At 38.1% G+C, this 144,179-nt stretch overlaps 3 protein-coding genes across 3 annotated transcripts; 1 reads left to right on the top strand and 2 right to left on the bottom strand.

Moving 5' to 3' along the window:
* Positions 1–5,247: 5,247 nt before the first annotated feature.
* On the bottom strand, positions 5,248–66,388 carry LOC124172920 (papilin-like). The gene is made up of 7 exons (XM_046552437.1): positions 66,057–66,388; positions 57,290–57,499; positions 50,925–51,049; positions 49,439–49,589; positions 11,129–11,284; positions 10,933–11,046; positions 5,248–5,693 (listed from the first exon to the last, which is right to left on the bottom strand). Exons 1-7 carry the CDS (start codon positions 66,367–66,369, stop codon positions 5,500–5,502), a joined length of 1,263 nt encoding a protein of 420 aa, XP_046408393.1. The 5' UTR covers positions 66,370–66,388; the 3' UTR covers positions 5,248–5,499.
* A 6,565-nt stretch (positions 66,389–72,953) lies between these two features.
* On the bottom strand, positions 72,954–77,866 carry LOC124172979 (trichohyalin-like). Its single transcript, XM_046552509.1, has 2 exons — positions 77,081–77,866; positions 72,954–72,992 (listed from the first exon to the last, which is right to left on the bottom strand). The coding sequence occupies exons 1-2, from the start codon at positions 77,864–77,866 to the stop codon at positions 72,954–72,956; spliced, it is 825 nt and encodes a 274-aa protein (XP_046408465.1).
* Positions 77,867–98,528: 20,662 nt separating this feature from the next.
* LOC124172980 (heterogeneous nuclear ribonucleoprotein M-like) lies at positions 98,529–118,949 on the top strand. The gene is made up of 2 exons (XM_046552511.1): positions 98,529–98,818; positions 117,809–118,949. Exons 1-2 carry the CDS (start codon positions 98,529–98,531, stop codon positions 118,947–118,949), a joined length of 1,431 nt encoding a protein of 476 aa, XP_046408467.1.
* Positions 118,950–144,179: the final 25,230 nt, after the last annotated feature.

The raw sequence follows: 144,179 nt of genomic DNA on the forward strand, positions 1-144,179 counted from the left end.
TTCATCGATAGTGTGGCTTGCATTCTCCTACTGCTCTATTTAATACGAATAAAAGCGAATATTAGTGATAATTAGGTTGATATCAACAACATATACTACTACTTGCCCTTGATTCGGATGTGTTGACAAATCATTGATGTAGGTGAAGAAAATCGAGGACCTAATCTTGAGACTTGAGCCTCAATTGAGACACACTTGTGATTTGGGATGTTGACAAAGGACATGATCCAATCTGATGCTCTACTAATCCCACTTCGTTGCTGCTTCGCCTTCTTCTTTTTCTAACCAGCTTTTAACCAACTTGCGTACACACACGCATAAACTACCGCCAACCATGGTCGGAAAACGGTGGTCAGAATCCCAACCACGGTTAACGGGAACTTGCGTTCACACCTCGTTTTGTAACCATGGTCGGGGCTAACCGGCGTAAAAAGAACGTAATGTGAACGGGGCATGAGCGTTATTCTGAGGCTTGTGCCAGATGGAGCATCATCCAGGTGGGATCTCATTTTTATGGAAAAACTACAATCCAAAGTGATGTCATGGATTTGGGTCATGTAACATGCAGAATCTAAGTGCTTTATCCTCCTGGCTTTTGCTGCAGTGGACCAAGTTGCAAGTGGTTGGCCATATTACATGGTGCCATGCAGACTGGAAGGTTAAGCTCATCTCTCAGTAACACTACCTTGGTTACCATGTAATATATTATAATGGCACTAAGTTTTATGCCTCCAACTTCTCATTTCTCTAAATAGCAACGACCGAAAAATTAACCCTTTCGCGCCGGACCTTCGTTGAGGGAAATTCTTCCTCGATACGAGTCTCTTGAAAGTTTTCTTTACTCCTCTGTACGAAGCTTTTTCGCGTCGACCGAAGGCAGTGGGTCCCTCCCTAACCATTTTTGAACCCAACTCAGTGGGGCGCCGATCCCTTTACTCGGGCTCTGTCCCAGACCCAAGAGAGATTAAAAGCCTTTTCCTAGGACGAGTCCGCGGTCAACTGGCTAAAATATTAATGCAAAATGTATGCAAATATTTGTTGTTCGCATCGATTTTTTACATTCTAAATGAATGTTGGTTTTTTTTCTGAGCGTTCAGAAATTTTAAACGAAGTTGTAACGTTGATATAGATGGATTTAGTATATTTACTAGTTGGTCTATAACTCCGTTGATATTAACGTTAGAATTTCGTTTGAAATTTCCATGTGGTCAGCAAAAAAAGATGAATTCATTTCTAGCATTGGATTTCAAAAGTAAGCAACAAATATTTTTTTGGAAAAAACACTGCAAATAACCGTAGTTGACCGCGTGGAGAGGATAAGAAAGGGTCGAACAGAGCGGCCGAAGATGGGACTGGGCTCGCGCTAAGGCGGATCACAAGGGGCGACCGCGTCCGTGGGTCTATTGTGTCCGCCACGGTCACTTTTTTCGACCTGTGCCGCACGGGCGCGGCATTCGTTGCTTAGGTTAGGAAAATTAATGCCGCACAGGTGTGGCATTCGTTGTTTATGGAAGAAAATCCTCACCACACAGGTGTGGCATTCGGCGCGTAAGGGTTAAGAAAAACAGCAAAATTGCCATCACATAGGGAGAGAGTTGGGCATCACATAGCAGTGGGTAATGCCACTGCATCAGTGTTGATATCAAATTGGTGGCTACCCTCTCAAAAAATGGACAAAGAATGTGAAGTGGCTCGGACTTATCTTCCCTGGTTATCCTGCTCCCTCCTTGGTTATGTCGCTGACTAATGTATACATGGGGACATGTATTATGTAAAGGCCTGTTTACACGGTACATTAACACGTACGGGTTAATGTCTAAATGTATGAACGCGAGAATGAACGCCGAAATGCACCGTGTAAACCACCCAACTTGTGCGAATGCACGCACAGAAAATAGAACCTGTTCTAATTTGGTTCATGCGTTCGTAAATGTTCCGTTCCGGTCCACAAAAATCATTCACGCAAACGTACATTAACTTGTACGTGTTGATGTATCGTGTAAACAGGCCTTAGCAAATGGTTTTTGAGGGCTTTTTCAAAAATTCTTTGTAATTAGTATTTTATGTTATGTATTTTGGTTTTTTTATATTTTTTTGTGTGACGTAACTTATCAATCAATCTGGCACTTTGCATTTCATATTTTTGCTTTTATGCACTTCCTGATTTTATGTTGCCACCGGACTTTATGGTCGACTTGTAACAATTTATGTAATGATAATTATTCAAGCGGGCCACCCCGAGGCATTTTAGAGGCTGTGGGCAACGGACTCACTAGGGCAAGGGTGAATTCTGATCCCATGCGAATCCTTCAAACATCCCTAGATAAAATCCTCAAAGCACAGGGTGTGAACTGATCCCTCTACCTAGAATGAGTGATATTCACATGTCTGTGGATTTATCCCACATAGCAACAAACCTCTCAGAGACGTCTCAGTATGGTCTCGAATGACTCGAATATCACGTATGTCTCATGCCTCATTCACATTACGATAGTTCCAGCCGTCGTCGGAACTCTCGTGCATTCACACAACGATGGTTAAAACCTGTGCTGCCGTCTAGTGCTGACATCTTAAGTGAACAGAAAATTGACGGTTAGCAAAGCTGTTGAGGTATGCATGGACAAGATATTACTGTTTTCGACGTGTATTTACCGAATAATTTTTCTTCCGCACATATTCTTCCTTCCAAGGACAAATCCAGGAATAAAAAATAGAGCTTCACGAGCTTTTCGTCTTCCTCTTGTCGCTTCCGTTTCCGGTCTCCCAGCGCCTAACCATCGTAAAGTGGCGACGTTCGGAACTACGTCAACTATAGTCAGGACATGCATTCACACGGCTAGTTAGGCCAACTACCGTTAGGACGATCGTTCGGACGATCGTAATGTGAACGGGGCATCACAGATGTCTCGGAGATGTAATCGTGAGACGTTCAGGAATTTAAAAAAAAATGTTTTTAAACGCCATCAATGCCTTCCATATGCATTTTTCGGTGCAAATCTGCAGTTTTGATTATTAAAATCACGACATTTAATATGGGTTTCTTATTTTCAAAAGGTGATCCATCACAAAATTTGTCGCTAAAAATGATCGAGAAAAGTAGGCCATAACTGTATAATTTAAATTTAATTATTTTTTTTGCCTAAATTTAAAGCATACCGTAGTACAGAGTCTAATGAGACATCTCAGAGACTTATGTGAGACGTCTCAAGAGATGTCACATAGACCATTTTTTTGGACATGGTGACATCTCAGAGATGTCTCCGAAGCTCTCAGAATGTCTCTGAGACGTAACATGTGATATTCGAGACGTCTCAGAGACGTATCCGAGATGTATTTCTGCTGTGTGGGATCTGAAGTGGGCTCTAGCCTCACCAGTCCAAACCAATCTTCAGGTGAAATCATTGAGTAAGTGCAAAAATTACCCAACATGATTACAGCGATAGTTAGAAACAGATTTAAAAAAAAGTGTTGTTCCACAAAATCCAGAAGCAAAAAGAATTTCTTTTGAGTTCAGTTGTTATTACAATAGAATCTTTCACCACACAACTTAACATACAGTGCAACCTCGATATAACGACACACTACGGTGCACCAATTAACACTCGCCATAGCGTATTGTCGCTTTACCGGAGGTGGAGCAAATAATAGCCAATATACCTATTGCAAACAGTTATCCAGGAACAGGAGTGGTGCGGCGACAGATAAATTTCTATCCGATAAACGTAAGCATAAATCCAGACGAAAGGCGATGTTTTTCTTTGCATCACTAAATTTCCTTATTCGAACTTATAAACACATAAATTTGAGACTGAGCACTCCATTAACTTCATTTCTAACAGATCGCTAGCATTTACAGAGATTAATGAGTCTTGATGTAAGTTTTTCCGGCCGTGAAACCCTCGTTATGGCGAGAGCCAACACCAAAAGGGCCTCGTAAAAACGAAGTTTTTAACATGCTTATTATAGGGTCAATTGACGGTGCATTGGCTATCTCTCGTAATAGCGGGGGTCTCGCTATAGCCCGTACTCGCTTTAACGAGGTTCCACTGTAACTGTTTTACCGTAGATGTGCACTGCATAAATGGCTGTAATCATTAAGATGATCAAATTTCATAATAATTTATTTTTGGTAGAACGATTACTAAAAATTATGAAAATGCATACTCTTTCATAATTTTAATGTTATTTTTGTGATTTATGTACAGTCTCAACGGCATTATTAATTTGGCTTGGCACCCTTTTCAGCACAAGCCTTAAACAATGGGCAAAAATATCTTTGAATTTCAATGCCTGAATATTACTCGTATAAATTTTAAGGAACTTATTCCCAAATACAAGTTTTTGAGTGGTTGAGATTAAATTAAGGGCATTAGGGTACTCACTGCTACCTTAAAATGATGAGGCTAGTATGTAATATTAAATTAATAGAAAACACAATGAAAGTAAAAAAATGACGAGTCGGATAACAGCCACATAATTAAATTCCAATTCGTATATACATTTAAAACATTACTGATAAAGGCATGAAAAATTACAAACCAAAGTAATTTCAATGGCAGTAAATTAATTATTTTCTTAATCAGTAGTCTCAAAACATTAAATTAGTACCTTTAAATAAATTGTCTCTTGAAAATGATACTCTGGGATTTAATCCAAGAATTCACGGAACAAAAACCTCCAATCACAAGTCAGCTGGTCTAAGTATCCCCGATTAATTTTTTAATTTTAAATTTACTGATAAAATTACTGATTTTCTTTTGTATTACCAGAAAATGGTAATACAATAGAAAAGCGTGTTGAATTTAATTTAATCATTTCGTAATAACATTATGGTGAGTATATACAATGGTATTTGGTTTTGCCTGAAACACTCTGTGTAACTTCCTTTGATGATTTAAAGATGTCAGCCATCCTTTGGATTAAAATGCACTGAAATACCAGTTTTCATCGGGAGAAACTGTTGCCAAGTTTCCAATTAATATAAAAAAATAGCACCCTTCAAAAGCACTCAACGACAAGGTCAATCCGAATTTTCCTTTGAATAATCGTGTTCTACAGTGGAACCTCGTTAAAGCGAGTATGGGCTATAGCGAGACCCCCGTTATTACGAGAGATAGCCGATGCACCGTCAATTGACCCTATAATAAGAGCGTTAAAAAAGTTGAGTAAGGAAATTTAGTGATGCAAATAAACATCACCTTTCATCTGGATTTATGCTTACGTTTATCAGATAGAAATTGATCAGTCACCGCACCACTCTGTTCCTGTGTAACTGTTCGCAACAGGTATACATATTGGCTATTATTTGCTCCACCTCCGGTAAAGCGACAATTCGCTATAACGAGTGTTTATTGGTGCACCGTGGGGTGTCGTTTTATCGAGGTTGCACTGTATTTCCTTTGCAGCGCGTTGGAATGAGGCCTCTTTGAAGGATATTGCAGTTCCAAGGAACACTTCACTGGTTTGATTGACACTTTGATGCGCAGGGTCACTTGAGTGTCAATGAATGTTAGTTGCAGTTGTTGTTGGGACTAGCCTTCGGTGTGACCCATGCACCGGCAGTTGTCCTGCGAGCGAGCACGATCGACAGCAGAAGTGAACGTAGTACCTGTGATAGCAGAAACTCGCCTTCACAATAAGGCCGCAGTTGGCGAAATACGGGTTATCTGTGCAGTTGGGGTGAACGTAGAGGCCTGTGAAATTGGTAAAGAATATATTAGCAATCATGTGAAGTGAGGCACATTCAAGTATGAGACAGGTAAGGAAATGATCTTGTGTACACAAGTTATTCAACCATTCACGGTAAATGTACCATTTTAAAGACAAAGATGCTTTGATTTTTAGTGGATATACTGTTTCTAATTTACATACTTTGAAATATTTTTAATCAGCTGAATCCTTTCTTTGAATAAAAGAAAAAATTGAAATTACAGGAAAGAATTAGAAATTTTAAATAATTAATTTTTTTTAAATGAAATTTGTATCTGAATAATAACAACAATGTAATGTCTATGCTCTTGGAGTATAGGTCATGATAAATTAAACTCACATTTGGCCAACGTTTCGGAGATTTATTCTCCTTCCTCAGGGCTCTTAAATATAATGAATGTTTACAAAGAAAATAAAGGAAATAAATTAATTAATTAAGTGGTTACAAAAATTTGAATACAATTGTGCAGTACAAATTCATTGGTAAATTAAAAATTGTGTACAGAATTAAACAAAATACCTGTGATAGAAAAGTTTCATTACTAGGCTAAACATGGTTACTTATAAATTTTGATTCATTTGTTAACAAATGGTATATAAATTATACTAAACAATTTTTATTTTGATGAATTAAATAATAATAAATTTTGCTTAGGTGTTCGATGTCCGATCTTTTATTGCAACTGTTATTTGATTTTGATATGTAAAACATTTCTTTAAATAATCTTTTCTTAAAATTGGTTTCTGTGTCTAAAATTTTGGTGTTCTCGAAATCAAAATTATGGCTATAGTCTAGACTGTGATTTGCAAGAGCAGAAAGAGTGATTTTATTTTTTATTGATGATTTGTGCTGGGATATTCGGTTTTTTAAATATTGAGAAGTTTGACCAATGTAACAACTATTACAATCGAGGCATGGTATGTGGTATATATTATGTATAATATATGTATGTATAATATATATGAAACTTTTCTATCACAGGTATGTTGTTTAATTCTGTACACAATTTTTAATTTACCAATGAATTTGTACTGCACAATTGTATTCAAATTTTTGTAACCACTTAATTAATTAATTTATTTTCTTTATTTTCTTTGTAAACATTCATTATATTTAAGAGCCCTGAGGAAGGAGAATAAATCTCCGAAACGTTGGCCAAATGTGAGTTTAATTTATCATGAACTATACTCCAAGAGCATAAACATTACATTGTTGTTATAATAAGGAAGGTCAGGAGAAGAAACTTTATTTATCTGAATAATGACAATTCATCCATGAAAACGGAAAAGGGCCGTGAGTGTGGCTTGTCATGATTGTTTGCATGACATGTTTGTATCCTGGATATTATGCAATACACACGACTTTTATGAAATGTGTGTTGCATACCCGCTGCCTCGGCCTCATGTGGCTGCGGCATTGACTCCAAGTTACAAAGCAAACTGAGCATGAAGTGGGCATTTGTTCAGAGACTTACCTTAATGAACGGAGAGGGTGAATAAATCTCAAATGAATATACAGTGAGTCCTCGTTTAACGTCACCTACCGTTCCTGAAAAACGTGACGATAAACGAAATGACGTTAATCGAAGCATAATATCCCATAAAAACAATGTAAAAATTGAATATCGGTTCCTAGACCTCACAATTCCTATGCGAAAAAATTTTGGCGTATCATATGTGGGGCATTTTTTTACGATGGGAATGCCAAACTATGGCATAAATACGAGTTCCTGTCCTCATCGACGACAATAGCAGCATAGACGTAAATCCTTCTCCATTTTTGTGTCTTCCCGCATTTGCTTTTCGGCTTCGCTATAGTGCGGTCCAATGAATGCTACCAGACGCTACAGACCGGGGATCCGGTGCTCCGGTCCATAGGCCCTACCCTTGCTACGAGAATTTCTTTTCGGACCGGTCATGAGCGAAATCAAAATGGCGGAAATGAGCGAGGGCGGGCAAACTGGGATTATGAAATCGAAGAGATGGTTTTAATTGCGAATTGAGGCGGGCGGGTGTCGCCTGGGCATCATCATCGCTGAAACATTGTCGCAGTAACAGTAACCAAAATTATTGTGAACATTTCTCTCTTGGACATTGTCGTGGAAATGTCTCTGATGCTAAAATTTGCCAAAACCGTAATCGCAATTAACAATATACACACCGTTTTACACTTTGAATAGACTGACCGTATTACCGCCCACGAAACAAATAACCTGCAACGCCTGCCGCTTCGCCTTTTTTCTCGCGCGAAATTTAAAATACGTGACGTTATCGCGAAGCGAAGGGAAGATAAACGAATCACGGTCTCAAAATTTTCGTGACGTTATCGCGAAATGACGTTAAACGGGGTGACGTAGAACGAGGACTCACTGTATAGGATAAACTAATGCCATTATTGAATATAGCTGAAGGACACCATGATTATTTTTGCACTGCCACGTACAAAAAGATTGTTTCTCTCCTAGATGTCTCATTGATTGACTATACCCTCTGAAATTTCTACAAATGCAATACTTCATAATATTCTCTTCTGTCATTACAACTGTCCCAAACATACAAGGTTTGTCCGGAAAGTAATAGGACTGATTATATTCCGCCGCGATTGTACTTCAAAGCGTGCGCGCACTGACTGGATTCGATAGAGGGTGTTTCTAGCTAACGAACAAGCGGCTGGTCGTTTGTCTCCGAGCACCTGGAGAGTCAGGACAGACATTTTTGCCCGACATGTTTCTGTGAGTGGTGCAAGGTGAAAATACAGCATTCGCAAGAGCAGAGGCACGCGATTAAATTCTGAGTGAAACTCGGTAAATCTGCGACAGAGACGTTTGATATGATCAAGCAGGCTTACCCAGATGTTGATTTAGCAAGAAGTGGTGTGTTTTGGTGGCACCAGGCCTTTTTGGAGGGCCGGGAAGAGGTCGCTGATGAAGACCGTGCTGGAAGACCTGCGACTTCGACAAATACCGACAATGTAACTCGTGTGCGCAAAGTATCGAACTCAGACCGTCGACTAAGTATTCGTTTAATTGCCCAGATGTTAAATTTATCAAAATCTGTGGTTCATGAAATTATGACGGAGAATTTGAACATGCGCAAGGTGTGCGCGAAGATGGTCCCAAAGTGCTCACTGACGACCATAAATTTCGGCTCACATCGCCTTTCTTGTGAACAGCTACCTAACCAAGGCCAGCATCCCAACGCTTCTGCAACTGCCCTACAGCCCAGATGTGACCACCCCGGACATTATTTTGTCTCCTTGCCTGAAAAGTCTGATGAAAGTCAAGCATTTTGAGACGACAGCGGGGATCCAAGCAGCTTGCACCTTGGCTCTCAAGGCTATTTCGGAGAATGCCTTCCGTGACGCCTTAAATGCTTGGAAATCGCGCTGACAGCTCTGCATCGACGCAGAAGGAGCCAATTTTTAAAGTTTTTAAAGAATTGTAACGATTGGCTCAATAATTTTTTTTAAATCGACTCAGTCCTATTACTTTCTGGACAAACCCTGTACATGCAGAAAAAATAGATTCAGCCTAATAAATGAAATTTGAACATTTTTGGACAAATATCACTCTTGAATTTCTCTCAAACATTTCATTAGAAGAGTAAATGAGTTGGGAAAAGCAAAAGCAGATTGGCTATCTTTTTTTTCATTGAAAACCATTACATCCCAGTGAGAAATGGGTGGTGGAGTCCACGTGGAACCCACGTGGAATCCACGTTGAGTGGTGGATATTTGGTGGTGGTGGATATTGAGTGGTTGGACCCACGTGGAATCCACGTTGATTTCAAGTGGATTTGTGGTGATTAGCATAAAATGGTGAACAGAATTTCTAATTTGTGGAACTTAACTCTCTGGTGTGACATTGCGTCATTTATCATCCTGAAACCACGCTAGTTATGTGAAAATGTATCGCACATTCTATTTTTATATAATTCGTGGAAAGGCAGCCATGAGAGCACATGAAAAATCGTAGACACATATATAGAAGGTTTAGCTATAGAGTGGTTGAGGTTTTAATGGTTTTAGGACGGCACCTACTGCTGTTTTAATTTTTCCACCAAATTTCCACGTGGGTTCCACGTTGATTCCACGACCAAATACACGTGGTATCCACGTTACATTTCCACGTGGGTTCCACGTGGATTCCACCACCCATTTCTCACTGGGATAGACCCACTACCAAGTAAAAATGCTGTGATGCAGTTGATGTTGAACAATGCTAAACATAAATGCACCAATGATTGAAGGTCGCCATGAAAAAATATTTGACTTAGCCGGGAGTCGAACCTGGATCTCCCAATTGCTAGTCAGGTGTGTTAGCCAGTTACACCACCAAGCCATTTTCTCACAGCAAACTTTGGGATGGGTTTTAACGAACAAGATGTCGTTGAAGTCACTACATACAAAGTAACTTGTTTCCGCAGTGCTTTGAAATTCGTCGTCGCAGACCAGCGACAAAATAGGGGTTTTTCACCCCGACAGTGGCTTAGTAAGCACGACCCTCACCACATGTGCCACAGCGTGGACTTGTGACGTCAACATCTTGTTCGGTAAAACCCATCCAGAAGTACACTCTGAGAAGATGGCTCGGTGGTTTAACTGGTTAACTCGCCTGACCGACAATCGGGAGATCTGGGTTCGAATCCCGGCTGAGTCAAATATTTTTTCATGGCAAACTTCATCCTTGGGTGTATTTAACTTTGCACCCGTGCATGTCACCGCGTACAAAGTCATTTGTTCCTGCAGTGCTTTGAATGTTAAACATTATTATAGATTGAGAATCTCACAATCCTCAGATAGTCTAGTCTCTATAAACTCTGCATTCCCAGCTCAAGTGTGCTCTATTGAACCATGCAAAAGAGTAGTTTAGGCAAAGACAGTCTTAAGTGAAGGGGAAAAAATCAAAATAAATGTTAGTCAAATGTTTGCCCAATGTTTTATTTCATGTGTGATACTTGATTGAGCAGAAACTAGAAAATGAAAAGGCAAAGATGAGAAATATGTACATATTCTAACTGATTTTAGACATGACTGTACCAAACGTAATAAAACATTGAGTTAAGAGTTGTTAGAGAAAATTAATCCTTAAAAAGCAAATGGGGAAAGAGAAGCACACAAAACAGTGGAAACAATGTGGAGTGGGTAAGAACTACCTTTTGAATAACTAATGCACATAATAGAAGGAAAAATTGTGCATAAAATTTTTCTACGAGCATAATTACCTTCAATCATTATTGATATAGAACTGGATGAGCTTCCATAGCCGTTGCTGGCTTCACACCTATATGTTCCTGAATCAGTGGTGTTAGCTCTGAGGATAATTATCCTGTTTGGATCTGGAAAGATATGAAATCCTATAAGTATGCATTTAAAAACATTGTATTCCAGAGAATAAATGGAATCTATCAATAAATTTACCTGCTAATTGAACTCTTTCAGTGTATTCCAAAATAGAGTCATCCTTGTACCAAAGAACACGGGGTATTGGATACCCTTCAACATGACATGGAATAGATATATCACTGGAAACAGGGTATGCAGTTTTGAACAGAGTGATGTTAGCTTTGACAGGGACTGAAAATGATGAAAGAAACATTATTAATTCTTAGCACCGCATGGCATTGTGTAAAAAAATAAGAGATCATATTAAAAACTTCTGAGACAAATGTTTCACATTTCGATTTTTTCCAAAATGAGCCACATTAATTTTACTATCCTGATGATGATAAAATGGAAATGATCAGATCAGATCCTGTTTTATGATCATGATGATGGTTCTTATGCTCACTGTTTTTTTATGATATATGAGTGACTGAAAATCATGCAAATTGGCAACTGTACAGTCACTTCTTGGATCATTGTCTCATGTAATTGAAAATGTCAATGGGGCACAACAAATTTTATCCTAATACAGTGAATCCTCGTTCTACGTCACCCTGTTTAACGTCATTTCGCGATAACGTCACGAAAAGTTTGAGACCGTCATTCGTTTATCGCACCTTCGCTTCGCGATAACGTCAGGTCTTTTAAATTTCGCGCGAAAAAAAGGCGAAGCGGCGGGCGTTGCAGGTTGTTCGTTTTGTGGGCGGTAATACAGTCAGTCTTAGGAAAGTGTAAATCGGTGTTTATTCCTAACTGCGATTACGGTTTTGGCAAAAATTTCTGCAAAATGAATTCTTACGTAGGTGCGCAAGGTTTTACTTGACATAATGGTTTTCAGGAACCTAAAAAGTGATTTCAAGGCATTTTTCCGTGTAGAACTCGGAGTTTTTGTTGTCACTTTTTTCGCCAAGTTCACAATAATTTTGGCTCCTGTAACTGTGACGATGTTTCAGCGATGATGATGCCCAGGCGACGCTCGCCCGGGCGACCACCATAGCGAAGCCGAAATGCAAATGCTGGAAGATACAAAAAATGGGGAAGGATTTACGTCACTGCTGCTATCGTCGTCGATGAAGACAGGAACTCGTTTTTATGCGATAGTTTGGCATTCCCACCGTAAAAAATGCCCCACAAATGATACGCTTACATTTTTTTTGCGTAGGAATTGTGAGGTCAAGGAGCCGATATTCACTTTTTACATTATTTCTTATGGGATATTATGCTTCGATTAACGTCATTTCGTTTATCGTCACATTTTTCAGGAACGGTAAGTGACGTTAAACGAGGACTCACTGTATACTACTTTCAAAATGGAAAAGTCAACAGGAAATAGCTGATCTTAAAAAGTATACATGTTTCTCCTAGCTTCATGATTTATTTTTAAATTTTAAATTTCAAGCATTAATATAGAAAATTGCCATGAGAAAAAATTCCCCTCGACCGGATAATCGAACCACGGACATTTGGTTTTCCGGGCCACTGCGCAGACGACTACGCTATCCAGGTTCTTTAATTACCATGGCAATTATACCGTATACCGTTATACGTAGTGGTCTGCGAAGTGGCCCGGAAAGCCAAAGATCTGTGATTCGATTCCCAGGTCCAGGGGAACTTTTTCTCGTGGCAATTTTGTATATTTCACCGCTGTTCACGCGGCAGGTTTTGAAATATTGCTTCAAGCATTGAGCTTCAGTAAAACATTAATTAGATAAGATAAACCTTGATTGAAGAATTTAGTTGTTGCAGCTACAAAAGCTATTTCTAATGCACTTTTGACTCAACTCTTCACGCTCCAGTGTTAGAGAAATTGATTTCAGTTTTGTTTAATTTTTGATTTTACTGTGTATGTAAGAAGAAGTAAAATTCAAGCATGTATTAATGGAGGTCAGTTTGAGGCCTTCTAAAACTTCTTGCACCATTTCTAGCTTTATTGTAAATTTAAAAGGTATCATATAATACATTGAGTGCAATATGCAACTGCAAATTGTACCAATACCATAATATTTCACAGTACAAATGCACAGTACATAAATTGGTAGAACATTGGCATGCAATTTACTTTGGGGTAAATGACTGAACTCCAAGGAAAATAACAGTTTTCTAAATGGCATTCCATAACTTTCGAAGTACATAATGTGATTCAGATTTATTCAAGATGAAGCTAATACAATTAAAAGAATACAGTAAGCAATGTCATGCAGATAGTTCAAGTTATTCAATGGTTTTAAAATAAATGCATGTCACCCAAGGGGTTATTTTAAAAAATTAAACATTATTAATTAGATAAAAAAATATCAGAGACCATCACCACAATGCAATCAAAGTATAACAGCATGCAATATGCATTTATATAAATTAAAACCACCTATATTACAGCAATTACCAATGATGCTAACTGCTGCTGACACTATGCTTTCAAGCAAGCCTCCGCGTACAATTTCTCGTGTAAATTGAAACTATCCAATTTGTTTACTGGAGGTGATTACAATAATCCAAAAAACAATTTTCAGGCAGTGTTGAAAAATATTAGAACAAGGTAAGAACATTCTCAGTAAGCAATGTGAACCTCATTGAAGGGGAGGAAAATTTTCTATCAAAATCATTATCTTCCCTCTGCTGTTAATTTTAAAGGTCAATTTTCAAGTTGAAGTCACTGTATCTGTTCCATGCAGATGGATAATGTGTCTCTTGATACAAAAACTGATTTGAGCCATTATTATTACCCACCCATATTATCAATCCCAAGTTTTTAAGAAGCCAAAATAGCTCTCATCATATCACCTCCATACGATATCATACGAAATACATCCTCTGAAAAATATTTCCCCAATTATAAACCCACAACTTTCTGATCCCATAGTTACCCATTTATTTACACTCCACATTATTTTTAGTTTTCTACCACTTATTAAATGTGTGTACAATCCTTGAAACAAAACCCCTTTACATGTTTTTGCATAGTTGTTTTGTAAGGCATTCTATTTCCTCTGCACTAATGGATAGAAGAGGTTGACTCTCTGTAAGAGCCAGAACAATCACTTCACATTAGAGCGTAAATTAGCCATAAATACATCAGTTTTTCGTTGGATTATCCAAATATCAATTCTTTGCTAACCTTCTCTACTTTTTTATTCTCCTGCATTTTCCTTTTCCTGCCCACACCCACAGAAAAATAATTTTTTTATAGACAGGCACGTGTAATATGTATATGAAAGTATGGCACATGCAATGAAGTAAAAATTACCAACATAATGACAATGAATGGATTGCTATATATCTCTTTCAGTCTTTTTTGGCCTCTCCCTTCTCTAGGATGGATACTCAAAGTTACACCAAGTACGTATATTTATTATGAAAGTAAGTCTGATGAGTAAGCATAAACTCTGTGCCTACTAAGAAAAGAAATAATCAATCAGTTTGTACTTGCTCACCGTAAGATCCAGAGGGGGAGAAGGAGGCGCAGGTGCAACTTCTGGAAGGCGGGGAGAAGGTTGAGGTAGGGGTCGCACTGGGGGACGTTAGGGCGTATGGGTGGGAACGAGGGGGCGGGTGATGAGGTACTGTGCGTAGGGACCGTTGGGCACCAAGCCAGCCACGGGACCAATGGCCTGCAAGGTGACCGTCCAGGAGGCTGCCCTTCCAATGCCATTGTAGGCCTGGCATGTGTACGGGCTGAGATCTTGAAGACCCACGGACCGAATCAGTAAAGTCATGTCCCTTCTTTTCTCAAAGTGGTAGGAGGAGAGAGGAAGCATGCACTCCCCGCGCCACCACGTGATGGAGGGGTGTGGCCAGCCGATCGCCCGACAGTGTAACGTGGTCGGAACGGACAAAGTCACCACAATGTATGTCGCCTCGTCTCCAATGACGGTGTATTTTTGGTTCTGTTCATGCAGTGAAGTTCATGTACCAGGTTAATCAATCATGCACGCCACCACAAAATAAAAGAATGCATTTGAAGAGGGACAAGAAATCTTATGCCAAAGGACAAACTCATGTGATTGGTCAAATTTGATTAGCAAAGTGACACAAACCAAAACCATCAAGTCCAGACCATAACTGCAGCATGGAATGCAAGTGACTTTTTGCTGTTAACACATTCAACCCAGAGTATTTTTATTATATTTTTTAAAAAGACGGATGGTTTTTTTTTGCAAAATTTATTCGATATTTAACTAATATTTAATGGAGTTAAAGTATTAAAGTTTCTTTTTCTAAATAAATAACCTGTTAATTAAATAGGACGCGCATTCGCGTCCTCCGGCTTTATGGCTATATATTGAGATTATGCAATCCCGCAGTACACCCTAAAGATTTTCCGATTCTAACTTTTAAAGGCTGTAAAATCGTACATCCGAGTCTTTTTCTTGCATTTTTGTTATCTTTAATTTTTTCCGTTTTCTAGTATGTTTTCACTAAAATATTCAATAGGGTGGTTTCCTATTATTTTTTTATTGCCTAAATTGAAAGATTATTACTCCTGAAGTACGTATTTCACGCTTTTAGATTTTAAAATGACAATATCTATTTTTCGCGATTGAATGAACAGTGAAAATTTTCAAGCGCGCGAATACGCGACGCGTAAGTTGGAATGATGGGAAATCTCTCCGTACGTCGTATTTCTGGTTCCCCCTCCGCCCAGTGAGGTGGCCTTGAGGCAAGGCTTAGCGCTGATACGTCGCAGGCTGGTAGCGGGTAGCCTAGTACCCTGCTGGCTGGTAGCGCTTGGCTTAAATAAGGATTATTAATACCTTATCAAACGAGGAAAACTTTCCGACCTTAGCCAGTTTTAATAAGTGATTATTAAGACATGTTTTCCTGAGCTCTGCGCCTCATGCATGCATTGGTAACCTCAGACGATGTATAACTTCTATCTTCTCCTGTTGAAACTAGGTCCCTGTGACGTCACGTGGAGTGGCATCGCATGGGCGCCAATCTGGCCCTTTTCAAATGAGGATAAAAATGGTCCATTGCCATTTGTTTAAACTGGCATTTATAAAACGATATAATTTGTGTATTATGAATACACTAATGGTGGGTAACGAATCGCAATTATTGCCTTTTGTTTTCTTTGATGAAGGAAACTACCCTATTCTGTCGTTCTGTTTTTATGACCGAATCCATTTCACATGCTTACAATTAGTAAAAAGATTATGATTCTCAAGGTTAGTATTGTTTACCCTCACAATTTACTTCACGTGATAAGGTATGAACGGAGTAGGTGTAAAATAGCGACTTTGAGCAGAGAACCGGTTCTAAGCTTTCTCTAAACTTTCTAACAATCCCTTGGTTCTAAGATTTCTCTAACTTTCTAAAAATCCCTATATACTACCAGCGACGGTGAAGCTTTCGCTGCGCGCCGCAGACCAGCGTGGACTTCTACAACGCTCACCCCCCCATGCTACCACCCACCCTCCCAGACCGGTCATGCGAGAGCGCTCACCCCCCATGCTACCGCGGTCAGCCGACGCCCGCTCACTCCCCCCATGCTACCACCCACCCTCCCAGACCGGTCATGCGAGAGCGCTCACCCCCCATGCTACCGCGGTCAGCCGACGCCCGCTCACCCTCCCCCATAATACCACCCACTCGCCTTGGCAACAAGTCTCTCTCAGGACGCCAGGGCGGTCAACCAACGCCCGCTTACCCCCCATACTACCACCCACCGCCCTTAGCGACACGTTTCAAGCCTTCCTGCTTCCTAGATGCCTTTTGCGGGAGAGGTCATGTTCTCACGAAGGCAATGAACGGACGTTCACTTATTCCACCCAGTCTCGTAGAGAGATTGTTATATTACATTACGCTTCAAGCCTTCCTGCTTGCAAGATGCCTTTTGCGAGAGAGGTCATTTTCTCACGATACCCTCACGAAGGCAATGAACGGACGGTCACTTCCTCCATCTCCCCTCCACCGTACCTCGCTCAGCTAAGCGTTGCGAAACATCGTTCAGTCGGCTTTAGAACGCAGAAGAGACGAGTCAAGAACTTCACAAGTGCATATTTCGCGGCCGTAGTTATATCTATACCAGAACGCCTACAACATGGATTCAACTAAGAGAATAAGCCGTAAGTAATTTTTAAAAAATATTTTGAACAATATTTTATATGTTTGAATTTAACAACTCTAATATTTAACGATTAAAATATTACGCGATCACTCTTCAAAACATTGAACGGAGGTTTAAAATGCATGCAAAGTGAAACCATTGCTTATGTTAAATTAAAAAATTAGAAACGTGCAGCAATTCCATATATTTAACCAGTACCGAACGCTTACGCGGCGTATGAAAATTTAATTAGTTTATTTAATGAGTGAGTGTTAGTAGTAATTATTAAATACGTTTTTTTCCTCAGAACCAGTACAAAACCCGTCTCTTTGGCTAGTGGCGGAGAGGTGGGGTGAGTTTTGGGTGAAAGTGGATTGGTTAACTTTGGAAGCGGATCCGAGCCATTACTTGGAGGACTTGCAAGTCGCGGGGAGGCCGCTCCAGGAGCATCTTTTTTTTTATGGTGACCATGTAGCAGTGTACCTTCAGTATGCTACCAGAGAGGACACTGAAGCAGCCCTGCTATTCGGGCAAATTCCGGTCCCCGAAGCCCCTAACCTCACCGTTGAACTATGTCACCCCCTTGATGTTATGCGGAGGGATTAGGGAGTGTGGCAGGGAATGGAAGTAAGTAAAACAAATAAGCATAATTTTTAAATCATTCAATTTTAATTATATTATTCTTCTTATACACACATATATACTCATCACCATAATTATAATCAAATATTTCCCTAATGGAAAGTTGGAATATTCGCGGCAAAAATATCTTCCTATTTTTACCGCGCAGCTTAATTGTAGCGACCAACGCGTCCCCATATTTAGTCGTCAACCTCTCCAGCCGCGTAACCTTATATTTTTCACCTTCCTCAAAATTTTCTTTTTTTATGTACTCCCCTTCTCGCTGCATCTCCTTCAATTTTTCTTTAATCTGTAAACAATAAGAAAAAACATTAGAAATTCATATTTAAAAAAAAGAGCTAATAAAAAAAATAAGCTTTTAATGCGAAAGTAATACATACTGAAGACGAACAAGCGGAAGAGGCCGTCCCGGTAACTTGGCTATTTGTAAAGTAAATAAAAAAAATAAAAAAATGTGCGCAGATACTTAATCATGTTAAATTTAAAAAAAAGTAAATACCTAATTTAAACCAGAGCTACCAAAGCCCCCTTCACCGCGTACAGTCTCCGATAGATTTTCTTCCACCACTTTAAATGCTAAGTCCGTGGCAATCTTTTCGAATATGATCTGACATACCCGATCACCAGGAGAAATGAAAAAATCCATTTCACCATGATTAAACAGTATTATCATTACTTCTCCCCTGTAATCAGGATCAATCACGCCTCCACCAACGCCGATTCCAAATTTAACCGCTAACCCGGAACGAGGTGCTAGGCGACCATACAATCCTTTCGGAATCTCAAAACAAAGTCCTGTTCTGATTAAACCCCGACCCCCCATAGGGATAATGCTATGTTCAATAGCGAATAAATCGAACCCAGCAGGAATTAAGTAAGAAGCGTGAGGGGTGGTGGCGAGTGGATGTAATTTTCTGATGGTGATGGATTTTCTGAAGTAAGAAAAAAAAATATTCTTACCTCCAATACAATCTATTTCATATAACATTTAAATTAAACTAAATTATATTAACCTTTTCGAGGTGGACGCAACAGCATCGGTGGAGACGGTGGGGATGTCGACGCTGGCAGCGGCAGAGGCAGTGACATGTTCAGCATTCATCTCGGTGAAGGTGATCTGATTGTGGTTGTTGATAATGCAGTGGATGAGAGTGTGATTCGGCAGCGCAGCAGTTTTTCCGTTAAATGGTGTGGTGAAGAGAGAGCTGATTACAGTGCAAGCAGTGGTGATGGATTAGATGGTGAATCAGCAGCGGTGCAGTAGTTTCGTTGAGTGTCCAGGTGAAGAGAGCTGATTACAGTGCAAGCAGTGGTGACGGATTAGATGGTGAATCAGCAGCGGTGCAGTAGTTTCGTTGAGTGTCCAGGTGAAGAGAGCTGATTACAGTGCAAGCAGTGGTGATGGATTAGATGGTGAATCAGCAGCGGTGCAGTAGTTTCGTTGAGTGTCCAGGTGAAGAGAGCTGATTACAGTGCAAGCAGTGGTGATGGATTAGAGTATGTTTCGGCAGCAGCAGTGCAGAAGTTCAGTTGATGGCTGTACTGTCTCGAGCGAAGTGTGATTTGCCAAGGAAGCAAAGCAGGTATTTATACTAGGTAGAGGGTCTTAAAAGTAGTGCATGACATAGAAAATAGAGAGGGGGTGGGGGAGGGAAGTAGAGCCATAACATCAGTCATACGAAGAGTCGGACGAATCGAAAAAGGTATCACTTGAATTGTGTGAGTGAACGAATCTTCGCTTTCGGGCAAGACTGAACTCTTTCGCGTGATCTAGAAATCGTCTTTTCTTATGCGTATTAAACGCAAACGTAAATGAATGGTAACTTTTTACCGACAATGAATCACTAGATTCAGAGTCAGTTGATGATGAGATTTCATGTTCTTGAAAAAAATCCGAACACTCCCGTCTATCCATTATGGAAAATAGAGGATTTCGGATACAATTTGAACACCAATTTTTTTTATCTTGAACTAATTCAACTATTTCAGTTAAAGAATATGTTACTGTATGATGAGTGTAAACATTTACACTCATTGGTTTATGCGGTTGAATGCTATAGGCACATCGCCCACAAAACTTCAGTCTAGAATCATAATACACAAAGGAAAAACTCATAAATGTAACATGAAATGGTTCTTCTATATTACTTTCAAAAATGTGTAGAAAATCGATTGGTGTTTGGAGAAAGAGTTGAAAAGCACACTTGGATAATCGTGAATGTAAATGTAGACCACCGTCTATGATTTCAACTTCATATCGATCAAACGCATCAAATGTTAAGTGATTTAGCCACGGTTTCCATAGTTGCATCCTGTTAAATTCTATAAAATATACTGCGTCCGTTTGTATTGTTCGGGGTATTTCTAATTTATAAATATCAGTTTTTTTATCTAAACAAGCTGTTAATACTGATAGACAAAGTTGATACAAAGTTTGAAATCCAACCACAGAATAATAACCTCGTCTGTTTATAGCATCTGTGGAAGCGATCACCTCCTCAAATTGCTTACGGTTCAAAATGGTATACATCGCAAAGCCTAAAGCTACAATTGCAGGTTAATGCATGCTCTTTATATACCCCATCGGGTGAGTAAAAGTAGGCTTTTTAAAAGTGATCTTTGCTACCTAAAGGTTTTTAAACAACCCAGATACCAACCCCCTGCACTTACGACCCAGAAAAGCGAAGGGAATAACCTCGATCGACCTAAATAACAGCCTCCATACGCACGACATGGAAACCCGAATTGTTTAGCCCCGATCAACCCAGATACCAACCCCCTGCACTTACGACCCAGAAAAGTGAAGCGAATAACCTCGATCGACCTAAATAACAGGCTCCATACGCACGACATAGAAACCCGAATTGTTTAGCCCCGATCAAGCCAGATACCAACCCCCTGCACTTACGACCCAGAAAAGCGAAGCGAATAACCTCGATCGACCTAAATAACAGGCTCCATACGCACGACATAGAAACCCGAATTGTTTAGCCCCGATCAACCCAGATACCAACTCCCTACACTTACGACCCAGAAAAGCGAAGCGAATAACCTCGATTGGCCTAAATAAAGCCTCTCACACACGTACAACTTAGAAAATCATCAATTAATATTATTGAAAGAAAATTAACATCGACACCTAGTGTAAGGTGAATGAGATTCGAGAGCTTCCAGTCGTAGCAATGGAGGAGAAGGGATGGGGTTTCCCTTTAAATGACAGAACGTAAGGAGAGAATGTTCAGTTTAAGTTCAGCTCTCGATAGTTGAGTGTCCCTACACTGCTCTGCTAAGCGAAGAATCTTGTATCCTCAACCAACAGATACTGTGCGAGAGGGAACACTTATCCACAATTCATCTGCGACCGTGAGTATAACGATTATCCCATCTAGCATATAATCAAAGCAGTATACAATAACAAATAAGGTTTTGATAAAAGTCTCTATATTTTCCAGATTTCTCACATTTATCATGACAAACATTCAAGACATCCTTTTAAACTTTAAAAACGGTACATATAAAAATAAGGAAGAACTAGAACAGGCTATTATTAATATTCACGAGCTTATTATATTCAACAACGATTCTATAGAAGATATGGAAACATATAGTCAAATGAAAGACGCCCTAGACTTCTTCCTTGGTAGAAAATTTTGCACTTATTGTGAAATATTTTACAACATTGATGAGGCTATGCCTCATGAAAACACTAACGCGCACCGGATGAAAATTAACGAGCAAATAGGTAGAGGTTTTAATGAAATACAGTCTGCAATTAGATCGCGAGTAAAGACATTTTGGATAACTCCAGAGGACGATGTTATTGACGTAATCTCCTTTTTAGACAATATTAAGCAACAAACTATTGAAAAGTTAACTGAATCGGTAAATCAAAATAACTCAATAAAGTTTAATCTTGTTCTCGTTTGTAAATTTCAAAAGGGTGAGAGAGAAGAAATGGATGCTTCTTTTAAAACTGACAATCGACGTTTATTTTTAGTAAATAAAATTGCAGAAGTTCTTAACGAGACCTTTTCGAAATTATTGAAGGAAAAGTCTGAATTTCAGGCTAAAGGGTCAGGATGGACATTAGATCGTATAATTGGGATGGAATTAAGAATTAACAAATACGTTCCGTTAAGAGGCTCAAGTTTTATTCCACTTCCTGCAAAAATTAAAAATACCCATTCTGTCATTAACGTTAGAAACAACGATCATTTTTGCTTCAAGTATGCAATTTGGGCAAAGAATGTCCCACGTCCCCATTGGATACCGAACTTTAACGCTATTGATTTTCATGAGTCTTACAACTGGGATTGCATTACCTATCCTACCCAACTGAACGAAATCCCTAAATTCGAACGCGTAAACAATATTTCTATAAATGTGTTTGGATTAGACGAGAAAAACAATGTGTATCCTTTAAAAATTGTAGATCATGAGCTACCGGATCATAGAGACTTACTTTATATAACTAACGAGAATACTGGTCACTATTGTTGGATTAAAAATTTTGAAAGAATGGTACGCTCCCAAATAACAAAATACCAACACAAAATCTTTATTTGCAAACGATGTCTTATTCACTATCATGTTGAATCAAAGCTCGAGGCTCATAAAGAATTATGTAGAGGAACGGGAACTCCAAGTAAAATAGTGCTACCAGATGAGGACAATAAATTATTAAAATTTACCCACATTAATCATTCTTTCCGTGTACCTTACGTGATATATGCCGATTTTGAATGTCTACTGAAAAATGTAAACACATGCGAACCGTCCTCTAGTACTTCGTTCACTAACATCATACAGAAGCATGAACCATTCAGCTTTTGTTATATCATGATCACTCCAAACGGATGCGAAGAGCCAGTATTGTATCGAGGGCCTAATGCAGCACGTGTTTTTATTGAAAGTATAAAAGATGAAGCCCAGAAGGTTTTCAAGTTGTACAAAAATACTATTCCTATAACACCACTCACAGAGGAAAATGAGAGCGCTTTCCAAAACGCATCGACGTGCCACATTTGTGGGAATGAGTTGAACGAGGATAGGGTTAGGGATCACGATCACCTGACGGGACAGTATCGAGGTCCAGCTCATTCCTTTTGCAATGTGCAGTATAAGATGCCTCAATTTCTTCCTATTTTTATTCATAACCTGTCCGCGTATGATGGTCATTTCATTGTACGAGAGCTAGACTATGATGAGAGGGAAATATTCATTATTCCAAATTCTGAAGAAAAATATATCACTTTTTCCAAGTCTATAGAGGATAATTTCAAAATTCGTTTTGTCGATACCTTTCGATTTATGCCCGCTTCTCTTGCTTCTCTAGTCTCGAACCTGACTGAATTTAAATATACCACGGAAATTTTTGGTGACAAGACGCGACTAGTGACACGAAAGGGGGTTTATCCCTATGATTACACTGATTCGTTGAATAAGCTCGATGAAACCTTGCTCCCGGACAAGGATAATTTTTACAACAGATTGAACGACGAGCATGTGTCAGACGAAGATTATGGTCACGCTTTGAACGTATGGTCTTCGTTTGGATGTGAAACACTCGGTGATTACAGTGATGTTTATTTGAAAAGTGACGTCACTCTTCTCGCTGATGTTTTTGAGAACTTTCGTGACGTGTGCTACGGAGCCTACAAATTAGATCCTGCGTGGTATTACACGGCACCAGGTTTAACATTTGATGCAATGCTTAAGTACACTGAAATAGAATTAGAGCTTTTGACTGATTACGATATGATACTCATGATCGAAAACGGAATTCGCGGAGGAATTTCACAGTGTTGTAAAAGATACTGTGAATCGAACAATAAGTACATGTCAGGTAATGACCCAGGTAAAGATTCGATATTTTTAACCTATCTTGACGCGAATAATCTCTACGGATGGGCACTCTCCAGACCCCTTCCTTACGGTAAATTTCGGTGGTTAAAACAGGAGGAAATTGACGATTTTAGCGTGGAAAATGTTCCCGATGACAGTGAAAATGGATATATTCTCGAAGTGGATCTTGAGTACCCACATCGGCTGCACGACACGCATTCAGATTTCCCTCTTTGCCCGGAAAACAAGACACCACCTAACGGTAAACATAAAAAACTTTTGACCACCCTCGAAAATAAAAGTAAATATGTAATTCATTACATGAACCTGAAACAGGCATTAGAATTAGGCATCATACTCAAAAAAGTGCACCGAGTTATCGAGTTCAAACAGTCTTCGTGGTTAAAGGCCTATATTGACCTAAATACAGATCGTCGAAAAGTTGCTAAAAATGAGTTTGAGAAGGACTTTTATAAACTCATGAATAACGCCGTATTTGGCAAGACAATGGAGAATGTAAGGAAACGGATGAATATGCAATTAGTGACAAGCGAAAAAAGACTGCAAAAATTAATCAATAAATCGACATTTTTGGATAGGACAATTTTCAACGAGTCTTTAGTAGCCGTTCACATGCGGAAAGCCGCCATCAAAATGATTAAGCCAATATACATTGGTTTCTGCGTTCTCGATCTCAGCAAAACTCTAATGTACGACTTTCATTACCGTACCATGCTGCCCAAGTACCAAAATAAATTGTCACTCGCCTACACAGACACTGACAGCTTCATTTATGAGATTAGAACGGATGATGTATACAGAGATATGCTAGAATACCTAGATGCATTCGACACCTCGAATTATCCAAAAGAACATTCATGTTATTCTGAAAAAAACAAGAAGGTCATTGGAAAGTTCAAAGACGAATGCGATGGTCTCATTATGACAGCTTTCGTTGGATTAAGAAGCAAATTGTACTCATTCAAGATGGAATCGGGTAAAGAAAAAAAGAAGGCAAAGGGGATAAAGAAATCTGTGAAGGAAAAATGCCTAAAATTTAGTGATTATATTAATTGTTTAAGAGAGAACTCGACGCAATTTCGAAAGATGAACGTAATTCGTAGCAAAATGCACGAGTTATACACTGTTAAAATAAATAAGGTGACACTAAATGCATCCGATGATAAACGATATATTTGCGAGGATGGAATGAATACGCTTGCTTGGGGTCATTACAAAATTCCACGGAAACGTACACATGATCAGGCATTTGGTAATGATTGCAATTGATAAAAACTAGTTTCCTAGTTATCATAATTTCAGTGTTAATCATGACGTTAGCCTGGAAACATCCTTTTACATGCATCTGCGCGGGTCCGTCAGGTTGTGGAAAAACCACTTTTGTCACGCAGTTTTTGGAAAAGTTGGATTGTATGATAGATAGTCCAATAGAGCAAGTGGTTTGGTGCTGTGCCCCAGGAAGTGAGCCTAACATACGAATACCAGTTGAATTTTACTCCGAAATACCTCCTTTCGAAGTATTTGGTGGTGTTCCTACTTTGTACGTTATAGATGATTTAATGAGTGAGGGAGCCTACAGCAAAGATGTGTGTAGGTTATTCACCAGAGGTAGCCATCATTTTAACATTTCGGTGTTTTTGATCACGCAGAATATTTTCTATCAAAGCCAGCAATCGAGAAACATATCATTGAATTCAAAGTATATTGTAGCGTTCAAAAATCCCAGAGATAAGTTACAATTTGGTCATTTAGCTAGGCAGGTCTATCCGGAAAAATCGGGGGAATTGGAGAGGGTATATAAACAGGTTACGCAAGAACCATTCGGTTATTTGGTTCTAGATCTTGGTCAGGACACGGACGAGAGATTCCGCTTTAGAACCAAAATTTTTCCCCGAGACGGGGCCACTGTCATTTACATGCCCCAACGCGATGAAAAGGTTGAAGAACAATAAACACTTGCTCCACGTCCTAAAATCTGCAAAGCCTAAATTACGTACTGCTATATTGAATAGCTCGGACGAGGAGTTGATTAAAACAATTTGCGATTGTTGCCTCAATACTCTAAACGGGAATCATAAGATCGATGAGCGATTGAAACGAAAATTATCCAAACATCGTAACACACTGAGGAAGTTGGCTGAACGGAGGACTAGTGTAAAACGAAAACGAGCGCTTCTCGTACAAAAAGGTGGATTTTTACCATTACTACTGGGTTCGATTTTAAGCGGTGTGATCGGTAGCCTGCTGGGAAAATGAGTTTGCAGAAAATGCTCGTAGTGAGTCCCGAAGTCTTTGATCGAAGTCATGCGAAGGTTAGGTTGAGTAAATTGGATAAGGAAATGAAACTTGTGTTAGCGAGTAAAGGGCTCAAGGATATTGACAAGTGGCATTTGTATAAAAGAATACTCGATAAATATCTCGACTCAGTGGCAGACTTTAAATCTCCCGTACACGTTCCGATAGTGAAACACTCACCATTAACACGACTAGATGAGGGTAGCGATGCAATGAGAAGGCGGTTAGACGAAATTAGGAGGACAAATTCAGAGTTGGATTCGACATGGGCACGAATAAAGGAACAAATCGAAAGCGATTCTCCACCGAGAAAAATGAAGCGGATAATAGCAACTCCAAGAGAGCCAAGCACACCTCCAAGGGCGCAAAGAACATCTCCAAAGGAGCGATGGACATCTCCGAGATCAATTCCAAGGCGAAGCAAGCGAAAAAGGGTACCAAAAATGTTCGGGGAAGAGTGGGACACGACGTAATAGCTAGCGTGTACAACAATCCCGCACATCCTGCTGGTTTTTCCACAGATAAAAAATTAAATAAAGCGACTGGAATCCCTATAAAAACAATTCGCGAGTGGTTGCAATCTCAAGAAGCGTACACGCGTCACAAGCCGGCGAGAAAAAAGTTTGTTAGAAACCGTTACGAAATAAACTATATAGATGAGTGTTGGCAATGTGATTTAAATGATTTGAGAAGTTTGAAAAAATACAACAATGGGTTCTGTTACATTTTAACCGTAATAGACATATTTTCCCGTTATGCGTGGGCTAGTCCTCTCAAGTCAAAAAGACCAGAGGAAATTATAGAAGCATTTAAGGTCATATTTCGCGAGCGCAAACCATTGAAAATTCAGAGCGATAAGGGAGGGGAATTTGTTAATAGAAAGTTAAAAATTTTTCTCTCGAATCAAGGTGTAAAGTTTTACACTACAAATAATCCAGAAATTAAGGCTAGCCTCGTGGAACGTTTTAATCGAACTCTCAAGACAAAAATGTATAAATATTTTACAAAATACGCAACTTACAAATATATCGATGTGCTTCCAAAACTCATCAGTTCTTATAACCATAGTACGCATTCTAGCATTAGGATCGCTCCCTCTCAAGTGAATGCTAAAAATGCATTTATCATTGCTAGTCGGAGAAAAAGCTTAAAGAAGACGGATGCAAAATTTAATAAAGGTGATTATGTGAGGATTAGTAAAGAGAGGATTCCATTCACCAAAGGATACACACCAAATTATACCAAGGAAATATTTCAAGTTAAAAACATTGATCGAATGAAACTAATACCAACCTATAAATTGAATGATTTGAACGGGGAGGATATAAAGGGTAGTTTCTATGCGGAAGAATTAGTCAAAGTTGACGTGTCTCCCGACACGGAGTACAGGATCGAGAAAATATTGAGACGTCGGGGGAGTGGTCCTAATTTGGAGTATTTTATCAAGTGGGACGGATACCCACCGTCTTTTAACTCGTGGATTTCAGCTTCTTCCTTGCGTAAAATATGAACGAATTTTATCTTACACTACCCAGCGATAGCTCGAGGGATTTTTCCCAAGAAATACAATCGCTCATTATCGTACAAAGTTAAGTCATCGCATCGATTTAGAAAATAACGAGTGGTATGTCGGTCTAGCTGAGATTTCGATTCCTTCTATTGAGGTAAAAAAAGTTTCCGAAGACACACCAGCTGTTATCGAAAACTTTACTCCATTGCCTCGCGTAGCAGACGAATTGCCTCCTAAGGATAATAGGACCCGGACTGAAGAGGGATTAGTTCGAGGGGATAAAGAAGTTATAAATGTGAAACTTTTAGATGATTCATACTTTACAATTCCCATTGGTACTTATGACAGTATTGCGGCGGCATTTGCAAAACCATATATTACCTCCAGTACACAAAAACAAACGTACATTTCAAATGAAGTAATGCGTTATATTGATAAACTGAGTGTAAGGATTAACCAGGTTGGAGTTGATGAACGCATATTACCACGGTCTGCGCAAATTTTTGCGAGCGGAGTAAAATACTCGTTGTCTCCGGGAACGTATGATTCGTTTGCTAACTTATTCAATAGAACTTTTTCCGGCTTTAGTGGAAAAGGCAAGGAAAAGATAAAAAATGACCTATCATTATTATCGGCTGTTCTTATAAGATTATCATTTAAAGATTCAACGTTGACAGATGATGAGTTAGCTGAAATCATCGATGATGCCAGGGTAGAGATTAACACTAAAGAAGACAAAGGAAAAAGAGGAAAAAGAAGCATTGCAACCTCCTCAAAAAATGTTTACGTTTACACAGATATAATTAAACCGCAGTTGGTGGGTGACACTTTGAGTCGATGCATCCGCATCATAAATGTCAAAATTGGTGAATATCAAACTTTCAATCCGATTTATTACTACCCCGTCGAGAAAAACAATATCGAGAGTGTTGAAATTCTTTTTGCTGATAAACTCGGTGAAGCAATTTCTTTTCATAGTGGGGAGCAAAGCTCGATAGTTGTGCTACACTTTATAAAAAAGAATTGATTCACGTTAGTACATCATTTTACGACGAGATGGCGCCGGTGATGGATCGATATTATAGTTATTATTCAAAACAGGTGGGAGGAGAGATTGGATCCTTGTATAGAGCTTCTTATAGGGTGCAAAAGGGACGAGGTATCGGGAGTTTCCTCGCGGGATTGTGGCGATTTGCAAAACCTTTGCTATTTAGCGGGCTTAAGACTGTTGGTAAGGAGGCCGCGAGCGCTGGGGCAGCAGCTCTTGGAGACCTTGGAACAAAACCGGTTAAGGAGATACTGCGCAGTAGAATAAACGAGGCAGGTCAGAACTTGAAACGCAAGGCCGAGGAAAAGATAAAAGGCATGTCTGGGGGTGGGTTGAGGATCGCGAAACGTCCAAGGTTAAATAAAATAAAACATAGCTGCGTAAGAAAAAAGCGACAGTCGATGAGAAGTCGAAGAGGAAAGAAGGTTGTTGGAGGAGATATTTTTTCGCGATAATGGCAGAGCATATGCTGACTTCGTTGGATTTATTTCAGCCCAATCCGCCGGTGCAAACTAACATCTTGGCAAAAAGACTCGTGTCCTACAAACCCATATCTTCGCTAGATAATCGATCGGTTATAGAATTCCTGATCAAAGACTCTGGGGATGCGTATAAGGATTTGAATAGTATATATCTTAGACTTAAAGTGAAACTTTGCAAAAAAGACGGGACTGATTACAATGAATCCGCTACCAATCAACCGGGAGTAGTAAACAATATTCTGCACTCTCTGTTCGAGCAGTGTAACGTTTATTTCAATGGGACGTTGGTCACACCATCAGAGGATAATTACCATTACAGAAGCTACCTGGAAAATGTGTTAAATTATGGAACAGATGCGAGCAAAACACATTTACGAAATGTGGGGTGGGAGTTGGACACGGGAGACGATATTAACTTGACAGATACTTCAAATTCTGGTTATACAAGGCGTAAGGGTTGGTTTAAGAACAGTGCAGAGGTTGAGTTGTATGGTAAACTGCACGTAGATGTTTTTAATCAGATACAATTAATGATGGATCGAGTAGACATCGGTATAAGACTATTGCTCTCTAATCATGCTTTCCATCTTATGGGAGGGAATGATGATGGACTATTGAAAATTTTAGACGCAACTTTATACGTTCAACATTTCGATATTAACCCATCCATTTTAGTTGCACATAATAAAATCCTGGAAAACAACAATGCCAAATATCACTACAAGCGTACCGAGTTGAAAACCTTTACTGTTCCCTCTGGTGGACGAACTTTAAGCCTTGACAATGCGATCGTGGGTCGAATACCTAATGTAATTATTTTTACAATGGTGGATAATGAAGCATATGCGGGAAGTTTGAATAAGAATCCATTTGCTCTCTCTCACTATTCGCTCGAGAATTTTTCACTCTTTGTGAACGGTGTGCAAATTCCGTCCGAGGGATTACAATGCAATTTTTCAAGTAAAAAGTATGGGCGCGAGCGTATGACACAATATTCTCAGGAAGTGGGATAAAGCATTACAATCGGGGTAATCAAATCACTTACGATATGTTTGGACACGGTTATTTTATGCTAGTCTTCGATCTAACACCCGATGATTCGGGTAATGAGGACTATATAAGTTTAGGAGATAGAGGTGTGGTGAGAATAGAGGCGAGATTTGAAAACGAATTATCGAGAACGGTTACGTGTTTACTTTTCTCAGAGTATGATGCAACAGTGGAAATTGATAAAAACAGAAACATTATCACAAACTTTTAGTCATGGATGGAATTCAAATTAACAGGTTACTAAGACCACTCAATATATTTCGCGGAGTTTACGCATCTGATAGGTTACCAAAATCACCACGAAATGGAGTTTACATAATAAATTTAGATCCATCTAAATTACCGGGTTCACACTGGGTGGCGGTATATTTACATAATAATTATGCAGAGTATTTCGATTCTTATGGCTTACCCCATTTCGTTTCAAATATAAGTAATTTTTTAAAGTCATTCTTAGTTACTCGCAATCACGTTCAAATTCAAAGCTTTCGTTCGGATATTTGCGGTGAATACTGCTGCCTCTATACCGCTAGTAAATCATTAGGTCAAACACTACACAAATTCCTCACACACTTTCATCACACCATCCCTCATCTCAACGATTGCCGAGCCCTGAAGCTGTTTCATCAGACCTTCAAGCGGGTTCGGCGGGCCAAATGTCATCCCAGAGCTCAGCGGTGCTGTTCCCGAATAAATACGATGAGCAGGAAGAGGAGGTGATTATTTGAGAAGAAACAGCCGCAGAATGCAGATCGTGGTATCTGTGACTTATAGCCAAGGTGGGGTGACGGAGCTTGCAGCCGTCGACGTGGATTCAAATCGTTTATTTTGGGGCAGTTTCAAGAAACATGGGAAGCTCATCGCTGGAGGAAAGAAGCTACGTTTCCCAGACCCCTTACAACGAGATGAGACATCCTTCAACGAGGGATTCATTTCACACACAGAACTTTCAACTACCTTGGAAGCTATGACTGAGGGTGCAACCGCTCTCTACGCATTCAGCGAAGCAGAGTGTGAGTTCCTGACCGATTTGACGGGACGCACTTTCATCTCTCTCGAAAAAGAGTTAAACTGTCCCCCTCCCGAAAAATGTTCCTTTCTTGCCTTTTCCTGCCTCAATCCTTGTCACAAATTGCGCAACAGCACTTGCGCATTGAGAGATGCACATTCTCTCGCCCAGTGGTTCCAGTATAACCGTCTCAAAACCGAAGTTGATCCTTGCCCGGATGACTGTTCCCCCACCCCTCCTCCTACATCAACCTCTAAATAAGGACGGTTACGTCACCATACGCCAGTCGTCATGCAGTCATCGGTGGATGCAGACCATCAGTCTCCTCCGGTGAAGAGAAAGAAACCTGCTGGAAATTTTATTCCTTCTATTGACAATCGGACAATTTACTTCTTCAAACTGTGTATTATTTGAACAAAACAAAGACAAAGAGTGTGTGTATTGGTTACGATCCTGGTAGAGACTTTGAATCAGTTGTGCAATTTAATCAAGTTGGAAAAAAAAGTGTAATTGTTTCACAAAGCGAGTGGGCAAACATCTTGAACTGTGAAAAGGATGTGGATTTGTTCTTTTACAAAGGAGAAAAGCATTTTTTAACTTCCTGTTTGGCTTATGCGAATTACTTTGGGAAGACTCATTTGGTTATTAAAAAGACCTTTAATTTAAAGCAAGAAGAGTGGTTTGCATTGGTGAAACTCTTCAAGCTGATTGATTTATTTCTCCAGAGACTTTCAGCTAGTCGTGACAAAGTGAGACATTTTCTCGCCACAAAATTAGCAAAGAATATCACAGATTGTGATTTTGAAAGACTTGAATTAGAGATGGTACTCATAGCGTATGGTTCGGCTGATGAATAGCCTGTGTGAGTGAAAGGCTTTCTAACCTCTGGCGTGAATGAAAGTTCCGTAAGTTAGAGAGTCTTGATGTAAGTTCAACCCCTGGCATTGGGTGTAAAAACCTTGTAAGTTGGACATACATCACGATGGGTGCCATTGTCGAATTTCAAGGATTTACGGGTAGCAATGGACATTTTATTGTCAAAGAATTGGCAATTATCGCTGTCCAGAATAAATGCTGTAATACGTGGTTATTTAAATCACCACAGAGATTGCTCTTTACAAAAGAGTCTTCTTGGCTGAGAAACAACTATCACGGCTTGTGCGAATACTCTGGAGATGTGGATTATTCAGAACTGGAGAGTATACTTCACAATTATACTAAAAATTTTAAATATCTATTCACAAAGGGTGCTCAAAAAGCTGCCTTCTTAACAAGTCTTCTTCCCAAGGGCATTTGTGTGGCTAATCTGGAACTTTATGGGTGTCCTTCATTCACGAAATTGACCACGAATGAGGGTTGTTTAATTGAAATTCATATGGATGGTAATCTACAATGTGCCAGAAAAAATTGTTTTAAGCTAGCTGATTGGTGTATACGAAATAAAATATGTTAGATTTTCTAGTCAAATGTATCATTTTATTGTTTTACATCATCATGTTCACTTTGATCATTTACGATTCTATACAATTGAGACAATATGATTGTATCTGGGGATATTTAATCGAATGTGGTTATTTAAACGAGAGTGCTAGAGAACTGTCTGCGCTCAGACGTGCTGTTCAATTGTTTCAAGAGGATTATAACATAAGTATGAGTGGGGAAATGAACTATGAAACCATGTATATGGTGAACAATGTAACAAACTCATCTGTGTGTGGTTGAAGAAAATAAACTTTTGTTGTTAAAATTTACCCTGGTCTTTCATTTGGAAATAAAAAACACATAGTATAGTATTTAATATATTTATTGTTAATAAATATACATATCAACTTCAATTTTGAGTATAAACTTTATCACTCTCAGACGGGTACCTTTAATGGCGTCTGTGGTATCATAATCCACTTTTGATTTTCTATGGTCTGTATAACAAACAGGTTTTGGTCCGTCAATACAATCACTTTGAGTCCTCGTTCCTCCTCCTTTTGCGTAGACTCGGGGCTGATAGCACTCGTACACATCCAACCAGATGATTGGGTGCTGCTTGTCTGCGAGGCGTCGCTTTTCCGGATCGGTGATGTCATCCTGGTTCGTTATGTTAAATCTCTCCACTACACCATTCTCATTCTCGAAGCCGGAGAAAGTCACTTTCTGTCCGATCACTTCAAATATCTTTCTCTGGTGTCGGAATACGCAGTAGTAAACTGTGTCAAAAATTACCGAGAGCACAAAATCTGTGCCTCGATGAGGGGTGTATACGATGTAAGTATCCGTATCTGGCTGCTTCTCCACCCGGAGATTGATGTACTTCACGGAGGCTTCAGGATCTCTTTGCAGTATGACGGATCTGGATGTCATATTGTGCTTCTTCTTGTTCTATGAGCTCATTTCCCAAGCGTGTATTCTTATATATTGTTAAAGAGGGGGGAGGGGGGGGGGATAGGGGAGAATCTTAAAACTAACGAATCACATTCTTTTAGAGCTGTGGCTTGACCTACTACCCTACATCTCAGGGAGCGGAGGGGTGAGCGGTTGTAAAAGTCCACGCTGGTCTGCGGCGCGCAGCGAAAGCTTCACCGTCGCTGGTAGTATATAGGGATTTTTAGAAAGTTAGAGAAATCTTAGAACCAAGGGATTGTTAGAAAGTTTAGAGAAAGCTTAGAACCGGTTCTCTGCTCAAAGTCGCTATTTTACACCTACTGAACGGATGAGTTTACTGTGAAAATGATTAAAAGTACAACCATCCAGAAATGTTCCACGTAGGAGGCGAAGGCTTTTTTGAAATGTCCCTAAATGCTGAAGTGTGACAACACTGTGACACGATCAACTTCAGGCAGTGGACTGAAAAGCTGTGGCCCACGCAATAAATGCCCTTGGGACCCCTTTCCCATGCCGCGTAGTGGGGGAGACCGTTACCCTCTCTGATTTTCCGCTTCGGGTTGATCACAGTAAGTTCCTTGTAATTAGGAGGGTCCGTCGCCGAGTGAAATAGCCTTAGAACACTTTTAGAAGACACTAAGAGGTCTTCAATTCTAGCGTCCCGTACCGTGAATGGCCATATGTCGGGTAAAAAGAAATTTCGACCAACCAAAAATCCTTACTCTGTGCAGGCAGATTTATTTCTTCCGCCATACAATCCCATTCTCAGAAAAATATAAGAATTCAATTAGGGTACATTTGTTTAAAGCAGGGACCTGGAGCGCTCCTCCACTCCGCTATGCTCCGGCTCCATTGTCGGAGCGGAGCAGTTCAATTCCTGCTGCTCCGCTCCGGAGTGGAGCGACGACAATGGGACCTAGGTGCTCCACTCCGGAGCGGAGCATTTCTTGCGAGAACTCCACTCCAGCAGGAATGGAACTGCTCCGCTCCGACAATGGAGCCGGAGTTTAGCGGAGCAGAACACAAACGTCAATGCTTCGCTTCTTGGCGGGAAATCGACGTATGCACGCTTCTGCAGCCGTGGAACGCATCGGATATTCCCTGCGGCTATTTTTATGTTGAGTTATTAATCCACATTCTACGTGATTTACAGTATTATTAAATACCAATACATTTCAAATTACAAATAGTATTATGTAAAAAAAGTATTTGTTTCAGGCGTGACTTAATGGAACCTTCTTGACACGATGAAAAGTAAAGATTAAAAAAAAAAATAATTTTGTGTGCGGCTGTTTATTCTCTGTCTTCTGTGCATTTGTACCAGACGATGACGTGCCACGTCGAAACCGAGGACGTGAATTTAATATTTATGCGGAATTACAAAGTTTTCTTTACTTTTCATTATGTAAAAAATACTTTTCAAATTGAGCAGTCCAATGTGTGTTCTATTTAAATACCTTGTGTTAGATACTTTTGAATAATAAATAATGATAGTGATAATCTTAAGGATTAATACAATACGATAGTCGATAATCGCTATCTATGTTGTTTTATAATTTGACAGGCTTTGTGTCACCATTTTAATAATTTATTAATTTTATTATCGCATTATAAAATTCTTTGTCGGGCGATATTAAAAAATAAAAATGCTATAGGCTAATATTTTCAAAATTCTGGGATATCGTTTTTTTTTCGATGCCATAACGTATTACGTTTAATATATTAAAGATGTGGCCCTTCGTTGGGTGGAAAGATCATTTCTAATGAAATTTTACAATACATATGTACTTGGATTTAAAAGTAATATATATTTTAACCAAAGCCCATAATTTTTTTCCGAATAACATGCTTTGTAATTAGAGGTTCTTCTGAGCAATGTCTGTCTGTTAAACTAAATTCCGCGATAACACCTATTTTGAAATGTAGTCTTTCTTTCCTAAACAATGCAAGCATTTATTTACAAATGGTATATCTTTTGTACATTTACAAATTTTACCGATTTTTGTGATACGACTGCATAACAGTTGTATTTAAACTTCTTGTATAGAGATGACTCTTAATTCAGTTGTAATAAAAAGGCAAAATACAAGGGAAACACAAATTTTCAATACCTTTGTAATAAATCTTTAATTAATTTTAATTATAATCTTTAGATTGTAAAATGACGGAAAATTGATATTTATAACTATAGAAAAATGATAGCATAATTTCATAATTGCAGACGACTTTTATTCATGAAAGTATCGTAAAAATTATGGCATGAAACGGCCTTGGTAACCATCAGTTGTTGATTTTTTACTCAACAGAGAGGATCACAATAAAATAAAGTTTGGATTCACGAGCGCATAACTTCGGAATACGCTCTTTTTCTTGCTCATAAGTGTGAAAAACATCAACAAAAAACAAGATAAAATATCTGTATATACCCTACAAGGCCAGTTAGTTAAGGCCAGGTATATGGCAGTATTGTCAAATATTCCATCTATCATCTCTGAATTTTATTGATAGCTAAGAATAGTTTGTAAAACATGTAATGAACAACTATAAAAATCATGTTCACAAAATTAAATTATTTTATTAGTTTATTATGTTTCTCCAATGCCATTAAAACCCGCATAAATAATAATCATTGTGAATTATTGTTGCGGCCAGGAAAAAATCTACATTATACACGTGAAAGATAAAAATCGCAGATGGCGTAATTGCTGTGAAGACATTATATAACATGTTGAAAGGTTTTACCTACGTATTCTTAAAATTTGAAACATAGCGGAAAATAGTGCATCACTTAACTTTGATTTCCAATTAAATTTTCGTTATAATGGTTGATTTGGCTATGGACATATTGATGTATATTAGTCAACTTTTACAAGGGTATCATTATGCTAAGAATCCGATATTTCTTTATAAAATGATGTATTCTAAATAAAAATGTCACGAAGGGAATTGCTATTAAATATCGCTGTGCCATCACGTGCGGGTAACCCTTCATTATATTTAAATTAAGTAAGTTTTATTGTGGGTTTTTCTATTAATAATTAATTATGGTTAATTCTATTTGGAAAATACGCACTTCCAGGTGGCAATAGAATTTATGGAACAAAGTTAACACAAAATTAATACCGGAGCGGAGCAGCATCATAGCAATTCGCTCCGCTCCGAGGAGCTCCGACATGCCCTCCACCCGAGTGCTCCGCTCCGACATTGCTCCGACCTACTCAGCTCCGCTCCGGCCGGAGCGGAGTGGAGCACCCCGGAGCAACAATGAAAATTCGCTCCGCTCCACTGCTGCTCCAGGTCCCTGGTTTAAAGAGATATTAGGGTGGCACCATTACCTAAAGTTTTGGCGAAATAAATTTTATCGAAGTAACTTTTCCCACCATTTCAACATTTAGGAGTCTTCCTTCGGTGTCTGAATTACAAAAATAAGTACTTCGGATATTTCCGACCACTCAGGCATCTTCTTATAGGCCATTGATAGATGGGTCAACGATGCCTGTAGTGAGTTTTCTTCCGTTGACGGCTAAGGAAAATTTGGAGGATCAAAAGATGGGGCCGGCTACGAGCACTAAAACAAACCATAAAGGCAAAAAGAGGTACAGTGAAACGTCGATATAACGAGACCCCACGGTGCATTAATAAACACTCGCTATAGCGAATTGTCGCTTTACCAGTGGTGGAGCAAATAATAGCCAATATACCTGTTGCGAACAGATATACAGGAACAGGAGTGGTGCAGCGATAGATAAACATCTTTCCAATAAACGTAAGCATAAATCCAGACGAAAGGCGATGTTTTTTTGCATCACTAAATTTCCTTACTCAAATAACGACTGACTATTCAAACAATTTATAAGCGCCGCACTGATTAAAAATCATGCAAAGCATTGTTTTATCAATCATTATATTTATCGAACGACAGTTTACCACATAAATTTGAGACTGAGCACTCCATTAACTTCATTTCTAACTGATCGCTAGCAATTACAGAGGTTAAGGAGCTTCATGAAAGTCTTCCGGCGGTGAAACCCTCACTATGGCGAGAGCCAACACCGAAAGGGTCTCCTAAAAACGAATTTTTTTACACGCTTATTATAGGGTCAATTGACGGTGCATAGGCTATCTTTCGTAATAGCGGGGGTGTCGCTATAGCCTGTACTCGCTTTAACGAGGTTCCACTGTAAATCATTGCAAGCTTTGGGACACGAGGACACGTCGAGCATTCTTCGAAACTGAGCACGTTAAAAATAAAACTAATTTTCACCCCAAAAATAACAAAACACATAACTCCTCTTCGACTCCAGCTCCAACAACGTATAAATTTTAATTCCATATTTGTGGCTTTTTCCTTGAAAATATTGGCGAAAATAAATCCTTCCCCTCTACATAACCATTGACTCGTCCAGGCTGTTCTTTTTTTGGATAGTAAATTTTTTTCATGATGTTGTTGTGAAAAGTCTGAACAATATTCCTCACCTTATAAAGGGGATCTTCTGGTTTTGGCTCAACAGGAAGAGGATTCCTACCAAAATGGAGAGCCCGCAATATAGTCAAAAACCTATCCCTAGACATAGCTTCAGTAAAAACAGGGAAATCGTAAAGATCATTTTTGCTCCAGGACTGAGCAATTTTCGGAAGTCTCACAATTCCTGTTAGGTAGACAACCCCTAAAAATGTGTGGAATTCTTCCATGCTCACATCAACACAACTTGCCTTCAATTTTTCCTTCCCATAGATGTTTGTCTCTCTTAGAATAAAATTGAGCATCAAATCATCCGTCAAAAGATTAAAATAGGCAAAGGGATTGTAGCCAGGGTTGGGGACCTTTAGTCCAGCATTGCCAGTAAAAGTAATATCACTGCTTGATTTTTGCTGATCCACGAACCAAACAATACCCTTATCCCCCTCACTTAGGGTATTTGCTTGCTCTTCATCATCCGAGTCTTCGTCGGATCGATCTTTATTTCCGATTACCTCCTCCTCCTCGATAATACCCTCGAGAGGGCACGGTGGCGTATAAAGTAAGCCAATCTTCGAAAACTAAGGATTTCAACATTGTACGTACATTCTTGTCTAGAATGGCCTCGTGTATTCTTACAATGTACGTTTGACTGTTGATAGTGCGAGTTTTCAAAGCTCTAGGTAATGGAGCTAATTTATTTTTAGATTGGCATGAGGAACCGACACTCAAGACGTGCAAAGTATGCTGCGCGACCGGCCGTGTATCTCATGCTTTGCTTTTCTTGAAAGGCCTCGCTTATTCTTACAATGTCATTTTTACTGTCATAAGTGCGAGTTTTTAAAGCAAAAAGTATTGCAGCAATTGTTTTTAGATTGGCAATGGAACCCGACCCCCGGGGCGTATACATTACGCCGCACAACTAGCCTAATTGTATCACCTGTGTACCTTTAAATTTTTATTACTTATAAATGCACAAGCTTGAACTAATTCCTACAAATAAAGATAAATTTCAACAAAAATCAAGTATTATCGTATAAATGCATACATTGTGGACAGAGTACGCCACGCTCCCGATCGTGTAAAAATATCACCCAGACGGCACAGAACCCTCCGTATCTAATTCGTATGTACATAGTACCCATTGACTACGGGGATACTATGCCGCTTCGTCGCTTTTCGTCAATGGATACTTTCCATTCGCGGCCTGTCGACGAAGCGCATACGCAGCATGTGAATGTCCGCTACTAAGCACGTACGATAGGATACAAAGCGCGGAGGAACACAGCACTCAGGCTAATCTCAATCGATGAGAATGTTATGAATCATTATGAATTGTAAGTTCTCAATAGGTAAATAATACTATATCATGAATTCTAATTACCATGATACAGTACTATTTACCTATTGAGAACTTACAAAACTTACTCGGCCACTTAAATAACTGCGAGAAATGAGATTCTCAAGGCTAATTCACGCATCCCCAGCATTCTTAAGTGGCTCGTACTTACATGGAAACCTTGAGATGTTAAAAAGAGTAAATTCTTATTAATTTTGACACTAAATAAGACATCACATAGCCCACGAGCATTAAAAAGCTTACCCTAAAGCCTGACGAAATAAAATTTTTAAATAAAAATTGCCAATGAAACAGGATTGCTGACACATCTGCTATTAGTACTATCGAATTCATCAAAATGCAAGCAAAAATTAACGTATAGTTCAGTCTCAGCTACTAAAACTTACCCATATCAGGCGCTAAAGTATTTGAAAAATTATTTGGGATGAGTAAAAGTCTCTAGGTCACTGCAGTAAATGTATCAACCTATTAAAAATATGAAAGTCCTGCCAAATCACCAGCATAAACACTTGTAAAATAAAACATGGTATCTCTTAGATCACACCTCCGATTTTTTACTTACTTTGCATGAAGTCACCACCACAAGAAATTTTAACGAGGCTGGAAAGAAAAAACCCACAGAAATACAATACATATGTTATGTATTTTCTATTGTCAACCACAATAATATTTCCAATTTCCTCTTCTATTCCACATCTAATTTAGCGAAACAATTACTCTTATTCTCTTTCGAATAGAAAATAATTTAAAAGAGGACAGGTCGATACATAAAAACTATCTTCAATACTTTCTCCGATGAACGTCCACTATCACAGTATCAACTTGCACAAATCAAATCCACATCCACAAATATGTCACTTCTGCCACAATGTCTGTCTTCTTGGCGACAGGTAGGTAACAGTGAAGCAATGGTACCTTCCTCCAATCTTGGCACCTTCAATTCAGCAAGAATTTTCTCCTCGTCTTCTCGTCCAAGGCCACAGATTATTTTCTGATATCACAAGGTGCGATGTGAAGCTCACACACCTAAAATTAATAAATAATAAAATACCATGTAACTTATTAGGTCAAATCATTTCCAATTTTTGGTATTTCTCCATGAGAAATCAAATTACTAGGCTCGTAAATACAGTAAATATTTGTATGCCTGATATTTTTATTGTTATAAACTATAGCATAAGATAATTTGAAATGATGAAAACCGACGTGTAATACACCATAGGGCAAGCTAAGAAGCAATATTCGATCCTATAAACTTGGCAGCTTATTCCTAGTTTCTCCTTTAACCACACGTTTACCGAATGAATTATTACAAAAAAGACAACTAAAATGCAAGAATTTTCAAAAGAATTGCAGCTACAATATTTTGAATCACCATTTTTAGTACTGAATAGTTCGCCACTTCTGACTTAAAATTACATCCAAATAATTACAACGAGAAAGAGAGTACATACCTCACAGTTTTTCGTAGGGGTGAAATGTTTTCTTCTTATCGCCCAAATGTACTTCTTCTTCAACTCAGGATCTTTTGGAAAGCTAAAATCTTGAACCATGTCCCGGAGTTTCCATTACATCCCGACAATACACACACGAAAGGCATTTTTAACAAAAATATCTCACAAACACGTTTCTGAAGCCCAGTGAATGAAATTAAAGAATAAGGGAAACTTCACCATTACCAGACACTCTATTTTTCACAAACTTAACCACAAAAATCCCTGAAATGTGGTGAGACGTTACGTAAACGATGCGGGCTCCATCGGCTTGTGAAGACATGTGATCTTTCTAGGAGGATATGGCACGATGGCACCAGATGGCACCACCCGCGAAAGAAAATAGTCCCAGACCGAATACAGTTTTATCGATGAGATACAATTTTATCGATGCATATGAATTTGCCAGTTCTCTTGCATATTTTTTCGTCATTAAAGGAAATAAAGAAACAAAACCTTTTTAGTAACTTCCTAAGCGCGATTTTTGTATCTTGATGGTCCACCCTCGTATTCAGGTACGAAAACTTCCTGTGCCGTCTGGGCAGGCATGCCCGCTCGGGGGTTAAATGCCTTTAGTAAGAAATTCAGAACATGGACGAAATAAAATAAAATTGTAATGTTATTATAAATTGAAAAGAAGTTAGATACTCTGCTCATCAGAATAAAGAGAACAGGCACGTAATATAATATAAAATAAAACGGTAAAGTCACGAATTGGTAATGGCAAATTGAAAAAAAGTTACATATTGTGCTCACCAGAAAACGGAATAAAATGTATTTTTTGAAAACTATTCTCACCAACACGAAGGCACAAGTGGTACTAAGGAACTGGCGTCGGAAGAGAACGCACATAATAAAACCCAATTGTAGGGGAAGGCGACGAAAAGGAATTGTTACCGGACACGAATGCGCGTCCATAGGCTTCCTGGCAAAACACTCCAGAAACGTATTCGCGTCCGCCGGCTTGAATGTGTTAAGAGGCAATATTGGGATTCATTTTGTTACAGTGCTCAAGGCTACCAAACAGCCTCATGCAATCACACACCTGTGCCATGGAATGGAAAAATGGCAAGGATCACAGCTGAACGCTTCACCCAATAAAGAAATCTCTGATTGACTTAAAGTATCAGTTTCCATGATCTCAATAACACCTATGTCAAACCTAGCAATTTAAAATAAAAGTTCCACCTTTGTATGGCGTAAAAATTAGTTGTGGTTGAAAGTGATGGGCTCTAATGTAATTGAATCTGAAATGCAATTTCATGAATTGCCAAATCTATCAAAATTGTGGCAAATGAAAGGAAATCATGAGTACATTATTTAAAAAAATATGAAATCTCTAATGCTCTTGATGTGCAGAAAGTCACTTGAAGATTAAATTCACCACTCATTAAGTTGTATTTAATTCATGGTTTAAAAATGCAGAGTTAATACATTTCTAAAAATATCTTGCTCAACAAATACCCAGCATCTTATTCCACAGTTAGGTACACTTAACAAAGTCAGATGCGCTTTCAAATGAAAGACAATGTGCTGTTTAAAAACTTGTAAGAGACATGACAAATTAGTTATATGTACTTTCAATGCCAATAACTTGCTTATTAATGGCACTTTTTTGTGAAAGCAAATTTATATTTATTGTAACTTAAAGAAATCTATAAGTCTTACAGAAATTCTTATAAGAATTCTGTAAGACTTATAGATTTCTTTAAGTCTTACGGAATTCTTATGGGATCCCTGTAAACCATAATGGTTGCCACAACGTTGCAGCAACGTCTCACGGCAACCAACTGGGAGTTCCATGCAACGTTGTGACAACGTCTTATTTACTGCCAAACGTCCTCCGTACTACGTTTTCACAACGTCTTCACAACATCTTTGCAACGTGACACGTAACATGATTGCAACCTGCCTGCAACCTTCTGTAAACCATATAGGTTGCCACAACGTTGCAGCTACGTCTCACGTCAACCAATTTACTGCCAAAATTTAATCCTTACTACATTTTCACAAATCTTCGCCACCAGAAGCGTAACGTGATGCAACCTTTAATAAATAATACTTTAAATTGTGTCGTTTCATAGGAAATTTTTATTATTCCTTATTTACAATTTGTTTTCCTTTCCTCCACCCTCTGATGCCTTGACTCAGCGTGCCTGAACCAGTCAATTGCCTTCTCCTTTATGTGCTTATGGCCATATACCTTTAATGTGGGCTTGCAACGGAAAGCATCTGAAATTAAATTTTAGTAAGGATTTTAGACACAAGTAGTTTTATTGAACAGTTCCCATTTTGAAATAATTTTATAAGCACAACATACCAATAATACAGGCATACGTTCTGGTGGCACAGAACTGGATTTTTTTAGTGTTCATTTTGGAATGGCCGAAAAATGAAAATCTCCGACCAAGGTTATTGGTAAATAGGTGGTATAACATGCCGAAAACACCCTCAGTAATGTTATTCCGACCTCGTCTGCATAACTCTACAGTCTGAAAAATCAGAGGAATTTTTACAACACAAAAAAACTCACAAATAGCTACTTATAAAAGCCCATCAAACAAATGACACTCAAAAGTTTTATTTTACCAGAGCTGCGTGGAATGGCTTTTTGAGGAGTTCCACCTCCAGGGCATCAAATTCTTCCATTGTATCCATGGGGAATTTCCAGGTCAATAATAAGTCGTTGTCACTTTCATCTGGCATCTGGCAGTTCGACTTAGCTCTTTTCAAAGCCCGAATTTCCTTTAAAATTTCCAGCTGCGTCTTCTCAATTCTCTTTAAATACTGAAGAAGGTCTTCAGAAATAACTATGGGACCAGAAGAAGTTTACATTACTAAAAAATATGTATAATGTACTTTTCATCTTATTATAAAGGTGAGAAGTAAATTGACTATAATATAATTAAGACAGTAGTTTTTATAGGGCCATTTTTAAATAGATGCACATAACCAATAAGATGTGATGGTCAGCTGATGAAATCAGCAGGATTAGTATTGCACTTGCCACCTAGGTCAGAGCCCACAAATTTGGACTTTCTATGAGGCAAGAGTTGGCAATATTACTTCATATGAAATGACAAACAAGGGTTTGAGACACGAGCTTGGCTGCATATACTTAGTCTTTTTCTTGAGCGATTCTATTATCATTACTGTCATTACATGAGATCTTGAAATGACCTCGATAATTAAGGCGTAAGCAGTTAATTTTCCCACAAAATCCACCTGATAAATTTAAGGCTGGAGAGTGGTTTCTTTACTTTAGAGAAATAAAAGTTTAGTCCAAATGTTAATGAAATAAGCAAGCACAACAATAATTGAATGTCATTCAAAGAAAACAGAAATTATCTCATGATATTTTTTAGAACAGCCAATCTTGAAAATCATAGGAATGGTAATAAAAATAATGGAATGCTAGGGTTGTATTGAAAGGGAGAGTACTAACTTTGAATACAACCCAAGAGACTAGAGAGCATAATTCAATTCTGGGCGCTGGACAGCACAAAATAACAAAAGTAATGTCCTTGCAAGAATTTCAACAAAATGCAAGGATGGATTGCTGATAGCTCTCAAGGAAAATACCTAAGCTACTGACATATGTTGGTCTCATTGAAGTATTTAATTAATAGAAATTTGAAAACTTTACTTACAGCTTAGAGCCAAATGAATGTGTGTCTGTCCAAACTTTATGTTCCCTTTAAGGCCTTCCAATAAATAATATTTTACAATATCATCTAAGAATGATGTTCTCAACCCACGCCTTGTTGCATCTGGTGGAGTAGAACCCCCAACTCTTTTCAAAAAATCAATCTGAAATAAAAATTATTATATTAGGGATAATTCATTGAACCAAAGGCTGTACACATCCACTATGACAATTTTACATGAAGAATACTGGGTGTCCCATTTATCTTGATCACCCGAAATAACTTTTTGTGCAGATGGAAATTCAAAAATGTGTCAAGCAAATGTTCATTAGCCGTCAGGGGGACATTAATTAGCATGATTGACTTCCTTGTAGCTTTATTATTTACAAAGATATGAACAGCGGTATGTCTTTTTAAAATGGCACCCTATATTTTTTATTTGGCAGTTCATTTCCTCTCCTAAAGACTTATTCAAAAATGTAGCACAGTGGACCATTAACATAAACACAGTGTTATGAAAAATGTCTGACTCAATAGCACTTAGTGCAGGAAGGCGGGTATTGGAACTACTCCACCAGTCATTCATAAAAAATATAGGGTGTCATTTAAAAAAGACATACCACTCTTCAAATCTTTGTAGAAACAAAGATACAAGGAAGGCAGTCATGCTGATTAATGTCCCCCTGAGGGCTTATGAACATTTGCTTGACACATTTTTGAACTTCCATCTGAACAAAAAGTTATTTCGGGTGGTCAAGATAAATGGGATACCCTGCATAATTGGAATCAAGATCAAACAGTCTGCTTGCTTAGAAGAAAACAATATTAGGGAGCCAACGCATCTCAAAGTCTTTGATCACTCTATTGAAAAGTGCTTCAAGCAAACATAAAGGAAGATGAATCTAAACCATTTCCTATACTGGGCTGGGTATTAATAATATTACCACAGATAAACTGATATTCACTTTATCATTATGGCCCAATGGTTTTATCCCTGAGTAATGTGCACAAATAGACTTGCCTCCAACAAATCAAATCCCATTACTTATCCCCTCTTTAACAAAATCACAGTGACATCTTTAACTACAAAAAATTATCAAAAATGAGACACAAAATTGATTGAAATGTTTTCTTTTAATAACAATTACCTGATTGGAACTTTGATCCAAAACTTTTTACATCATCATGAAGATGTTTTTGACATGAAGCTACACTTAAACCCACTACACCTAAATGAAAAATAAACACTATAAAAAATGTAAATAACTTTAAAAGACTCAATAAATAGTAAAGCCGAGAAGTTTTTCTTCATAATCCTCCCACACTACGGTGATGCAATGCGTCAAGCATTAAAATAAATTTAAGTTTATGCATATGCAATGTTTTTCAATCCACAGAAGATGGATTGACTGAGCTGTCTCAGGAAGTGTGAGAAGGTTGAAAATATTAAGAATATGCTTCATTTAAAATAAAAAATGTTGCAATAAGCAACACTTCTACTTACCCAGATTCTGATGAAGGAAGCAAAAGTAGAACTTCAGCGGTTGATAAACTTTTGTTGGAGAAGTTTCGCAAACATAACACTACAAAATTACGTAGTAACAGTAGATGATTGCCTAGGTGCTGGTGAAACAAGTAAAAGAAGAACTTAAGAGGCTGATATGCTTCGGCAGGATCAATTCCGCTCACGAAGAACACAACACAGTTCATGTAACATTATTAATGTGCACATGAATACGACAACGGCCATCAAACGGCCATGGCTGGCCATGGCCGTTGGCATGTTGTTTTTCTCTCGATGGAAATCGACTATTGGTGGAATCGACCATCGATGGTATCCACAATCGATAGCTCGACATCGCGGGCGGGAGTCTAAATCTTGGTAGGCGAAAAATTAAGTTTCGCCTTATGACTTGAGGAATAAATCCCACTGGGAAATATATCTTTTTTGTATCATCGCCTTAGTAGATTAAAAAGCACGAGTGAAATCACATTTCGAAGAACATTCTTCTTTATGAAACGAGGAAAACTTATCATGGCAGGATTTTTTTTACATCTTAAAGCCCGTATGACACTTGCCAATTTATTGGCCAATCCATTGGATATTGGATTGTGTACCCACTGACACACGCCAATTTCTAGCCCAATCTCAGTTTCACAATATTGGGCACAATTTCTTGGCCAATCTACAATTTAGAACAGGTTCTATTTTCTCGAGGCCAATCTCCAATCAGAACTCAGTCTTGTCGACTCCTAGTGGCCAAATCTAGAAGCTCTTTGCAAAACATTTCACCTCGGAATTTTAATATCATATATAAAAACTTTACAAGCATAGCAACCCATAAAATAGCTTAAATAATTAATGTGTACTTTGAGAGAATATAAATTCACAAACATCAACTGTCTAAAGTGGGTAATTCAGAAATAACATTTCGGATATTTAATGAATAAAAACGTCGTGTTTCTCCTCGATAGCGTCTATATTTTGTTTATTTTACAATTATTAAACTATTTTTCATGATTTGAGCGCTAAAGTTTCGGGTGAAAGTCCCAATTGATGACACAATCTCTGTTTATTCGATGAACATATTCCAGCCAAAACGAGCCGCTACGTTATCTTGGCTCACCTATGAGATCACCATATTGCCTATCTCTCATCATTCAAGGGACTCACCCGAATGAAATTTCGAGCAATTCGAGAATATCTTTGCAGCCCCTCGAAATAGTTATTAAATTTACAATTATTATGCCACCTCCCATTCTGTAGCTCAGTGGCAATTAACCTGCGTCTTGAGATGCTCTTTTGTCATTTTGTGTTATGTGGCGTTCTCTAGTGGGGTATTAGAACACTATAACGGCCAATATTGGTGTAAATATTGGTACGTGTCATACGATGCGTAAAGCCCAATATTTTTACCAATATTGGGCCAATTTATTGGCCAATAAATTGGCAAGTGTCATACGGGCTTAAGGGAATTGATTGATTTTTTAATTAATCTGCATTTCGTAGCACCCCAGGTGGACGGCGTTCTTGGGTGTTCCGAAAAGAAATGATGAAACACACTGTAACAACTGTGACTCAGTTATTACATACACAAAAGCCTACTGTCAAAATATAAACCGCGAATATCCCACAATGGTTCGCAATGTCTCTGGGACGAAATAGGAATATAAGGGATCAAAATAGGATATTCCAGGAATATCCTCTGCTGTGTGGGTACCTATTCTTTTAGCTCAATATTTTCATATTTTAATGAATGAGGGAAAATTGTTGTAAGGACGTTGCAAAGCAACCTGTCTGCAACGTTGCAAAGAGACCTAAGTAGCTCTGCAACCTCGTGCAACCTGTCTGCAACGTTGCCAGGACGTTGCAAAGAGACCTCAACAGCCCTGCAACCTCGTGCAACCTGACTGCAACGTTGCTGCAACTCATTGTGTTTACAGGGATTCTATAAGACTTACAGAAATTCTTATAGGGTTCTACAAGTCTTACAGAAATTCTTATAAGAACTTTGCATTTCTTATAGAATTCTCTATAAATGTTGCGCAGGTCACATAAATTTCAGGTTTTTATCCGGCAGGCATTCGAGTCACAATAACTTATGTTGGCAATTGATAATTATTTAAGAAATTCTTATAAGAATTTTTGGAAATTATGTATAACTCTTTGTTAAGTAATGTTCTGCTAATTTATTGGCGTTTTCAGCATGGCATTTGACATAAATGGTTCCAAGAAGTGGAGGCTTCTTTTTATGAGACTTGTTAATATTATATAAGCCTTGATTAATAAGAAATTTTCTTATAAGAAAATGCCCAATTTCTGATAGGAAATTATTTACAAGGATTTTCCAATAGGGGTTTGAAAAAATTTTACTTTCATGGGTAGTACGCCCAATTCCTTGTTGTGATGCAACCCACAATTCGTTCTCTTGTATCTTCTTAAGGGTTGTAAACCTCCTAATTAATGTGAATTTTCTTGACTACTGTAGTGGGAGCAGACGATGATGCTCTGGATCTCCACGCGAAGCTTACAATTAGCGTAAAATACGTGATCTAGGCACGAAAGCAGATGACATTAGACAAATTTTGTAAGCAAATTTCTACTGTAAAATATAAAAATGTTCTTGTAATGATATGGTAATCTCATAGTCTTGTCTGTTGCTAATCGATATAGCAATCGATTTGGTATCATTCCAGAAGCGAATGTGTGTGGCTGTTGCCGTAATTTAAGGTCAATAAAATTTTGCCCAATTTTTATGGTGTTAATAACAACCAGTTGACATACTCAGGGTTGTCTTTATCTTCTCCGAATATGCTGTGAGAAAGAAGAAATGACTTCGCTTCACTTGTCGTCTTTCTATAAATATATATATATAGCATATAGATAGGATAAATCACGGGTGATGCATATTTCATGTAATTGTCTTCGGGAAATCTATGAAACATTGTGATTTTTATTTGCATGGAATTTTTTTCAATGTAGCGCTCATTTTCAAGATTTTAAAGGTGAAAAGAGTTCAGGAATGCGATCCTACGAGAACTACCGATAGTAATTGTAATTATGACGACTTTTCCACAGATTGCAATTACCCCGACTGCTACTAGTTACTTTCCTGGTTAGTACGTTTTCCTGCATAGTACGTTCATTTTTTGTGGTCCCTTCAGAAACGTACTAAACAAGTTCCACTGTAATAGGGAATTACAACGAGGCATTTTTAAGACAAGGGCCCAATGCTTCATGCCACAAAATATTAGTAATAACCTTCCTCAATATGTACATACGTGCTATAAGGAAACTATTCATTAACACTCATATTGCCATACAATAGCCAATACAATCAATGAAAAATGATATATCCTGTTTACAAATAATCATTTTAGCAATGTAGAAAATCCTCAAACTAAGGAATTATTATAATCCATGATATTTTTTCCAATTGTCTACCCTGGTTCCCCCAATACAGTGGAAAGTCAAATAATTTTGGGTGTTCATCAAAAGTATTAGAATATGCTTGTATTTGAAACATGTGGTCAACTCCATAAATTGTTAGGTGGTACTCCTACCTGTTACAACGAGTCTATAATCCTGTTTAATTGGATTACCAACTCCATTACTTGCCAAACAAGTGTATACGCCGGCATCATTTCGGGTGAGGGCTACAACCTGCAATGATCCATCTGCAAGCTGGCAATATTTTGCATCAGAGCCATCAATCTGGAAAACAGAATTTGAAAAATTTATTTTACACTCATTAAATTATCAAAGGGCTTTCCTTTCATTTTAATGTGTCTCCCCTCTGAAAGACTCAACCCACTTGAGCTTAATTTGGCCAAAGCAGCAAAGCCACATTCCCTTTTAGATGACTCAAATCAATTTCATTCATGCAAAGTTCACCATTGGCATTAGCATTGTACCATTCAAATAAAGAAACAATGTTGACTATCCCGCACACGCAAAGATGTCTAAGAGAGAAATAGCAAATGAATACTGTGGAACCTCGTTAAAGCGAGTATGGGCTATAGCGAGACCCCCGCTATTACGATAGATAGCCGATGCACCGTCAATTGACCCTATAATAAGCGTGTTAAAAATTCGTTTTTACGAGGCCCTTTTGGTGTTGGCTCTCGCCATAGCGAGGGTTTCATCGCCGGAAAAACTTACATCAAGACTACTTAATCTCTGTAATTGCTAGCGATCTGTTAGAAATGAAGTTAATCGAGTGCTCAGTCTCAAATTTATGTGGTAAACTGTCGTTTGATAATTAAGTAGTTGATTTTGATGAAAATATTGTGGCATTAGCATTCGCGAATGCTTGATCTTCTTTTGTTCCTCGGGCAGCATAAAGCAGTCGTCAGCATACCCGCACGTCCATGAGTTGCATGAATAGAAAGCATTTGATGGCAGACACCATGGCCAAGAAAACACCAAACAATTAGTCGTTGTTTGAGTAAGGAAATTTAGTGATGCAAATAAACATCACCTTTCGTCTGGATTTATGCTTACGTTTATCAGATAGAAATTTATCTGTCACCGCAACTATCTGTTCCTGTATAACTGTTCGCAACAGGTATACATATTGGCTATTATTTGCTCCACCTCCGGTAAAGCGACAATTCGCTATAACGAGTGTTTATTGGTGCACCGTGGGGTGTCGTTTTATCGAGATTGCACTTTAATTAGTTTTTGGCGATGCCATTTTTGAACCGCATCCCAGCTGATCGAGTGCTAGGTGACCGGTAATTGTCTCGTGAGTTTGCAACACAGCCTCCAGAGGTTGTCAATAGCCACCCACATCATATTTTAGCACCATTTTACATGGGAGACTTACAGCAACCGCATAGAAGAGCGCACGTGATAGCAACTACACCAACTGGCATTCATTCTTTGTGCAACCAAATACCTTTGAACTATTACTTTGAACTATACCAAATAACTTTGACTTTCCACTATGCACACAAATAGTTATTTATATTGTTTAAATCATGGTGATTATTTCACAGAAAGCGCTCCCTGAAGTTCAATTTGTGTACTGTAAAGCACTTGACTCACAATATCAATGTTCTTCCTCCATATGATTGATGGTGTTGGTCGGCCTTCAGCAACACACTTCAACGTTGCATAACTACCTTCTTCAGCAGCCACATCGGTATCAGACTGCAATATCCTTGGAGGATCTGTGAAGAGGAAGGAAATTTTAGATGGTCATATTTATATATCTGGATATCCAAGTATAAGAAATTATTTAAAAATATTTTTCAAGTAAATTAAAATTTTCAGCATATGTCATCAGGGGGAAAGTTGTAGGATTGTACAAGAACCTGAGAAGGCCCTAGGTGATTTCAGTAAAATATCATATGTATATAAAAGATTATTTAATAATTTTATGTTCTTGAGAGAGCAGAATAAATAAATGATAAAGCAGTTTACATGAGAATAAAAATCTATGGTCAATTGGTGAAAACTTTCACAGTCCATGGTATTAAGATCCTTATCGCCCTGATGAAGTCTCCAGCAGTGGGGACGAAACTGCTGGAATTTTAACTCATGATAAGGATCTTAATCTATGGTCGAGTTTGAAAATTTTCATTTCGTATAATTATTTAAATTACATCTGCATAATCCATTACACTATGCATAATATAATGGTACAAAATGTACAGTAGGAACAGGTTACCATTTTTTTGGGTTTTAGAAATCATTTTGAATGGCCCCCATTTTTCTCTATCAACTGTTGAAGACATTAGTCATACATTGCAATAAATGTAATATGTATAGCATAGCTGATCAAAAATAACTTTGAAATCTGAAATCGGCAAGCAGGAGGAATATAGGGTATCTATGGAGACAAGAAAGTTCTAGTATGGCACTGATATATATTGTGGCGAAACGCCTTATTTGTATTTTTGTTTTGTTAAGTGGTTTAAATTTTATTTATATTTTTTTATGTAAGATAAATTTGGTATCAAGGGTATTGTCTTACAATTCAAAATTTGTGCCTTGTTGAACAAGTGAGAGATGAAAAAAAAAGAATTTAGCTCGCTCAGTCCCCGCTAACGTCGTCAGTTTACATGTGCGTTGCAGACGACGTTAGTGCGGTGAACGCTGGGTAGGGGAAGAATGGATAAAAGGCCGTGCACGGGAGAGCACAGGTATCAGAAAAACAACGAACAAGTCAGCAGAGAACAGAACGGAGAGAACAAGGTGACGCACGCTACGGCTAAAACGCACCCGAGAAGGCTGAGGGCTGTGATTAAGCGGAAGGAAGGTTCCGGATCGCCGAGGGGTCGAATTTTGGAAGAAGCACTGGCCACGTGTAGCAGACACAATAAGCCGGCTGCTGGCCCGAGTGGCTTCTGGTCTCGATCCCCGCCACCGAGTGAACGAGTAAGCTTATACGCCCCTATTTCCCTTCTAGTGCAACTGATATTTGCCAAAGTAGTGTGTCCCTTAAAAGAAACCAGTGAGTGTTTCGTGCTCTCTCTCCCCATCTCTCGTCTGAAGAAGAGGAACGATAAGTGATTAGTGTCAATTTCTCATTGTTTTCTCATTGGTTCACGAGTGTTGATTTCATCATTGTAAAATATTTAAATCGCCTCTAAGACTAAAACATGGCTTTTGTGCTACAAAGGCGTTACTGAAATATGTGCAAATTCATTGTATGATTTATTGTATGTTCGATGGTATTAAGGGTTTCAATATATTAGTGTTGAAGGGTATAATTTTTTGTGTGTTTCTTTTGGAGGGGTAATTCAAATTTCGATGGGGTTATTTCATTTCATTGTATAGTAGTCGGTTCATTAAAAGTCATTTATGTTAAAAGAAAAAGAACCGGAAAGAAATTTATTTAAGGTAGCGATTCTTCTGCCCCCCACCAATTTTACTGTCTTAATAGCAAAGCCAACGGCGCTGGTCGCCCGAAATCTCAGAACCCTAAAAATTTCTTACGTGTCGTCCCGTTTTTGCTTCCTACTCGTCCTAACGGGTAGCGGAGGAAAGGAGGTGGGGAGGGGTTGTGGGCTAAACAAGACCCGAGAGGCGGGACCGGCACAATATTATGTCATAAGGAACATTTAGATTTGGTACTGGGCTAGGTGATAATACATTTTCAGGCAAATTTTCTTTTATCGCAACAAATATGAAAATTATCTATATGGCAATTCCTTTAGTGATGTGTTATTTCGTAAAATTCTGCAGTTTTCTTTTCCAGATCTGACTTGACCAATTTCTGATCTTGACGTTATTTATGAATTGCTAGGAACATTTTTGAAAGGTTATAGCACATTTATGAGCACATATGTATCTGCATTTTTGGTGAAATAGTTGATAATTAGTTTTTATTCAAAAAATAAATAAATTTTAATGCATCACCTCCATTTTTACACATTTTTTGTTTCATTGATTGCATTTTTACAAAAATTTGTAAATTCACACCTGAATTTAATTACTAGGTAATTCAAGCTAACTTGCAACTATCAAAAGTACATGGAGACAGTCACAAAGGAGCACAAAAATATATTATGCAATTGGCTCACAACATAAATACATGTGATGTCAACACAGAGAATTAAATGCTAAATGCCAGGGTGGAACAATTGACTACACAGCCCATGCAGCTTAGTCGATGGGCTGTCAATAGCAGTGGTGTTGGCAGGATTGAAATTAAAACCTGCTTGAGTCTGGCCCAGAAATATATCAATGGACCCAGTTTGTGCAGGACAGCCTTGCCTCCCTCAGCAATGGGGAACATGCACAATTTTTTTAAAGTACTGAAATAAGAAGGCCTCTACCTCAAATGTGCTCGCCGAAAATGTCGCGTATGAATAATGCTTTTCAGCTGAGTTATGAGTCTTTAAAAATTGATCCCCATCGGCTCCTTGAAAACACGACGTCATCGGAGCGTGACGTCACGGCACGGAATCCACTGATGACAGACTGTAGAAGTGGATAGAAAATCGATCTACTAGGGCTCAAATGCAAATTTGGCGAAAATAATTGCTGTTGTAACGAAAAAATGCAGACTGTGAATATTTTGGGTTGCCAAGGCGTTGTTGAAATAAATAAAGGGGATTGTTTGGGGAGATTTGGTAATAAAAAAATCAGCCGCCATAAGGAAATTGAGCTAAAGTTAACTGAGGTATTTTGCTTTCTTAAATCCCTCTTAAGTCAATTTGCCCTTTTAGGAACTACTACGAAGCTCGACGAAGATTTTTACTTCGATATCTTGCATTGAAGGCTCTACCACTCTACTCTCTTAGCGAAGTGAATGGTGTACCGTGCGATGACGTCAGAAGGCGTTTCGGGTCACGTGACTCCAAGCGATATTCGAACATTTTTAATTAGCATTTATTGACGTTTGCGGAGTACTAGGAGAGTTTTGGCTTAAATATTTGGACTCGTGAGAAAATTTCCTATTCAATGAGACTAACTAGCATGATGAACAAATTTCATGCATGTTCCCCATTCCTATTATGCATATGATATCTCATTTTGCCAATTGTCTTTTGGAATGAACTGAACTACCCAGAAAAAGTTGCCAAATCTTTACTGGATCACAGATTTGAATTTTCCAGGTTATTTAATATCTTCAATCAAAATTTATGCCAAAAAATATTGACAAAAAAACAACTGTCTTCATTGCTGTTATTTTTTTGCTCAGATTTACTCATATTTTCAGGTAAATAGAAATAAATTCTAATGAATATGGGTCTCAAAATCTTGATGAGCTGTTCAATGTCCAATTCTCATGGATTAGAAGGTGTAATTCTGAGTCCTCTTTAATCCTTAGTTATTTTGCACGATGTTAGGCAACCCACATCACACATACACCCTCTCTTTATTTCTGTAGTGAAAAATCTGATGAAGGTGTATTTTTACGATTTCATCTGGTATAAACCATTGAAAAATAGTTTTAGATAAGTCAAGGATATGGAGAAGCTATTTGATTACAATACTGTCTGCAAAAAAGTTATTTTTGGGTTTCCCTTCATCAATTACAAAGTTTCACAGAAAATTTCTTCCTTTTGGTGCTTCTGCCTAAGTACCTCTGACTGAAACTGCAAACAAAGTCACGTGTTTACATGGTCCCCTATGAAAAAATTGTATAAAACCGTATAAAAATTTTATACAACTTATACAGGTTGTATACAAGGTATACAATTTGTATACAAAGTATACAAATTGTATAAACTGTATTAATTCACATGCTGTATACAGCATATACAATTTGTATACAATGTATACAATTTGTACACATTGTATACAATTTGTATACAATTTTTCAACTGAGGCGTCAAAAATTTAAGTCCGAAAATCAACTTAGTAGGGGACCAAAATAATGTTCCAAATTCAAGAGTTCAATTGCTTCTAAAGATAATGAATCGCGTTTTAAACAAGATTCTTGGAGACCCATCAATGTTAGCCATTCAGTGCCACTAGGGAAATTTTCCATATCCATAGCCTCCATAGTGTCCCCTTGTCCCGTTTGTACGAAGTGGTACGAAGGTTTTACACAGTGCACTGGCAAATTCATATGCAGCGATAAAATTGTATCACATACGCCCAAATTTCCTAAAAACTCGTGATTTAATATGTGACACAGTAGTCATTTCGTATCTGGATACGCTGGATAAAAAAAAATTCATATCCGGTGTAGGACTATTTTCTTTAGCGGATGGGGCCATAGCTAGCTAGTGTTTCAAGGAATTTAAGCTTCAGCCGCTCGATATACCCATTATTCAAATAATACTGACTCAAAACCCGTTTAACATAGCAAGCATTCAAGAAAGTTAACTGAACATTCAATTCATCACATTACCTCTGTGTTCACCATTAAGATGGATATTTTAGGATTGGCATATTCAATAGGTTAATGACAGCAAGCTGAGAGAAGCCACAGTGTAATTACAATTAAAAAGAGACAAAGAGTGGTAGATAAGTTGAAAGATACACACTAGGTACATACAAATTTAAAAAATATAAGGAGCCACATTGATACAATCACTGATAAATGTTACCATGGCTAGATTCCGGTTTTATTTTACAGAAATATCAGCCAGAGTAGTTTATAATTTATTTGTAAATTTGTTTTGAATTAAAATGGTATTTTGAGTCAAAAATTACATGAGAGGAGACAATGTAAACATTTAAGAGTGAGAATTGTTTGGACTAAATGTTATGGATGTGCAGTTTCTTTGGTGCCAGAGTATATAAGTGCAGTGCAGTTAATAAAGTGCGTAGATGTGAAATTACTTTTGCATACCTCCCATTAGGACAGAACAGAAACGCCGACAAGTTTCATAGATAGTGAATCTGTTCTGGTTACCAGCACACCCTCCATAGAAGAAAGCAGAACATGTTCTTCTCCCTTCATGAAAGTACCACCTCTTGAAGCTACCAGAGCATGGTCCATTTAATCATTCACATTTCTCCTACAAGGTAAATTTTGACATTGCTGTTATTGGCTAGTCTTCCATATAGTATGTGCATAAATTATCAATTTTTTTTACATTCATGCGTTGATTTTATAACGATTGTTAGCGTTGATTTTATAACGATTGTTAATATTTTTAAGCAAAGCGATGGTCGCTGGCTGCACCGTCACTTGGCAACAGCACAGCGCAGACCACCACTGTTTTTATCCATCAGCACCCATCGCTTCATAATTTCAGTATCTTGGTTCATGCTCATGCAAAAGGCAGTCAATGGACTCCCATGGGCTACAGCATGGGCATGAGCTACAACATATTGTGCCGCATTTCTTCTACAATTAACGGAAAATCTTGCCGAGCAACAGCCGGCCACATTAACTTTCACAACGTAAACAACGAGTGCGGAGAAAAAAAAGGACTCTGTCTAATAATATGGCGATTGAGCACAGGAGGCCAGCATAGTACGTTAAGCATATTAATTAACAACAAAACATTACCATCAGCGTTCATATTTAAATATGGGTTCCAAAAAGGGTACTGGCATTATAAATACAATTATAGATCGAAAATAAATCCTATTATGAAATGATTATTACCTGAATATTTGTTCAAGAATATTAGAGGCGATGATGACTTCATACTCGTGTAATTCAGCTGTATTTGTACATATGTAAAAATACACATGTAATACAACTGTAGTACAGCTGTATAAATACATATGTATAATTGGTGTATACGTACAGCTGTATTACATTTGTATATTATTTCCACATGTAGAAATACACGAAAAATACATGTGTAATACAGCTGTATAGATACATATGTATAACTGGTGTATTCTTACAGCTGTATTACATTTGTATCATTTCCACATGTAAAAATACGCGAGTAATACATGTGTAATACAGCTGTATAGATACATATGTATAACTGGTGTATTCTTACAGCTGTATTACAGAAGTGTGTGCTATCTGGGCAAACACTTACCAGAACGGAACTCTTGAACAGGTGCTTCAGTGCTGTAACCTGCAGTACAGCGATACTGGCAGTCTTCTAGCCTGGCAAAGTTATTCTGGTTGCCTCCACAGCCTCCATAGTAAAACTGCCTGCATCTCAACTCATATGAGTCATAATACCATCTTGTGGTGAAATTCCTGCATTCACCAACCAAAGCAGGCATCATGCATGTGTCTAGCTCTGAAGAGAAATACATACATATTATACTTTCAGCATTGACTATTTTTATTTGGAGTTTTTATGCAAAATAAGTAGAAAAGGATGAAAAAATTTCATAAAAAATGATCAAGAACATTGATCTAAAAGCAAATGATATTATAAGACCCTCCTTTCAAGAAAAACTGAAGTTCCAAAAATATTCATCAAGGCAGCTGACCAATTTCTCATAATAAAAATAATGAAACAGTTAATTAAATTGCTGTTAAGTGATAGCATATTAGAAGCATTAGCTTTTTTAAGTATGAAAACTTGGTAACGCATTGAGTTAAATTATGGTAATCATTACTTACTCAGCACCAAGCATGCAATTTCAGCTATGAATTTTCTTTTAGTAAAATGCAAATAAATTTTAAACCTGATCCAAATACATAATTCACAAATATAAGTAAAATGTAATTCCCGTTAGTTTCATAAAGTGCAAACATAACACTCAGGAAAATTAGTTCACAACACAATGAATTTCCATCGTCATGCTCCAATAACACTGTGTGAAGGTAAGTATGTATAATTATTTGATAAATAAATACAAGATTTCCATTCAAGTCATTCAAAACAATGTAATATGGTGATATATGTATTACCCTTCCAAATTTTAAATGCACCCATTAAAAACACATTTTCATGCAATTTTAGCTGAAAGTATTAGGTACCCAAAATGCACTGAAAAAAATAATTCAAGGAATTCAACACTTTCGATGAACAAACTTTCGATGATTCCATTGTTCCCCACTAGTGTCCTTGATTCTTGTAGTGACATCATTATTATTAACAGTATTTGTTCATAATTTTAATACACGTGGTATTAATATTGACACAGCAGTGGTTAATATGCGTCAAAGTGGATAAGAAAAATATATTACCGCCATACTATGTATCTGAAAGAACTTATTTTGGAGAGGTTTGAACCATTTTTATTCCTATTGTGGAAAATCCTCTGCTTTACCACTTGGACAGCTCACTCACCGATTCGGACAGTGTATCATTTCGAGATTTCGCAAGTCATGCAAGGAAACGAATCAGTCTTCTTATGCCACTAAATCAAACTGAATTTTAATACGCAGTGGCATTATTTGCAGTGATATTGCAGCGGCCATAGGCGGATTTAGGGGGAGGGGATGGGGGCATGTGACCCCCCCCAAGCACTTAAAATATAGACAAGATTTTTAATATGGTTATTCATTACGTTCGTTCTATTTTGTGTATTGCAGACCCTCAATAATTCAATTTAATATTCAAGCAATAAATTAAGAGAGGTATTTAGCTGAACAGATAGATATAGGAATTCATTTTTCCCCCGAACCATAAGGGACTTAAATAGATTCTAATCCTAACTCTGCATTTCTTTTTTTTGTGCAAACTGTTGGTGTCTCAACACCCTCTGCCACATGCCTTTTGGGTGGCTTTCAGGGTGGTGTAGACGTAGATGTAGATAAATAATAATAATAATAATAATAATAATAATAATACCCGTGTGGGGTTTTCCGTCCCCCATCGGGCGCGTCCCCAGGTGGCGGATCGGAGAATGCTCGGCAGATATGCAGGGTAGGTGGGAAATAAATTACCACCCGCGGACCAAAACGGAAACCGAAATCCAGGCGCGTCTGATCCCATATTGGGCGGCGTCCTGGTCAGCGTTTGTCCCCATGTTAGGGGCGGCTGTCTCTGTACCTGGCCGTAGGTATAAAAGGCAATACCCATTCTTAATGATGGAGACTAAATCGGAAGCCTCGGATGGCCTGCCGCTGCCTGGGGATCGCCAGGGTGCCTCTGGAGCCGTCGCTGGAGGTAACAGTATGCGAACCGACGGTGGTCATGCACTGAGGAGGCGGGTGCTGACCGGGAGACCCGAAGAAAATACAGCCCGCCACATAAGCAGCACCCCAACACCTACACAGGCTGCGACAGCTGAAAGTGCTTCCCAGAATCCACTTTTTCCTGAGACCACTGAAGCTGGCCGTAAACGTATGCGCATGAAATGGAACCATGAAATAAACTGCTCTATCATGCGTATGTATTTTTTCGTAACAAATAATGAAACTGACATGACGGCATATCGAGGAAAGCTGCATGAAAAATTCAAAGAAATGTACCCCAACTGTAATGTAACACCTCAAAGATTATCCGACCAAATTAGAACAATATTCAGAAATAACCTCATCTCAAAGCCCATGCTAAGTAAAATAAAACAAGAAGTCTACGACTCCCTAGCTACGGATAATAGTTCACATGACATAAGCACAGGAATGGGAAATCACCTTGAATGCGAGACAACAGGCGCGGCCGTCGGGGAGACCAACATCAGCGGCGAACAACAGGATAATATCGACACGGTTGTCATAGAACACCAAGCTTCAATTTGTGAAGAGGCACTGTACAAACGTGTGGAAGATGAGTTCAATACGTGCCTTATCAAGTATAGAGGACTAGTCCCCACAGGCAAACCAGGAATACCCAAACAACAATCGTCTGTCAAGCTTGCAAAAATTATTAGTATAATAAATGAAAAACTATTACCGGTATATTTAAGTGATGAAAAAACATTTCAAGACCTACACGATTTTATATACTGCGGAGCAGCCACAGCTGTTTTGTGCAATGGTGGCAGGATTGTCCCGAATAGCAGTAATGGCAACAATGGGGAGGAGCCAAGACCGCCGATGGTCAAGGGAGAACGCATTTGGCGCAAACCAAAATGGATAGTCCGATTAGAACGGAAAGTGGATGCCTTAAGACAAGACCTTGCACGTTTAATCCAGTTTTCGACTGGTAATCCAAGTACATCATTTAAAAAAAAAGTTGAGAAGGCATTCATAAAATACTGTTCCCACACTCAATATGACAAACCAAATGAAAATATAAAAGAAATTATTGACACCCTCAAGCAAAAACTTGCAGCCACAAAAATGAGACTCAACAGATATAATAAATGCACAAGAAGAAAACAACAGAATTCCCAATTTGAAAATAATCAACGGAATTTTTACAGAACATTGGGCAATAACAAACAGAAGAAATCTATTTCTTGTGAAAATAAAAACCTAAGTAATTCTAACTCTCAGGAAGTGGAGAAATTTTGGTCAAATATATGGTCGAATGATACATCCCATAATGGAAATGCAACCTGGATGAGAAATGAAAGAACAGCAGCGGAAAACATAGAAACTATGCTTCCCCTCATTATTACAATGGAAATTCTGGAAAAAATTCTTAGCCGAACCCATAACTGGAAAAGTCCAGGAAGTGATAATATACACAACTTTTGGTACAAAAAATTCACCAGCTGCCATAAGCATCTACTGAAATATATAAACCAATTTTTGAAGTTTCCAGAAAATATTCCAGTTTTTTTAATGGAAGGTAAAACATATTTATCGCCAAAAGAAGTCGCATGTAACGATCCATCAAAATATAGACCGATAACTTGTCTACAAACATTTTATAAAATTTTCACCTCTTGCATAACAGAAGTCATCAACAACCATATAGATGAGAACCACATTTTTACGGAAGAGCAAAAGGGGTGTCGCAGAGGAAGCAAAGGTTGCAAGGAACAGTTGATAATTGATTCAATTATTCTTAAACAAATACAAGAAAAGAATAGGAACCTACACAGTTGCTACATAGATTACAAAAAACCTTTTGACTCTGTTCCCCATTCCTGGCTTATTGAAGTACTAAACATTTATAAAATTCACCCAGAAGTTATTAAATGTCTCCATACTGTGATGAAAAAATGGAGCACCATCTTGCACATAAAAACTGACGAGGGTCTTTTGCAGACGAATAATATCAAAATCAAACGGGGAATATTTCAAGGTGACTCTTTGAGTGCGTTATGGTTCTGCCTTGCGCTAAACCCTCTATCAAACCTCCTGAATAATACTCAATATGGAGTCAAAATAAAAGGAAAAGAACCAAGATGCCACACTCTATCGCATCTCTTCTATATGGACGATCTCAAGCTATATGCAGGATCTAATAATAATCTAAATCAATTAGTCCGTTTAACTGAAATATTTTCTAAGGATATAAACATGGAATTTGGAATAGATAAATGTAGAATTATCACAATATTCCGAGGTAAAGTACAAAGGAATGATATTCCACTACTGGATGGGCAAATAATAGAGGCCATGGATGAGGGAGATACCTATAAATACCTAGGATTCCAACAAGCAAGACGACTAGACCACTCTACGATAAAGCAAAAACTTTCGACTGAATTCCAAAATAGAATCAAGAAACTTGTTCGCACGGAATTGAACAGCAGAAACCTCACTAATTCAATTAATACCTTTGCCATCCCTCTCCTGACATACTCCTTTGGTATAATCAAATGGTCACAAACAGATCTAGACGACCTACAAAGAAAAATTCGATCCCAAATGACAGAAAAATATGCTCCATAAAAGCTCAAATATAGAGAGGAGCACGTTGCCCAGAAAATTTGGTGGAAGGGGTATCGTAGACATCAAGAATCAGCACAACTCACAACTTTCTCAGTTACGGAAATATTTTTTCAGCAAGAAATCTACCTCGGATCTCCTGAGAACTATCTGTGACGCAGACAATAAATACACACCGTTAAACCTATCTGACGAAAGTATGCAAGTTAGTGAAACCACTGTTACTATAGACAGTAAAATGTCAATATGGAAAGCTAAATCCCTTCACGGAAGACACCCTCATGCCCTGGAGGCCCCTGAAATCGATAAAGATGCATCGCACGCATGGCTCAGGCATGGGCAACTCTTCCCAGAAACAGAAGGATTTATGATCGCAATACAAGACCAGGTGGTGAAAACAAAAAATTATGAAAAATATATAATTAAAAACCCAAATTTATTGGATGACAGATGCAGAAAATGTGATAATGCCTCTGAGACGATACAGCACATCACAAGTGGATGCTCTAACTTATCACAAAAAGACTACCTGCACCGTCACAATCAAATATGCAACATCATACACCAGAAATTAGCTCTGAAGTATAAACTCATAGAAAATGGAGTTCCTTATTATAAGTACACACCTAAAACCATCCTTGAAAACGACCACTGTAAGATTTATTATGACCGTTCAATTATTACCGATAAAACAGTCCATAGCAATAGACCTGATCTAGTAGTACAAGATAAAACTCACAATGAAACGTACTTGATAGACATTACCGTACCTAATTCGCATAATATCACTACAGCCTACACCAGCAAAATGGAAAAGTATGAAGAACTTAAAAATGAAATCAAGAGATTGTGGAAATCAGATAAAGTACACATAATACCCATCATTATTTCCGCCACAGGAGTAGTGCCTCATTCACTCCATCAAGGTCTTCAAACTATTGGACTGCCGAAAAACTTGTTTATTACCATACAAAAAGCAGCAATTTTAAATACTTGCCGGATTGTCAGAAAATTTTTCAAAACAGAGTAAAGAGACGAGAGTACTTGGTGATACCCGTACCTCGCCTAAAACCAGCAAAAATGCTGTGAAAACATAAAAAAAATATAAAATAATAATAATAATAATAAATGCGTTTATTTCGTGGGCCTGTGGCCCATGAGAAAACCATTGCACAACTTTCACAAGTTCAGCATACCATTCCCATACGTAATGACATTACATTCCCAAAAGAGAAGAAAAAAAATGAAAAGAAACACATAAGATTCACTCGTTGCGGACAGCCGCCAACTTACAGACAGTTAGGCAAAATAACTTTCATATCAAAACAAAGAGAATATTTCCTACAGTTATCGTTGTATTTTGTTATTAATCTCAAATGTGAGAACACCTGTCAGACCCTTGTGCCCCCCTTGGCAGAAAAAAATCCTGGGCCCACCCCCCTAGTGGCGGATTTTTTTATATGTATGCTATATACTGCTCTATCACTACTTCTCATCGAAAAACTACAGGGTTAATTGCAAGAAAATATACTTTGATGGATCAGCTAATTTACGAAAAAAAGTAAATTGAAGTTCCCGAGGTGGATTTATTATCTAGCATGAGCTGCACAATTTATGTGAATTAAGCATTGCACATATCCCACATAGATTCTTGCATTCATCAAAACCCTTTAATGATGTGTAATAAAAATATTACGGGAGATTGGAATGTTGTTCAAATTACCCTCCTACTGGTACGATATAAAATACCAAAAATCCATTTCCAAACTGCGACAAAAGTTGCACCATTTCATTCGTTGCAATACTTTTGAATCTGAATGTACATCAGAATGTGCATTTTTCACACTATGGCCAAATTTTCTGACAGTCTTAACTAAAACCCAAGTCTGAACGCAATTATTTTTATTCTACTCAGATTTGGGCTCAAGATGTGAGATCCTCTGGCATACACTAGATTTCAATGAACTTAATTTTTTTGATGTTTCAAATGTTTCTGGTTAGCTTTCATTTAGTAGGTATTTAGAAGGGGCAAGTGACAGCTAACATTGTTTGCATGGCTGGGAAGGGTCAGATAGGAAGGGCGGAGAGAAACCTGGTGGGTAACGCAGTATTGGAGAGCTCTCAATGAAAGGTGCCAATTAAGGGGGACGTGGGTTGATGTTACTTTGCCCAGGCAAAGAGCTAAATGCTCCTCAAATATTACAAGTGGGGACCGCAGAAAAATCTCTGCCACCACCATGATTTGAACCTGGTCTCACTGGAAGGGAAGCCACACCAGCCTCATCTCATTCCTTCATTCTTAGCTGAATAAAGTTTCTTCTCCTGACCTTCCTTATTATAACAACAATGTAATATTTATGCTCTTGGAGTATAGGTCATGATAAATTAAACTCACATTTGGCCAACGTTTCAGAGATTTATTCTCCTTCCTCAGGGCTCTTAATCATAATGAATGTTTACAAAGAAAATAAAGAAAATAAATTAATTAAGTGGTTACAAAAATTTGAATACAATTGTGCAGTACAAATTCATTGGTAAATTAAAAATTGTGTACAGAATTAAACAACATACCTGTGATAGAAAAGTTTCGTTACTAGGCTAATCTTGTTTAATTATAAATTTAGATACCATTTGTTAACAAATGGTATCTAAATTTATAAGTAAACAAGATTAGCCTAATAACGAAACTTTTCTATCACAGGTATGTTGTTTAATTCTGTACACAATTTTTAATTTACCAATGAATTTGTACTGCACAATTGTATTCAAATTTTTTTTACCACTTAATTAATTTATTTTCTTTATTTTCTTTGTAAACATTCATTATAATTAAGAGCCCTGAGGAAGGAGAACAAATCTCCGAAACGTTGGCCAAATGTGAGTTTAATTTATCATGACCTATACTCCAAGAGCATAAAAATTACATTGTTCATTCTTAGCCTTCTTATTTATGGCAGAATAGTGATTTCCATGATAAAATGCTATACATATTTATTTTTGCCTGTAAATTCTTTCAAGCTTGGAAAGCAAGCAGATAAATTCTTTTGTTACCAACATCTAGTCTCAAATTCTTCAGTTTACTTTCACAATAGGCACTGACAGAATAACTGATCATAGCATGTGCCCCCGTGCCCCCCCCCCCTCAGGAGAAATGGCCTATGGAGATGCTTAAAAAAGTCAGTAAATCGAAGAAAAAATTATTCTGAAGTAGAAACTTGTTCTGAGAATTATGATTCATTAACGGTGTGTTCACGCAACGATGGGGGTTAATGGGGATTATAAATAGTAATGACAATCGTCACTGGCAAAAAATACTCCAAGAACAAATCCATTCAAGTACCAATTAGTGCAAACTTTGGATTTCGTAATAAAAAAACCTACCCTAGTAATCGTTGCAAGTAATCCGATGACATTTACTCGATAAGACACCATTACTGGAATACGCTGCCAGTGTTTGGGACCCTCATGAAAAAGGCTTAATAACAGAGTTAGAACGCGTGCAAAGAAGAGTTGCCAGGTATGTGAAAGGTCGTTACGATAGTCTTGTTAGTGTAACTGACCTCTTAGATAAACTCGGATTGGAATCTCTGTCGGACCGTAGATTGAAAAACAGACTAAATCTTTTAGATAAATTCAAGAGCAGTGTCTTTTCTGACGAAGTTAACCATATCTTGCGGACGCCAACGTACTACGGAAGATCAGATCATATAAATAAAATAAGAAAGATAGATTGCAGAACAGACAGATTCCGAATATCATTTTTTCCACGATCAATAAGAGATTATAACGGCAGCAATAGAACTCGTAAATAGATTGCATGACTTGTAGTGTAGCCTACTAACCTATGTAAAACTTAATGCATGTTTCTTAATTTTATTATTATTTCTAACAGCATATAGTAGTATAGTTTGTTATTATACGGGACGTATTTTGGACGGTGTGGTGTGCATGTGGGAGTCCAAATGCATGCTGCATGCTGGTGATTGATCACCCCCTGCCAAACACCCTAGAGGTGGCTCGTAGGGTATTATGTAGATGTAGATGTACTGAAAGTCGCGCCTTAATTCATCCAGTGATCAGGAACACAGAACTTCGGGGACGATAGCACTTACCTCTCACGATTACCTTGAAATGGTATTGGCCAATCCCGTCGCTACAATTCGAAACTCCATGAGTCGCCTCAATCTCCTTCTCCTCCATTGGGTTTGAGCCGTTGACCGACAACGCCGTCCTCCATTGGCCGTCGGTGCGATTAAATTTACGGGTGAACGTTATTTTTAGACTATTTTCCGACCGCGGGCAGGCCAAATCTCCCTCTGCTCCAGATGACACGAGGATGGATAAGTTGATCGCGGCCACAGTAAAAAGAAGGCCTCTCATCTTGTGGCAGTTAATGGTACTCTGTCCAAACGTGATCCAGTGCATATTAAACTTCAATGCGAGTGGTCAGCCCTTATACACAGTTCCAACACACTGGTGTATAGAGGGACTCAGACACTGTTTCGGACGTAAATCGGGTCATAAAAGCGATATGATTAAACGATGGCGACGTTATCTGTCTGGGGTGAAGCGAGACCTATGACCCATGTCGTGATTAGCATGCTTCGCTCTTCATGCGAAAATTCTTCCGCGGAAAGAAAATAATTATTCTTTCATCTTTATCATTTAGATTGACGTCGGAGCTGAAAAAAATTCCTCGCACTTTTCCTTGTTTCTCGATTTGATTTGGCGTTTAGTTCGTCGTAAGAGAGCATGTGTCATTAATGAATGATGTGGTGCCTATTTATATTTTACATTCATTGATTTCTGGTCAATGAACATAAGATTATGCCTTAGGGCAGAGTGATGATAATAATCTTACATGCGCGCCGCATTTCTCGTTTTTTATATCTGAAACGTTCTTCCAAAAACTTTTGTTAACTCGTCATATTTGAAATTTTCAATAATTTAAAGGGTCGTTGTTGTGTTATGTTTTACACTTTTTCTTTTAGTATTACCAAAGAAAAGGAATTTTTCACGCGAATAAGGTGGTTTCCTATTATTTTTTATTGCCTTAATCGAAAGATTATTACTCCTGGAGCACGTATTTCGCGCTTTTAGATTTTTAAATGAAAACATCTATTTTTCGCGATTAAATGAAAAGTGAAAATTTTCAAGCGCGCGAAAACGCGACGCTTAAGTATGAATGCCGGGAAATATCTCCGTACAGTCGTATTTCTGGTTCCCCCTCCCGCCCAGTGAGGTGACCTTGAGGCGAGGCTTAGCACTGATACGTCGCAGGATGCTAGCGGATAGCTGAGTACCTTGCTGAATGGTAGCGCTTGGCTTAAAAAAGGTGTATTAATACCTTATCAAGTGAAGAAAACTTTCCGACCTTAGTCAGTTTTAATAGGTGATTATTAAGACATGTTTCCCTGAACTCTGTGCCTCATGCATGCATTGGCAACCTCAGACGATGTATAACTCCTATCCTCTCGTGTAGAAACTAGGTCCCTGTGACGTCACGCGGAGTGGAATCGCATGGGCGCCAATCTGGCGTTTTTCAAATGAGGATAAAATTGACCATTACCATTCGTCTAAAATGAGATTACTAAAACCAAATAATTTGTACATCATGAATACACTAATGGTGGGTAAGGAATCGCAATCAATGCCTTTCGTTTTCTTTGATGAAGGTAACTACCCTATTGTTATTTTAGGAAACCTTTTTTTTGGTGATACTAAAAGAAAAAGTGTAAAGCATAACATTTTACAATGGCCACGTGTTATTTTAAAGAAGGAATGAACGGCCTACGAACCTTTAAATTATTGAAAGTTTCAAATTTGGCGATATAGAATAAGTTTTGGAAGAAATATTTAGATATGAAAAACGAGAAACATGGCGCGCATGTAAGATTATCATCACTCTGCCCTAAGACACAAATCTGATATTCATTTACCGGAAATCATTAAATTTATAATCTAAATTGGCAACGCGTCATTCATTTTTGATACATGACATGTTAATCCAAAACTAACTTTCAAGTTTTTATGACATACTTAACGTATGTGAAATCTATTCTTCAGCGCAAATTTATTGACTTAGAGAAAATAATTATTCTCTCATCGTCAACACGTGGATTGACGTCGGATCTAAATATATTCCAAGCATTTGAAAAATCTTCTCGGGATACCGCGCGGGTAAGATTATATAATTGAGCGCCGGCGTTTCGAGTACCGACCCTAGTAGTACAAAAAGGATTATATCTAGATTTAATACGTATCATAGTATACACTGTATACATATTATATCTGTATAAAATACATGCAAATATCCTCTATCACGCAGATAATATGTAGATATTATACGTATTATATCTGCTTCCATAATATGGATTTTATATAGATTAAATACGTATAACTCATCGTAAATATGTATATTATACATATCTTATACATGTCTGATGATCCCTGGTTACGCCGTAAGGATATTATTTGTATATTTTAAAGATTCTGGTATACATTAAGGACAATGGATCATCAGACATGTATAAAATATGTGTTATATACAGATTTGCAAATCTGTATACCGATGTATTTCGAAATCTCAAAAATATACAGATATAATCCTTTCTGTGCTACTAGCCCAGACGGCCCAGAATCCTCCGTATCTAATTCGTATGCGGATAGTATCCATTGACAAAAAGCGACGGAGCGGTAGTAAATGGATACTATCTGCATACGAATTAGATACGGAGGATTCTGTGCCGTCTGGGAGGGGACTCGCCACCCATTCTCACGGCTACCGACAGAAAATTCGAAGTGACCGTTGAAGCCCTGCGTTAGGAGGGGCCGGATTGGTCGAGAGCCGATTGTTGTCGCGGAAGACCGTGGACCAGCGTAGATTTAGCTCTGGCAAGCATAACGCTTTTAAGGGTTCTATTCCAAGAGCTGCTGATCGAAAATCCGGTGTCTCTGTTTACATTCTTATTTTCAAAAGTGAAAAATCATGTATTCCAAGCACTTTTCCTGGTCCATAAACATTACAATGTGATTTCAAATGACTGATTTGGAACTGCAAGATGTCTTGCTGCTTCATTATATCTTATGGTCCTATTAAAGATTCGCTAGAGGTGGCTCAGAGGCTATTTTGTAGATGTAGATGTCCAATATGACGAATGTAGTTTTGAACTTGGAGTACACCCAAAAAAGCAGGGATCGGGAAGTCTCTCAGATAGGGTAGAATGCCCTATTGTCGGTACCCCCAAGTTGCTGGCACTCTCTTACAAATTGTGTGATATAATAACAAACATCTCATGCTATTCAATATAACTCTGTAAGAAACTGTGTTAAATAGGTTAGTTTCCTTCATCAAAGAAAACGAAAGGCATTGATTGCGATTCGTTACCCACCATTAGTGTATTCATAATATACAAATTATTTCGTTTTAGAAATACCGGTTTAGACGAATGGCAATGGTCAATTTTTATCCTCATTTGAAAACGGCCAGATTGGCGCCCATGCGATGCCACTCCACGTGACGTCACAGGGACTTAGTTTCTATAGGAGAAGATAGGAGTTATGCATCGTCTGAGATTACCATTGCATGCATGAGGCGCAGAGCTCAGGGAAAAATGTCTTAATAATCACCTATTAAAACTGGCTAAGGTCGGAAAGTTTTATTCGTTTGATAAGGTATTAATAAACCTTTTTTAAGCCAAGCGCTACCAGCCAGAAAGGTACTCAGCTACCCGCTAGCATCCTGCGTCCTATCAGCACTCAGAGCCTCGATCAAGGCCACCTCACAAGGGAACCAGAAATGAGTCGCACGGACTTTCCTACTTACGCGTCGCGTTTTTGCGCGCTTGAAAATTTTCACTTTTCATTTAATCGCGAAAAATAGATATCGTCATTTAAAAATCTAAAAGCGTGAAATACGTAATCCAGGAGTAATAATCTTTCGATTTAGGCAATAAAAAAATAATAGGAAACCACCCTATTAAGAGCCAGAGGAGCATTCCATTATTGATGTTTCTGTATTTAGAAGCAAAGTAGTTTTACTTAATATTAGCCCGGTCAAATTAGCCCAAAAAATAGGGGTACGCGTCAAATAATGTTCGGAGAGCGCAACAATATATAGTCATGCATATTACGAAGAATACAGCTCCAGCCAACATTCGGATGGCTTTATCTCCGAAACGGTAAATCTTAGAGAAAAAAGTGAAATAACAATTTTGTAGATAATTGTCTGATCTACAATTTTGGTTTGAGCAATTTTATCATAAAACTATAACCGATTGGCCAAAAAAGGCAAAAAACTCATTTTTGTGACCTTTTTGTAACCTTGAATACGATTTTTTGCTCACACGGTGGGGACTTTTTAGGATTTCATTAGAGGGGTATCCTTGAGGTTCATGCAAATTTTCAGCTTGTTTGCAATTTATGCAAGGGTCCCCCTCTTTTGGGCTGATTTGACCGGGCTATGAAGCTAATCGCCCGTTTGAAAAAGCTTACCTCCTAGCCAACTCTTCATTTCTGCGTAACAATGGAAGTCACACGGCAATAAGTCGGAATTGTACGGCGGGTGATCGAAAATGTCCCATTGAAATTGCTCAAGGAACAGTTGGGCTGCATCAGCGCTGAGATGACGGGCGTTGTCATGGATCGGAGCACTTCCAGAAGTCAGCATGTCTCTTCTTTTGTTTTGAATGGGAATAGACGTAATGTTTTACTCTGCTACACACTATAGTCAAAGTGCATTGAAAAAATTCTCTATTATCGAGATTACGGTGAAGACTTGTGAATTTATTTTTAGTCATTTTTGTGCATGCATTTTTATAATAGGGTAGTTTCCTTCATCAAAGAAAACGAAAGGCATTGATTGCGATTCGTTACCCATCATTTGTTTATTCATAATATACAAATTATTTGGTTTTAGAAACCCTAGTTTAGACGAATGGCAATGGTCCATTTTTATCCTCGTTTGAAAAGGGCCAGATTGGCGCCCATGCGATGCCACTCCACGTGACGTCACAGGGGCGTAGTTTCTATACGGGCAATTCACGTGACATCAGTGGTCACGTGATATGAGCAACTGACAGTTCCGGTAGGCAAAACAAAGATTTGGTGGGCACAGTACACGTGGAAACTACAGTATACATTGAAGTTGAAATCGCATATATTGTGTTAAAGTTGGCATTTTTAGTGTTTTACACTATAAATCAAAATGCCAACAAGCTGTGTGGCAGTAGGATGTGCAAATAGGATGTGTGTCGATGTCTATTTTGACCGGGCTATATGTATCAGCGGTTCCGTCCCACCTTACGCCATTTGAGAAGTTACTGCGGACCACGTGCTACATTTTCTCTGGAGAAATTGGAAGTTTCCTTGGCGAAAGTTTAAGATCATAACCTCATTTCGACGTGTGAAAGATCCTCAGAGGAAAAAATCATCCGCCTTGACCGGGATTCGAACCCGGATCCCCCGATTTCCGGTCAAGTGTGGTAGCTACCGAAGCGTCATTCTTCTCTGTGGATATTTATTGCCACTACCGGACAAGGTGATGCTGGACTGCTCGATTTTTTTAAGTGAATACTTCTTTAGCGGCGTTAAGCACTTTTGCGGAATGGGGAAATAAAGCATAAGATTCGCGTGAGCGTCACCGACCCGACACCGCGATCGCTATACAGCGAGATATACATATGTATAGTGTGTAAAGTGCATACAATGGTATAGGTTGCGTCACCGCTATACTTTTACATCCTGAATACTGGCATCTGTCTGCTTCTAGTTCTATACTGTACGTATGTACTTTTTCTATACAGTGCGTATTATTTTGTTAATACTGTTAATATATACTGTTAATAGAGATTAATACATACAATTTGTAAATGTATTGTAAAAAAACCCTAGGATGGGCAGTAGAAGACTAACATTAAAATAGGTGAGCAAAAACTGATAGAGTTGGATGCATTCGGTTATTCGGGAAGCGAGATAACTAGTGACGGGAGAAGCAAGAAAGAATAAATCAGCAGAATAGCCCAGGCGAAGAGAGCATTCAACCAAAAGAGAGACTTGCTTACAGCGGGAAACAAATTTGGAAGTAAAGAAACAATTTATTAGAACTTAAATTTGGAGTTTGCTCCTATACGGAAGTGAGGCATGGACAATGACCGCAGTGGAGAAGGCAAGGATAGAGGCTTATGAAATGTGGTGCTACAGAAGAATGATGAAAATCAAATTGATCGACCGAGTTAGTAACGAGGAAGTCCTAAGAAGTGAAGAGAAGCCTCATAGAAACCTTAATAAAAAGACGGAACAACCTTGCAGGGAACATCCTTAGACATGATGGCCTGATTAAGACAATCGTCGAGGGACAAGTGGAAGGCAAGAATGGAAAAGGAAGACCTCGAACAAAATATATGGAACAAGTAGAGAGAGATGTGAAAGAGAAGAAATACGTAGGAGTGAAAAGATTAGCTGATAGGAGAATAGAGTGGAGAGCTGCGGGAAAGTGCAAGATGGAAGTTTAATACACGTAAAAGAAAATTAAATTTCAAACTCTTGCAAACGGTGCGATTTAGGCAAGGAAATGATTGTCATATGGAGGACTAAACCAACTTTCTGTAGCACAGCCGATCACTTGCAGAGAACAGTTGCTTTTGAAAGAGAAGGCGTGTTGTGTGTGAAAATAAAATGTTAAAAACAAGTGGTGGCAAAGGTAAATAATGAAATTGCTCGGTCGCCCGCCACTACCCGCCACACCATTGTGGGTCGTTTTCTCATCACGAATTCTTAAGGCCGTTTACACGGGGCACGGAATTGCGCAGGTTAGGGCTGCATTTACTTCTAAAATGGCGTGGAATTGCGCGAATGCATGAACGAAATTAGAACAGGGGCTATTTTGCCGTCTCGCATCCACGCATCCTCGCATGTATTCTAGCAATTCACCGCTTTACACGACGCAATTTTGATTGCGCCTTCACGCGTACGTCAGACTGCGCAATTCCGTGTACCGTGTAAGACGGCCTTTATGCCACGTCATACAAATTCTTTGGTCGTACATCCTGCTGAGTGGGCAAAACGTTTGGCAATAACCACAAAAGGTAAAACATAACTCAAAGGATACTATGTTAACCCATAAACGGCCAAATTTGTTTTTTTAAATATATTTTTACTTTATTTGTGTCCGTCTATATCCCAATAGTTGGGAAAACACGCATTTTGAATCTCACGACCACGATGTCAACCGTGAGCCCCAGATGGGGATCGAGGTGTTTGTGTCCATTGTTCCCAAGTGACGCACATTGGCTATACAAAACGTAGATTATACTATTGTATACTAACCAGGAATGAAGAAAAATCTATCCAGTTGGAGAATAGCCACGGCGAACAACGTATTTTATGCTGTCAAAAGTCACCTTTTACCACTACGACCAAAAAAACGGAGACATTTTATATATGTTTATATGACATTTTACATATGTTATAAGATTTAAAATAAGTTTTAGACGAACATTCCATGCATCAAAAGCGAATTACGTGTGGTGTCCATGCAACATTATAAATTCAATACTTTTCAGTCAATGTTTATGTCTTGGCGCACGTGAATGCATAATATCACATGCGCTCAACGATTTTTCATATCCGATATTTTCTTCCAAAACTTATGTTAAATTTCCCGTCGTACAGAATTGAAAGTTTTAATAATTTTATCGGCCGCAGGCCGTAAGTTCTTTTTTATTACACGCTTTTATTTAACTCACTCTTGTCTGTTTGTTTGTATGTTTAGTTCAAATCTTGCAATCGAAAATTCGACCACTTTCCGACTTTCAATCGATCTGAAACTTTACAGGAAGTCGTATTCCCGGTGAAAATACAATATTTTACCACTTTCGAACATCCAAAGTGTGTATTTCGATCATTATAAACATATTTATTTTCAATATGGAATTTTCAACATGGCGGATTTTTTTCGAAAAACATACGTTATCCAATGTCAATCATGTATTTTGGTAAATCTTTAGAATAGTTAAAAATCATTCCCAAAACACGTTTAGTTGCTTTATTTCAGTAAATATACAATTATGAAAGTTAATTACTGATGATTATAAATGATTTTAACACATGTCAAAAGAGCATAACAAGGTAGTTTTTAGTAGTAGCGAAGACTAAAAAGTAGAAAATAAATACTTCTTAAAAAAAAACTTTTTAAAAATCACGGTTTTATTTCGCTTGGAACAAGTAATAAAAAATATTTCAAAAAATGAACTAAAAAGTAAAAAACAAGTTTTTATATTGTAACCCCACCGTGCGGGGCACATTCGGGGAGGGGGAGATTGGAGGGCAAAAGGGGAGGGCGGAGGTGTGGCGGGTTATTCCGTGCACCTGGGGCGAGGGTATGGGATTTTGGGAAAGGGTAGGAGGGAAAGTTTAGGGGTGATGAGACCTGAGACAGGAGCGTTCGGATAAAGAAAGCCGTTCGACTGCGTAGTTCGCTCAACATAAATTTAATGAGTTTAAATATGATCATTTACAAATACAAGCAAATCAATGGCAAAAGTAACAATTAACTTCTTCTCCTTGAATTCAATGAAATACAACGCATAATTCACTATGATGCACAACAGAAAAATTTCAGTCCTTAACCTAAACCCAAAAAAAATCACACTACACGTTTTCACATTCATAACCCATACAAAAACCACAAGAAAAGGGGGCAAATAAAAAAAAAACAAGAAACGGGGGGGGATGGAAATATGAAACAACGAAATAGATATTGCACTGAAATTCACACGGTAATGGGGGGAAGTACTGTCCTCTTCTCTATTTGTGCGGGGGGGGGGGAAATTTTACAAACGTTTTTTAATGAATTCTCTTCTTGACTTGGTGAAGTGGGAATTTTCTTCTGTTCCTTGAGGGGGGGGGGATTTGGGGGGGGGGGAATGGGATTTCGTGGCTTTTCTCTTACAGTTTGTCGAATTTTCGGGGCTCTCGATCTGCTGATCGTGGCGATTCCGTTCCGCGGCGTATGCTGCTCTGCGTCAACTCCGGCAGGTTCACGAGTGGGAGATGGCCTCTCTGCGACAGTTGGGAGATCCTTTCATCGGCACCACGAGTCTACCTTGCAACTCCGACTCGCGTTGGGCACCCTCTTTCTCTCTCTCTCTCGGGATCTCTCCACCAACTTTTTTCTCTGCCTCCCCACACTCCGCCTACTCTTGGGAGCGTTTTTTTCTTTGTTCGGAATCGCCAAAAAAGAAAATCATCTAAGCCCCTTTTCCTCCGGTGCACCACGTTATATAGCCATTGAGGGGAGGAAACACCGGGGAGGGGGGGGTCAGGGGAAAGAAAGGGATGATGCACTTAGGGCTGGACGGTCACTTCACCAAGGACACGGGGGGGGGGGGGGGAAACCACGTTCTTCTTCGTCTTAAGAATTCGACTTGCACACATTAGGAGGGGGGGGAAGGGAGAGCATTACACATTGTGGGGAGGAAAATAGGGAAACATCAAATGGGGACTCAATGATTCATGACACTCACGCACACATTCACACGAACACATATCAGAAGAAAAAAAAAACGGCCTTCCTTTACCTCGCACTCCTGTCTCATGCGCCACTATGTAAGCGGGCAGAATGCACCGGTTACATATGCCCTCCTCTCAAAAGGAGGAAATACGGGGAACGTATTTACGAAAAAAAAATATCCAGGCAATCCGCCCAAAAAAAAAATCGCGATTCGCGAGGGGAACGCCCTCCTACTCAGGCGGAGCAACACACAATAAACAAAGGCGGAATACAAAACATCGCCTAGGGAACGCGTCTGGCAAAGGAAAAATATCAAATCTCGGACATATACGGAATTAGATTCCCGAAATTGTACGGACCTATCAATCCGCCGTCTTCTCCTTCCAACTCGACAGCATTTGGGGCAACGATACGGCGAATGACATATGGTCCGCTGTACAATGGGAAAAAATAACATTGGGCTGATTGTATCAGAATAATTTTTACAACAGCGCGCGTAATAGTTGCTCATTCCAAGGAATGCTCGAAGGCTCCGAACGTTTTTCGGCCGTTCGCAATCCACTATCGCCTTCACCTTGTCTGGGTTGGCCTTCGTTCCCTTATTATCAATAACGTATCCCAAAAAATAGATTTCTTTCCCGAGGAAATTAGATTTCGTTATGTTTAACCTTAAATTTGCTTTCTCAAAACGGTTGAAGATATCCCTGATACCCTTTTGAAGCATACTTTTAATTTCTGGACATAAATGGAGCCTCTCCTTCTCCTCATGATTCAACTCGTGGGCTGGGATCCTTCCTACCCGTAGTGTTGATAAAATGGGGACTTCCACTCTTATGCTCGGTAGGTTTGGGTGGGGGAAGTCGCTCGACCCAAACTCCGTAAGTTTTCCGCCCGCGGAGGTGGAAAGGAAAAATCCATAAGAGATTGGGGCATATTATCCTCATTCCGATTCCCTTCGCCCCCTTCTCTCTCATTTCCCTCCTGTCTATCTGCTTGAGTCTGCCCTCCTCCTCGGCTTCCACCGTGGTTCCACGAGCCAAACCCCCTGCGTGACGGATTTCTTATCGCGTTTACGTTAGGGTGGGTCTCTTCTGCCCTTCCTAAATGATTTTGGGACTGGTCGAATCGTCCGAGCATAATTAAGAGCTTGTCGTAAGTGGCAACTTCCAAACTACGGAGCAAATCCTGAACATATGGTGGGAAATGTCTTACCAATAATGCCACCATTTCCTCCTCATTCTCCGGCGGCTCACACAGTTTGATTGCTGCGATTTTCCGAGTCGCGTACTCTTGCATGCTACTTCCCGGCGTCCTCCTGTACATTCCCGACATAACTTTAATTTTATAATTTATCCGATGCTCTTTACTCCAATACCGCGCGATAAATAATTGTTTGAATACTTCCATCTCCTCCGGAAAAGGAAAAATAGTATCCGCCCATCCCTTTGCCCCTTCATCCAACATCTGATAGAAAAACCGCGATCGTATCTCGGGCGGGATGGCGTGAACGGAATAATAGTTTTCAACTCCCCTCATAAATGCTATGGGGTGTTCATGTGGTTTGCCACGGAATTGTAAATTAGCCGGGGGACTTGGAAAATTAGTCGAAGAACCCGTACCACCTACCTTCATTCGACGGATCCCTGCTACCTCTTCGGCAATATCTCTAATTCTTTTTTCGTGGTGGATCTTCTCCTCCTGTACACCTCGGGAAATTATTACAACTTGCTCCCTTACAACCTCTACCTTCTCGTTTACTTCCCTTTTTACTTCCTGAACGCGTTCGTCCACTATCTCCCCAATTCCTTCAATCTTCCCATTAATTGCCTCCAACTTCCCTCCTAGCTTCCCCCTTTCATCTTTCTCAGTATCGAAACGCTCTTTCATATCCTTCATTATTCGTTCGAATTTCTCGTCAAGTTTCCCCTCTAGTCTTTCAAATTTCTTGATATCCTCCTTTCTAGCTCGCTCAGCTTTTTCAAATCTCTCATCAAGTTTTTCCTCTAGTCTTTCAAATTTATTGATACCCTCCCTCCTAGCTTCCTCAGCTTTTCTCTTATCTTCCCTCCTAGCTTCCTCAGATTTTTCAAACCTCTCATCGAGTTTTTCCTCTAGTCTTTCAAATTTATTAATATCTTCCCTCCTAGCTTCCTCAGATTTTTCAAACCTCTCATCAAGTTTGTCCTCAGCTTTCCCAAATCTCTCATCAAGTTTCTTTAATAGCTCATATAGGCTGGCGATTTCGGCACCTCCGCCCCTGTGCTCTATTCTATCCTCCGCCTTCTCCGCTTGCGGCTCCTCATCCCAGTTAGAAACGTCAATGATTTTCACCTCGCTACTGGCATCTGACCCGTCCTCATCGTATCTAGGGGGTTCGCGATATTCTCTAAAACTCTTACCTTCTGGTTCCATCGCGTACGAGAGTAATTATTACAGCAAAATACACAAGGAAAAAATAACAATGAAATTCGCACTTCGCTGAAAGAGTAACAATCATGGAAATCACGCTAAGGCAAATCGCGGTCAAGGCTACCACCGCAACACAAGTTACCCACACTTTATCTAATACGGTGGCCAACTGACTGACGCCCACCAAAAACACAATTAAATCCGGACATCTTACAAGAACATGAGCAGAAATGAAAGGGACGCATACAAAATTGGGAATCTGAATCACAAATTTAAGAAAAAATCGCTCCACGAAATTTCCGCGATCTATGCAACACGAAACGAATTTACTAATCACTCCGCTTGAGTCACTCAAGTCTAATGTCCCTGTTCGGGCGCCAATGATGTAACCCCACCGTGCGGGGCACATTCGGGGAGGGGGAGATTGGAGGGCAAAAGGGGAGGGCGGAGGTGTGGCGGGTTATTCCGTGCACCTGGGGCGAGGGTATGGGATTTTGGGAAAGGGTAGGAGGGAAAGTTTAGGGGTGATGAGACCTGAGACAGGAGCGTTCGGATAAAGAAAGCCGTTCGACTGCGTAGTTCGCTCAACATAAATTTAATGAGTTTAAATATGATCATTTACAAATACAAGCAAATCAATGGCAAAAGTAACAATTAACTTCTTCTCCTTGAATTCAATGAAATACAACGCATAATTCACTATGATGCACAACAGAAAAATTTCAGTCCTTAACCTAAACCCAAAAAAAATCACACTACACGTTTTCACATTCATAACCCATACAAAAACCACAAGAAAAGGGGGCAAATAAAAAAAAAACAAGAAACGGGGGGGGATGGAAATATGAAACAACGAAATAGATATTGCACTGAAATTCACACGGTAATGGGGGGAAGTACTGTCCTCTTCTCTATTTGTGCGGGGGGGGGGGGAAATTTTACAAACGTTTTTTAATGAATTCTCTTCTTGACTTGGTGAAGTGGGAATTTTCTTCTGTTCCTTGAGGGGGGGGGGGATTTGGGGGGGGGGGGAATGGGATTTCGTGGCTTTTCTCTTACAGTTTGTCGAATTTTCGGGGCTCTCGATCTGCTGATCGTGGCGATTCCGTTCCGCGGCGTATGCTGCTCTGCGTCAACTCCGGCAGGTTCACGAGTGGGAGATGGCCTCTCTGCGACAGTTGGGAGATCCTTTCATCGGCACCACGAGTCTACCTTGCAACTCCGACTCGCGTTGGGCACCCTCTTTCTCTCTCTCTCTCGGGATCTCTCCACCAACTTTTTTCTCTGCCTCCCCACACTCCGCCTACTCTTGGGAGCGTTTTTTTCTTTGTTCGGAATCGCCAAAAAAGAAAATCATCTAAGCCCCTTTTCCTCCGGTGCACCACGTTATATAGCCATTGAGGGGAGGAAACACCGGGGAGGGGGGGGTCAGGGGAAAGAAAGGGATGATGCACTTAGGGCTGGACGGTCACTTCACCAAGGACACGGGGGGGGGGGGGGAAACCACGTTCTTCTTCGTCTTAAGAATTCGACTTGCACACATTAGGAGGGGGGGAAGGGAGAGCATTACACATTGTGGGGAGGAAAATAGGGAAACATCAAATGGGGACTCAATGATTCATGACACTCACGCACACATTCACACGAACACATATCAGAAGAAAAAAAAAACGGCCTTCCTTTACCTCGCACTCCTGTCTCATGCGCCACTATGTAAGCGGGCAGAATGCACCGGTTACAATATGAATAGTTCAAAGAACCTGTGTAATCCATAATATTTTCACTACTAAATTTTTGAAATGATAATTCAAAGAACCTGGGTAATCTATAATGTTTTCACTAAAAATAAAAGCGTGGGGGCCTCACCATATGGTGTCATCAGGTGTGTTCTAGATATAAAATGTAATAGAAATTTAGTGGAGTAGTATTTTTATATAACGGAGTAATATGTTATGGTGAAACCCCCACGCTTTTATTTTTAGTGAAAACATTATAGATTACACAGGTTCTTTGAACTATTCATATAAAAATTTATTTTTTACTTTTTAGTCCATTTTTAAAATATTTTTTTATTACTTGTTCCAAGGGAAATAAAAGCGTGTTTAAAAAAAAGTTTTTTTAAGGAAGTATTTATTTAAATAATACGTGGTTTTTGAAAAAATTGTATATTTTACACTTTTTTTACTAACTAAGTGTCTCAAAAAAAGGTTTCCTATAACAATGAGTGTAAGAAAACGCTGTTCTACGACGATGAAAACACAAAATCAAATCGAGGACAAGGAAAAGTGGTTTTTTGGACAAGGAAAAGCGATAGGAAATTTTTCGAGCTCCGACGTCAATTCAAATGATAAAAATAAAAAGTGTAATTATTTTCCTTCCGTGGAACAATTCGGGTACGAAGAGCGGGTCTCGTTGATGGCGAGATGGGTCATAGGTCTCGCTTCACCCCAGACAGATATCGACAACGCAACGCAACGCCGATTTTTCGCTGTTGGTGTGTAGACTCCCAGCTATGAAGCTGTCTACTGAGGGATTCATTTCAATTAGTAGATTCAGGAATATTTAAATCGCTTACTGATCATGGCATTTCATATATATTTTTTTTATTAAGTAGGGATGGGGATATGGGAAGGGATAAGGGCGGTTTTAGGGACATTATGCTTGGCAAGTTCTGAAGGGGTGTAGTCCCACAGGTTTTTCAGTAGGTCGTTTTGCGTGGCGGCAAAAGATCTTTCGAATTTCGCCAGATAAGTCTTCAAGGTAGTGAGAAGGGGGGAAATCTTCAGATCTTTTCTTGAATTCCTGTTGGTGATGAACCAGGGAGCCCCGACAATTTTCCTCAAAATGGCATTTTCAGCGGATTGAATCCTCTTGAGATGCGTAGATGCTGCATGTAGCCAGGCTGGAGATGCATAGGATAATAAGGGTTTGATACAACTGTTATACAGAAGTAGTTTCGTTTTTAAGCTCAATGGCGAGGTTGATTTCAGTAGAGGATATAACGCCGCTTGGACTCCTTTCGCCTTGGTAAAGAGGAAGAGATGTGTGATTTCCAGGTGAGTTTCTTGTCCAAAAGAACGCCAAGAAATTTAGTTGATTGCTGTTTTGGAATCCGCTGGTTTCCGTAATGCAGCCGGTGACCGCCGCCTGTCCTGGTACGCCGGGAGAACACAACATGCGTGCACTTGGTCGCATTGACGCTGAGCTTCCACTCATTCGCCCAGTCCTCGTATTCGTCAAGGTGAGTTTGCGCCAGGTCAGCCGTTCGTTCCGGGTCCGAACCCGGGGCAAGGATGGTGGTATCGTCTGCATAGAGGAATAGCTGGGTGTTTGGAAGGGAAGGGGTGTCGTTTACATAGAGGTTAAAGAGTATGGGGGATAAGATGGCGCCTTGTGGGACGCCAGAGGATATGGGATAGCGGGAAGAGATGTCGGTATTTAGGGTTACAAAGAAAGAGCGGCCAGACAGATATCGACATCAATAATTCATATCGCTTTTATGATCCGATTTCCCGAAACTTGAGAAACAGTGCCCGAGTCTCTCTACGCACCAGACAGTTGGAGTTGTATATAAAGGGCTTAGCACTCGCCTTGTGGTATAACACCCATCGCGTCACGCCTGGAGTGCTTATATTCCACTGCGGAAGAAATGAGTCGCCTTGCTTTCGTTATTGCTATCATCCTAGTCTCCAATGCTTCCGAATGCCCGCAGGAGACAAACAATAGGGTAGTTTCCTTCATCAAAGAAACCGAAAGGCATTGATTGCGATTCGTTACACACCATTAGTGTATTCATAATACACAAATTATTTGGTTTTTGAAATACCGGTTCAGACGAATGGCAAGGGTCAAATTTTATCCTCATTTGAAGAAGGCCAGATTGGCGCCCATGCGATTCCACTCCACGTGACGTCACAGGGACCTAGTTTCTACACGAGAGGATAGGAGTTATACATTGTCTGAGATTACCAATGCATGCATTAGGCACAGAGCTCAGGGTAATATGTCTTAATAATCACTTATTAAAACTGGCTAAGGTCGGAAAGTTTTCTTCCTTTGATAAGGTATTAATAGGCCTTTTTTAAGCCAAGCGCTACCATCCAGCAAGGTACTCAGCTACCCGCTAGCATCCTGCGTCCTATCAGCGCTCAGAGCCTCGATCAAAGTCACCTCACAAGGCGGGAGGGGGAACCAGAAATGCGTCGCACGGACTTTTTCCCATCATTCCTACTTACGCTTCGCGTTTTCGGGCGCTTGAAAATTTTCACTTTTCATTTAATCGCGAAAAATAGATATCGTCATTTAAAAATCTAAAAGCGTGAAATACGTACTCCAGGAGTAATAATCTTTCGATTTAGGCAATAAAAAAATAATAGGAAACCACCCTATTTCAAAATAACGTTCACCCGTAAATTTAATCACACCCACGGCCATTGGAGGACGACGTTGTCCTTTAACGGATCCAACCCAATGGAGGAGAAGGAGGTCGAGGCGACTCATGGAGTTTCGAATTGTAGTGACGGGTTTGGCCAATACCACTTCAAGGTAATCGTGAGAGGTAAGTGCTATCGTCCCCGAAGTTCTGTGTGTGTACATCTATGCCCTGATCACTGCTTGAATCAAGGCGCGAATTTCAGTAATAGTGTCTTATTGAGTGAATGCCATCGGATGTCAACGATTACTCGGTCCGTATCTTTCAATTTCAAAAGCAAACTATTGCACAAGGTATGGATCATAGTTACTTGGAAGTAATTTGAAGGCGTGGACAAACTCTGTGTCATTAATTACCCTTGAAGATTTGCGAACAAGCCAGATAAAGTAGCCACCAAGGAGGTGAAAGAGGTGTGAGAAAGTTTATCACTGGTTATTTCTAATTGTAAAAGATAGTTGCAAGTAAATGGTGTAGAATAAAGGAAAATCACTTGTAAATTACGACTGTAGTATGTACTAAAACATAAAAATAAATCAACAACTTGTGCTTTTCACGATTACTTATGTTGTAATTTGTTCTTGTACCGATTGTTATTGCAGTAATTTGTGGTAAAACGATTACTTGTGAAGAACTTTATACTTATGACGATTTCTTCTGGAAAAATTTGCATTTGAAAGCATTTCGATGGCTCGGATGTAACAATAGGTATCTCTAGAATTATATTTTTTCGTAACGATTCATTATTTTTTTATTTCATAAAATTTTAATTGAAATTCAATACTAAAAATACATCAAACTGGAAAAGAAGCATGCATTGGCTAACAAAGAGTTGTTATTTCCTTCAATTTCGTTTTTTATTCGCGGCATTGAATCAAACCAGCCAAAATTTGAGTTAGGTGTTGTTAGAACTTAGCCATGGAATTGCTTTTGCAGTAATTTGTAACGTTTTTAATTGGAGCAATTTGTGCTCATCATCACTGGTCAACAATCCTAGGATTGGTTTGACTCTCCACTCAGTTCTCCTATCAGTTCTCCTATCTTTTCACTCCTACGTATATTTTCTCTTTCACATCTCTCTTTACTTGTTCCATATATTTTGTTCGAGGTCTTCCTTTTCCATTCTTGCCTTCCACCTGTCCTTCGACGATTGTCTTCATCAGGCCATCATGTCTCAAGATGTGGCCTACAAGTTTGTTCCGTCTTCTGATTAAGGTTATCATGAGGCTTCTCTTATCTCCTACCCTTCTTAGGGCTTCCTCGTTACTAACTCTGTCGATCCATTTGATTTTCATCATTCTTCTGTAGCACCACATTTCGAAGGCCTCTATCCTTGCTTTCTCCGCTGCGGTCATTGTCCATGCCTCACTTCCGTATAGGAGCATACTCCAGATGTAGGTTCTTATAAATTGTTTCTTTACTTCCATTTTTAAGTTTCCCGCTGTAAGCAGGTCTCTCTTTTGGTGGAATGCTCTCTTCGCCTGGGCTATTCTGCTGATAATTTCTTTCTTGCTTCTCCCGTCACTAGTTATCTTGTTTGTGCTAAATCGATTAATTAGGCCTTAATTTGTACTTATTGCGATTACAATTGCTGTAAAATGTTTTTGCAACTACTTCTTGTGCGTTTTTCGTACATAAAACGATTGCATTGCAGCAATTTGTTCTTGCTGATATTTTCACTGCATTAAATTCTACATAAACAAATACTCGCAGTAATTTTTACCTTTAAAGATTACTTGTACTGTAAATTTCATTATTAACGATTTAACTCATAGGGATTTGTTCTTGATACAATATTATTGTAATATTTTCTACTTGCATCAATGACCTTTGCACGAATATGTAACTATTTGCAATTACTATGAATTCAATAATTTGTAATTATTCCGATTACTTTAGCGGCAATATGCTCTTGCAATGGTTTCTAATGCGGTTTATAATACATGAAATGATTGCTCTGCATTAAATTGTGCTAGTTTAAATTGTGATTTCAATAATTCGTACTTGAACGTTGAATTTAGCCGTGATTTTTACTTGAAAACATTCATCTCAGAACTGTGTGACTTAAAAGATTAATTTTGAAGTGATCTGTACTTTAAATGATCATATTTTTAAGTAATTTATATCTTTAAACGTATATAAGGCCATCAATATTTTGCGTTCTTTGTATAATTTTCTTTACGCAAACAATGCATGCAATATTCCTCTTCAATTCCATTAGCACTTCTCTTATGACTTTATAATACTGCCCTTAATTTATGCAAACCAATTTCTTACCAAATTATCCTCAAGACATTATTTTTACCGGCCACACGAGGAACAAAGCCAGCCTTTCCATAGCGAATCTAGTCTAATTTCTCAAATTATCTTTCGTTTCTTCTCAGACGGAGGTTCAAGCCAATCGCTTATGAAGAAACCCGTGGACAGTGCGTTATATTTCCATCATCGCCACTCGCCCAACATCAAGTTATTAAACGGAGGAAAGGCGGCTAAGATCAGCTCGTAAGTACTATTTTAGTGGCATTGCTAATTCAATACTTTAAGCGGTAGAGATGGATAAAAAAAAATCGAACTGCCTAAAAGAACTTCTAACGATCTAAGGCGGGTTACACACCGGTGTCGTAAGACACGTGTCTCAAGGCGCGTGTCGTGTGTGATCAAATTTCATGAGACATGCATGTCTTTTGCACTTGTCTCTGTCGTTTTTTGCATGACCGTGTTTGTCGGTTGTTGTTGTTGTCAGTCGACTGCAAAATTTCATCCGAGGAGGATGAAGTGATATTAATAATAATAAAAATAGTAATAATAATAATAATAATATTATTATTATTAATGTAAGGTGTATTCCAAAAATTGGACACAAAGGATAAAGAAAAAGATCATCAGGAAAAAATCGCCAAGTACTTAGATAAACAAAAACAGCAGCTCATGGTCACCAGCTCTAGACTAAAGAGATACTTACAGAGCTACAAAAGAAGATCAGATAATAGCTCATTTCATAACAATGAGAAAATTTTTTATCAGAAATTAATTAAAGCAAATGAAAAAATTTTGGAGCACCCAAACATTGCTGACCTAGAATCCCATTGGGCGAGTATATGGGCTGACGATGCTGATCAAAGGATAGAAGGGGCAAGTTGGATTAAAGAAGAGAGGAATAGGATGAAAGAAATTGAAGAAATGGGTGCAATACAAATTACAGAAACTGATGTATCGGAGAGTGTAAGAAACACACAAAGTTGGAAAGCACCAGGGGCAGATAAAATCCAGAATTATTGGTATAAAAAATTCACATCCATCCACAAAAGTCTAGCGTTTGGTCTAAACGAGATCCTTAAAAACCCAGAATCCTCACCAAACTTCCTCACACAAGGAATAACATACCTAAAACCAAAATCCGATAATACAATGGACCCAAATAAATATGGACCAATTACATGTCTACCCACAATCTATAAAATACTATCATCAATTTTGGCAAAAAAGATTTACAAGCACATCGAGACACATGACATCTTGTCGGAGGAACAAAAGGGATGTAGAAAGAAATCCCAAGGCTGTAAAGAGCAATTGATAATCGACAGTGTAATTATGAACACTGCGAAAAAGGCCAAGAGAAATCTATTGATAGCATACATAGACTACCAAAAGGCATACGATTCGGTTCCACATTATTGGCTAAAAGAAATCTTAAAAATTTACAAAATAGATATTTCAATTGTGGAGTTTCTAAACACAGTAATGAGCAAGTGGCAAACTCAGTTGGTATTGAATACCTCTCAAGGTCAAATTCAAAGTAGTATTATCCGAATAAAAAAAGGAATATTTCAAGGGGATTCACTGAGCCCATTATGGTTCTGCCTAGCTGTCAACCCATTATCAAATATATTAAATTCAACAAAATATGGATTCAAATTAAAAATTGATAGAAATCAGACACATATGATTAATCATCTTTTCTACATGGATGATCTAAAGATATATGCCCACAATCAGAAGGAGTTAAATTATGTGTTGAAATTAACGGAGAGCTTTAGTAATGACATATGTATGAAGTTTGGAATAGATAAATGCAGAAAATTAGAAATTAATAAAGGGAGATACGTTAAAGGGCAAGATATTCTTTTAGATAGCGGAAAAATCGAAAACATGGAAGAACATGAAAAATATAAATATCTTGGCATACTGCAGAACACTCAAATCCCACAGAAAGAAATTAAGAAAAAAGTCACGAGAGAATATAAAAATAGGCTTCAACTTATACTTAAAACGAATTTAAATAGCAGGAATACAACAAAAGCCATGAATACATTTGCTGTTCCAACTTTAACGTATACATTTGGTGTAATTCATTGGACTAATACGGATTTAGAAGACCTAGATAGATTGACAAGGAAAGCGTTAACAGATTACAAATCACATCATCCACATGCTGCTGTCGAAAGGTTATACATTAAGAGAAAAAATGGTGGTTGAGGTTTAATACTCATTAAGAACCTACATTACAGAATTATAGATAAATTTAGAAATTACTTTTTCCAAAAAGGCGAGACGACTAACCTCTATAAGTCAGTCGTAAAAAATGATGATAAAGCAACACCACTCCAGCTTAATGTCAGAGACAAATCGATAGATGAAGAAAAAATAGAGGAGCTAGAAGACACATGGAGAAGCAAGCAAATACATGGCATTCATCACAAATTTCTTCATCAGGAATGTGTAGACACCTCACTATCAAATGCCTGGTTAAAAAGAGGTGAGCTATATAAGGAAACGGAGGGGACAATGGTAGCCATCCAGGACAGAGTAATTGGTACGAAGAATTATAGGAAATATATAATCAAAGACGGAAGCGTATTAAATGACTTATGTCGCAAATGTAATGCAAAGAGTGAGACGATAGAACACATAATTAGCGAATGTACGAATCTAGTAGGTAATGAATACACCAAAAGACACAATAATGTATGCAAAATTATTTATTTAGAAATAGCGTATGTTACCGGATTAAAAGTGGATCATGAACCATATTACCTTTTCACCCCTGCTACAGTGCTGGAAAATGAAAATTACAAATTATACTGGGACAACACAATTTACACAGACAAACCTGTCCAGCATAACAGACTGGACATAATCTGGATTAAAAAAAAAGAAAAGCAGACCTTTATAATTGAAATAGCAGTTCCGGCTGACCACAACCTTAAGAAGAAATACGAGGAAAAGAAACAAAAATATCAAGACCTCGCAAGGCGAATAAAAACTATCTGGAAACAGGACGTGGTCACCATCATCCCCATAGTAATATCATCAACAGGAATAATACATTCATCACTAAATTTTGGAATTGAACAATTAAAAATTAAAAGAAACACAGTATATAACATTCAAAAATCTGTAATACTGGATACATGTAGAACAGTTAGATTGTTTTTAAATGAATTGTAACTTGAGGCAGCGTCTTGGCAAGGCCCGACGCTGGCAGACCTCCAAGTAAATCTTGTGGAATAAAGAAGAAAATAATAATAATAATAATAATAATAATAATAATAATAATAATAATACGGATAATACGGATTTAGAAGACCTAGATAGATTGACAAGGAAAGCATTAACAAATTAAAAATCACATCATCCAAATGCTGCTGTCGAAAGGTTATACATTAAAAGAAAAAATGGTGGTAGAGGTTTAATACGCATTAAGAGCCTACATTACAGAATTATAGATAAATTTCGAAATTACTTTTTCCAGAAAGGCGAGACGACTAACCTCTATAAGTCAGTCGTAAAAAATGATGATAAAGCAACACCACTCCAGCTTAATGTCAGAGACAATTCAATAGATGAAGAAAAAATAGAGGAGCTAGAAGACACATGGAGAAGCAAGCAAGTACATGGCATACATCACAATAAATCCCTTCACGGAAGACACCCTCATGCCCTGGAGGCCCCTGAAATCGATAAAGATGCATCGCACGCATGGCTCAGGCATGGGCAACTCTTCCCAGAAACAGAAGGATTTATGATCGCAATACAAGACCAGGTGGTGAAAACAAAAAATTATGAAAAATATATAATTAAAAACCCAAATTTGTTGGATGACAGATGCAGAAAATGTGATAATGCCTCTGAGACGATACAGCACATCACAAGTGGATGCACTAACTTATCTCAAAAAGACTACCTACACCGTCACAATCAAATATGCAACATCATACACCAGAAATTAGCTCTGAAGTATAAACTCATAGAAAATGGAGTTCCTTATTATAAGTACACACCTAAAACCATCCTTGAAAACGACCACTGTAAGATTTATTATGACCGTTCAATTATTACCGATAAAACAGTCCATAGCAATAGACCTGATCTAGTAGTACAAGATAAAACTCACAATGAAACGTACTTGATAGACATTACCGTACCTAATTCGCATAATATCACTACAGCCTACACCAGCAAAATGGAAAAGTATGAAGAACTTAAAAATGAAATCAAGAGATTGTGGAAATCAGATAAAGTACACATAATACCCATCATTATCTCCGCCACAGGAGTAGTGCCTCATTCACTCCATCAAGGTCTTCAAACTATTGGACTGCCGAAAAACTTGTTTATTACCATACAAAATGCAGCAATTTTAAATACTTGCCGGATTGTCAGAAAATTTTTCAAAATAGAGTAAAGAGACGAGAGTACTTGGTGATACCCGTACCTCGCCTACAACCAGCAAAAATGCTGTGAAAACATAAAAAAATATAAAATAATACGGATAATACGGATTTAGAAGACCTAGATAGATTGACAAGGAAAGCATTAACAAATTAAAAATCACATCATCCAAATGCTGCTGTCGAAAGGTTATACATTAAAAGAAAAAATGGTGGTAGAGGTTTAATACGCATTAAGAGCCTACATTACAGAATTATAGATAAATTTCGAAATTACTTTTTCCAGAAAGGCGAGACGACTAACCTCTATAAGTCAGTCGTAAAAAATGATGATAAAGCAACACCACTCCAGCTTAATGTCAGAGACAATTCAATAGATGAAGAAAAAATAGAGGAGCTAGAAGACACATGGAGAAGCAAGCAAGTACATGGCATACATCACAAATTTCTTCATCAGGAATGCGTAGACACCTCACTATCAAATGCCTGGTTACAAAGAGGTGAGCTATTTAAGGAAACGGAGGGGACAATGGTAGCCATTCAGGACAGAGTAATTGGTACGAAGAATTATAGGAAATATATAATCAAAGACGGAAGCGTATTAAATGACTTATGTCGCAAATGTAATGCAAAGAGTGAGACGATAGAACACATAATTAGCGAATGTACGAATCTAATAGGTAATGAATACACCAAAAGACACAATAATGTATGCAAAATTATTTATTTAGAAATAGCGTATGTTACCGGATTAAAAGTGGATCATGAACCATATTACCTTTTCACCCCTGTTACAGTGCTAGAAAATGAAAATTACAAATTATACTGGGACAACACAATTTACACAGACAAACCTGTCCAGCATAACAGACCGGACATAATCTGGATTAAAAAAAAAGAAAAGCAGACCTTTATAATTGAAATAGCAGTTCCGGCTGACTACAACCTTAAGAAGAAATACGAGGAAAAGAAACAAAAATATCAAGACCTCGCAAGGCAAATAAAAACTATCTGGAAACAGGACGTGGTCACCATCATCCCCATAGTAATATCATCAACAGGAATAATACATTCATCACTCAATTTTGGAATTGAACAATTAAAAATTAAAAGAAACACAATATATAACATTCAAAAATCTGTAGTACTGGATACATGTAGAACAGTTAGATTGTTTTTAAATGAATTGTAACTTGAGGCAGCGTCTTGGCAAGGCCCGACGCTGGCAGACCTCCAAGTAAATCTTGTGGAATAAAGAATAATAATAATAATAATAATAATAATAAATAAAAAGCAAATGAAAAAATTTTGGAGCACCCATACATTGCTGACCTAGAATCCCATTGGGCGAGTATATGGGCTGACGATGCTGATCTAAGGATAGAAGGGGCAAGTTGGATTAAAGAAGAGAGGAATAGGATGAAAGAAGTTGAAGAAATGGGTGCAATACAAATTACAGAAAATGATGTATCGGAGAGTGTAAGAAACACACAAAGTTGGAAAGCACCAGGGGCAGATAAAATCCAGAATTATTGGTATAAAAAATTCACATCCATCCACAAAAGTCTAGCGTTTCGTCTAAACGAGATCCTTAAAAACCCAGAATCCTCACCAAACTTCCTCACACAAGGAATAACATACCTAAAACCAAAATCCGATAATACAATGGACCCAAATAAATATAGACCAATTACATGTCTACCCACAATCTATAAAATACTATCATCAATTTTGGCAAAAAAGATTTACAAGCATATCGAGACACATGACATCTTGTCGGAGGAACAAAAGGGATGTAGAAAGAAATCACAAGGCTGTAAAGAGCAATTGATAATCGACAGTGTAATTATGAACACTGCGAAAAAGGCCAAGAGAAATCTATTGATAGCATACATAGACTACCAAAAGGCATACGATTCGGTTCCACATTATTGGCTAAAAGAAATCTTAAAAATTTACAAAATAGATATTTCAATTGTTGAGTTTCTAAACACAGTAATGAGCAAGTGGCAAACTCAGTTGGTATTGAATACCTCTCAAGGTCAAATTCAAAGTAGTATTATCCGAATAAAAAAAGGAATATTTCAAGGGGATTCACTGAGCCCATTATGGTTCTGCCTAGCTGTCAACCCATTATCAAATATATTAAATTCAACAAAATATGGATTCAAATTAAAAATTGATAGAAATCACACACATATGATTAATCATCTTTTCTACATGGATGATCTAAAGATATATGCCCACAATCAGAAAGAGTTAAATTATGTGTTGAAATTAACGGAGAGCTTTAGTAATGACATATGTATGAAGTTTGGAATAGATAAATGCAGAAAATTAGAAATTAATAAAGGGAGATACGTTAAAGGGCAAGATATTCTTTTAGATAGCGGAAAAATCGAAAACATGGAAGAACATGAAAAATATAAATATCTTGGCATACTGCAGAACACTCAAATCCCACAGAAAGAAATTAAGAAAAAAGTCACGAGAGAATATAAAAATAGGCTTCAACTTATACTTAAAACGAATTTAAATAGCAGGAATACAACAAAAGCCATGAATACATTTGCTGTTCCAACTTTAACGTATACATTTGGTGTAATTCATTGGACTAATACGGATTTAGAAGACCTAGATATATTGACAAGGTTAGCATTAACAGATTACAAATCACATCATCCAAATGCTGCTGTCGAAAGGTTATACATTAAAAGAAAAAATGGTGGTAGAGGTTTAATACGCATTAAGAACCTACATTACAGAATTATAGATAAATTTAGAAATTACTTTTTCCAAAAAGGCGAGACGACTAACCTCTATAAGTCAGTCGTAAAAAATGATGATAAAGCAACACCACTCCAGCTTAATGTCAGAGACAAATCGATAGATGAAGAAAAAATAGAGGAGCTAGAAGACACATGGAGAAGCAAGCAAATACATGGCATTCATCACAAATTTCTTCATCAGGAATGTGTAGACACCTCACTATCAAATGCCTGGTTAAAAAGAGGTGAGCTATTTAAGGAAACGGAGGGGACAATGGTAGCCATCCAGGACAGAGTAATTGGTACGAAGAATTATAGGAAATATATAATCAAGGACGGAAGCGTATTAAATGACTTATGTCGCAAATGTAATGCAAAGAGTGAGACGATAGAACACATAATTAGCGAATGTACGAATCTAGTAGGTAATGAATACACCAAAAGACACAATAATGTATGCAAAATTATTTATTTAGAAATAGCGTATGTTACCGGATTAAAAGTGGATCATGAACCATATTACCTTTTCACCCCTGCTACAGTGCTGGAAAATGAAAATTACAAATTATACTGGGACAACACAATTTACACAGACAAACCTGTCCAGCATAACAGACCGGACATAATATGGATTAAAAAAAAAGAAAAGCAGACCTTTATAATTGAAATAGCAGTTCCGGCTGACCACAACCTTAAGAAGAAATACGAGGAAAAGAAACAAAAATATCAAGACCTCGCAAGGCAAATAAAAACTATCTGGAAACAGGACGTGGTCACCATCATCCCCATAGTAATATCATCAACAGGAATAATACATTCATCACTCAATTTTGGAATTGAACAATTAAAAATTAAAAGAAACACAATATATAACATTCAAAAATCTGTAATACTGGATACATGTAGAACAGTTAGATTGTATTTAAATGAATTGTAACTTGAGGCAGCGTCTTGGCAAGGCCCGACGCTGGCAGACCTCCAAGTAAATCTTGTGGAATAAAGAAGAAAATAATAATAATAATAATAATAATAATAATTTTTAATATTAATACTCTTTTATTCAGTTAATAAGTATGTACATACAAGAAATAATGTTTATACTATAGTTTAAATTTTCAAATGTAAACAAACATTCTGGTCCCTCTAAGCCGAAATTGGCTCGTCAGCAGGTGCCAAAATAAGACATACAATTTGTGTCTTTTAAATTACTAAATTGAAAATTTCATTAACAAACAAATTAAACATTTATAAAAACATTCTTAATAGCAAATAAGCATATCATTATATAAAATACTTTTACATTCCATTATAAACAACCAGTCAATAACCATGTCTTAATTTTTCTTTGAACTTCACTCAACGTTTTCTAAATCTTTAAAATCACTCTAGTTGTTGTCAGTCGAGTGCAAAATGTCATCCGAGGAGGATGAAGTGATGTTAATAATAATAATAGTAAATGATTTTTTTTAAATAATAATAATTTTTTAAATTTTTTTTACATTAATACAATTTTTATTATAAATTTAATTTATATAATTTATTACAGAAAATATATCACGTAAATCTTTCCATGGAAATAGTACCAGAAAATTTTCAATAAATTATTTCAATGTTCATAAATAGAAAATGTGTAAAGAAATCTCATAAGAATATGAACACTCATTTGAATAATTATAAGAAAAAAAAAAGAACTTTCAATCACATGGTCCTGCTAAGCAATTGCTTATCAGCAGGTTCCAGATTTTTACGCTAATGGATATGGTTACAATTATAAAATTTTGCACAAAAATGACTACAAAAATTCACAAAAAGTAAAATTGAAACATAAGGTAATAGTATTAAAAATATTCATAATTGTCACGAGAGACAAAATGAATCATCTACATATTTACTTACAACTTTTAACACACATGCTCATGCTAGTTTCACAATTAAAAATTTATGCAGAGAAATAGCTAACATTAAAAAAAACAAGGAGTAAAAAAAGCGAAAGTAATAGGGTGGTTTCCTTCATCAAAGAAAACGAAAGGCATTGATTGCGATTCGTTACCCACCATTAGTGCATTCTTGTATAAACAAATTATTTGGTTTTAGAAATACCGGGTTAGACGAATGGCAATGGTCCATTTTTATCCTCATTTGAAAAGGGCCAGATTGGCGCCCATGCGATGCCACTCCACGTGACGTCACAGGGACCTAGTTTCTATAGGAGAAGATAGGAGTTATGCATCGTATGAGGTTACCAATGCATGCATGAGGCGCAGAGCTCAGGGAAACATGTCTTAACTATCACTTATTAAAACTGGCTAAGGTCGGTAAGTTTTCCTCGTTTGACAAGTTATTAATAATCCTTATTTAAGCCAAGCGCTACCAGCCAGCAGGGTACTCAGCTACCCGCTAGCAGCCTCCGTCGTATCAGCGCTAAGCCTCGCCTCAAGGTCACCTCGCAGGGCGGCAACGGGAACCAGAAATACGTCACGCGGAGAGATTTCTCGGCATTCATACTTACGCGTCGCGTTTTCGCGCGCTTGAAAATTTTCACTTCTAATTTTATCGCGAAAAATAGATATCGTCATTTATAAATCTAAAAGCGTGAAATACGTACTCCAGGAGTAATCTTAAAGTAATAAAGAGTAAAAGGAATATTTCGATTTAGGCAATAAAAAAATTATAGGAAACCACCCTATTGTGATAGTTTAAAGTATATTACAATTTTACATGAAATGAATAATAAAAATAATAATAATAAAAATAGTAATAACAGACCTAAAAGATTACACCTAGGCAGTAAAGTACATACAAGAAGATCTGCAAAACATAGCTGCATGATCTCACCATCATGACCTAACAATAAATCCTAACAAAACAAAAGTAATGCAGATTATTAATAAAGGATTTAAGATTACTCCCATGAAACTCTCTATGCATGACCATAAATTTCTACAGAAAAAGGGCCTTTCTAGCACGTGTAACTGCACTCCTCTGGAACAGGTTACATATTACAAATACTTAGGTATAACCATTGATCAGTATTTGAAATTTGATAGACACATAGTTAAAATGAACAGTAAACTAAGGAAAATAAATTATCAGATGTATCAAATTAATACCCTTGTCCCAACAAAAACAAAGGTTATGATATATCACGCACTGGTTAAATCAATATTACGCTACGGAATCACCATTTGGGGAAGTACTGCACAATACTATCAGGACACTCTGTTAAAAACTCAAAAAAAAATTATTAACTAATTCTCTAATTAACTAATTAAATCTAAATTTATTAACTAATTAACTAATAAAAAAACTCATTACTATGTACCGAAATATAATAACAACTATTGTAAAGGTGTAATGAATATTAAAATCCCAATGGCAATAAACGAGTTACCAGATAACTTGAAGAGAATAAAAACTATTAGGGAATTAAAAAGTAAACTAAAAAAGCACCTACTGGAGAGATCGTAAAACTGATGTCTTATAATTTTCTTAAATATTTTTTTGAGTGTCATAATGTAATACTCCTATGTGGCTAGGGAATTTAGGAATACTTTAATGCTCGTATGTACGTTGGGGTTTATGTATATTGTCTGTGTGTAAAAACTTAATAAATGTTTTGTAAGAGTAAAGATAATAATGGAAACTGCTGATAAGCTTAATGCTTAGCAGGACCGTTAAAATGCAAAAATAATGTAGTCTTTATTCAAATGTAAATATTTAGCGAACCTAAATGTTTCTTTGGAAGATATACTTAACTGAATGAATTATATAATGACAATATCATATTTTTCAGATATTATTTTGTATATAGTAACATTTTAAAAATTTTGTAGTATGCTATGCAATGTGACTACTTATTTGAATGGATGTTAATGAATGGTTAATATTTTATAGGTATGGAACTATTGTTTGAAAAATTTTTAACTATCAAATAAATGTATTACTTAATCAATTTATCCTTGTAATAAAAAATTAAATTAAATAATAATAATAATACATACCATACACACCATTGAATCTTGGAGAGAACCAAAATCGGATCCAAATACCAGACCTAAACCAACAAAAGCAGGAATGGAAGTCTAAAATCTTGCATGGAAAGTTCCCAACAGTCATACAGGAGGGTTGGGTTGACAGAAACGCATCTCTGAAATGGCTCCAAGATGGCTATTAATACCCGGAGACTGAAGGGTTTGTGATGGCAATTCAAGACAGAGTTATACGAACTCACAACTATGAAAAAACATATTAAAACTTGAAATTGCAGATAAATGTAGAAAATGTGGGAAAACGGGTGAATCCATTGAACACATAACTTCGGAGTGCTCAGCTCTTGCTGGTAATGACTATCTCAATAGGCACAACCAGTTGGCCAAAATTATCCACCAAAACCTAGCAACTACCTATGGACTTTTAAAAAAATACTCCACCATATTACAAATACCATCCACCCGCCGTACTAGAGACAGATACACACATTTTATACTGGGATAGACCGATACTTGCAGATAAAACCATAGATTACAATAGGCCTGATATTTCATTGATCCACAAATTACAGCAAAGAGCAAACATAGTCGATGTAGCAGTGCCACTAAATCACAATGTTGAGTCTACGGAAAAAGAGAAAACACAAAAATATCAGAATTTGGCCGGTGGAATAAAAAATATTTGGAAGTTGAAAGACGTCAGCATACACCCACTGATAATCTCTGCGGAGGGAGTCTTGTCTAAAAGATTCAAAAAAGAAGTCGAAGACCTGGGAATAAAAAAACAACTGATTAACCTCGGGCAAAAAGCTGTTTTACTACAGACCTGCCAGATCGTGAGAAGATTCCTGGGTCGGGCATGATCGGACAGTGTAGGATAGGGTGAATTCTCTTCCTTAGCATCCGAGCATAATCCTAAATTGATCTTGGGATAGGTGAATATTTCCAGCTGGTTTTAATCAGCTGAGAAAGTGCATAAACTCAACAATAATAATAATAATAATTTTTAAATAATTTACTCATTTATTCATTCACTAAGTATGTACATACAAGAAATAATGTTTATACAATAGCTTAAATTTTCAATTTAAAACAAACATTCTGGTCCCGCTAAGCCAAAATTGGCTTGTCAGCAGGTGCCAAATTAAGCAATACAATTTATGTCTTGTAAAAATTACTAAATTAACAATTTCATTAACAAACAAATTAAACATTAAAAAAAATTCTTAATAGCAAATAAGCATATCATTATATAAAATACTTTTACATTCCATTATAAACAGCCAGTCAATAACTATGTCTTAATTTTTCTTTTAACTTCACTCAACGTTTTTAAATATTTAAAATCACTCTTTAAATTATTAAACAGTTTTGGTACAACAACTTTCAATTGCCTACAACCCTTTTGCGTATAACATCGCGGAATCTGATACTTTCCTAAAGCCCTCAAATCGATATTACTATTATTATTTCTTTTCCTTTTGTATCTATTATTAAAATAATTATCAATTTTTGAGGATTTTTATTTCGAAGAGTCTCAAGTCTTTCAAACCCATGTCAGTAGTCTAAAGCTTTCCCCAATTGGCCACCACGTTCCTCTAATAAGAGTTATGTATTGAAAAATATAAAGGAAGAACAGCAAGAGAACGAAAAACAATTGATAACATAAAAAATAATATTAAATGTAGGGAGATGAAGAAGATGCACACAGCCAACTGCAATGCAGTACGTTTAATTGAGACAATTCTAAGCATCAATTTGTTGAAGTCTGAGAAATAAGTTATCAAGGGATCAGAAAAAGCACAAAAGTTAGAGCTCATTCCTATCTACTTGTGGTATCAGACACTTAACTAAATGACGTTTTAAACTGGATACTGCATTTGAAGCCAAACAAGTAATATTTATAGCAAACTTGAAATCGATGAAATTCATTATATGTACTGATGCAATTCATCAAGTGGTAATGTACCAATGTCTTTAAAATACGAGTCACCTGAATATCCACCATCTTCCTCAAAGTTTGTTTGATGAATCTTTTTTAAAATCCTTTTTTGGTTGGACTTCAATCTTTTCATATTAGTCACACCACATGATCCCCACACAGTAAGGCCATATCTGAGAAGGCTCTCAAAATGACCGTGATACATCATTTTGAGTACATTTTTCGGGACGCTGTCCTTCAGATAATAAAATTTGTACATAATGCATCTGAGCTTTTGGTTCAATTTTGATACGTGAGAATTAAAAGTGAAATTACAATCAACTATCAAACCCAAATATTTATATTCGTTCACTTGTTCTAAAATATTACAGTTACAAGTTATCATGTTGGAATGTAGACATTCATGACCGTGTGATTTATATGTGTATTGATTTAATATGAGAAGCAAGATAAGTTATGTGCATTGTTTTAGATTTTTTTTTCATTTAAAATTAAATTAATGTCATGGGACCATTTTAACATATTATTGATATCATTCTGCATATTATTCACCGCATTTTTGAAGTTGACATGACTAGATATCAAGACTGTGTCGTCAGCATAAAAAAGTAAATTACATTTTTTAATACATTCATGCATATCATTAACATAAATTAAATACAAAATTGGCCCCAGAATCGATCCTTGGGGCACTCCCATTTTTATGCTGATAATATCACTAACAACATTTTGAACTTTCACTACCATCTTTCTATTAAATAAATAATCTTTAAACCAATAAAGCAACAACCCTCTCACTTCCCGGAAAATCCTCGCTTTAAAGTACTTCTCCCTGGCGAGAAATTTTGGGAATCCAAAACGTCAAAATGGAGATGGACGACATCTTAGTCAGCTTTGACGTGGTGTCCCTCTTCACCAAGATACCGAGAGGGAGAGCCATTAGTATCCTCCGGAAGAAATTTGGAGAAGACACAGCCAACCTGGCGGAGATATGCCTAATGACGGCCTATTTCAAGTGGAAAGGCGAATATTACGAGCAGACAGAAGGGGCACCAATTGGGTCCTCCATTTCTCCCGCTGTGGCCAGCATATACAAGGAAGATTTCGAGACGTCAGCTCTAGAGAAGGCCCCCTTCAAACCGTCGATGTGGTTGCGGTATGTAGACGATACATTCGTAATTTGGAGACACGGCAGAGAAAAACAAACATCAACCTAGGAAAGCATAAGCTTGAAGAGGTGAACGAGTTCTCTTACCTGGGAAGCCGAAGTTGGACGGAGCAAGAAAGAAATACACAGTAGAATAGCGCAGGCGAAGAGGGCTTTCTACAAATAGAAGAATATTCTTACAGCTGAAAATACCAGCATAGAAGTAAGGAAACAATTCATCAGATGCTACATATGGAGTGTGTTTCTCAATGGAAGCGAGGCTCGGACGTTGACAGCAGCAGAAAAGTCAAGAGTGGAAGCATTCGAAATGTGGTGCTACCGAAGAATGATGAAGAGAAAATGGATCGACCGTGTAAGTAACCATGAAGTGCTAAGGAGAGTAGGAGAAAAGAGAAGCCTCCTAAAAACATTAAGCAGAAGAAGGGACAACTTAGTTGGCCACATTTTGAGGCGCGATGGTCTGATGAAGACAATCGTTGAAGGACAAGTGGAAGGGAAAAAGGGCTAGGGACGGCCCCGAATGAGTTATATCGGACAGGTTATAAAGGATGTAAAAGAGAATAAATATGTAGCTATGAAGAGATTAGTGGATAGGAGAGAGAAATGGAGAGCTGCGTCAAATCAATCTTAGGACTGTTGACTAATGATGATGATGATGGCAGAGAAAAGTTGGAAGAGTTCCACCTCTATCTTAACAGCATTGACGAGGACATCAAATTCACGAAGGAAGTGGAAAGCGACGGGAAATATCCCTTCTTGGATCTCCTCATCACAAGAATAGAAGACGGATCCTTGGGCTACACCGTCTATAGAAAACTAACAAACACAAACAAGTACCTACTAGCCGGATCACATCACCATCCAGCTCAAATTTATGGAGTGATGTCCACAATGATCCACCGATCGATAATTCTCACGGACGAGGACCACAGGGCCGAAGAACTAAACAAATAAACGAACATACTTATGAAGAATGGATACAGACGGAGAGAAATAAGGACGGCCATCTCCCGCAAATTAAGTAAAAAGGACTCAAGGATGGAAGAAGAAAAGAGCGAAGAGCGGCAGAAAAAAGCATTCCTGCCGTATATTAAAGGGGTCACGGATAAAATATCCAGAATACTACATAAACATCAGATAAAAACCGTGTTTAAGCCACGCACGCAAATTAGAGATATCATTCGAAACGTGAAAGGAAGGGAAAATTGGAAACGGAGGGAGCATACCAATTAAAATGCGGCACATGCGACCAAGTGTACGTGGGTGAAACTGGACGCACAATAAGAGCCAGAGTGAAGGAGCACAGCGCGGCGATTCGACTGGGCCACGCCGATAAGTTAGCAGTCGCTGAACATGCCGCACAAGGACATACCATCGATGTAAAAAACCCAAAAATTCTCGCCAGGGAGAAGTACTATAAAGCGAGGATTTTCCGGGAAGCCTTGGAAATCAAAAAACGTAAAAACGACTTCAACAGAGACAGCGGGCACAAGATCAGTGACACATGGCTTCCGGTCATTTCCAGAAAAACAAGCTTCCAGAAAACTCCCTACCACCACCCATAAATTAATGCGAAGTAAAGACGACACGGTCATTCGCCCTGATGAGGTCTCCGGCATAGGAGAAGAAACGTCGGCCATTTCAATAACCTGACGCGGGATATTCCCAAAAAATCCATAAATCTAGTGTTAATAAATTTTTTTAAAACCGGTATAAAGATGCTGTTAGATTTTAAGTCTTTAATTTTTATCCCATCAATTCCAGGTCCTTTATTTTCAATGCTCTTGAGAAAATTTTTAACATCTTTTTCAGTCGCATAATTAACCACTATACTATTATTTATTGTAACAGGACTGTACTCGTATAAAACTTCCGAACAATTTATTCTAAGCTCTTCGTTATCTTTAGAGTACTGCTTTACAAAGAGATTGACCACAGATTTTAAATTCATCTTACCAGAGAAATATTTAACAATAGTATGATCAGGCCCCTTATTTTTATCTGCTCCGATTATTAATTTAACTAGTTCCAAAATCTTTTTTGCATCATTACCTTCACGAATTATATTATGATAGTAAAAACTCTTTTTTGCTCGGTAGATATCTTTATTAACTTGATTTCTAAAAGTTTGATACTCCCTTCTATAACTCAAACTCGAGGGACTATTTTTCCATCTCTTATAGAGGCAGTCTCTAACTTTAATTTTTTCAATTATTTCTTTATTAATCCAAGTCCTTTTTCCTCGCTCAGGAAAAATGTTTTTCGAAAAAACACGTTTTTTACGATAAAAGGACCGTGGGACCACCTAGGCATCTAAAAATTTCGCTAAAGGGGTTTCTAAATATTTACTTTCGAGTGCATAATCCCAAATAAGAATCCAGCCTAGTGCAGATTTTACCATCTTATCCCGCTATAGCCTTTACAGAAATTAATGAAATGAACGTTAAATTTTGAGAGTGGGATGTCCTTGTTATGCAGAAATATGTAGCTAACGAAATCGAATCGCGTTTTTAACCAAGGCCTTAAATTTCAAATCACATTTTTATTTCTTTATCTATACGATTTGAAATCTCGTTTTATACAAGGATTATCACCTCCATATCACATTTTTAATTTTTTATCTCTACGCTGTGAAATCGCGTTTATATAAAGGATTTTCAATTCCAAATCACATTTTTTATTTTTTATCACTACTCGTTGAAATCGCGTTAATAACAAGGATTTTCAATTACAAATGAAATTTTTAATAAGTTATCACTATTCTATGAAATCGCGTTTTAAACAAGGATTTTCCAATCAAAATCACATTGTTAATATGTTGTCTCCATGCTGTGAAATCGCGTTTTGTAATAGTAATTTTCAATTCAAAATTATAAATTTAATCTTTAATTTTTACATTGTGAATTCAAGCATATCACAAGGATTTTCAATTCGATTTTCATTTTTTATCGGTACGCTTTGAAATCGCGTTAAGAGCAAGGATTTCAAATTCCTAATAACATTTAAAATTTTTCATTCCTACGCTATGAAATCGCGTTTATAACGAGGATATTCAATTATTAATCACAGTTTTAGTTGTATTTTTCTACGCAGTGAAATCACGTTTGTAACAAGGGTTTCCAATGAGAAATCACGTTCTAAATTTTTATCGGTACGGAGTGAAATCGCGTTTTTTACAAGGATTTTTAATGCCTAAGTAATTTTTATTTTTTTATCTTTACGCTGTAAAATCGCGATTACAAAAAGGATTTTAATTTCAAATTGTATCTTTAATTTTTGATTCCTAACCAGTGAAATCGCGTTATAACAAGAATTTTAAATTCCTAATAACATTTCTAATTTTTCATCTCTACGCGCGTTCTAAATCGCGTTTCTATGAAAGGTTTTAATTCTAAATCACATTTTTAATTTTTTATCCCTGCGCTGTGAAATCGCGTTACAAGAAGGATTTTAAATTCCAAATTAAAATTTTTATTTTTGATTTCTACGCAATGAAATCGCATCATAACAAGGATTTTAATTTTCTAATAATATTTTAAATGTTTCATCGCTACGCTGTGAAATCGCGTTTATAACAAAGGTATTAAATTCTAAATCACATTTTTAATTTTTTCTCTATGCGCTTTAACATCGCTTCTTTAACAAGGATTTTCTGCATTTTTTTATGACTACGCTGTGAATTTGAGTTATATCAAGGTTTTTCAATTCGTAATAACATAGCGTTTAAAACAAAGATTTTCAATTTCAAATAACATTTTTAATTTTTCCGCTCTATGCTGTTAAATCGTTTCAAAAGAAGGATTTTCAATTCCATATCACATATAATTTTTTTTTATCCCTAAGTAGTATATTCTCGTAAATAGCAAGGATTTACTAGTCAAAGTAACATTTTTAATTTATTTTATCTGCAAGTACTGAAATCGCGTTAAAAACAAGGATATTTCATTCGAAATCACATTTTTAAATTTTTGTCACTTCGCTTTAAAAATGTTTTCATACCATGCATTTTTATGTCCAAATCACATTTCAAAATTTCCATCTGTAATCAGTGAAATCGCGTTATTAACTAGGATATTTAAGTCCAAGTAACATTGTTAATTTTTATCTCTAAGCAGTGAAATCGTGCTAATAACAGAGATTATGAATTAGATATCATAATTTTAATTTTTTATATTTACTATGAAATCGGGTCAATGCCAAGGATTTTCCAGTCCATATCACATTTTTAATATTTTATCTCAACGCTGTGAAATCTCGTTCTGTATTAGTGATTTTCAATGTTAAATCTCATAATTAATTTGGTTAGCTTTACACTGTGAAATCGCGCGTATGACAAGGATTTTCATTTCCAAATATTATTCTAAATTTTTTATTTCTAAGTAGTAATATCATGTTAATAACAAGGACTTCCAATTCCACGTGACATTTTTAATTTTTTATCTGTACGGTATGAAATCGCGTTAATAACAAGGTTCTTCAATTCCAAATCAAAATTTTAATTTTTCATGACTACGTTTTGAAATCGCGTAAATAACAAGGATTTTCAATTAAAAGTCATATTTTCAATTTTTTAACTGTACACATTGAAATCGTTTTGATAACAAGGATTTTCAATTCCAAATCATATTTTTACTTTTTGATCACTAGTCTATGAAATCGTGTTAATTACAAGGATTTTCTAGAACAAATTCAATATTTAAATATTTATCACTACGCTGTAAAATCTCGTCTTTTAATAGTGATTTTCAATTCAAAATCACATATAATTTTTTATCTCTAAATTGTGAAATCGCGCTTATGACAAGGATTTTCAATTCGAAATCACATTTTCAATTTTTTATCTGCACGCTTTGAAATCGTTTCAACAATAAGGATTTTCAATGCAATTCCCTTTTTAAATTTTTTATTTCTAAGAAATAAAATCGCATGAATAACGAGGATTTTCAATTCAAAGTCTCATTTTCCATTTTTTATCTGTACGCTTTAAAATCCCGTTAATAGCAACATTTTTCAATGACAATGACATTTTTAATTTTTTATTTCTAAGCAGTAAAATCACGTTAATAACAAGGATCTTCAATTCAAAATCGCGTTTCCAATTCCAAATCACATATTTAATATTGTTATTTCGAAGCAATAAAATTGCGTTAATTACAAGGATTTTTAATTCCAAGTCAAATTTTATATTTTTTATCTGTATGCCATGTAATCGCGTTGACAACAAGAATTTTCAATTCGAAATCACATTTTCAAGGTTTTATAAGTTCGCTTTGAAAACGCATTAATAGTAAGAATTTTGAATGCCAATCACATTTTTAATTTTTTATTTCTAAGCAGTAAAATCACGTTAATAACAAGGATTTTTATTCAAATAACCTTTTTCAATTTTTTATCAGTAGGTACGTAAATCTTGAATCGCTTTAATAACGACGATTTCCAATTCCAAATCATATTTTTAATTTTTTATCACTACTCTTTGAAATCGCGTTTATAACAAGGATTTTCAATTACAAATGAAATTTTTAATTATTTGTCACTACGCTGTGAAATAGCGATTAAAAAGAGGATTTTCCAGCCCAAATCACATTTTTGATGTATTTTCTCTTTGTTCTGAAATCGCGTTTTGTAATGGTAATTTTCAGTTCAAAATCACATATTTCATTTTTTATTTTTACACTGTGAAATCACGCTTAATATAAAGATTTTCAATTCGAAATCACTCACACAATTTTTTATCGGCACGCATTGAAAACGCGTTGAGAGCAAGAATTTTCAATTCTAAATCACAATTTAAATTTTTAATTTTTAAACTGTGAAATCATGCATATGACAAAGATTTCGAATTCCAAATCATATTTTTAATTTTTTATCACTACTCTTTGAAATCGCGTTAAGAGCTAGAATTTTCAATTGTATAATAAATTTTTAATTATTTATCACTACGCTGTGATATCGCGTTTAAAACAAGGATTTTCCAGCCCAAATCACATTTTTAATATGTTGTCTCTATGCTTTGAAATCGCGTTTTGTAATAGTAATTTTCAATTCAAAATCACATATTTAATATTTTATTTTTACACTGTGAAATCACGCTTATGACAAAGATTTTCAATTCGAAATCACATATTCAATTTTTTATCGGCATTATTTTTTAACACAGTAGAGTTCCAATGGTATCAGCAACCCACACGTTAAAAGCTCCAGCAAGATTGGCCTTCAGCACAGCATAATTCTTGATGATTTTCTCCACAAGTCTCCGTGGAGACCCTCTCCTTATAGAACGACATAGCTGGAGCTGTTAACGCGTGGTTTGCCGATACTATCGGAGCTCTATTTGGATTCAAGTTTACCTTTGCTGTTGGTAACGACCACAATGCACAAGCTTCTTATTGGCTCACTTGCTTTGCATGGACAGGGGTGGATCCAGGATTTCTATCTGGTTGGAAGGGCAAAAGCAAGGCCGTATCCAGGACTTTGTTCTAGGGTACGCTCAAGGATACCTCGTCAAACAAAACGAACGAAATGATAATGGGACCGTATTAAAAATCTTGCATATTTTTAAGGGTCTGGGAGGGTGGGGGAGGGATTAATGCCCACATATTATTAAGTGCAAAAAATCGTATAGATAAAACGGATTAATTCATATTGTGCAAAAGCAATCGATGCACCTGTGCTATGCGAACATTGTTCAGTGCAAACTGCGAGATCCAGTCTGGCATATGTCTCCAGCATATCCAACAAGATTGCCAGGATATTAATTCCAAATCACATTTTTAATATTTTATCTCTCCGCTGTGAAATCGCGTTTATAACATGGATTTTCAAATCCGAATCACATTTATAACTTTTTATCTCTACGCTTTGAAATCGCGTTGATAACAAGTATTTTTAATTCCAAGTCACATTTTTTATTTTTTATCTCTACGCTGTGAAATTGCGTTTATAATAAGGATTTTAAATTCCAAATAATATTTTTTTTATCTCTACGCAGTGAAATCGCGTTTATAAAATTGATTTTTAATTCCAAGTCACATTTTCAAATTTTTTATCTCTGCGTATTGAAATCGCGTTTAAAAATAGGATTTTCATTTCCAAATCACATTTTTAATATTTTATCTCTACGCTGTGAAATCGCGTTGATAACAAGGATTTTCAATGCCGAATCACATATATATTTTTTTATCTCCACGTAGTGAAATCGCTTTTATAACAAGGACTCGCACGCTCCGCGCGCTCGTTAAGGGGCTCCGCCCCTTAAAAACCCTGGTTCCGGCTTCGCCGTCTACATTTGTGGTCGCTCGAAGACTTTTAAAGTTCGAATAATATCACCTCAGCTAGGGGCCGGCTTCGCCGGCCAGGGGGAAGGGAGGCGCCCCACTCATTCCTCGAAACGGCTTCGCCGTTCCTCGCTGGAGGGCGGCTTCGCCGCCAAGGGGTTGAGTGTGAGTTTAGATGGGTGGAGTCTACACGGGCTGCGCCGCTTGAACATCGGGGCGGCTTCGCCGCCCGAAGGTTACTGAAGCTCCCCCTCCCCCTCGCCTACGCCAGTCACACCTCGGAACGCCTTCGCCGTTCCTCGTTCTGGGGCGGCTTCGCCGCCTTGGGGTCGAGGAGCCCCCCCGCGGCTGCTCCGCTTAGTCCTCATTAATGCTCTTCTCCACCGAGAGGGGTGCCCAGGGGGATTCGGGGGTTTTAATGTGTTATGCATGCGGTCACTAATCGTCCACAGTGATCACGTAGCGATGATTGTAAAGGGTAGTGCAATGCGGAGTAATAGTGGCGACAAGTACCCATAAAAGAAGGCTTAATGGCAAGTTTTTCATTTTTTGCGTGGGTTCCAACGGAATACCGGGGGGTTTATACTTGTCTTAAACCAGTGGTCACAAATCGTTCTCATAAATTCCGTGCCGATAAGTCCTAGGGGTCCGGGACAGTGGTCTGACGATACTTTTACCTGGAGAGGCGATTTATTAGAAATTTTTTGGGAGGTTTCACGGGGTTATCGGGGGTTTTAATAAGTGGTAGGGGCAATGGTTTAATTGTGACGAAAACTACTCGGAAAGGCGACTTTAAAATTCATTTATTTTTTTTCAGCGATGTTCCAGGATGTGTTCGGGGGTTTCTGGTATTTTTTCCCGTATGGTTTACGGTTGCTCGCCCTCACCAAATATTCCGGATCTAGAGCTCAGAGGGGACGGGTAGTGTGGCGTAATGTTTGCGAGAAGTACCCAAATAGGAGACTAAATGACACATTTTACATTTGGGAGGGATTTCAGGGGGATACCGGGGGTTTAAATGTGTGTACTCCTGGCGGTCACCATCCATTTACATAAATTCCGTGGGGATGAGTCGTTGGGGGCGGTGGAATAGTCACGAAAAGTACCCAAAAAGTAGACTTATATGCAACATTTTATTTTTTGGGGGGGTTTATGAGGGTTTACCGGGGGTTTATAGGTTTTTACTGCCAGCGGTCATCAATCGTCCACATCTATTCCGTAGCGATGAGTGGTAAGGATTGGAAAAGCGGCGGAATTGTGACGAAAAGTACCCGAAAAGGCTACTTATGTGCAAATTTTTATTTTTTAGGGGGTTTTGGGGGGGTTTAAAGATGACGATACTATATGGTCACATTCATTTACTGTCATATCTAACAGAAGGGTGCCCTATGACATCCATATTTCGAGAGTAATACAGTAAAAAGCAAACCAGTCCCCGAAAAAAGTGAGTAGTGCCCGCCATTTTAATTTTTTTTAGGTTAAATACATTGAATCATTTATTAAACGTTCATGTTTTCTGAATGACAATAAATAAGTGTATGTAACTACAAAGTTTGAAAGAAATCGGTCAGGTTAAAATTGACATAATCTTATGGTAATCTTTTGGAAATCGTAATTTTCGGTGATTTTCGGAATATTTTAATTTTTTTCTGTGTAACCAAGGACGACGAAAGAAAATTGTTACCTATATTTCGTAGACGATGTTATAAGCATATATAATAATCGTTTTCGTTATCCTACACCTTAAATTAAGTCGAAGGGAGCGGAAGTTATGAACTTTTATTAGAAAAACGAATTTTTGGACGCCATTTTGGCTGCAATTTTCTTAAGAAGAAATTAACAACATTACGTTGTAACGTGCCCACGTTCATCAGCTTTCAGGAAATGCATTAGCGATCCGTGTGGCACACACCATTCGCGCGCAGTAAAATAAAAACCGAAAGACGGTATCCGGAAAAAGCCCGATTTCGGCCATTTTGTCGTCCTAGCGACGACACGTGGCGTAAACATCCGGTTTTCGGATTTTTCCTCCGAATCATTTCGGGTTCCCCGGACGCGTGCCAAATTTCAGCTCTCCAGCACTTCTGGAAGTGGTCGGGAATTTGTATCCATCAGTCAGTCAGTTACCCCAAGCGCTGTATATAATAGAGACTCGCACGCTCCGCGCGCTCGTTAAGGGGCTCCGCCCCTTAAAAACCCCGGTTCCGGCTTCGCCGTCAACATTTGTGGTCGTTCGAGGACTTTCGAAGTTCGAATAATCTCACCTCAGCTAGGGGCCGGCTTCGCCGGCCAAGGGGAAGTGAGACGCCCCACTCTTTCCTCGAAACGGCTTCGCCGTTCCTCGCTGTAGGGCGGCTTCGCCGCCCAGGGGTTGAATGTAAGTTGAGATGGGTGAGTCTACAGCGGCTGCGCCGCTTGAAAACCGGGGCGGCTTCGCCGCCCGAGGGTTACTGAAGCTCCTCCTCGCCTACGCCAGTTACTCCTCGGAACGGCTCCTCCGTTCCTCGCTGTGGGGCGGCTTCGCCACCTTGGGGTTGAGGAGCCCCCCGCGGCTGCTCCGCTTAGTCCTCATTAATGCTCTTCTCCACCGAGAGGGGTGCCCAGGGGGATTGGGGGGTATTAATGTGTTATACATGCGGTCACCGATCGTCCACAGTGATCACGTAGCGATGATTGTAAAGGGTAGTGTAATGCGGCGTAATAGTGGCGACAAGTACCCATAAAAGAACACTTAATGGCAAGTTTTTCATTTTTTTGCGGGGGGTTCCAACGGAATACCGGGGGCTTTATACTTGTGTTAAACCAAAGAAATCGTCCTTATAAATTCCGTGCCGATAAGTCCTAGCGGTCCGCAACAGTGGCGGAGTTCTGACGATTCCTTTACCCGGAGAGGCTACTTATTAGAGAATTGTTTTGGGATGTTTCACGGGGTTATCGGGGGTTTTAATAAGTAGAAGGGGCACCGGCGAAATTGTAACAAAGTACTCGGAAAGGCGACTTTAAAAATTTTTTTTTCTGCGAGGTTCCAAGAGGTGATCGGGGGTTTTCTGATATTTTTCCCGTATGGTTTACGGTGGCTCGCCCTCACCAAATATTCCGGATCTAGAGCTCAGAGGGGACGGGTAGTGCGGCGTAATGTTTGCGAGGAGTTCCCATATAGGAGACTTAATGGCATATTTTACATTTGGGGGGATTTCAGGGGGATACCGGGGGTTTGTGTGTGTACTCCATGCGGTCACCATCCGTTCACAGAATTTCCGTAGGGATGAGTCGTTGGGGTAAGAACCAGCGGTGGAGAAGTCACGAAATGTACCCAAAAAGTAGACTTATGTGCAAAATTTTATTTTTTGTGGGGTGTAGGTGGGTTTACTGGGGGTTTATGGGTTTGTACTGCCAATGTTCATCAATCGCCCATATCAATTCCGTAGCGATGAGTGGTAAGGGTTGGAAAAGCGGCGGAATTGTGGCGAAAAGTACCCGAAAAGTCTACTTATACGCAAATTTTAATTTTGTAGGGGGTTTAAGGGGGTTTAAAGATGATGATGTTATATGATCACATCCATTTACTATCATATCTAAGAGAAGTTGTCCCTATGGCATCCATATTTCGAGAGTAATACATTAAAAAATAAATTTCTCCCCGGAAAAATTAGTAGTGCCCGCCATTTTCATTTTTTCGCCGTTATATCGATTAAATAATTTATTAAATGTTCATTTTTTCTGAAAGTCAATGCATTAGTGTATGCAAATACTAAGTTTGAAAGAAATCCATCAGGTTAAAATTTACAAAATCCTGTGTTAATCTTTTGGATTTCGTAATTTTCGGTGATTTTCGGTATATTTTATTTTTTTTCTGAGTAACCAAGGACGAAGAAAGAAAATTGTTGCCAACATTTCGTAGACGATGTTATGAGCATATATAATAATCATTTTCGTTATCCTACATCCGAAATTAAGTCGAGGGGAGCGGAAGGAATGAAATGTTTTTCGAAAAATCAATTTTTGGACGCCATTTTGGCTGTAATTTTCTCAAACGGAAACTAATAAATTTACTTAATTACGTGCCTACGTTCATCAGCCTTCAAAAAATGCATTAACAACTCGTGTGGCACGCACGGTTCGCGCGCAGTAAAATAAAAACCGAAAGACGGTCACCGGAAAAAGCCCGATTTCGGCCATTTTGTCGTCCTAGCGACGACACGTGGCGGAAACTTCCGGTTTTCGGATTTTTCCTCCGGATCATTTCGGTTTCCCCGCACGCGTGCCAAATTTCAGCTCTCCAGCACTTCTAGAAGTGGTCGGGAATTTGTATCCATGAGTGAGTCAGTCACCACAAGGGCTGTATATAGATAGGATTTTCAATTCCAAATCACATTTTTAATTTTGTTATCTCTACGCTGTGAAGTCGCGTTTATAGCAAGGATTGTCAATTCCTAATAATATTTTTAATTTTATATCTTTACGCAGTGAAATCGCGTTTATATCAAGGATTTTCAATTCCAAATCCCCTTTTAAACTTTTTATCCCTACGCCTTGAAATCACGTTTATATTAGGATTCTGAATTGCAATTCACATTATTAATTTTAATCTCTACGCTGTGAAATAGCGTTAATAACAAGGATTTTCAATTCCGAATCACATTTTTAATATTTCATCTCAATGCTGTGAAATCGCTTTTATATCAAGGATTTTCAATTCCAAGTCACATTTTTAATATTTTACTTCTTCGTAGTGAAATCCCGTTTATAACAAGAATTTGTAATTCCAAGTCATATTTTTAAATTTTTATCTCTACTTAGTGAAATCGCTTTTGCATCAGGGGTATTAAACCATTAAAGGCCGAGTGAAGAAATACTTGAAAATATATATATTTTTCATTTCTTTTACCAAATAACATTCTAAATAAGGTAAATTGAAAATATGGGCCTTCTAAAAAATTTGCTTATGGTAAAAAAAAATTGTTGCTTTTTCGCAACGTTGGCCGAATCAGGTATCTATATGCAGTTATGCAACCCGCATCACATTACACCCACAACCCACCCACATAATTTGCCGTCTCATAGGAATATGCTGTTTTTACTGTCGGATATAATCCTACAGCTTTTTATGCCACGTATAGGAAAAATATCGTCATATTGGGTAAATCTGACGATCAAATAACTGGATATTTATGGGATTTGTGCTCCGCGGCAAGAAAAAAGTTTAAAAGTGCAACAACTATTATCAGTGGTATCTTAAGGAGAAGAAATTTCGACCCAAATAGAATTGATTATATTAATGAAGGGATCGAGTGTGTTTGCCAGAGAAAAGGACTGCTTTTTGTGGATCCAAACTGCTGGGTTAAGGAATATGATCTGGGTAGAGATGGACTGCACCTAAATAGAAGGGGTGCAAAGAAGTTTGGAGGATTTTTATGTGATGTGGTAAATTCAGTCCTAATGAAGGGAAACTGAGTAGGGGTCCGGGAGGTGTTGTTTCGGGAGATGTTAAAAAGACAAACACGGTTACTACACAAAACGTGGACTATAATATCAATGTAAATTGCACAAATTTAAATATTTTGGATGGGGAATGCCAAGATTTAGTTGAGATGTTGGATTCGTTGAATGGATATTTGAAATTACTACAATTAAATTTTAGAAGTGTCGCATCCAAATCAGTTGAGTTGAGTTCAATTGTCGAAATACAATGTCCGGATATCATAATTGGCACTGAATCATGGTTAAATGAGGATATATTGAATGATTAGGTTTTTCCGAATGGATTTACGGTTTACAGAAGAGACCGGGCCGGCAGAGGGGGAGGGCTATTTCTCGGCGTAAAGGAAAATATACATTGTCTTCTGCATAGGGTGGATGAGACCTATGAAATGATTATAGTACTTCTGTTTCCAGGAACCGACTGGGAGTTGGAAATAACTGCGGTCTATAAGCCTCCAAATGACGGCCTAGATATCCTTGACCGTTTAAACACATTGCATGAGGGCCAAGTTGCGAGAGGGAGGGATAATCCGGTAATTATAGTGGGGGACCTCAACCTACCTCATGTGGACTGGGAAGCCTAAACTGCAACGGGAGGCGTGGCGGAGCAGAGAGTAAATGACCTTGTAACGCTAGGGGGATTTTCCCAGGTATTTAAGGACCCTACCCGCGGGGAAAATATTTTGGATGTGTTTTTAGTGAGGCCTATGGATATGTTTATCTCTTCCGATGTTCTCGACGGCATAGGCGACCACAAGGCGGTTTCCTTGTCTGTTAAGTGTAGAAAGTCCAAAAAAATCTTAAAAGATAAACGGTGCAAGCAATATAGTAGGATGGATTTGGTTGGTTTTAGTGATTTTCTCGCGGAAAGATTCTTGGGATGGGTAAGGAATGGGAATTGTGTAAATAAAGTATGGGAAAACTTCAAAAGCCTACTAATCGAAGGATCAGATCGATACGTTCCCTCCAAAATATTAAAAGCAAACCCCGATCCCGAATATTATAACGCAAAAATCAGAAGGCTAAAGCATTGTGTGAGACGGCTTCATAAGATAAGACATCGAGGTGGCGAAAATATTTAAGTGATTAAAAGGATGCCTATAAGAAACTAAACGCCGAAAAATTAAAGGCCAAGGATACATTTTTGAGAAACTCTCTAAAAGACCAGGGCTGTAGTGGGCTTTATAAGTATATTCGAAGGAGACGAAAAGGGTATAATGCTCTAGAAAATATCAGAAACAGCGTAGCATCCAAGTATCCTGAAAGAAACTTGATTGTGGGTGGAGATTTCAACGTACCTTCTATAGATTGGGAGACTTATAGCTTCATTCCTGGTGGGAGGGATAAAGTGATCTGCGAGGCTTTATTACACACTTTTACATCTAATTCATTGTTTCAAATAGCATCCGCACCAAACAGAGGAGAAAATATTCTTGATTTATTAGCGACAAATATACCACATCAGGTAATAAACGTTGGCACTGTCGAAGGAATAAGTGACCATAGGGTAGTAACTGCAAAGTTTTCTCTAAATACCGCTGTAAACTTAAAAAAAAAAGCGTAAAGTTTTCATTTTTAAAAGAGCTGATTTTGATGGGTTTAAGAGTCACCTGAAAAATGATTTCCCCGAGTTTCAAGAATCAGTATTAAAGTTAAATGTAGAGAATACTTGGAAAGCTTTTCTTTCGCTCGTAACTTCGGGAATAAATTGCTACATCCCTAGTAAAATAGTAAAAGAAGGCAGCGAACCGAGATGGTACGACGCGGAAGTGAGAAAATCATTGAGGCGACAGAGAGCGTGTCATGCTAAAATGAAAAAAGTCAGCACGGATTTATCCGCTAATGAACGCGAGCTAATAATTAAAAAATATAGGATGATTAAAGCCGCCACGAAGGAAGCGTTCAGGAATGCGTTCACGAATTTTAAAAGAAAAACACTAGTAGAGCAGTTACAGGATAACCCAAAAGCATTTTGGTCATATGTTAGGGAAGTTCAAGGTAAACGATCTACCGTATGTTCGCTGAGAAACGATAATGGAGATGTGTTGACAAGCAGTTACGATAAAGCCAATTTATTAAATTCCTACTTTAAGAGCGTGTTCACGGAGCCTTCCGAAAACTCACCCGAGACCGATGACAATCCCTGTATACATAAGATACCAGCTATTGACATTAGTACGCTCGGAATAGAAAATATATTGAAATCGCTTAGTCCAAATAAATCACCTGGTCCAGACGAAATCCCTTCTCGCGTATATAAAGAACTAGCCTCAGAAATTGCCCATTACTTGCAGTTAATATTCAGTAAATCCATCAAGCAACACGAAATACCTAATGACTGGAAAATCGCTAATGTAACGCCAATATTTAAAAGTGGAGACAAGGAACAGCCATCTAATTACAGGCCGATATCTTTAACGTCCATCTCTTGCAAAGTCCTTGAACACATCGTAGTCAGCTGGGTAATGAAACACCTAGACGCGCAAAACTTATTAATGGGAACTCAACATGGATTCAGGAAAAGCAGATCGTGCGAAACTCAGTTAGCGCTTTTCGCCCACGATATTTTAATCTCCGGGGAAGACAACATTCCAGTAGACGCGATTTTTCTTGATTTCAAAAAGGCATTTGATAAATTACCCCACGGAAATTTAATAATAAAACTGAAATCTTTTGGCCTAGACGAAGATGTCATTTCCTGGATTAGAGAATTTTTGAGCGATCTCGTCCAAAGAGTAGTATTAGACGGTGCAGTCTCCAATGAGGTTAGAGTCACCTCTGGCGTTCCTCAGGGTAGTGTCATTGGCCCACTCCTATTCCTTCTTTATATAAACGACATTGGCGAAGTAGTACACAGTAAGTTACGATTATTTGCAGACGACGCTGTAGTTTACAGAGAAATCCGTTCCAGCAAAGATATAGATGAACTAACGAATGACTTTGCTGCTATCCAAGCTTGGTGCGATGCTTGGCAGTTAGAATTAAATTTGGAAAAATGCGTCGTAATGAATTTCTGGAAGAAGAAGAACTCCCTACAGCGTAACTATATCATTCGGGGCACCCAGTTAAAGGCAGTTGAATCTGTGAAATATCTAGGGGTTAGACTCAATAATGATCTATCGTGGAATAAACATATTCGAGAAATAACCGGTCAAGCTAATCGTAAAATGGGTTTTGTTAAAAGAATATTAGGAAAGTGCGACGACAAAGTGAGAGAAATTAGCTACTTTTCCCTCGTTAGACCACATTTGGAATACGCTGCCAATAACAGAGTTAGAACTCGTGCAAAGAAGAGCTGCCAGGTATGTGAAAGGTCGTTACGATAGTCTTGTTAGTGCAACTGACCTCTTAGATAAACTCGGATGGGAATCTCTGTCGGACCGTAGATTGAAAAATAGACTAAACCTTTTAGATAAATTCAAGAGCAGTGTCTTTTCTGACGAAGTTAACCATATCTTGCGGACGCCAACGTACTACGGAAGATCAGATCATATAAATAAAATAAGGAACATAGATTGCAGAACAGACAGATTCCGAATGTCATTTTTCCACGATCAATAAGAGATTTTAATGGCAGCAATAGAACTCGTAAATAGATTGCATGACTTGTAGTGTAGCCTACTAACCTATGTAAAACTTAATGCATGTTTCTGAATTTCTATTCTATATTCTATTTCTAACAGCATATAGTAGTATAGTTTGTTATTATACGGGACGTATTTTGGACGGTGTGGTGTGCATGTGGGAGTCCAAATGCATGCCCTCATGCTGGTGATTGATCACCCCCTGCCAAACACCCTAGAGGTGGCTCGTAGGGTATTATGTAGATGTGGATGCTTTCATAATATCTATCTACTTTTTATTTTACGGAAGCCTGCCATTCATCGACATTTCCCAGAGCTTTACTGAAATTTTTTTTTATGCGTGGCTTTAATTTAACTTTACCGTAACGTGGCATCATGTTATCCTATTTTTTTACATGGAAGCCTACTTTTAACTATGTTATTCCCCTTTAATCCCGTTCCACGCTGTTAATAATCGCACCACAAGTGTCCAATTGTAGGCCGATGCTTCGGTAAGAAAGAAGGGAGGTCTAACGTCTGATGTTTTGAATTGAGTCCTCTGAGTTGTTATTTTGGTTGTGAAGGGTTTGTTTGGGAGAGGGGATTGTTGAGTGAGATGTGAAAAGGAGAGGTTTTATGGAGTATTGTGGAGAGAATTGAAGGAAATAAAAAAAGTTCTGAAAATTAATCGTCTTACGTTACAGACGTAAGTGTGAGCCCACGTTTTTCTGGCGACGAGGATGGGATGTTTGACACAGGTTTGGAAAAATTAGCCTGAGTGAAATTGAGAAGACGCAGCGGCCGGTTTGAGCGTTGGAACAGTTGCTGGTTCGAGGAAGCGGACTGGAGATGGTATTTGCTTCAAGGAAGGACGCACATTGAGAAGTTGGAGCTGCAAGCAAAGACGACTTGGTCTTTTTCGGAAGAAGTGGAAGTTTAATTCACTGGTGTGGCGTTTTTGCTTCGGGAAAGGTGAGTACCCTTTTTGCCGGATGGTGTGAGCATACTGGGTGCTGTTTCTGACTTCCTCATTTTAGTGAGTTGTTTAGGTGATAGATTTGCGGAAAAACTTAAACAATGTCGTATTTGGCTAGAGTCCCTAAAGATGTTTTGTGCAAAATCGCATATGAAGTAGGAGCTGACGTGGGGAGGGAAGCTAGAGTCGTAGAGTACAAACAAGGAATACTAAAAAATAAAGATAATGATGAGGAATTTGTTAAAGAATTGCTGAAGTTTTTGACTGAAGAGAAAAGATTGGAACGGGAACGAGAGGCAGAAGAGAGAAGATTAGAGCGGGAAGCGGAAGAGAGAAGATTGGAACGGGAACGAGAGGCAGAAGAGAGAAGATTGGAACGAGAAGACGCTGAAAGAAAGAGAAGTTTTCAGTTAGAAATGGAGAAACTAAAATTTTCACAAACCAATTTAAACCGTGAGTGTGATGGATTGGAGACGGAGACCGCTCAGAGGACACTGCCGAAAATAGATATAACTTGGCATATGGATAAATTTGATCCTCACGGGGAAAACATTAGTTTATATCTTGAACGTTTTGAAAGGCAGGCAGATAGGGCCGGTATTCCGGAACACCAATTAGTATTTTACTTGACGGGATTACAATCAAACGAGATTAATGATATAATTTCTCGAGAACCTAGGGAAAAAGCTGATAGTTATGAATTTGTGAAAAATTTACTGCTTAAGAAATACAAATTGAGCTCAGAAATGTTCAGACAGTTATTTTACAAGCAGTCCAAATCAAATGGTATGGCGTGGAGTGATGTAGTATATAAAATGACTAATTATTTCCAAGGATGGATTGACGGGATGGATATAATTTCTTTTGAGGAGTTAAAAGGACTGATGGTGACTGATCAGATGAAAAGAAAAGTACCCATAGAGGTGCGAGGTCTCCTGATAGACGAATGGCCAAATTTTAAGGATCCGAATGTATTGGCTGAGAAGTTGGATAGTTTTGATGCTATTAGAGAAAGCATGAGACGGAAAACCACGGATCATTATATTAAGGATCAACAATGTAAAAGGATCCATTTTACAAAGCCGAAGACTGTTTCTGTAAATTCTGATGAAGAAAGGCGTGACTTGGCTATGGAAAAGATGCCTAAATCATCGTCTTCGGGACTTAATTTCGAAAAGAGGTTTCAACCCAAGTGCTACGGGTGTGGTTCCACTCAACATTTTCTCGCAAATTGCCCAAAGAAAAAAAACGAAGGATAACGAAGAAAAAGAATTCGTTGGTTCTTCAAAAATTGAAAATAATAAAAATATGTTTGGCAAATACTTGACAGAGGGAATGGTAAATGGGTATTCAATGAAGATATTACGAGATACAGGTGCAACAATCGATGTAGTGGCTCAGAAATATGTTACTCCACACATGTATATGGGAGAAACTGTTTGGATACAGCAAGCTTTAGAAGTACGCGATCGTTTTCTTCCTATAGCAGAAGTAGAAGTAATTGGAGAGTTCGGTCGAGTATTTGGGAAGGCTGTGGTAGTACGGAATGATTTGGATCGCGGTGTGTATATTTTGGGAAATACCACCGCAGAACTAATTGAAAATGTCAATTAGAGCAACAAGAAAAACATTGGATAAATACGGTGCAGACTCGAGCGGCAAAGAGAAGAGGTGATTGACAAAGTAGATTCCAACCCAGAAGTTCCAGTGGCGGTCGCGATCGTGACAGGGGAGGAAGGAGAGCTCCCGCAGATAGAAGAATTTACATCTCCAACATTCCTTATGAATTCCGCTGGCAGGAGTTGAAGGACCTCTTTAGAACAGAAGTTGGTGAAGTTGCTTATGTGGAGCTGTTTAGTGATGATGGAGAAAAACCTAGAGGGTGTGGTATTGTTGAGTTTGAAAATGCAGAATCTGTTAAGAAGGCAGTTGAGAAAATGCACAGGTGGGAGTTGAAAGGAAGAAAACTTGTTGTTAAGGAGGATTTTGATATTGAGAGGGACAAATATGGCAGGCCAATGAAGGGAGGTTCCAGTGGTGGTGGTGGGGGTAGAGGAAATGCTGGTATGAGTGGAGGAAGTAGTCGCCCCAGAGATGAACCACGGTCTAGCTGGCAGGCACCAGCACCCTTACCTGGTCCAATTGGTCCTACCTCACCTGCAATTCAGAACAAGTGTGGCAATACGTATGGACTGAGCCCACAGTTTTTAGAATGCCTGGGAATAAATGGACCCCTAGTCAGCAGATTGTTTGTTGCCAATTTGGACTACAAAGTTGATGAAAAGAAATTGAGGGATGTCTTCCGTCTCGCTGGTAAAGTCACTAATGCAAAACTTAACAGAGACAAAGATGGAAAGAGTCGTGGACATGGTGTGGTGAAATTTGAGCATCCAGTTGAAGCTGTGCAAGCAATATCTATGCTTCATAATCAGCTGTTGTATGATTGGAAAATGACAGTGAGAATGGACCGTGAGAATGAAAAGACTGAAGGCTTGCCCTCAAATTTACCTGAAGGTCTACGTGGAATTGGTATGGGTCTGGGTGCTGGTGGAAACCCTCTACTTGATGTTTCTCGTGCTGCAGTGTTGCCAAGTGTGGTGTCCCCATCATTAGGACTGAATAGTACTGGTCGGTTTGCTGATAGTCCACCACTTACAAGGAGATCAGCCCTTGGCTATAGCAGTGGAGCTGCTGCCCTGCCAGGTGGGCTGTCCGTGGGAGTGGGCAGTCTTGGAGCTTTGGCCGGTGGAGGTGACATTGGCAGCATTGGAGGCAGTTTGGGATGCAGCCTTGGGGCTGGTCTAGCCGGGATCAGCTCATAAGAACGCGGATGCGCTAAGCAGGGCGATGAGCGACATCAAATAGATTGGAAGTCGGTAAGTGTTCGGGTGTGGCACCATCTAGCAAGGGGTACTCCAACGGCATCGCAATAAAATTTTGTCCAGTGATTGAAGCATTAAAACATTTATGGACAAAATTCTTAAAAGGGTGGAGGAAAGACTGTAACGTCTGATTTTTTTAATTGAGTCCTCTGAGTTGTTATTTTGGTTGTGAAGGGTTTGTTTGGGAGAGGGGATTGTTGAATGAGATGTGAAAAGGAGAGGTTTTGTGGAGTATTGTGGAGAGAATTGAAGGAAATAAAAAAAGTTCTGAAAATTAATCGTCTTACGTTACAGAGGGTTGCCCCGGATTGCTTATGGCTCCTTTGTTATCTCCCGTACAAGCTGGTAGCTAAAATCACTGCATGAGGATGACGGGGCTATTATGTTTTGGTATTTTGGTGGTGGCCACCTTGTGTTCTATCCTTCTAATGACCCACCATGACACCCATGACAAATGTACTCATTTGCAGTGGGATTTATTCTCTCCCATATTACTGAATTCCAACTGTGCGATATTTTCTTTCTCAACTGACTGTGGTCCAAGTGTCAGCCATTTCTTTCGATATTAAATATTTTTATATAGGTATGTGTCAGTCACTAATTGTGGAATATGGTCCAGCTAGCTGGTTCTTATTCAAGGTCATCAAACACATTCCATTCTCTCGCCATTCACTGCATGGGCCAATTTCATTGGTATGAATTGCCACTCTCTCTCAGTGTTGGGATCGGCTATTGCGGCTACACTTCCCCCACGGCCATATATCATTAATGCTTTAGTTAGTGGAGGGGACATTATCCGTGATAACATACATCTTCTCCTTATATATACAACAGAATGTGTAACCATTCACTCACTCATGTATGCTAATTGCCGACCACTTCCAAAAAAGCGGTAGAGCTGAAATTTGGTACACAGGCGGTGGACCAAAAAAGATACGGAAAAAATTCCGAAAACTCGAAAAAGTTGATTAGTTTTCGAGATATATCGACTTGAATTAACATGGCAGCCTTTTGGGACTAAAACTTTTTCCTACTATTGCGTATTTATGAATTTTTGTTGAAAATGAAATTCCTCTGACGAAAACTAGGTTGATTTTATGATGTGGTTGTCATTGCGATATTTTGATTAAAAGTATTTTATTTGATATTTTGAAAGTTATCTATGCTTTTCTTACGGGCCTATCTTTGGAATTTTTTTTGACCAACTTGCAATAACAATAGGACAAATTCCTTGAATCGAAAGATATTAGATTTTTTGCCTGATTGTTTTGCTACCTTAGAATATTGAATATTCATAAGTTGTAAGAATTCCGAGGAATAAACGATTTTCGATTTTCCACTTTTTAGATGACGAATATTCAATGGCGAATTTCGGCCTTGAGTCTTTAGCATAGGAATATTTGGAATTTTCTGAAAAAACCATTAAGGGTACTTCGTTCCCTCACGATCTACTCCCCCCACGGCCATACCTCACGGCAGGGCGCGGTGCCCTCTCCAGGCGATTCATATCCTACTGCACTGTTAGTATTGCTTCCTTCCACCTCCATGCTGTTAATATGCCTACAAAAAGTGCCTTAATTTAGGCCCATCCGTTAGTAAGAAAGAAAAAAGGGCTGCCCCGGATTATATAAAGGTTTACTTCTTGCGACACACTCGGACAGGCTAGTGGGAAAAATATTTCTTAATTCTCTCCCACACAGTTCGGGAGCTAAAATCATTTATGTATGTTATCACGGATAATTTCCCCACCACTCACTATAGCATTTATACGTAATTGAGCACAAAAATTCTACCTTCAGCCATAAAAAATCTTTTTCTGAAATGATTTCGACAAGATAATCATTTAAAAGTTTGCTTTATTGAAGCACACAATGCAATATCAAGGAATATTTTCCAAGAAATGACAATACATTACCCAAAAATTTTCAATTATCACCCTTAAAACTCTATTTGTGAACCAATTTAAATCAGATAACATTTGAAAAGTTTGGGTTATTCAAAATCCTATTGCTGTAAACCTTGCGTTCAATGCATAATATTAGCAACTTCCAAATTAAAAATTACTTATGAATATGCAATGACAACCCAAAAACTATATTTATTAACAACTATTAAACCGGATTAATATCGCAATGTTTGCTTTCTTGAATTACATTGAATTGTTAACTTTTAATACAATATTCTCGTATCTTTCAACAATATAACAGAATGTGTCCACTACAAACACCAAATTTTTTATTACAAATATACAGCTTACACCTTCAAAAACTCTTTACTTAAACTGATTTGGACCAGAATTCTGTACCAAACAGTACCAATATAAATGTACATATGTTCTGCGTAGAATTAAGGATCATAAGTGTTTTTTATATGTTTGGAAATTATCAAAAACCAAATTAAGCACACCCATTATCTACTTATTTGATACTGTGAAGATATCCAAGAGATGTTGTTATATGGACCTGCACGTCCACTGTTTGACATCGCTGCAACGTTATGTGACTTTTCCTTAGGATATTTGTCAGATATCCATAAAACGTTAAATGGTTTAACCTGGATATTGCACGGATGTCTTAAGTTAACGCCGACAATGTTGTGTAGATGTTGTTGGGATATCAATTGCTGCTTGGGATTTGACCGAGTTGGTGGAACATAAATTAGATGGCTAAGCTGGGCCTTAATTAAAATTTAAAGTGTACAGCCAATGCGGGGAAAAACTCCACTCCAGGATGGAGGGAGTGATGAGTTATTATCTCTCCTTTCCAATCCAAAGTCCATTTAAAGTTATCACCAAAACCATCTTTTATATTGTCTTACGCAATCGAACAACCAGTTTAAAGTGTTATTCACCCAGTCCTTAGTCAGGTAATACCTATTCTTTTTTCCATTGATGATTGCTATTTTAGCAAAAACCCCCACTTTTGTTGCACACCCGGAGTTTTTCCCATTAAACACCTTAATTATTCCCTCAAATTTCCATGAAATCCAGTCCTGAATTTTATTTACATAACATTTCTTCAACGTGACAGAAGAATGTATGATAAACATTGGTTTGGAGCGCAAGGGTGAAGAAAGGAATTAACGAAGTTATTTAGAGCATCACATTACGTGAATGGATTCACGAACATCAATGTTTCTGTAGCTTACTCTGCCACAGTCAACAGAAAACAAAAATATGTTTTTTAACTCGTATTTAAGTTAAATAATCGTTTGCTCGATGTCTTATCAGGATTTTCAACGGGTTAATTTGTTTTATACAGTAGATTCCGGTTAATTGGGACATAACGGGACTTGTGCACTTTGCCCCAATTAAGCTGCTGCCCCAATTAGGCGAACTTTCATGTATATGGGCATAAACAAGCGTTGAAATGGTAGAAAGAAGACTTAAGAGTGTTTATAATGCAGCACAAGTTTATTAAACTATTAATTTTATTAATAAATCAGCAATGTTAGTGAATTTATTGCCATTTTGAAGAATTATAATAATTAAGTTAAAAATATTTTTCACAGCCTCGGGCGACGCTAAATGAATGTCTTTTTACTAAGTCCTATTAAAGAAAATTCCTATCCTCTTGCAGATAGTATAACAACAAGAGCTTTCAAAATAGGGCAATAATAGGAAAATTTGTGAAAAATAAGAGTAAATCAAAGAAGGAAAATAGAAAAAAGTAGTATTCTGAAAACAAAAAATTTTAATTTGTCGCGAGTATATAGTCTATGTCGCCGACTCATGGCCCAATAAAGCTTTCTCAATTAAGCGGAGAATACTCTGGGATATTCCTCTATTGGGTTCTGTTCTTCAAGATCTGCCCCAATTAAGCGGCTGCCCCAAGTAACTGGTGGACCCATTAAACGGAATCTACTGTATTACCAGCGTTTCAACGTACGACTCGTCCACTATATCAAGGGCGAAACTCATCAGAACTCGTCGTCATTCACCCTTATGACGATAGACGTGTTTCCATCCGATAGGTGAGACCAAATACCTTTGTTGAACCTTGTGCCAACCCCTTGTTTATCCAAACGGCCACTTCGGGAAAATTCGGACTTCTCTACGATAATACCCTGGGAAAGAATTTAATAATATTTTTCAAACCATTTATTGCTTGTGTCAATTGTTGGTCTACGTCCCTTGATGCCTGTCTAAGGCCCCCATCTTCCAAATCATCCTTGCAAAGGGACTTCTTCTTCCACATTTAGACTTCCTTGATTTTCTTCCACCGCGGTACTTCCCGCTTCCCGATGTTTCCAGAGTCTCGTTATGAGCGGGAAGGGGTCATGGTCCTCGCAATCGTCGGTCTTTTTGATTATCGCTTCATTGACCTTCAGAAGAATTGGCAAGATGATAAAATTGAGGCTCAATATAATCGCCGTGATGATCCATCGGTAGTCTGCCATTGGATGACTACCGTCTAACAGAAATGGCCAAGACAAGGCCAACGCAAAGGTTTCGAGGTAGTAGATGACGTCATCCTGCTCAGTAATTTGCCAAACATCCAAATGGATTGGCGTGGTGTAGATGCGGTGGACCATGGACATTGGATCGTCTTTCGCGCGAAACCTATTGGGGGAAAGAGGACATGATTTCACATGAAAAACACATGACTTTTGCAGCAATGTATACATGGCTAAGTTGAAAATCGATTGGTACTGTTGTACGCCCTGCAAAACACCAATTAAACAATAGAGGTTATTTTTTTAATATTGAGGGAAGATAGTAAATTTTGAAATCAGGGAAAACCAGGAGATTATCAGTGAAACTTAGTGGTAATCCTGTGCATGTAATTCTTGACATAGTTACGCATGCAACTGTCTAAACTGGAAAATAAATGTATATAAGTAACCATGAATATAATAGTAGTAATGACACCACTGTTACAAAATGCCTGATCAGACATAAATAATCAAGTTTACAAAATTATTCACCAAAAACTGACCAACCATGCCATATTAATGGACAACATGAATATACCAATATTATGAAAACGGTTCAACAAAATATGATCAAAAACATTCATATAAACTCTATCAATTGTGATTTGTTCATCCAAATAGATAATATTGTCAATAACACAGGTCTGCGACATAAAAATTGTTTCAAATTTAATAAGTGATTTTTATAGTTTTTTTAAGTGTTTTTTATAGTGTTAAAAATAGTGAAAAAAATTCCATCACGCACAGTTATTTCACAAATTGCTTGTCTTACTTTAGCTTTTTTCGATATTTTTATACATATTTCAGCACTAATGAGTTTGAATTTTGGTTTTTAGGATCTCCATAAACTGTTATTTCGCCGTTTTTATATTATATGTACGTAAAATAAAGAGTAATTAGGAGAAACAATTAGGTATTTCCATGCTAGCATTTGTCCTTGTCGTCCCCCCCTTCTACATTCTAACTCCATCCGCCTCACATAATGGCTACCATAAGATATATAAATTCGCCAGATTGCTTCTGCTACATTTGTGGTAACTATTCCGTTTAAATGCAACAAAGTAACTCACTGAGTCTCTCTCATGTCAGTTCCAGTCTATCGCGCTATGCCCCTTCCCCCGCCATCACCAAGCAATGAGCGTCCGCTATTGTCCTTCAGTTCACAGCACTTCTTCACTCTGTGATTTTCATGTGTTGTTGTTAATAGAGCTTCTAGGTAGTGACTGTTTTCTTGTGTTGTGAAGTTGTTTTATGGACATGGCTACCAGAGGATGCAAAAATTCGCCAGATTGCTTCTGCTATATTAGTGGTAACTATACCGTTAAAATGCAGCAATGAAACATTACCGATTTTGTTGAAAAAGTATATTTCGCCTACTTTGGTACATATTAAGTTAGGTGATCAAGATAAGTCTTGGGCTCCACACAAAGTTTGTTCAGTGTGTGTTGAAGAACTGAGGCAATGGTTTCATAGTAAAAAGCAGTCTTTACATATTGGAATACCAATGGTTTGGAGGGAGCCCAAAAATCATAGTGATGACTGTTATTTGTGTTCTTGCAACGTACGAGGTTTCAATTTGAGAAGCAAAAAGGATATTTCTTACCCTAGTATTCAATCAGCCATTCGCCATGTTCCTCATGGACCTGAAGTACCAATACCCTCGCCTCCAGATTCTTTGGATGAGATGCATGATGATCACGAGCCATTGGCTCAGCAAGGTGATAGTGAAGAACACAGTGATTGCTACGATCCTAGCATAACCGACCCCATTCCATTCTCACAATCTGAACTGAACGATTTAGTTAGAAACATAGGTCTTTCTAAAGAATAAGCAGAGGTTTTAGGATCTAGATTGAAAGATAAACGTATGTTGGCTCCGAGTACATCCTTTTCTTGGTATCGATTTAGGGAAAAAGATTTTGTATCTATCTTCTCTCAAGAAGATGACCTGGTGTATTGCAATGATGTTCCTGGACTTTTGACACGTTTCAAAATAGATTATGCTCCTAATTAGTGGAGACTATGTATTGATTCTTCAAAAAGAAGCCTTAAAGCAGTACTTCAACACAATGGCAATAGGTATGCTTCTATACCAGTTGGACACTCGCTTAAAAAATGTTACGAAAACCTTGAACCTGTTTTAAGCAAACTCCGCTATTCAGACCACAATTGGACATTATGTTGTGATTTAAAAGTGATTTCGATGCTACTTGGTTAACAAAGTGGGTATACAAAGCTCCCTTGTTTTCTCTGTGAATGGTACAGTAGAGACAGAAAGCAACACTACATAAAAAAGCTTTGCCCTTCAGAAAAAGGTTAAAGGTAGGGGTAAAAATGTTGAGAGGAAAAGCCTTGTGGATCCCAAAAAGGTGTTACTTCCACCACTTCATATTAAGTTGGGGCTGATGAAACAATTTGTTAAGGTATTTCCAAAAGAAGGGGAGTGCTTCAGATATCTTTATGGACAGTTTCCTGGTATATCCGAGGCAAAGGTAAAGGAAGGAGTCTTTGTTGGACCAGATATAAGAAAACTAATGACAGATACCAAATTTGCGGCCAAAATGGAAAACAAAGAAAAGGCAGCATGGACATCTTTCAAATCAGTTGTTACCGGTTTTCTAGGAAACAAAAGAGATCCAAACTACAAGGCAATCGTCGCTCGAAAATTATAAGAAGCTTGGCTGTAACATGAGCGTAGTTCATTTTCTCCACTCACATCTTGACTACTTCCCTGCAAACTTTGGTGATGTAAGTGAAGAGCAGGGTGAAAGATTCCATCAAGACATCAAAGAAATGGAAAGAAGATATCAAGGTAGATGGAACGTCAACATGATAGCAGACTACTGCTGGATGATAAAAAGAGATGATCCTCAACGAGTCCACAGCCGGACAAGCAGTAATAGAAGCTTTGACAGAAAACGAAAGGGTTATTATAGGGACTTATGAGCTTTAAGAGAAATGGAAGTGTACTGGAAATATAGTTTAGAACATGATTCATAAATAAACTAAAATTTTATAACTTTGAGAAAATGTGAAAAATTACTAACATTTTGTAATTATACTCAAATATACTCCCTACATTGTGAGAAAACCTGATGTGATAGACAAAAACGGATTGCATTTTTGAAATCAGCGTTGGAAAGTACATAAAAATCAGTTATTAAATTCCAAAAAATATTTTTTTGCAGACCTGTGTAATAGACTAGATAAATGTTTGATAAAAATTCACCGTGGGAGAGGGCCCGTGTCCGTTTTATCAAAATTTGATGCAAATATTAGAATTAAATATTTTGAATCTAATACAAATCTAAACTGTACTTTTTTATTTATTTATTTATTTCCCATTTCCCCGTAAACAGCACTTTGCGGCCTTTATAACGGGTTTTTCAACATCAACAACTTACAACACAAACATCCATGCCCTGGCTAGGGATCACCTACCCAGGCGGGATTCGAACCCGCGACCTACGGCCTGGCAGGCGAGGACTTTACCCCACCGCCACCGAGGCTGGCAAATATCGTATCAATAAATGAAGGAATATCCGTAGAATTAGAAATGGAAGCCAAATGATTTTGACTTTTCTTATGATTTAAATTTGCAAACCATTACTTTACCTGAAACGAAACTTTTTTGGACTGCTGCAGTAGAGGTAAACGAAGAGGAGTCCTAGGTAGATAATAGTAGCCACTGTGAACCACATTGGATATAGGGCCATGACACCCGTGACTGCGATGAACCTGCAACCTATGGATAAGGAACACACTACAAGTCAATGCAGATAGGGATAGTTAATATCCTGGAAATTTCATATCATGACATATTTAATGCTAAACAATATCATTTCTATTGATTGCCTTTACAAAATAATAGAGGGTGAATGGTTATCATAGTATAAGGTCCATCTCTTGACAACTCATGCGAATTGTTGCGAAACAACCCAGCCAGAGCACATTCCGCAGTAACCCTATTGCCCGGCGGAAAAACGCGCGACATTAAAAAAACATGGAAACGCCACTTCCGTTCGTCGCTCAATAATGAAATGCGGAAATGATGTTTGATGCAACACCACCACCCGATTCTAATCCAAAAATGGTGATTATACTTTGGAACGTGACTAGACTTGCGCAACGACTCAGGCGCAATTGAACCCCTTTTCGGGAGGATTGGCTATTTTATTGGTGACCAAACGACCCAGTGAACTCTGTATTACCTTCTTCTATCTACTTATCTGCAATTATTCAAGATTAGTTAAACTTATTCTGATACGAACACATAATTGAATCTTATCATATACTATTTTGGCATAATACCTCGTAAAATGACATGAAATTGTCGTGCACAATATGCGTTGTGCCAAACGAAGTGATTTCGCTGGTATTCAGTACAGTTGGAACGAAGTAGTTCGTCTCATATTCAATTGAATCCAAAAACCTAATTTAGGTCGTCCTTTCCTTTGGAATTGTTAATAATCAAAGACTAGAATGGTCTCGCGCACTCAGAGGTGAATAATTCCCCTATGTCAAGCTGAAAAAAATATCTGAGTTAACATAAACAACGATTGGGTGGAAACGGCATTAGTTCAAATAATTGAAGAAAGTTTTCGGACACTAAATATGTAAATAAACTAAGAGACATATTTACACACTACGTAAACAATACTGACGGTCGTCGAGGCGACAGCAAGCCGAAAACACAAAATGTTCATTCACAGATGCATAAATTGATTCAGGCGTCGTTAAAGGGCCTCGTGAACCCTGACAATGATATTAACTGCCGTATCCGTGTTTTAGATAGACTAACGAACAGCAATCTATATTGTGACGATATGACCTCGGCTTATGACCCTTATGATGCTAAGATTAGAACCCCTCCTTACCTTATTTCCCCGAAACACCATGCAGACAAATTATCCCATTTTGAGAAATGAAATGAGAGGGAACGTGATGTTAATCACGTTATACTAAAGGGCGCCACACGGTAAATATGAATGCATTGCGGAAAAGTTTTAGCTATTCAAAGTAATTCTTTGCATCAATTGTTATTGTTTACGTACTGCCGATGAACCAAGCTTGTGCTCCACATATTAATCTCGAATTTTTATATCTATACAATTCGCTTAGCTAGTTAACTTCGCTTCGCTTAACTAGTCACTTTATTTTTAGCTATTATTCCAGTTCTCATCACCTGATTAAGTTACTCTAACCTCAGAAAAACTATTCAGCATCGCAATGCGCGCGTTTTGTAGGGTGTAATAACGAATAGCCCGGTTCAGGAGATAGTTTAATATTTATTACACCACAACCCGGTGGAGCTCACCGTTTAGAATACTGAATTGCATCGGCGCTTCAGCAATTTAGAGAATCACGCCTTCCCGTGTAATAGAAATACTGATTGCACCCGTTAAGAATATGGTGTTGCTACAGGGATGAAATGCAAAATATTATTACACCTTCTGGTGCAATATCGGCGAATAGCGCGGTATAATACCATTCAGAATAGCAGCCTTAAGACACATTGAACGCGAGAAAAATGCAACAATACCTCTTAAAAGTGATGGCGACACAAGATAAAAGATAATGCAAAGCTCAGAAAAATGCTTAACCTAAGGGAACTAAAACCTAATGAGGGATGAATGACCATTGATATTATGAAACATAGATGAACAATAAAAATGGGAATGATGGGAAAATAATACTAAGTGTAGCGATGCAGGCTGGGTGAAAACAACGAATGCCCCTTTGTTAGCGAACCGGGTATGATGACGCCGCACCGTCCTGTGGAAACGTCGTTCGACGTGGTGAATGCCGATTCCTGGCATGTAAGTTGCCCAACAACGTCATGACTCTAGCTACTCCCCACAGAAATTATCAGCGTCGGCAGCCTCACCGACTGTAATTCTCGTGGCTACGAGCAGTTTCCGCTGAAAATTCCTTATTCCCACATATGTCGGCTAATTGCTGGCCGGTCCTCCAAGCACAAGTTACAAGCGTTTGCCAGGAACTGACCGTCCCCCAGTCCCCAGTGATGACCGCTTGTGCCCGGATCCCAGTGATGGCTGCCTTGGAATTTATTATCCGAGTCCCTTGGTGAGTCTCTCCACCAATCGCTTATGAACTTACATCACTCGTATAACCAATCATATCCCATAGTACATGTGACGTAAATCCCCTGTGACATTGGCGTGATTTCCACTCGATACCATTTGACCTAGAACTATGTTAGTGCTTTTTCCTAAAGGTCACCTCACACTCGCTCGTCTCGCAAACAACCGCTCCCGACATGAATGCCTGGCAAGACGCCCATCTTGTGGAAAAAAAGAAAAGCAGGGAAAAGGTCTGTGCGTCACAAAGCCTTTTACAAAACTTTTTACGAGCGATAGAAGGGATTAGAGAGAAAGAATTGTACATCCCTAATCTGGATCAGTCCTCTTAAAAAAGTATAAATATTACTAAAAATCTCTACCACTTACGTCATTAGATTGCATGATTGACAAACTGTAATTGCTCATTTTTGGTTCTCAATAAACAAAAATTTATGTTTCAAAGTTGTCCTGTAGAAAATGTGCGTTTTTTGGAGATTGATACTTATGTAAAATTCTAAGATGTACCCACTTACCAAATTTAGTTGGTCTAATGTTGTAATCTACTAAGTAATGCACATTAGCGATTTTCCATTGCAGCAAAAGTCTCCTTGAAAGGCAATATCCTTTGCCGATATAAAATCTGTATTGAAATATAACAAAAATGCATGGGAAATAAGGTACCGATTAGATATTGAAAAAATCAATACCTTTATTTGTAAGGCGGTGAGGCTTTATTGAGAATTGTCCTATGTGAGACCTCTGCAAATTTCACCCGTCATTTTTTTGGGGAAGGAGGCAGGGCGATGCGAGTATTTCTAATGGGGACCCGCCTAGTCCATTTGCCGGGGAGAAATAGGGTGGTTTCCTATTATTTTTTTATTGCTTTAATCGAAAGATTATTACTCCTGGAGTACGTATTTCACGCTTTTAGATTTTTAAATGACAACATCTATTTTTCGCGATTAAATGAAAAGTGAAAATTTTCAAGCGCGCGAAAACGCGACGCTGAAGTATGAATGTCGGGAAGTCTCTCTGCGTGACGTATTTCTGGTTCCCCCTCCCGCCCTGCGAGGTGACCTTGAGGCGAGCCTTAGTGCTGATACGACGCAGGCTGCTAGCGGCTAGCCTAGTACCTTGCTGTCTGGTAGCGCTTGGCTTAAAAAAGGTTTATTAATACCTTATCAAACGAAGAAAACTTTCCGAACTTAGCCAGTTTTAATAGGTGATTATTAAGACATGTTTCCCTGAGCTCTGTGCCTCATGCATGCATTGGTAACCTCAGACGATGTATAACTCCTATCCTCTCGTGTAGAAACTAGGTCCCTGTGACGTCATGAGGAGTGGAATCGCATGGGCGCCAATCTGGCCCTTTTCAAATGAGGATAAAAATGGACCATTGCCATTCGTCTAAACCGGTATTTCAAAAACCAAATAATTTGTGTATTATGAATACACTAATGGTGGGTAACGAATCGCAATCAATGCCTTTCGTTTTCTTTGATGAAGGAAACTACCCTATTGTGGAGAATTCCGGGACTGAAGTGGCAATGTGGGGAAAATTTTCAAAATTTATTCATCGATTTCCTAATACAAAACCGAAAAAAAAAAGAAAAACTAAAGTGTATCTGGTGGATAAACTTTAAAATTTATTTTTGCGAGCTGAATAGCTTAAGTTTTGCTTGCCAGCTGTCAAATCAAAATCCCAAAAGATCGCGTGTAAATCGATATCTCAAAAAACGCTTTTTATAATGAGGATTTACAATCAAGACGCTTCTAACCTACGGCCAAAAAAAATGGCCAAAAACTAATGTTTCCCAGTTGGATCTCGATTCCGTTCGGCGATGTTAGGTGGGTCATGTCGCGAATTAACTTTATTTTCCGCAACAGTATATGTTAAAATAGATCGATATATATCAAAGAGTATCGCACTTTTTCCGGTTTTCAGATTTTTCCTCCCGATTAATATTTTTTTTAGTTTTACCCGTAAAAATCTCAGCTCGATCACCCCGGTAGTTTGGGCTGCAAGTTTGAATCAGTCACCCACTCAGTGAATTAGTTTCCAGCTTTTATGCAAAGAAGTGCACCAAGAGAATCGGCTTCAGTGGTTAGGCGTTGAAAACGTTGTTTGATAAAGATGACCGACGAAAAGATTGACTTATAATAGGGTATTTATTGTGCCCATCGGCACTCCTTGGCATTACGAATATTTTTTTTAACTAATAGATGTTCCTGATTAGGACGAGCTCGGTCAGCCGGGTTATGAAGGTGGCGCAAGGGGAATGCGGTGTCGGTCTCCGTGAAAGGAAATATTCAAAAGAGTCGAGGTCTTCTTCGTGGGGAATAGATGTGCCAACGGATACAACATCAATTGTTGCCATGAGAATGTCATCTTGCTAGGACTATTTATTTATTTAATTATTCAATAACAGCCAAAATGGCCTTTACATTGAACACAAAACAAAAAATCTGCAGCTTTGACAAATATAAACTATAAAAACTATGAAAATTATATAAAAAAGTGAAAAAAGGGATTCGGTAGACGGCTTTTTGAAACTGCTTCTTGAATAATCTTATGGGTATTGAAATATCCAGGGAAGGGTGAGTACTCGAAATGGTATTGAAGGAGGTAGGGAGTCTGTAAAAAAAGTGATCTCTGAGAGAGAGAAAGACGGAATTTATGTTGGTGTAGTGGGTGGTTATTACGGAAGGAGCGGGTGGGAATGTGGAGTGAAAAGAAAGGCAGCATATCTGAGGATCGGAACTTGCCATTTAAGGCATTGTACATGAAGGAAATATCATGGAAATTCCTACGGAAGGATAGTGAAATCAATGATAGGGCAGACATTACTTCAGAGCGAGAAGAATTACGGAGGTGAGGAACACGGTGTCGGACATCTGAAATAAAGAAATTAACTGGGCGTTTAAAATATTTAATGTTGGAGGGATTGGCAGTGGAGTAAATAACGGAGCAGTACTCGGGGATTGGGAGAACGCAATTTGAAAAAAAAGGTGAAAATAGCTCTCTTGGAGATTTGATCGGTAACCGAAATGAGTCGATAAAGAAGTCCCACGACTGACATGGCCTTGGATTTCATTTTGTTGAGGTGCAGAAGAAAAGTTAGTTTTGGTCGAAAGTAGCACCCAGGTCATTGATGGAGCAATCTATCTGAACAATTTCATTAAAAATAGTATATTTATGAGGAGTGAGGGTGCGTTGTAAAGAAAATGATATGTATTTTGATTTGCTTGTATCAATTTTGAGTTGCCACTGAAGGCAGCAGGCCTCGAGGGAAAGAAGGGAAGACCGCAAAGACTGAGAGTCAGAAGTATTCTCAACTCATTTGAATATTTTGCAGTCGTCTGCAAAGAGGAGAATTTCGTATGCGTTAGAAAGTGCACAGCTCGCAATATCGTCAATGAAGAGGGGGAAGAGAAGAGGTCCGAGAACGCTGCCTTGAGGGACGTCTGAAAGGATGGGGATGCTTGGAAAAGACGCTCCTTCAAGAACAACTCGCTGAGTGCGGTCGGTTAGGAAATTTGATAGTAGAGATAGGAAAGAGGGAATTCCGTGGGAATTCCATGTGATCGGGAGGTTGAAATCCCCAAGTAGGATCAGGTCACCAAGGGTGTGAACGCGGAGGACCGACTCAAGGAATGCCTCTAACACTGATATATCATCTACATCTACATCTACATAATACCCTACGAGCCACCTATAGGGTGTTTGGCAGGGGGTGACCAATCACCAACATGCAGCATGCAAGAGGACCGCCACATGCACACCACACAGTCAAAGAAATATTACGCACACTCAAAAATATACATGAATATTCATAAAAAAATTGCTAATGGTTAGTAATTCCTAGAGCAAATACATGCAAGGTTAGAACTACGAAAAAACATGCAATGGGTGATCCTAGCGAGCGTTGCCATTAATCCTTTCAATTGAGACAACATTGCTATCCTTAATAGTACGAGGGAAGAATGACATTTTAAATCTCTCTGTTTTGCAGTCTATTTCTTTAATTTTTTTCTCATGATCGCGTCTACTATAGTACGATGGTAAACGAAGGATATGCTTCACGTCGTCTGAGAAAATATTATCTTCGAGTTTCTTAAGTAAGTTAAGCCTATACTTCAATCTACGCTCCTGTAAAGATTCCCATCCTAACTCGTTTAACATACTTGAAACGCTGCACTTTTTGTCGTAACAACTCATCACAAATCTGGCCGCCCTGCGCTGTACTCGATTAATTTCAACTGTTAGTCCTACCTCGTAAGGGTCCCACACGCTAGCAGCATATTCCAAGTGAGGCCTCACTAGAGTCAGGTAGCTTATTTCTTTCACCTTTTTTGGGCATTTACCGAGAATTCTTTTTACAAATCCAAGTTTACGGTTAGCTTTCCCGCATACTTCACGTATGTGCTTACCCCACGAAAGATCCCGGGTAATGGTGACCCCCAAGTATTTAACGAATTCGGTATTTGGTAGTGGAATCCCGTTAGCGGTGTAGCTCCTTCTTGAAGATATATCCTTTTCCCAAAAATTCATCACCATACTCTTTTCAAGATTTAACTCTAACTCCCAAGTACTGCACCAGTCATTTACGGCAACGAGGTCCTTTTGTAATGCTAATCTATCGCTACGGTCGTAAATTTCACGATATACCACAACATCATCTGCGAAGAGGCGGATTTTGCTCGTGACCACGGTGGTTATCAATAATGTAAAGAAGGAACAAATGAGGGCCGATAACACTTCCTTGGGGTACGCCTGAGGTAACTTGAATTGTATCCGAGCTAACTCCATCCAAAACAACTCTCTGTTCGCGATCCTTTACGAAATCTTTGATCCAACCAATAATGTGTGTATCTATGCCGTATGCTTCCAACTTTTGAATCAGCTTTAAATGCGGAACCTCATCGAATGCTTTTCTGAAGTCTAAAAATATGGCGTCGACTTGAACATATCTGTCACCCTTCGGATAAGATATCGTGAACGAAGAGAGCAAGTTGAGTTTCACAAGACCTCCCTTTTCTAAACCCGTGCTGCTCTTTTGCTAACAGATTTTGGCTATCAAGATGAGCCATTATCGAACTGAAAATAATATGTTCCTATATTTTGCAAGAAATGGAAGTAAGTGAAATTGGACGGTTTTTCCCTATCCCCACTTTTAAATATAGGCGTGACGTTCGCTGTTTTCCAATCTTTAGGGACTGAGTGTTGTGTTAGAGATTTTTCGAACACTATCTTCAAGTAAGGCGCTATCTCTGACGCTGATTCCTTATACACTCGAGCTGGAATGACATCAGTGCATGTCGATTTCTTTGGATCAATAGAGCTGAGTTGTTTTTCTAAACCACAGTTTGAAATACAGTTATACGGCATCTGCTCTCGGTAGAGTCCAGGTAGAGGTGTTGATATATTGGTCGTGAAATTAGAGAAGATACTATGGAAAAAGTTATTTAATATTATTTTTTCTCCTTTTTCTTGACCTTATTTTAATATATAAAATGATGTTTCCTGGAGTTTAGGTCAATAAATTAAAAGTTAGCAGCCAACGTTTCGTTTTATTTTAAAAACATCTTCAGGGCTATGTTAGAAAAAAAAAATTGTGAAACAATATAAAATGCAGAGAATTAGGCAATATACAATATATTTACATAAAAAAGGAGCAATCGGTTTTTTTATAAACAATATAATTTATAGAAATATATATATATAAACATATATAAATGAACAGAATGGATTATACAAAAAATTTTGACATACCTCTAAACTTTGAATACATTTATTGATATTTGGTTTCTACGGTATTGCCACAACCTAGGTTACCATTAATTTTGACGTATTAAATAAAATATTTTTAATTAATATTTTTTAATTAAAATTAATGGTAACCTAGGTTGTGGCAATACCGTAGAAACCAAATATCAATAAATGTATTCAAAGTTTAGAGGTATGTCAAAATTTTTTGTATAATCCATTCTGTTCATATATATATGTTTATATATATATTTCTATAAATTATATTGTTTATAAAAAAACCCGATTGCTCCTTTTTTATGTAAATATATTGTATATTGCCTAATTCTCTGCATTTTATATTGCTACACAATTTTTTTTTCTAACATAGCCCTGAAGATGTTTTTAAAATAAAACGAAACGTTGGCTGCTAACTTTTAATTTATTGACCTAAACTCCAGGAAACATCATTTTATATATTAAAAGTTATTTAAGAGATTAGCTTAATCTCGATTGTTCGTCACTCTTTCGCCACGTTCATTAATGAGTGAAAAGACTGTTGCGCAATTTCCCTGTACCTCCCTCACATATGACCAGAAATCCTTAGAGTTGTCATCTAAATATTCGCCCAATATCTTTGTTTTGAATTCACTCAACGCCTCCCTAAGTGTTTTTTTCGTCTCTTTTTTCAATTTTTTATAATCTTCACGCATTTCTTGCATTTTCTCACAGGTAAGTCCCGCATGTATATTTTTTATTTTAGCGTGAATTGCTCTCTGTCGCTTAAGAGCTTTACGGACTTTAGCATTGTACCATCTCGGTTCAGTATTAAAACGTTTTAACTTACTGGGAATCGTTTTATCCACGGCTTTCTGCATAATACTAATGAAATACTGATGAAATGTTACACGATTACCACACACCCTATACTGAAAATATTGACATGTAAGGCAGAAATGAGTGACGTAATCTCAATGAAGTGACCCGAAAAAGCCAAGTGCGACACTGGCGGAACTGTCGTCCGGAAGAAATATGAATGGAAAACCAGACCAGAAGAGCTATATATTAATAAAACTGAAAGTGAATATTGTTTTCAGACAAGAGGAGTATGACCAAATTTGATTGCGATGCAGAAAAAGAATGGATGAATGGAGATGATAGTGCTTTGCTGGTGCGAGGCCCCCGTGACAATAAGGGTAACCCATTTAAAATTGAGTAGGAGAATGTTTCACTTACAGTTAAAGATCACTTGAGAAGTTTTTTTGTAGCCCAATCACCATGATGGAAAAATTTCACGAGGTTAAACTTACATTATACATTCAAAATTCTTACACCATTCAACCTCTAAAAATTGTGAGCTCATACACAAAATAATAAGTAAAATAAAATATAAAATGTGAAAAAAACAGTGCTTACCAAAGATTAAGAAGTGAACCAAAAAGTCAATGACCGTGCTTATCATATTCATGTTGTTTTTGAGTTTGTATTGGGGTCTAATTTTGTGGACCGATTGAATAGCCAAAGAAAAAGATACCAATGATGTCAGGATTCCTAGGATGGTAGAGAACACTGAAAATAACACAAACGCCACACGTTAAAACACTATATAACACCGAAATAGCTATTTTCACACAAGGCACATCGACCTCTTGAATTGAAAAACGATGCTAAAATGATCATATAACCCACACTCATGTTACAAATTGCGTACCCTGCCAATAGCAAATGCACATTTGTTGAAGAATAGCGCTTACATTAATCACGTTGAAAAGCAGTGTAAGGCAACATTAATCCCATTTTTCAAAACTTAATAAAACCCATTTTGTGATCCAGAATTTAAAAAAGTAATGTACGCACATACTTAAAGTTCTGTTATATAAAATTTTGAAGATAATATCAGGTTGAAGACGACCTCCATTCCCCATTGATTGAGTAAAGTAATTTCTGTCGTTTTTCATTACTCCAGCCAGCATAGCAGGCTTTTTTTCCGGCGATTTCCATCAAGATGTTGATCTTCAAATCTTGTTGCGTCCTGGGATTGTTCACAAAAAGATGAAACTCAAAAACCCCATTAAGTGAAATCAAAGGTGCCGAATCGGGAGAGCGGGCTGTCCCCTCCAAATTGTTTCAAAATTTAGGTAAGGCGCTCAGTGAATTCTTCCCTCAAATCAGCCATCGATGCTCATGCGAGGGAGCAATTGCGCCATCTTGTTGGAACCAGATATCCTGGAGTTCAACTCATCCAGTCTTTGAAGAAATCCTGTACCACTATTTAATACCTACCTCTCAAATTATAGAATTTAAAAGTGATAGCGTATTAGAACATGCACACAGGTGACAAATGCATAGTTACAGAAAATGTGGAGACAAATATTCACTGACATGTTAACGCTGTGTTTCATAGTTATAATTTCAATTTTCCGCTCATGGGTCACGTTTGCTCACGGTGAAGCTTCCAGTGGGGTAATTCTATAACTTTAGGCGCTTCGTTTTGGAAAAAGGGTTTTCGTTCAAAGTTTTCTCCCGTGCAAAATCTGTAACCGGGTACCGAAAACTGTTTCTCCTGATTGGATGAGGGAAAAGTCGTAGTATGAAAATTTCGAAGGCAAATCTGATGTTGGGGTTGCCTGCCGTTTCAACTTTCTGAAGTTACCTTTAATATTTATTGGCACGCTAGTGAGTTGCTTTAATTATTTATTACAGTACTAGCTGAACCAGCCAACTTCAATACCGTACCACCTAACAATTAATGTACTTACAGTTTACATACACCATTTATAAATCAATAGCGGCTGTATCGTATTTAATCATGTTTAATTTATTATAATAAAATAGGGATACTAATTCAATGAAACAAAGTAAATGGGTATCAAAATTGCTTGTTAGAAAGACATTTTATTTATTGAATCTACATAGGGTAGATCGGAGCACGTTAACGCGGATTTTTTCAGTTTATTTTCTTACTTTTAAGCTTAAGAAAATATGGGCAGTGTAGTTTCATAAAGCACTTAATGAAATAAAAATGACGCGGATTCATTTGTTGGCTATGTGTGTTATTAACCTTAAAAAAATATTTTTAGGTCCAAGTCTGTTAGGTAAACTTGGCCCTTTCACAGGGCAGGTTAACACAACGCCAGACCGACGCTTGATGATGCTCAAAATCGTATAATAAAAGGCCCTATGAAGTAGCATCGTATGAAATGACTTTAGGTGCGCCAGTTATAGTATCTCTGTTTGGAAAAAATGCACTGCGTAAACGTGCTGCATGCGTAAATGCACCATGGTGTGCCCTACACATCCGGGTTTAATGTGTTGCGTCAAGCACCTTCTGAAAAATGCCAGCTTTTGTTTTGTTTCAGGCGCAAGATAAAGCGGATGAAGCTATATAAATATAGCGAAGCGAAGCAGGGACGCAGCGAGGGGGTTTTCTGGGGGTTGAAAACCCCTCAAGAGCTCAGAGAACTTTTTTATAAAAACTTTTGTTACTAATATTAGGGGGACGAATGAGTAACAAACAAAACATATTTAACAATTCACACAGCCGCTTAACCCACAAGTTTGAACCATTTATCTTAAAAAAATGTCTGGGGAAGGGCCCCCACACCTCCTGCTTACCTCAGCGGGTTTTCTATACCCTACAGACCCGTAGTATTAGTTGCGCCTAAAAACCCCTATCCTTAATTCCTAGCTGTGCTCTTGATGCAAAGGAAGATATACAGCGGATGGTTTACCGACTCGTTAACATACCACGTTTAATTGAGCATGAGAAAATCATGGGTTTTCATTAGCGCAAACATCACAAAAGCAGAAAGACTGACCATGCGATGTGTTAATCTTTATTACGAATGCAACACGAATTGGAAATTGAATACGTTTAAGCTCAAAAGAGAATATAAGTTAGGATTATGGAATCTTCGGAATTAGAACTTACTTATATTTGAATTTTCCTGTGCGTAAAGTCGCGTGAATCACATTCATTATCAATTTTTTTGAATCGCCAAACGCTTCCCGTTGGATAGTTATGGCTGGTTTAGGCTTCGAAAGATCATGGACACAGAACCTACATTTAACTGTAAAGCGTGCCCTGGTAAGCCAGGTACGTTCAAGGACTTAACCCATTTGCCCAGAAGATTTTTTTCAAAATATTTTACTTTTTTTGCTTAAATTATGATTAGACATATCTGATGCGGGAAAAAATGTTTAAAAAAATCTCTAACATTTGCATAGTACTTAATCCTATACGTATCTTAAGATACGTCTGGGCACTTGTGGGGTCAAAAATGCACATTATCATTTAATTGTGTTAATGCACGTTTTTGCTATATAATTCATTACTAATGCCTTCATCAGTAGTTTATTAATATAGTAATGAAGTAATTATAGTGAATTTGAATTTTTGTGCATCAAATTATATAATGTTGAGTATTATTGTAGTATTCTTGCGTGAACAATTTGCATTTGCACTTTGAAATTTTACAGCTTTTGATTTTTGAAAACCAGCTTTTTCTGGTAGGTTATATACATTATTGATTCTATTTTCAAGAAGTGTTCAAGTGTCACACAAGCTCCTTCCAGTCAACTTTCTAAGCAGCTTTTCTGATGTGAATAAGTTGTCAACAAGTATTTTGTACCTAGTGGTAATTTACACTCATCCACGAGTCCTAAAACTACATCTCCTCCTTGACCAAGATTTGTTGTCTCAAGGTTGACTCCAGCATGATAAAGGTTGACTTGATTCAGAAATACACCATAATTTTAACCCAAATTTTACTCCTTTCCCTTTAATACGTTGCTTGCAGCCGTATCTACCATAGTAGGGGTTGATTGATTCATCCATCAAACAGTATCCTCCAGGGCTTACAATTTTGAAAGTCTTGATCAAAGTCTCAAACAAAAGTTGAACTCTATGTAGCCTATCTTTGCCATCATTTTTCCCATTATAATAAGTATCTGCCAAATGCAGAAACCTTAAAATTTCTTCAAACTTGTTCCTTCGCATTGATTGAGAAACTATTTCGATGGTGCAGTCTGGAGATGACCTCCAATAAAGCCATCGACTAGGAAGACGGTGATAACCTGAGGGTAACGATATTCCTTTATAAATAACACTTTATAAATGTCTTCGCTTTGTACATACGAATGTACTAACATTTTTAACAATTGTTCAGAAAACTTGTCTTGAATTTTTGTTTTGACAGCGTTGAAGGTAGAGCTATTTCAGATATGTTTCACCTCTGCTCATTCACCAAGGTACGTCTTCTCTTCTCAGCGGTAAATGGGAGCCCCTATGATGTTTTCCTGACTCATATAGCAAGGGGTGTGCAACAAAAGTAACAAAAAATCATTTACAAAAGAAACGGTAGAGAAATTTTTAAAGCACCGATTCCTCCTTATGTCAGGTGTATCCATCGGAGACTCGAATACAAAATACAAAGTTTTGGGTGACATAGCGTGGTACATAGTTTCTTTACCAATGTTCTTTACTAAAGTTACTTATTTCCTACTCTGATTTCCGGTTTGCAATCTGGATTTCATTTCCAGCGGAAAGTTTAACGAGAAACAAAGTTATCAATCCATTCCACCGTCGGCGATAAAGAATACAAGTGATGCCACGACAGTGGCAGGTACGCATGGTAGGAAGGGGGCGCGCGCCCCCCTCTTACGTGGCCTCCTGCATTGTCTAACATTGCAGAACTACAATTGTAACTCCTTCACATCATAAGATGGCATTACCTCGTACATATACGTGTATAATAATTTTAAATAACTTTCCTAAACTTTGAATGTGACTTGATTAGTTTATGTTACGATACAAGTATAGGTAGCTCAAGATATCTTTTGCGCCCCCATTGAATTTTTTTCTGTTTCCGCTACTGTGCCAGGATAGGCTACTTAATATAGCGAGCATTTGCGCCTCCAGAAATTCAATACTGATTCATTTCATGCTTCCAATGAAGGTAATTTATCACAATTCAAATGAGGATACACCACAATTCTGAGAAAATACCTGTTTTTGCTGTATTTACCTAATTGTTCAATATTATACTTCATGAAATGGCAGAAATATAAAATGTTGTCTTCAAGCTATCACATAATTAGGCTTATAAAATAATTATTTATTTAATCAATAAATAAAATGAAACATGCGTACAAGTCAAAACTTGAATTTTTAGTGCCACAAGTGCCCAGACGTATCTTTAGATACGTCAAAACTTTACTGATTAGTTTTGTAATGAGCTTGAAAGAAAAATAAATTTCTTTATACAGATAATATTCCTTAAACATTTAAGATAAAACAGGTAAAAACTGGATTCAGATAACTAAAATACTTTATACGAAAATTAAATTTTCACATGACCATAGCGTAGCGATTTCAGAGTAGTTCATGATGAGCCATGTAAAATTAAGCATAAAAATTGCAAATATAGGCATAAATAATCTAAATCGCTTGTATACCATTTGAAGACTTCCTTTTGTCATATTACATAAATAAATTGCGTAAACAACAGACTTAAGAGTATTTAGGAATTTTTAAAGTATGACGTATCTAAAGATACGTCTGGGCATTAATGGGTTAAAATATTCAGATAGATGGTTGATGATTTCGTCTTCGTTTGTTACACAGTTAAAAGATTTGAATTCATGCAGAGTACCAAGTACATATTTGATTCTAATTTACCTAGTTTGAGTAATCCACATCTTCGTTCTAGGCCGTAGAAATCGTTCACTCAATCACCCATTTTTGATTTTTGTGGTGATCAATCATATTCTGGAACACTTTGTTGATGAGCTCACCTTCCGATGAAACTAATTTGCAAACATTCCGACGAAGTGAAATGAAACTGCTTGATTTAAAATTTTAGGCTTTCCCGGCGCATAGATTGATGAAAATTTTCTCGGTATTCCCTCCGGGTGTGGTAGAGAGAATGAGTAGGGAAGGAGTGTGTTGGAAAAGGGAAAAGGGGGGGAAGAGGGGAGAGGTGTATTGGGGCGGGGCTTACTCAACAAGATACATTCAAACCCGGGTGCTTTTTGGCTTGCAAATGCCAGATGCACGCCAATTCGAGGGTGTGGAGATTGAGGGGCGAGTCAGTGGGTAACAGGGAGGCAATGATTGAAACTTCGAAACATTGATTAAAGGTGGAATCATGTGATAAACAATGTGTGGGGACCGTGAGAGATGCGTGTGGGGATGACGGACAGCAGGAAGCAAGGTGATTATTTATTCTAAGGTTGAGGGGGGGTGGTGCATTGGCCTTTGTAAAAATAGGGGCAGAAGTTGCATTGAAGAAGGTATATGATGTTGGTAGAGGTGCAGGTGGTGGGAGGAGATATCGGGAGGAGTTTAAGTTTGGAGAGGAAAGAGGCTGGGGGTGGAGAGAAAATTTTACAGGTATTACATCTAGGACGGTTGCACGGCGAGGGTGGGGTAGTGGGGACTGCATTCAATTTTTGAAGGGGGCGGGTGGCTTTGAAGATTGTGCTAAGGTTAGTTGGTCTCTTATACGTGATCCGTGGAAGAGAGGGGAAAATCTGTGAGGTGGATTTGTGGTTGGAGAGAATGGGGTACAAGTCCTTCAGGATGTCCTGTAAGGCATGAGCACCGGGAAAGTAAGTGGTGAGAAGAGATGGAGAGCAATTCTTTTCGGCACGGGGTTTATTGGACCTGTAAGGTTTTTTTTCTAATTTTGTTGATTAACAGTTTATCGGGGTACCCGCGGCGGAGAAGAGAAGTGTTTAGATTGGAAAGGAACTTCTCAAGGTCTTCGGGGTTGTTGCAGATTTTGTGACCACGTACGGAGAGAGAAAAAGGGATTGAACGTTTGGTATGTGGTGGGTGGCAACTGTCATAGTGGTGGTATTGCTGTCTGTTGGTGGCTTTGATGTGGACCGATGTCTTGAATTTGTTATTTTCGGAAAGAAGAATGTCCACATCTAGGAAAGTGATGTTAGTGTTAGAGATGGAAGAAGTGAAAGAAACTGAGGCGGAAAAATTGAATTCAGTCCCCACTACCCCACCCTCGCCGTGCAACCGTCCTAGATGTAATACCTGTAAAATTTTCTCTCCACCCCCAGCCTCTTTCCTCTCCAAACTTAAACTCCTCCCGATATCTCCTCCCACCACCTGCACCTCTACCAACATCATATACCTTCTTCAATGCAACTTCTGCCCCTATTTTTACAAAGGCCAATGCACCACCCCCTCAACCTTAGAATAAATAATCACCTTGCTTCCTGCTGTCCGTCATCCCCACACGCATCTCTCACGGTCCCCACACATTGTTTATCACATGATTCCACCTTTAATCAATGTTTCGAAGTTTCAATCATTGCCTCCCTGTTACTCACTGACTCGCCCCTCAATCTCCACACCCTCGAATTGGCGTGCATCTGGCATTTGCAAGCCAAAAAGCACTCGGGTTTGAATGTATCTTGTTGAGTAAGCCCCGCCCCAATACACCTCTCCCCTCTTCCCCCCTTTTCCCTTTTCCAACACACTCCTTCCCTACTCATTTTCTCCTTGGCTGAAGAAGTGGCTACAGCTACGAAAGTCTCCCAGTTGTATTTTTCGTGTGAGTGTTTTCTTTTTTTGTGTCTATGTTTAGTGACTGTGATTTGAACCTTCATATATATATAAATATATATATATATTATGCAATTATAAATATATATATATATATAGACTGCAGCAGAGAGACTCACGGTAATAGGGTAAAAAGAATGTAATGATGATTTTGCTGAATTACATGTGCGAAAACTTCGCCTTTGCGCGTTCAAAATTTGAGGGCATGTAAGAAATGGGAGGAGTTGAATACATTCCTCAATGTTCAAGGTCCCCGCCCGAACAATACATAATTATGGCAGAGGGAACTTAATCACATAAAATACAGCACATCATGCATTAAA

Source organism: Ischnura elegans (assembly GCF_921293095.1).
Source record: "Ischnura elegans chromosome 13 unlocalized genomic scaffold, ioIscEleg1.1 SUPER_13_unloc_3, whole genome shotgun sequence".
In the NCBI taxonomy this organism is placed as follows: domain Eukaryota; kingdom Metazoa; phylum Arthropoda; class Insecta; order Odonata; family Coenagrionidae; genus Ischnura; species Ischnura elegans.

Coding starts and splice junctions, on each gene's coding strand:
- LOC124172920 (XM_046552437.1), bottom strand. CDS start 66,369: ATGCACTGGATCACGTTTGGACAGAGTACCATTAACTGCCACAAGATG. Junction 11,285..49,438: donor TTATAGACTCGTTGTAACAG/GTAGGAGTACCA, acceptor CATCATTTTCAG/TCCCTGTCAAAGCTAACATC. Junction 5,694..10,932: donor TATATCAATAATGATTGAAG/GTAATTATGCTC, acceptor CCAATTTCACAG/GCCTCTACGTTCACCCCAAC.
- LOC124172979 (XM_046552509.1), bottom strand. CDS start 77,866: ATGGAACCAGAAGGTAAGAGTTTTAGAGAATATCGCGAACCCCCTAGA. Junction 72,993..77,080: donor CAGGGATCCGTCGAATGAAG/GTAGGTGGTACG, acceptor TTGCCCACTCAG/CAGGATGTACGACCAAAGAA.
- LOC124172980 (XM_046552511.1), top strand. CDS start 98,529: ATGGAGATGGACGACATCTTAGTCAGCTTTGACGTGGTGTCCCTCTTC. Junction 98,819..117,808: donor AAACCGTCGATGTGGTTGCG/GTATGTAGACGA, acceptor AGGTGATTGACA/AAGTAGATTCCAACCCAGAA.